Here is a 141681-nt window from a genome sequence, read left to right as displayed (position 1 = left end):
ACAGTATGAAATGATATAGTTCTCACCTCCCTATGCTCTCTGTAATCTCAGTAAAAGTATGAATGAATGACATCAGGGTAAACCGATGTCAACAGCTGTCAACATGATGGGATGTATGCACACAACACATGCCTTCATGGTAGGACAATCAAGGAAAATCATTGGTTTAGCGAAAGTAGTGAACAGGTACAAGACACCTTAAGTGCTCTCCTCTTGTTCGCTGCCTTCAGATGCTGCAGGGGTTTTATGTACTGAAGCAGATTGACAGGAAATACTGTACTGTAATGATTGTTAGATTCATCATTTGCAATGACAATAGAAGATCTATAACCAGGATGGCCGAGTGGTTAAGGCGTTGGACTTAAGATCCAATGGGCAATAGCCCTCGTGGGTTCGAACCCTACTCCTGGTATCATATTAGTGAGTACTTCGTCCTTCATTGATTAACAGAACATCAATGTTTGAGTTGAACGCCAACTAATGCGGTTCAGTTTATAATGTCATTTCAAAACCATTCTGAAATACTGCATAGATAAAACCCCAAGCTTTTACACGTGAAATGACAATATATTGTTGTCTATTTGCTTGAAGCAACCAAGTCCTTCCACAGTGCCCTGAACTCAGGCCAAGATATTAACTTTAGACACAAGATACTTCAATTTGATCTCATAATATAAAATGGGTAGACGGTTTTAATGCGATTTTGTGACTGGTAACAGTGCTGGAGCATTGGAGTGGTGTCTGTCTGAAACGTATATACAATATACCTTCATTAAGGATGGTCTGTCACTGTGTTGATTTAATACAAGGTATATATTACAGCATATAACCCTGAGTAAGGAAAACAGCTTTTTTTGCCGGGCAGAATTGCCTCTAAACAATGAGTGGTGGAGAAATGCTAAGCAGTGAAGAGAATCAGTGTCGGTCTGATTGCTGGTGGAGCCTGATCTTTAAAGAGCTAAAGGCCAAAGCTAATAAGCACTTGACTAGCAGACGTGTCCAGTGACAGGAGAATAGAAAAGAGCAGACACTCTGACCTTTCCTCATGAAGACTTGACCGGGGAAGAAGAAAAGAGATTGGAGGGAAACTCAGAGACACAGCGGAACTCCAAAGATCTGCTGTGTCCGCCCTGACAGTATAAATGAAAGTAATGTAATTGAGGTGAACTGATGGCTGACGGCCCGAACACTTTGTGTCACGGCTGTCGCTTCGAATCAAAGAGATCTCCATGGTTTCTCTGCCTCGGTGTCTGTCAAGGCACCCGGAGCCAGACCATTGAGGGAAGTGGTTTCATCCTCCTACGACATCCCCGCTCAGACGGCCAAGCAGAGGAAGAGGGAACAGCGAGGCACTCCCACAGGAAATGTGGAGTACGAATGGGTTACAGCTCCTCCGTATAACCACAAGTTAAAGTATGTCTTCAGATCGAGGTCCTTACTCTACAACAGGGTTGTCCAAACTACAGCCTGGGGTCCAAATGCGGCACGAAGGCCATTTTGAATCGGCCCTCAGCAAATTCAAAAAGTAAAATGGAATATGGCCCACACATGAAACTTGTGCTTGTCTTATGTCGTACTTCTTAAATATATAAGTACATATATGTTACAGGCACTAGCAGTGGTGGAAGAAGTATTCAACATTTTTTACAAATTCCATGATCCTTAAATACTCAGTTTCTAGTAAAAGTCCTGAAAATGAAAATGTTACTTAAGTTTTACAGTATTATATTAATTGAGATAATTGAATGATGCTGTTTTCATAACTACCAAATACATATATGTAGTTTTTAAATGTGGGGCAAATTACTAAGGATGTGTAAAATACAAGATATATTTGTAAAGGTTATACAGTAACGAGAGACATGTAAACGGACAGTGAGGCAGAAAGGTACTGATCAGCCAGACAGGAAGTGGGACAGAGAGCCACACAGCTTCCAGCGATGCACAATCAGCTGGAAAGACATGCTACAGACAGGCTGTAATAGGTGCCAGGACCAGAGTAGGCGCCGGTCATTTGCATGAGAATACAGAGAGTCAGGAGGGTAATTCCAGTGGTATGATAACTCGTCAGCCTGACACCGAGTCCAGCAGGAAGCTAATGGGCTCAATGCAGCACCAACAGAAGCAGCAGGCTGGAAAACACTGCAGGTCCACTGCAGGGGGAAGCACGAGAGATTTACTTTTTCTAAAAGCCACAACGCAGAAAGGGCAGTTTGAGAAAAATATTTTTCATGTCATTTAGCTGACGCTTTTATCCAAATCCACGTCAAGTGCCTACGGGAGCAATTCAGGGGATAAGTATCTTGCCTAACAGTCAGGCTGCAGAGGTGGAGATGGTACCTCCAACCGTCCGATAGAAAGGTTGCACTTACAGCCTGCTCTATAAAATGCGACTCTGGTGGGACTCGAACCCACAGCCTTTGAGTTACATCTCTAATTAGTGACTAGAAGTCCAACGCGCTGTCCATTGCGCTAGAGAGCCTCTCAACTTGTAGTTCTACTGAATCAATGACAGCTAATGGCATGTGAAAGCTCCTATGAGTTTATAATTCTTGATGAAAGGTAACTCTGGGAATTCTTGTGGTAAAAATGACTATTCTTTTCATAATAGTCTGTGGCACATGAGACTCCTTATCACTCAAATTGTAAACTCACCTTGTTCTCCACCACCAGCTGACCGTCCACCAGCTGTTTGGTGATGGTAACATGTAGAGACTTTATCAACGATTTTAAATGTAAACAGCTTCCCAGATTTGTTGTAAAGTCGAAGGCTGGAAAACCAAAACGAATTAAGCTGAAAGATGATAGAAAAGCTCTCAGGGATCTACGGAAACCACGGCTGTGATGCTGCCAAGAGACAAGTGTTCAGGAGTTTGGGTTTTGGGTTAGTTTGTATTTATTACAACTGTGGTTACCGTGGTCATGCTACTAGGAGGTCTATGGCTCAGTGTGTGGAGCGGCTCATTCCCAAGCTCTTCCTATGCTCATGCCGAAGTGTCCTTGTCCCACACTGCTCCACAAGGGAACAGACATCGGTGTGTGTTAGCATTAGATGAGATGATAGGCAGTTTAGCAGCTCGTACAGCAGCCCTGCAAACAAATGTGTGAGTGAATGTCCACTTACAACATTCCTAGAAGCAGTCCTTAGAGATTAAGTGTTACTGCGCTGGTGTTAGCAGAGGAACTTTCCAGAGGTCACAAAGGAAAGCTAACTACAGTTTGCTCGATACTTGATTAGCTGGTCGTTGTTACGCAGTCAGTCCTAATTTCTCACTCTTTAGGAAAGCGATGGCTGTGGCACAATTATCGCGTTCATGTCTATTTCAGCATAATTGCAGTGTCAGAGTCAGTGATAACTGTCAGCGTCGCCCAGGGAAGAAAGAAACGGTTTCAAAACGAACACTGCTATTAACTGTTGGCAGGAAGACAGAATTAGTTTGCACCGGAGAAAATGAAAATGTGACAGCAGAAGACAGACAAGAGCTGGAGAAAGAGGAAGATGAGAGAGAGAGGGTGGAAAGAATGAGAGAGAGAAGGGGAAATAGTTCATTCTTCCTCAGGTTCCTGATAAAAGGCCATTCACCTCCAATCAATAGACTATCAGGGCTTTTTATCCACTCATAGTGTCAGACCCAGAGCTATCAGGCCTCCTCTGAGATCAGACACATCAGGTCAGAGTCTCAAGCACGACGGCCTCCGGTCTCACTGCAGAGAGAAACTGCTGCTGCGTTATTTAAAGTGTGTGAGGGAGAAAGGTTACATGAGGTTGTTGTCTCCCTTTGGCAAAAAAAAAAAGTGTTATCGTCTTTAAAAAAATGTAATAATCCTTCTTAACACTTTGATCCCGATTGCAATATCTCAACAACAATTGGATGGTGGCCCGAAAAACTTTTGTAGAAACATTCATTTTACCCTTAGGATGAATTTTAATAGCTTTGGTGATCCTCTGACTTTTCATCAAACTGTAAAATCAGGTCAAAATGTCTCAAATTCTTTGGTTTTATAAAATAAAATACGTGCAAAGTACAATAAATAATGACATGCACATCAAATCAGTAGCATTAGCATTGTCGTTTTGAGTTAGCATTTAGCTCAAGGCGATGTGTACTAAAGTAAGTGGCTGCAGACTCTTGTTTAAATACTTTACCATAGAATAAGACATTCACACACATCCGTTATAGTGCTCATGTCTTGTTAGGAAGCAGATTCCTATATATATATTTACTTAATATTCCTTGTTTTGTAGCATGAAATGTGGAGCTATGATCTATTGTTACATCTGTGAAAACAACATGTAACGTAACCATTACCTGGATGATTCTGAATGTGTGCAATGTTCTGGATTCCAGCTGACAGCCTGATTAAATCCTTGGTAAAGATGCTGTGTAAGTGGTATTTCAAAACTGATATACCCTGCTCACTTAGAGGCTAAATGAATAGCTGCTCCTCAGAGAGCGGCTGGAGGAGGCAGAGGGTTAGCGGTGGCGGCGGGAGATGGAAAAGAGATGGAGATGTTTCATTTATTCATTGATTTCCTCAACGCTCTCCGGGATCCTGCACCATGAATGTTGCAGAGGAGGAAATATGGCACACACACAAACACACACACACACACACACACACACACACACACACACACAGCTTTCCTTATCTTACCACTACATGCTAGGTTTTAGATTAGGGTAATGCATGAAAGCTACCACTGTCGGGAGGTTGTTTGTTAAGCCGTGTTTATTTGCCGTCGAAGCAAAAGTCGCATCTCCTTGCTCCAGTCACACTTTAAATTACCAGCTGTTGTCTATTACGTTCTGAGAGTTCTTCTACTGCTTCTCCCACAAGCTGAGTTTTTCATTTATACTTGAGGCTTCAACATCTCTACAACACTCAGAGGAGCACTAGTCGTTTTTACTCCAAACACACCTAGAGGTTTTAACTGCAGGTGTTCACATATCTTTTTTTATGAATTAATATCTGACATATTTGGCTCTCCTGTCTCTTGTAGGAGTTAATGAGAGACCAGGAAATGTCAGCAGCATTACAGAAGACTGGCTTTAGTGTCAGCAAAAGGGCAACGATGAAAATTAGATTCTACATGAAGCCTTCACTACATGACATAAAATTTGACCTTTACTGCTTCATACTTATAGAAGTCTTGGGAGTGATTTAGACTCTTCAGCTGCTCTTAAAAAGTCAAATCTTATCTTTAAATTCATTAAATGTTCTGGAAACTGTGGCAGGGGAAGGAAGATCCATGCTAGCAGCACAGCAGAGAGCCGAGGCTGGATCATCAAACAAGCTGATGACAGAGCAGGAATCGGCGGGCTCTCTTGCTTTCTGTCGATCCCCAGGGTGGTGGAAATCATTCAGATCCAGATTAAACTCATCCCAGAGTCCCAGCTGATTCTGGGCTTTGATGTCGGGATGAAGCAGCGAAGCCCGCAGAAATCCACCACAACAAACCGTGATCGTCATTTTGTCAAAGCCTCACATCAATACCCAGCACAGGACTCCTGGCTGGGGCTTTATGTTAGGCGAACACACATTCACATTCATCTTCGTGGCAAAAACCTTCACAACAAACAGAGAATAAAGGCGGGACATGCAGGTATTGCTTGTTCATCTGTCAGTCTGTAGGATTTGATCCTTCTCGGGAAAAAATGTTTCTTTATTTGTTATGTTTTTTGTGTCCTGAGCTCAACTAAAGTCTCTTGAAGTGAGAAAAACCACCTCTTCATCTCCATTAGACTTTTCACTGGATTATGAAAAGATAACTATTAGGAAGGAAATTCAGGTTAAAGCAGCAACAGGACTCCGATCGAAACACAGGTAAGAGTTCACACAAGGATAAAAAGAAGGACACATAAAGATTGTCAGGAACAGAACCTCACAGGTATTACCTCAATCCCTATTTCTCTGAAACAAAACCAAAAATAATGCTAGCAGTGTGAATTCATCCACACTGTATGTACATCTTACCGTCTCTCCTGTTGAGTTTGGCGAAGCCCGGCGCGTGGCTGCTGGACAGCTGAGAGGAGCTTCTGAAGGACGATGGAGGCAGACTGGACACCAGAGCGCTATCACACACTTCTGTCGACCAATCACAGAACAGAAAAAACACACATTTTAATTGCAAAATAATTCCACAAGTTTAAACAGTTTGAAGATGATATCTGGAAGAAGTGAGGCGTTTTCTGTCATGCACATTTTAAGGCTCAGTTTTATGACTCGGTTAGCATCGCAAGGATTCATTGGATGTAGAAATAAGATCTGTGGCAAACACAAGTCTAGGATAATCACACGCTTTCTTCAGCAGGATAATCTCCACATGATTATTGAAACATAAATGCAATCACCAGAAATAAAAAGCTAACGTCAGGCTATAAAGGAACTACATCAGGCTGTGCATCATCGTTGCTAAGCTAATGGTGGCTAATGTTCAGCATGATGTCTCATTGAAGACGTTAGAAACTAACTAACTATTAGACTAGACCCTATTTCAGGCTTCTAATCAAAACACCTGCAACCTGCAACAAGTACTGGTGATTTGCCTTATAAAAAGCCACCTTTAACTACAATATATCTAGCAGCATCCAGTCCTCTTCCAGAAAAAAAACAACTTGATGTTAAGTAAGAAGAAGTAAGGTCCTATCCAATGTTAGCCATAAATGTTTTGTTGTCATTCTGATATTCCTGTTTTATTTTGTTTCTCACATCTCTGTGTCATCACGTCCCACCTTTAATTGAACCCCACCTGCGTAACCATGCCTAATTGGTCTCCCCTGTGCCCCATTATCATCCTGTGCTCACATCCCCCTCAGTGCCAGTTCCTCTTTGTACTTTCAAGCGTTCCAGCTGTTTTTTCCCCTAAGTATTTACCTTTGACGTGTTCCTGACCCAGCTTCATTTCCTGACCCGGTTCCTCGTCTGTTTTGGTTGACCTCCCGTGTACCGAACCTTTGCTAGTAAAGACTTTCTTTGAAACTAAAACCTCTGTCCCTGAGTCGTGCTATTGTGTCTTCTACCTGTGTTCACTTAACAACACTTATTCTTGAGTGGTTCCGCATATAGAGGTTAAAACAGGGAAAAAATGGGGCAGGATCAGTAGATTTCTGTTAGCTTTAAGAGCTTAGAAGTGGAGTTTTATCATTGATCTGCAGGTTAAATGTCAACTAAGTGAAAAAGCCCTTTGATATAACACTCCCTTCTGTCAGTACAGCAGGTTAACACAGGACCGCCTCCTCTCTCAGCAGGAGTATAAACATTTCATGGGTCAAAATCACAAAACAAGATGCGTCCGAAGTGTTCTCCAGAGGGGAAATCACAGCTCGGAGATCGACAGTTAAGACCACGCTGAGGGCATCACAATATCAGACGCAGCTGGAGATGGGTAATAATTCTCCATCTGTTTGTCTGGGAGAAAAAGTGCTGAGTTGTTAAAAACAGAAGGATGTGAGCTCACTGATTCTGAGAGGGGAAAATAATCAGCAATAAAGAAATGAATTGTGTCGTTAAATAACAAAATCAAATCCAACGTTTGTCACAGCTTCATCTCTGTCGAGTCTGTGGATGTTGGCACACGAGACGCTCTAATCATAGAGAGGCCGGTCTTATGTTCCCCAGGTGGAAACAGGTCCTTCAGCTGTAATGGCGCCACGGTAGATGAATGAACAGTGTGATAATGTGGATGAATGAATGCTGTAATCATGCCGCGTTGTTAAGATGAATGGCGTCCAGACCGGCTCATTACAGGCTGATCCTGATGGAGACGAATCAGTGTTGTCAGAAGGAACCTCCCTGATGCTTTATGGACGGCAATCAACACGTCATGTATTATACCGTAATGCAATAATTAGTGTCAATTGTTTTAATAGACTTGCATAAACTCCTTCTGGATGTTTTTTTTTTTATACAACTGAAAGCTCTGGGGACGTGTGTCTCCAGCTTTTTCCTTCAATTGATTTGAGAAACCGGAAAGTGTAAAGATTGTCTCCACGCCACAAATCATATTGTTTTTGTTCAAAAGAGCAAATTATGTAAAGGAATTGTAGGTGAATCTAATTTTATTATTTTGTATTTGCAATCGTTGTTTTATTAACAATTTTCCCTACCTTGTGCCATAGTAGACCTCAGAGTAAAAGGCCCTCTACACATAAGTGTTAGCTTTAGGAGCAACACACACATCTCAATGATCATTCACAGCTTTCCCCTCTGTCAGCCAATCTAACGCTGCCTCCATGTAAAGCCTCTCTGTTAATGGATGTTGTTCTCCAGCGCTGAGATAAGAGCCAATTACTCTGATTCACGCTGCGGTCCGATCCTCTGACAACACCGCTTCAGCTTCCATTACTCCGTCAACATTAGTGTACTTCATCTCAACGGCGCAAGGTCTTCATCTGCCTCTCAGTATCCACCAAGGCCTGATGATCTCACTGTTTCAAGAGGAATAACGCTCCATTCATTCCAACATGACCGATTTCACAACGGCATTAAAACATGTTCTAGCTGAACTGTGACCCTATGCAACATCCCGTCATGTCGTTAAGTTAGAGTTTCAAGTTCACGTTTAGTTCATAGTCGAGGTTAGATTTATGTTTAGTCTCTTTGTTCACCTGTCATTGCACTTCCTGTTTTATTTTGTACTTACCTTTCCCTCTCGTTTCAGAGCCTTCCTGCTTGTGATTGTCCACCCCCTCCCTTGATTGTTGCCACCTGTGTCCCATTACCTCTTGTACATATAGTCCTCGTCTCCCTTTGTCCTGTGCCAGTTCGTCTTGTGTCTTTAGTCGTCAAGAGAGCCAGCATTTCATGGCAAGAAACCTTAGTAGATAGTTTTCAAAGTCAAGTTTATTTGTCTCAAGTAAAGACTTTTTGAACTTTGAAACATTCTTTTGAGTCGTGCATTTGAGTCTAAGTGTCGGTGTCACATTCCTAACACACTTTACCTGCAACATTTGGTGGCCTGACAGTCTTTAATTTAGTTTGAGATATTGAAGAGAGACAGTAAAGTTACTTCAAACTTGACATGGTCATAGTCAAGGCCATTCTGAAGCGTCCCCTTGAAAATGTCAGCAACTCCACGACGGATTTGCCAAATGTTGGGAAATTATAAAAGTTAGAATACAGTAAAATAACTTATCCACACTCAAGTTTGGAAATGAGACGATGTGTTGAATTACATTAAGGTGGGTTTCCCTTATGGCCGTAGTGAGGGACACACACGCAGAAATCCATTGCAATTGTTAGCACACCTAATGTTGAGATCATTTTGATTACGGCACGCATTCGCTGTGGCATCGTTTCCACGAGCTTCTGCAACGTCACAACATTTATTTCTGTCCTGCATTCATTTTTTCGCCAAGATCTTGTATCGATGACGGGAGATTCAGACCACTGCGCAAAGTCTTCTCCAGCACATCCCAAAGATCCTCAATCGGGTTCAGGTCTGGACTCTGTGGGGGCCAATCCATGTGTGAGAATGAGGTCTCATGCTCCCTGAACCACTCTTTCACAGTCTGAGCCCGATGGATCCTGGCATTGACCTCTTGGAACATGCCCGTGCCATCAGGGGAGAAGAAACCCATGGATGGAATAACCTGGTCCTTCAGGATATTCAGGAGTCAGCTGACCTCATTCTTTGGGCACATTACTGAACCTAGACCAGACCAACTGCAGCAACCCCAGATCATAGCACTGCCCCCCACAGGCTTGTGACCTTTTTTTTTTGCTGTTGTATCTAATGTAAACTACGGCTGTCATTCCCTGGCTTTTTCACACCTTTAATACAAAAGACTGGCAATCTTCTGTTCCCTCGACAGACGGCAAGGGGCCACTGGACAATGTCTTGTGTCCCTTGTTTCCTGCTTCTCTGTATAAATGACTTTTGAACTCTGAGAGACGGGGTCAAATGCATCTGCCCTTCCAACTTGAAATAAGATTAAATGCTTTAAAGTCTTTATTAAATAACACAACTTTGGTGAAGCTTGTAGATTTATTCATTTCTAACCAGAAGGTGGTTAAGTGTGGAATTCCCACCACAGTAAACTTACCACACCGGTCACCGGGCTCACTTTGCACGGGTGCTGGAAGAGCTGATAGCCACTTGTAAAGCTCAACTGTTAGGTGCATTATTGAGCATGTGGTACAGCTGATGGGTCAAATATATTTCCTAGTATTTGGTTATTGGAGTTGAGACCAAAAACAGAGCAAAAAGAAGCAACTATGTCAGAAGTTCAACAACTTTGTAAAGACATACTCATTCCTGTTCCTAAAACAGATGCAGGCTCAAGAATGATATCATCAACAGTTTTATTGATGAAAAGTTTTACTTGAGAAACTTCAGCCCGCCTCCAGCCTGGCCTCAGAAGCTCTGAGCAGTTTCTCTCTGATGGTGAAATTATCTGGTACTAACTGAGTCTGGAGACAATTTAGGACACTCTCTTATGGCAGCCATCATTAAGAATCCTGATGTAGAGTGACATTACTCAGACTGAGCGTCACAGTGGCTCTTTAGTTGGTATTTTATATTTCCTTCATTAGTAATAGAGTAGTTTTGAGTCTCATACATATTCAATGTGACTCTTTTAAATGTGCTGTAGCTGCTCCACATCATCAGAGGGCCTGCAGCTCTGTGTTCCCCTGGAGCTGCTCCTGATAGTCTTTATCCCTGCAGGCGTTGACCTGACAGACACTTGTTACTGTGGGTGGTGGGTGGGGGTGGCCTCAGCGGGAAAAGCAGGGGAATTACAGTAGTCTGAAGAGGTGAAATGAGAGGGACGGCTCTCCAAGGCCGAGTGCTGTAATCCCTGAGGAGATAATGTGTGGTGAGGGAACACTCACCAGAGAGAGGGAGCGGAGCGGTTTGAAAACATCGGGCAGGTTTTTGCCGTTTAAGAGCTGATGTCCCTGACATTGTGGCCAGTGGAGCAAACACACAGAGCGCTCAGAGGGAAGTGGAGCTAAATGCTGAATACCTGCTGGACTCTGCAGCCACTGAACCTCGACACTGACCCCGGCTGTGTAAGACAGAGATCCTTCCTGAATATTAAACTGCTCCTTCATCCTTTACACAAAAACAAACGCTCCTCCTTTCTATTTCTGTCAGATTTGACCTCCAATCCAGGGCAAACGGTTTCCTCTGACATTTTAAAGAAACACAACACCTCATAAACAACTGAAAATACAAGACAATCCAAGACAAGAGCTCTTCCACGCATGACGAGCAGCGACAGAACAAATATATGTTTCTGGTACGAGTTCATTTAGAAATAGGCTGTTTTATCTCTACTGAATTTTCAGAATAACCACATTAACATTCCCGAAAAAGAGAATTTCCGCCTCCGGTGAAACAACAAAAGAAGGAAAGTCGGACAAAATCCGAGCACAGAGGAAGCCATTGCTTTGACATGTGAGTGATGGGAAATATCTCTTCATTTCGATCAGATATCCTCCTGGACGCCCATCACTCACCCTCCAGCCGATCCAAGTCTATCATTTTGCGGAAATCCCAAATGGAGAGTTTGACGGCAGTGAAAAAAAAACCTCAAAGGATTTTTTTCTTGAATCTATTTGAAGCCTTCAGTCATACCTGCCAGAGAGTGAGGACATGGCTCATTCCCCTGCATTGTCAACTTCTTTACTGTCTTACTGAAAGTGTCCACAGAGTCCGTGACCGAGCTGCACACCCTGAATGCCGATGAGCTCCATCCATCACCTCGGCAAACAGCAGTGAACAGAAGGTCCTGCACTTCAGAGCTCTGTAAAGCCCCACAAACCCAGAGTGCAGTGCTGCTCAGTGTGAGCCCAGCCCACTTCTTTATCCATTCAGAGCATGCAGCAGTAAGCAGGATAATGATGCACCGGCCATGGTTGTCTTTTGCTCCCCAGCACTAACAATCATCCTCCAGCAGAGAAACGTCAATGTTGATTTCACTAATCCACACCTGCAGTTTGACCTGAAGGGGGTCGAGCCTGCTGGATATATGCAAAGGACTAAAGCAGTGAAAACAGAACAGCGGAGATACTTTGCATTCTTGTTTTCTTCAACTTGATTGTACAGATTTTCAAGCGTTCTTCAAGAGTTACAATCACCCAAAAGGACCAAAGACTCATTCCTTATCAGAAATCACATGCTTCTGCCTCATCTCTGTAGTGTTTGATGTTAAAAATAAAGCACTTTAATACCATTTTATCCACTACAGAGAGACAACGTAAGACGGTTCCAATAAGAAAGCTGCCCAACAAAGATGGGAACAAACAGTCAATCTTTTTCCTCAAAACAACAACAAACGATTTGAAAATACTTCAGAGAGCAGATTGATTTCACCTTTGTGTCGCTTGTCAAGTGAATAACAAAGTCCCAAACCGGACTCTTTCCAGATATATCTCATGGTCATGTTATTATCAGTGTTACATGCGGATAAGTACATTGATTGTTATAGTGGGATTCATGTTTTTTGAAACCACCGACTCACCTACTGAAGTATTATTTCAAGCAGTCAAATCTTTATTATTAGCTTCATCATTGACATAATGAGATATTAGCAGCTGCAGTTCAATAAAAAGCATGGCTTCAAATACGCCTAGGATAAAAGAAGTACAAAAGGTTTTACGGAATAGTTTTTGGGAAGCACAAACAATATTATTTGAGACTTAATGTTTACCTGAGAAGCCAAGCTTTCTTTAACCAAGTAGCTTTGGTTGCATACATGATCATGTATGCAGCAAACATGCAGTGTCTGCAGAACATTAGTGATGATTGATTTTGATTATCAAAGCCATGGAAAGTATTTTAGAAAACACAAAAATCTGTCGTTTATGCCATTAGGGGGAAGTTGGATGAGTTTGAATTGCTATATTAGATGCTTCTCCACAATTACTCTACATTTACATTGCCTATTAGAACAGATCACAAAAAGTGTCAGGAGATATCCGGTAGAAATATACGCATTTATTATCTTGCGTTTTCTATTTTCTATTTTAATTCATTCCAACATCCCTTAACGCTCGGACAGTAACTCATCTGCTCTTTTCTCTCAACAGGATTTGTCTTGAATCCAGCCTCGCAGCTTTTAAAGTGAGCAGCTCAGCACTTCTCACTGCTTTTAACAACTACAGAAATATTTTGTTTCCCAATTCGTCACCCCAGCTGTCAAACACACTCCTGCATAATGTTAATTCCTCGTGGCCTTCAGCCGCTACCCAGCTGGAAAATAAGCTCATTATGTAGAGCACAATCCGCAGGAACACAGCCCACACACACAGATCCGTGAAAACAGCTCCCCGATGCACCCGGCACTCTGCACCACCGTGCCTCTGAAAGGATCACACACACTCCTCTCTGTGGGAGGCTGCGTGGGAAACACACATCAACCAAATCAAGTGATCAAAAACACCGACAGCAGCATTTAAAATCTCCTCATCTCTAAACTGCCATGTTTAACGCACACAAGCGCAGATAAGAAGGCAGAAATAACAAACTTGCACCGGGGTTCAGCAAACACTGATGAATAGTGTAGTTGCAGCTCATAGAGTCCTACTGGGAACCCGGAGGAGTCGAGTACCCCAAAGTTGTATGATATAAATGTACAGAACTGGTCCCCAGCACATAGAAACTGCCAGATGGTAACTTTCATATGTTGGGCAATTTGCACAATTAGCACAAGTTGCTTGAATTATCATTATAGCCGATGAGGACTATAGCAATATTGGAGTTGTTTGGGGGTTTATTTGGGATGCTGAGTCCATTTCTAACAAAAAATGGCAGCTTTAAACAGAAAATGGCAATATTTGTACTCTCACTGGGCTGATTTTGATTAACTTTGGGTGGATTTTGAAGATTTATGGGACTCTGGATCATTTGGATTGGACATATTTCCTATTTATTTAAAATCATCCAGAGTAGAGGTGAATATTGATCTGTGCTTTCTAGATCCAATGGTTTTAACATGGTATTCAAAATCAGTACAAAGATGGCGTCTTTCTGGTTAAAACTGTGATTTTTGATCCTGAAAATGTCAGAAATGATTCAGCATCCTCAATAACCCCCAGAACCACTCCAAAAGTTCTACCCATAGGTTATAATTCATGCTAATTAACGCAATTTATCTAATTGTGCAAATTGCCAAAACATGTGCAAGTTAGCACCCGACAGTTTACCCGTACTATAGATCCCAATCATAGAACTTTGGGGTACTGTGCTGGAAACCAGAGTTACAATGATGCAGATTTAGAGGGAAGGCTGCAGGCTAATGGCTTGAGGAGGAGAAATATATCATAAAATATCTAGCAATCCACCCGATGCACCAAGTAAATAATATGAATATATAAATGTCTCTTAATGGAGAGCAGCACAGCAACAAGTCTCCACGGGGGGGAAAAACAGTTTGGCACAAAATGCAATCTTCCTCTGTCACTCTTATAAAACACACAGCACGGGGATATCATTCAAGCAGCTCTGCAAATCTAATTTACTTCCAGGATAAAACACTGGATTGGACACCGGGGATTCATGAGATTGGAAGCGTTGCACCGGCAGAGAGGAGCTTATACTGCAAACGGTTTTAATGCAAATGAGTGTCGGAGCGGCACGCTGCGCCTTTTGTCTTTTTAATTGGAGCGAGCCAAACGTCAACATGCAGTGTTTCACTCATATTGTGGTCTGAGACTGGATATAGTATTGTCTGACATTTGGGTAATCATATCACAACAGTGTGCCCTTTCCCTGGAGGGTTTGTTGAAACTAAACAATACATCTCTTAGATCATAAATTAGACTTCCTTTGAAAACAACCTGTCCAATTGTTTAGCATTCACAAATACGCTTGAGTTTGTTCAGGCAGGTTTGAAAGTAAACTTTGAAGCCACTAACTGTTAATCTTCCTATGTAAGTTTATGGTTTTTCCTCGCTTGCTTTATCTAATCTTTATATCTGCAGTGTACCTTTGCTTCTGTAGCGCCGTCACTGTCCCCGCTGCGGGACGGATTACGGATTTCTGATTCTGATTTCTGGTGAGGATTGTTAGTGTTGTGAAGCATTGCAGAACTAAGCAAAGTGTTTGGTATGAGGATTACCATTTATGTGCTAAACTACCCAGGTGATTGTGGGTTAGCAATATATTTAATATGGCAACATAAACACACACTGCAGCACACACTGAAGAGTTCATGTTGAAACAAAGGTGTGTTGTGCTTTGGAGTGACCTAAACTACAACAGGGACTTTAAATGCTGTATTATATTGAAGAAATCCACTTAATTAACTGCAGCTCAATGAAACAAACACCTCTGCTTCACAAACACACATTATCTACATTAAAGGTCTCCTGTTATGCTATATTTCAACAATATATTGTAGGGCAATATCTATACAAAACATGTCTGTGAAGTGTGTTGTTGAAAATACCAAACAGATCACCCATTGTAGCCATGCGTCATCCCCCTCTATTTCAGCCCTGCTCCTGAAGTGCTGATTCTGTGACTGTTGCTTTAAATCTGAGCTGAAGCTGGCCACGCCCCTTTGGAGCGTCATGATCTCTCTCTCTGAAGAGAGAAGTTTCTAACAGAGAGACTCAGCTAAACGCTGCCGTGATCAAACCCCATATTATGTTCCAAACCACATCATTATTTCTGAAACACTTCTCAGTGTTTACCTCTAGAACAGAGACATTTAGGTCTTATATAAACAACAACTAGTCCCTCCTGCAGACATCCTGCACAGAGACCCAGAGGTGCTGCGGAGGGGATTCAGCTCGCGACTGTACAGTATATGGGGGACGATAGGTTGAGACGTTGCCAGTTCAATGTAAATCATCCCACATTTCTGATATGACATCATACCAAAAGCAAATCTGGATCAGCTCGTTTGTACTCCGCGTTTAGAGATGTGGGTAAGGAGGAAAAGAGAAAGGGTTGTATTTTCTGACACACCGGGGACACACATTGATGTATAAAGACAGCAAAAAGTGCATTTTGCATAATAGTGGACCTTTAAAGCCACAAATATACACAGCAATGCAGTTCCCCATAACTTCTCCTCTTGGGTACATAAAGATGAATGTGCTTACAGCAGCATGACATACATTTTGCGACATATTTTACAAAGACCTTTGCAACAACAACAATCTGATGCCTGATATAAACATGAAAAAAATCCTCCTATAGGGGCTTCAAATGGTGTTTGACCACATTATGGATATTAATCATACAAAAAAATGATGCAATATTATATCTTGTAAGGTTTGACCAGCGCTGGAACATCAACCATGTAAGAAGTTCACTGAAAGTAGCAGAGAAAATGCTCTGATTGGTTTTCTTCTTGGGTGGAACGGGGTCTAGTAAGTCGTGATTTATCAATAAACGATACAACCTGCCAAAGGTTGGCTGAGCAGTCCCATAGAAGCTCCTGATAGATGATGTTTCCACCTCTTATTGGCTCTGCAGAGGCTGACGGGCAGAGTCATTGTCTCACTCTGACCTAATGTACCTTTACGATGCCTTTAAATCTCACACTCAGCCAATAAAAAGAGCAGATTCTGGGCAGCATGACCCGACTGTACAGTTCATCTACAGTGTTTCTGCTGAGGCTTTAATGCCACATTCATCAAGGCAAGGCTGAGCTTCCTCACCCTGTTTGTTTAAAGGCCGTGCAGATAATCTATACCGTCGTGAGGTGAGGGGAAACGTGTTTCAAGTAACCTGAAGCAAGTACAACATCCAAGCTATGAACAGCAGAGAAAAGCAAACTCTTCACAGCCTCACTAGAAAACAGCTGGTCTGCAGGGACCTCACTGCAATAACACACACGTTATATCAGCTGCAGAGGCGAGAGGCTGGCTGTTGTTACCAAAGGCATTTGTGGTGTGTGTGTGTGTGTGTGTGTGTGTGTGTGTGTGTGTGTGTATTTTTGTGTGTGTGTGTGTGTGTATTTGTGTGTGTGTGTGTGTGTGTGTTTGTGTGAAATACAGCCTCTTAACACCCTCACTTAACCACCAACTAAAAGCCACCACTTTTCAGAGGCCAAGTACACTTATATATATATATGTGTGTCTGTGTGTGTGTGTGTGTGTGTGTGTGTGTGTGTGTGTGTGTGTGTGTGTGCTCCTCACTCTCAAGGTGAGATGATGCTGTGGCTGACATTTGATCGTTCAGCTTTGGGTTTTCGGTCGTAAAATATAACTCAGTGTCAGTAGGTATGATGTGCTTTTGTCGGAGAAGATTTCGGAAAGTAAGAGGACATAAGTAAAGGAGGTTTTTTCTGCATTCCCCGAGTTTGTTTCTGTTAACCACAACTCCCCAGTTACAGGAGTAAACAAAGGAGTCCAATGGAGGCTTTTTCACCCAGAGGGGAGGAGAGTGTTGGAGAGAAACTCCCCCTGGAGGAAACACAGGGACTTTGCTTTGTACTTGGTAAAAACTGTGTTGGTTTGCTTGTGTTAAAGGAGCTGTATTCCACCTTCTTCTTGACAATTTAGCAGATATGTTTGCAGTCGGGTCTGTCAGCAGTGTTTATCCCAATATATAAAAAGCACTGACATTGCTCCTTCTCCGCCTACCCACTTACGTCATGTCGAAGTGGTACAAAGTGTGGTTATATCCAAGCAGTGTTATGATTACAGTGACACGTATACGAGCACAATGTTAGCACCAGCATTAATGTACGTCTATAACACTTTACAGCCGCCCTCCCTCAGGACACATCAGAGGATAAGTGCCTCTGCAGATGATTTGATATCCTCCTCTCTTCTCAGATTCCCTTGAGGCTGGAAACACAAAGGCTACTGACACTCCTTCAAATAACTAAGGGAAACGTTTCTGTCCTGGTGGAGACGAGCATCGATGCAGCACTTTCACTCTGAGCTACTGGACCTTCGTAGGGAAGTGTAATTGGGGGAAAGCCGGGGTAAAACTCAAGACGTACCCCAATTAGGGAAGGGGTCAGACATGTAGGATATGGTGGTGGATATCCTGTCATAGCTTATTGGTCACAGACAAATCTGATAGGATGAAAACTTTTTGTGTGGTTGCATGGGTAGTAAAACTTTCCTGGAACTTTGCACTTGATAACATATAAGACTGATAAACCACTTGACTCCGAGGACTTGCAGGTGGCACAGGTCCAGAACAGTATTACACACATCTGTCCTCCGCCTGTCTTAAATTTAATCTTTTCCCTGAAGCTTGAAGAATTTTTATCTTTGATAATTCACTTCACAGAAATGTGATTTCTATACGGTCCGTTTCTCCGGGTTAGAATTTATCAAGCTGTTATGAAGTGACCGGTCACGACCTGCAAAGCTCCTGCAGCTACTTTCTGCTCCCTGAGGAGGATCGCTTACAATCCAGCGTCAAAATATATGTACACAATCACATATTTACTAATCTCTACATTAAAGACACTTAATGCTTTCCTCTAAGGTGAGCAGAACATTGATACTGTGGGCAATGTCCAACTCAATCTCAAATCGGGACAGTTGACAAAAGTTTTAAGTTGGTCTTTTAATATTTGCTTTAATTTATAGGGTTAGATATCTTTGCATTGATTCCCTTAGTCATGTGTCTTATTTTTCTGACAGGAATCTTTCCTGTTGTTTTATTCTGTTGCTATGCTGCTCATCTGAAAATGTCTCAACGTCTGATCTGATTGTTTATTTTGAACTTAAAGTGCAGATTTCCCCCGTAAAATGTTAAAGTGATGCCAGAAAAGAACATTTCTGTTCACACACACACACACACTTTAAAGGCAGCAGGGGGGAAATTATAGAGGCAGTCGAGACTCTGCAGGGAAACAGACAGGGGAAACTATTAGATACTATTTATCCTTCCTCCCCTCACACATATCCTCCTCCTCCTTTCTTTCCACTCTATCTTCCCCCATCTTTAAAGTTCCTCCTCCTCTTTTGCTCATTTCTCACTTCCTGTCTACGATTCATACCTGTTGTCCTCCCTGTCATCCTTCCCTACACCTCTTCTGCCTACGTCTTCTTTTTGTGAAGTCAAACAGTCCCTAAGATGTAAGGCTGTGCATGCAGAAGGCAGATGGTGGCACACAAACACACACTGCAAAGCCACTGAGGGATAAAATGGGAAAGGCGGTAGAAAATGTCAGTGCAGTTGTGAGGAGCACAGAGGGAATACTAGGAGTAGACAGCCTGCAGACTCATACCCCTACACGTTGTCCTCTCGTACTTTATATTCCTCTTCGCTCTCACACTGTCCACCCACCTGGTTCTCACCTTAGTGCTTAGCTCAGGTTAAACTCTGTCTTCTTGAGTTGAAATTCAGCCATACACTCTTTTCTTTAATGGCCACTGACTCAGCTCTCTCCTCCTCTGTAATGCAAACTGACCGGCTCTGCTTCTTCTCATCAGCAGTCTGCAGAGATGTGGTCACTGGGTTCATAAAAATACACAACAGAGGGGACATTAGGGTGTGATCAGCATCTATCTCTGTGTGTAAATAGGACAGCTGAGAGCCTGAACTGTGTCGCACAAAGTGATGTAGGGACACCGAACTGCTCTCTGGAGGTCTCGCATTGTGATGAGCAGAACAATGAAGCAGCCCTGCAGTCCCAAAGTGTCAGGATGCAAAATGTGAGGCTCAAAAGCTGTCAAAGGAGTGGTGCAGGAATGAGTCGTCAATGACCATTTTAGCACTTCCTGTTCCGTTGTCTCCAAGTCAATGGTTTTTGAATGAGTTTTGGGCCAGGTTCCTGAAATAAGGACTGTTTTACGACATACACACATCAGTAAACACCACACTGGTGAATGTCCGAAGCTTTTACGTGTCATAACAACGGTGGTTACTAACAAGCGACTAAATGAGACGACAAAGCATCATCACGCTTAACCGTAGCCGCCTTTAGCTTATCAGGGGTGATGCTAAGTCACGCTGCCATAATGTAGTTCCCTCATATGCTAACGTTAGCAATTTACTTTGCCTCAACTGTTACAAAAGTAGTGTTGATGTAGAGATTATCTTGCTTAAAAGAGTATCATAAATGTGTGTTTACTGCAGAGGTTTCTTTCTGTAAAATTGTTTTAAAAAATCAATGGAAAAATCACACATCTCTTTTGTACAAGGAGCCCTTGAGATGCTCACTTCTGGGTCGGCCTACACAAATACGTAATTACTACACCACTCTACTGCAGGGCTCACAGTGACGTCCAATGAAGGCGGCATAAGGTGGACAAATGGTGGTGAGAAAACCGAGTTTATCAGTCAGACTGACACAGGCAACATTGGTGATCAAATACCTGGGTATGAGGGACGGTTTTAGAGTCCCTTTTAGCCTCAGGTTTCACAGCAAGAGTGTGAAGCCCTGGACACGTCTTACTCTCACTCCTGATGGGTCTGAGATGAGAATTTCCTTTTACACTCTTAAAGGGGGCGAAGATTGCCTTCTGGAGCAATCGGATATTCACACTCACAGGGATTTGTGTGTGTGTGTGTGGGGAGGGGGGGGAGAGAGGAGCCAGGGTTTACATTTCTCTTAACAATCCCTGTTCTAGATATAACTTTTTAATTGTACAACACTTTGAATATCATCCGGGAGAGAAAATATGCGCTGTTAAACTCTGGGGGTTTTTTCTAGAAAAATAGAGTATGAGGGGCTAACGTCATTTCCGGTCAAAATTAAGCCCCGCCCACTTTCCGGTGAAAATCCTGCATTAGAGCGAAGCGGAAAATAATAGTTCCTTTGTATCTTAAAGCTGCTGAGTCATATATTGCACCTCATACAACTCCAAATGACTCCAGAGCTCCGATTTCTTTACTTCCTCTCCAGAATAAAGGAGAGTAAAAGAAAGGATCAGAAATCTCAGTTTCAGTGTCAGCCTGCTGCCTGCCCCTCGTCCCCTGGCAGACCCACCGGACACCCATCCCATATTTATTCTCCATAAAGCTGTCTCTGCCGTCTGACCAGACATCTGACCCCATCTTCATATTTCTGGACTCATTAGACCCTTTCTGACCAACCGAGAGATTGTTTTCTGGCAGCACTTAAACATTTCACAGGGGAAATCTGCATTTTGGTTTGAGGGAGCATGCTGGCAGTAAACTGGCGCCCCTGTTACCCAGTTTAGACTAAACCCTGAAAGTCAGATGCAAACAGCACAGTGTCTTCCCCTGCCAGCCACTTAAAGGGACACTTGATTCCTTTAAAGATATGGGTGACATCTTTAGTATCCGTTAGCTAGCCTTCGTTCTTCTTTTATCTCACTGCTAAACTTTGTTTGTAGATAGTGATTATTTTATCAGTTGACTAATTATGGTCACACACATTACATTTAATGAGTTATTATGTTCAGCTTTTTACGCCAAATATAGAAATCTATGGTCATAGGTTCATTAAATCTTCTATCCCACAAGGAAAAACTGTTGTCGATAATATTCACAATGGCAGAGGCTTTCTCCAACGCCATCCTAGCACCGCATTGATCATTCTGATGAATAATCTGCAGTACTAACGTTCCTTCATATGGACAATCTGTCGAATCCCTGCCGTAATAGAGACTGGAAGAGCACTGTGACCTTGATAACTAATGCAGACAGTTGGGGAGTTTAATGTCTCCAGTAAAATATCCAATTACGGCAGTCATAACTAACGTACCCGCCGGAGCAGATGGAGATGTACATATAGAATCATTTGTTGTTTGAGTCTCGAGGTGATGGAGCATCATGACCTTAGCAGATGAGCGCTGATATTTGGGGCGACAGCGAGTCATCTTCCATAACGCCAGCTCCATTTGATGAATGGCTTCATTTTTTTGAGCAGCCAGACTTCTTCTGGGGAAGGCCTTGAACAAATAAAGCAGTCCAGCAGGTCCCGATATCAAACGGATGGACTGCTCCTCACTTAACTACCTGTTTGTGGGTTAATGCTGCAAATATAGACTGCTGGCTCTGTATCCTTGACTTCCTCCGCTCCCGCCACTTTGCCTGCACACATTTCCATAAATGACACTAAAGGAGAAATATGAAGACTTTCCTTTCTCCTCATCCTTGTTCTGGCTGACGCTGCCCTCTCATGAATCACATCAGGACCGGAAACCCCGATGGCTTTGTTCTTCTCAGAGCAAACAAGAAGTTCACCGGAAAGCAATAAATTCACACGAGAGAAAGCCATACCTGGAAAAAGCTCTGGTTCCCACTCTCCGGATTACTCCTGGGAAAGATGAGGGATACTTTATGAGCTCAGATATTTAATCAAGCGACCCTAATATTTCCCCCGGAGCCTGCAGAGTTTAAATAACAAACTCTTTCTTAGGGCAACGAAATAGCCTTCAATGGGTGAGTAATAACACTCAGCCTCCAGCATCTCAATAATTTACTGTAACTCATATTAAATCCCTGCACAGCCTGCAGCAGCTGAATAATCAAAGCCTTCCTTCAACACCGGGACATGTAAATAACCAAAGCATGCAGATATCGCAGTGTAATGAGCTGAGACACTGGTCACCGAGTTCAAGGAAAAGAAAATCTGATTACCTGTCCATCATGCCACCCCTCATGAAGTTTAATCACAGGACAACGGGGCAGAAGCCGTCTGAATATTAATACGTTTGACTCTGACTCACTAACCGCTGTACGTGACTTTCAGGCAAGTGTCAGAAAGTAAACTGACAACAAAGTTTACATTTCATGAGTTTAAAAAAGTGGTGATTCATCACTTAAAACGCCCAGAGGCGAGGGCGGGAAAATGCAAATCAGCACTTTCAGATGCACAGCGGGGGTGCAGTGGTATTATCTGTCATTAGGCTAGGATTAAAAGTCATTTAGTGTTCTTCAGATTATCTGTCATTAGGCTATGATTATAGCACACTCCAGTGGCTCGAAACCAGCTCAGAGGAGAGATAAACACCTCATGAAATACTGATGAGAGAAAGAGAGAGAAAGGGAACAGAACTCCAAAATGATACCCTCAAACCAAGATGCAGTAAAATGTTAAAGTGATGCCAGAAAACAATCTCTCTGTTGGTCAGAAAGGGTTTAATGAGTCCAGAAATATGGAGATGGGGTCAGATGTCTGGTCAGACGGCAGAGACAGCTTACTGAGAATAAATAGGGGATGGATGTCCGGTGGGTCTGCTGGGGGACGAGTGGCAGGCAGCAGGCTGACACTGAAACTGAGATTTCTGATCCTTTCTTTTACTCTCCTTTTTTCTGGAGAGGAAGTCAAGAAACCGGAGCTCTTGATTTATTTGTTGTTTGAGGTGCAATATATGACTCAGCAGCTTTAACACGTGTAGACACTATTATTTTCAGCTTTGCTCTGATGCAGGATTTTCACTGGAAAGTGGGCGGGGCTTACTTTTGTCCGGAAGTGACGTCAGCTCCTCATCCGATATTTTTCAAATCCCTGTTCTAGCAAATGTAACTGCAGCCTGCACATGAGGTAATACACGATTGAAACAAATACCTTAAATTTGGACTACACAACAAATGTTCCTCAACAATATTTTTTCCCACGACAGACGAAAGACAGTAGCAGAGAGGTCGTCGAATACACACTGTGACGATATCGACCTTGCATATCATTGATGAAAACAAACTGGACCAACATGTAGTTTAAAAAATACAAAATAAACAAAAACACTCAATTTATTTTTGACACTTCCCACGTTATCCTTCCCCTTCTCTCTCAATTTAATTAAACTCAAAGAAGCTTTATTGGCACGACCATATCAAAACACAGTACTGCCAAAGCACACTGTAAAATAGTGTAGTGTGCAGAAAAGTATGTGTATGCATGTCCACATTTTCCACTCACACACACATACAATTATTCTGTCTAAGTCCATTCCTATCTCACTCCTAACTCCTAATAATTGCGCTAAATATGCAATTATATAAACATGTTGACAAATCAAGTACTGTGTGTGTTTTCTTCTGACATGATTTACCTCTAACTCAACTTGTCGTAGGCGGTGAAGTGAGGTTTACTGGGTTTTTAGCACCAGCAATAAACCGCTCCTTCTTCTGTAGATGCTAACGAGAACCATTCAAATGATCGACCAAATATATCAACGAGAAATCAACAGTTTCTCTTACCTAACGGCGGCCAGCAGGCTGCATTTGTATTGTTAAATCTCTGCCGTTTAAGAGCTCGTATTTCACTCTTTACCTTTGATTTGTTACCCGGCATTACAGCAAATAAAGTGGATGTATACAGTCCTTTGTCTCTTTTAAATAGGGATGGAAAGCAGCTCCATTTAAATAAGTGATTTAGCCGTTCTGCTTAGAGGCTGAATGATTGTGAGCGGAGAAACACAAATATCAAAGCTCTCAGGATGTATTTCAGCTTGAATTCCCTCGGATAAATAGCTTCAGCCAGACCTTGCCCCTGGCGCTGGAAACAAATGAAATGTGGAGAGAAGAGTCGGCGATTATTAAGTGACTGATGTACTTTAGGTGGGCTCTTTGGGGAACAAATGGCTGAAGGACAACCTTTTGGTTTCAGGAAACTGAGGTTTGTTTTTTGGGTTATGGCTTTTAAATAGCATTTTCTCCTCTGGGTACAAAAGCGTTTCTTCGAGGGGATGAGGTTTTAATTTGGCTCTCTGCAGCTTCTGATGACAATAGGTTAGGGTTATTTTGTATGCCCTCTCGATGCAAACCCTCCATGTGCTTTCCTGTAATGCCTATTTATCTGCACATCCTTCACCTTTAAAGAGGTCAATGTTTCCCTTTCATCTAATCAAGCAAATCAGGCCAAAAACACATTCTCAACCCACAATCCGTTCCTTATTTGACAATAAATAACGAGTTGGACACCGATTATGCCTTCAGCGGGATATATTTGCAGGATTTGTAACCTTTACATCGATTTTGTGTGTTTAGCTTTTCTTTTCCCCGCTTCATTGACTTATCTTTTCAATCGCTTTCCTTCACACACTAGTCCTCTCCTTATTGATGCAGCCTGAATCCCCCTTTGTCAATCATGACCTTAGTATCTGTGTGAATCTGTTTAGTGATAAAAACCCTCTAAGGTACTAACAAACCTTACATGGGAAATGGTATCCTCATTGTTTAATTCTAATTAGAATCTGATGGCATGATAACGGCAGGGGCGTGGTATGGCTGTGGAGATCGATGCACTGAATTCATTACATCCATATACTGTTTGGTGTGCAGCATGCAGGACTGGACTACAGAAAGGAACAGGGCTTAGAGCTGCAACAATACTTATTTTATGTTACCAAATTGTTATATATAGAGTCAGAAAGTAGGTGCTCGTACAGCTGAGCCACGATCATCAGCGTTTTAGCCTCTTTTATCCTTGATTTTGGTTTTCCTGACCAATCGGCTTACTATAATCTGAGGTTAGACAATATTAGCAACTAGCTTGGGGAGTATTTAGCAGCTGAAGACCAAAATATGTCCCTGAGGAGTAGGTGGAGAGACCAAAAGCGGAGCTAAAAGAGAGTAAATATCGGATATAGTTTCATGAGACACAACTCTAGATACCATTTAAAGCAACAAGTAGTTTTGTGTAACACCTCTATGCAACTGGGTAAGACCAACGGTTCAATTCCTACAAGTACTACCTGAGATTATATCAACACAGCGCTAAAACATCACCAGATTTAAAGACAGGAAATGGTGGATTGTGTTTGGGATTTGACACATGAACAATTGTAGTTAATTGGCTTCACAGAATCAAACAGCAAGAGCTTCTTTCAAGACCACCTGGCAATGTTCAGCAATCCCACACAGATTCACCAGCACAGACGTGGGAGAGCGGCCTTTCGCCCACAGGAGCCTCTTCACAAGCCCTATCATAATGTGACCGGACACACACACACACACACCGACACACCCACCGACACACACACCAGAGGAGTGCTGAGAGATCTTGAGAGGCATTCTTAGAAATTAAGTGTACAGTCGGTGACTTTTTTCTCTTACGCAGGAACATCTAGCAGTTGTATTTGTGCAAAAAGTGCAAGACTAATGAACTGTGATGTTTTCCAGCTGAAAGATAATCGTACTTCAATCTTTAGGAGGATCAAGTTGAGTGAGGGCATTTAAAAATAAATTCAGCTCTTTGGTTTTTCCCACACCCTTAGGAGTCAAAGGCATATTGCACCAGTATCACATTGTCAGACATCGGGTAAAAATCTATTCCTATTCGATGCATTTCTTCTCCTTATCAAAACCAGTCCAGCAGTGGCTCAGTAAGTAGGGGCTTGGACTGGGAATCGTAGGGTCGCCGAACAGACTTGAAAAATATGGAAAGTGGACTGCTACTTGGAGAGGTCCCAGTTCACCTCCTAGGCCCTGCTGTGGTGCCCTTGAGCAAGGCACCGGACACCTCCAATCCCCCCTCCCCATTGCTCCCCGGGCGCTGCACGATAGCTGCCCACTGCTCCTAGCTACTAGGATGGGTTAAATGCAGAGGACCAATTTCACTGTGTGTGCTCTGCTGTGTGCATGTATGTGACTAATAAAGAGGGTTTCATCCTCCGACTCTATCTATCTATCTACCTAGAGCTCACATTAACCACAATGCAACCAGGGGCTGTCAGGTGCGTATGCAAATGTAGGCTTGAGCTGCTACCTTTTGCAAATACACAGAAGCAATCTTCTAAAAACGACTAAACATCGATGCATCGAGAGTCATTTAGGTTCATTTTACATGCATTCTTTTGCCTATTTTAACTTCTTGCAAAGTCTCGTGTGTGTATCATGTATCGCTGCGTGTGTGCTAACACGTTTTATGTTCTGAGTTGAACTCAATGTCTTATTTTTGTTATGCTCCTTATTAGTTTTCCCTTTTTGATTTCTGTCACGTTGAGATATATCTTTGTTGTCCTGTTTTATTTTGTGATCACTGGTTTGTTCTAGTTTTGTTTGTTACGTTTCCTTTTGTTCTTCCTCGCCTGCTCCTTCTTTAATAAAGTTTGCTTTTTGTTACACTCCCATACCCGCCGGCCCGTTTGTACTGGGTTAGGGTTCACAGGTGACAGTTGACAGTGTTTGATTTATGTTGTGCAGCTGCATCCTGTGCTTTAGTATCTTTATTAAAGGATGCATTATGTCAGCGAGGGTATTGTGTTTGGTTCTGGTTCAGTTTATATCCCTTTCAACATAAAAAGTAAAAGAACATTAAAAGTAAAAGTATTTTGCAGCTTACAACCAAAGACACTACTCCAAAAGCAATGCATAAAATGCCCAAAAATTGAATGTGCATTTCTATAAGTCAACTAAACAACAATGCTTGCATCACAACGAGGCTTGAGGAACATCCAAGTTGAGAAGCAGTTGAAATCCAAAGCAGTGAGAGCAAAGTAATCCAAGAATCAGGAGGATTTCTGAAGGCATCTGAGGAAACCCACCAGCGAACAGCAAAGCTAATTAAATCCGGTAATTAAAACAGACAGAAATTCTGAATACTGCAGTGCTCAGAGGAACCGTGAAATAAATCAGAAGAAAACAAGTTATAAAGACAGCAAAACTTTCTGAGGGCACAATTAGAGACGCAGCAGAGAAGCAATAAACAGAAAAGGCGAGAAGAAAGGCGTCTCTAATGAAAGAAACCTCTAATGCTGTAATTACTGTTGTTCGGGGAAGCTCTGTTAAACACTTCGGCTCATTTTCAGACTCAATTTGATTGAATTCCACAACTTCTATTATATAATTCCAAATATTTGACTGCCGGCATTTCCATTGAAGCAATTTATATTCACACTAGGAGTCGAAAGGCGTTGGGAGATGTTCAAATAAACATCTATATTGTTCACAGTGGTGGAAAGCCTTTGCATGACCTCACCTACATATGATCATAGTCCACACATCTATACATTAGAGCCTTTAAAACTCCTGTACAGAATGGAATTGTTCATTCTGTTCACACTATTTTGTCACCTGTATGATTTCATTGCATTTATATCTACCTGTTTATGTCTTAAGTATACAGATTGGAACATTATTAGAGGAGCTTTGGACTTGAGGCTTTTCCTTTGGCGTGGCTCAGACCATAAAGCCTTAGAACATTGAATCTTGAAGTTGCACTATGACTAATGGCCAATCAAAATCACCTGGCTGTAGCTCCCCGGCGTTTATTTTAAGCCACTTACCAAACACTAACTACACAAATAACGAAACACACCTTAACAACAAACACAAGGCTTATTTGCTAAAAGCTTTTTCAAACCTCTAAGAAAACATGTTGTGTATGAACATCTAAATAAGCAATATGAGTCAAAGAAACAAAGGTCTGCTTCTGGCGGGTCAAAAGCCAGAGCAAGATGAACTGGCAAAGAGAAAGTCAAGAGGAAACATAAAAGTTAAGCATTAAGGTATAAAGTAAATATATTGGTCTCATATGTGTATTGTGACATGTCTCCATGTTTTAATGTTCAAAAAGCTCTTTATTTTTCTCATACTGCCTGCCTTTTCACCCTCTGTCTGAAACCAGAGCCCAGTCTGCTCTGATTGGTTAGCTGGCCAGCTCTGTTGTGATTGGTCAACCGCTAAGAGATGTCCCGCCTCTTGTACAATGTGTTGGAGCGCTAGCCAATAGTGTTACCGAGTGATTTAACTATTCAGGGACTAAACAAAGGAGTCCAACGGAGGCATTCAAAGGCATAAAAGGGTTAGACACAGATTAGACACTCAGTCAAATTGCCATAATTAGAATATGGGTTTTGGAGTTATTGCCAAAATATGGGTTTGTGAGGTCAGTATGCTCAGGAGAGAGAATTGAAGTAAGGTCGAACAAACAGTTTGTGCCAGTTTCCTTCATTAGATAAAGCATTCATTATAATGGGACGGATAAACAGCACAGATACTTTTTATTTACATACCCTTCAATAAGATATCAAATACAAATAAAGTAGTGAAACTGAATTTGCTTACAGGCAATGGTTTTCTTTGATATAAAAATATTTCATATGTTAAATACGGGCAGCTAGGAGCAGTATCACAACATTGTTTTGCTGAAACCAAACGTAAACACCTTCAGAAGACACAGCGAGGAAAGGGAGCAGCGGGAGGGAGCGTACATGCAGAGAGAGGAAGATTAAGGCATGTGGACATGAAACAGGGAGGAAAAGGAGTAGGTTTAGAGACCGGAAGGAAAAAGAGGCAGCATTGGAAAGAAAGAGCGATAGAGCAGCATGAGGGCAGAGATCAAGGTAAGAGAACGATAGTGGGAATGAAAGTGTGTGTTGGGAGGATAAAGGAGGAGGAAATAAGCTGACAACTGGAAGAGAAGGAAGAGACAGAAAGAAGAGGACTGAGAGAAACAGCAGGAGGGGGGTAGAGCGAATCAGATGTGTGTTGAGGGTAGCTGTGGATGTTTCTGTCATGGAGGAAGAACATATGACTGATTTAATATAATGTCTTAATACCCTCTCCTATTTCCTAACTTCTCCCCTCTATCCTTCTTTTCCCTGTCTGACTGTAGAGGCACAATCTCTCTCTCACAGCCGGCTGATGTAGCAGGAAGCTCAAAGTCAGCATTCATTTTGGGAGGTCCTCTTTAATGAATGAAAAGAAATGTGAGTTATTGGCAAAGAAATGTAGTTCCTGATGGGTTTTAAGAGGTAAAAGACCATACAGGTGGGTGTGAGGGAAGACAAGAAAAGACAGAGGTAAGAGGCAGAAGAAAAAGGGAAGTCAGGAAGAGAGAAGCGAGTGAGGTTTGGGAAGAAGGGGGAAATCGAAATAGTGTTCTGCACACATTGACATCTTTTACAGCCAAAACAGGCAAAAATATGTTGAAAAAATGAGCATAAGAAACAGCATGAAGAGAGACTGTTGAGTCATGAAAGAGGAGAGTAAAACAGTGAAGGTATGAAAGACTTTCCCGCCGTCTGATAGAATAACATAAATATTATACATCACTGCCTTCTCTCTCCTGTCCTGTTTCTCTGTTAGATTTCCCTCCTTTTCTCTCCTCCTCTCTCAGGAATGAAGCAAAAACAGCAACGCCCCAGCTCACACACTGACACAGAGCTGCAAACTGACAGATGTTGATGTCAAATATTCATTCAAAAAGGCACTTATGGGAAGGAAAACTCATAATGCAAAGAATCAAAACAGCAGCCTCTCGGTCTCAAAAGCCAGCCCTCCAACCTGCATATCACCTTTCCCTCTCTCAGCCTTCACTCTCTGGGGTGTGTGAGCAACGAAACGTGGCTCAGTCCCAAGTTTCCCATCATGCTGCACTGAGCACCAAATTAAGCAGAAAGACAACAGATAACCTTGTTTTGTGCACACAGTGGATAAAACAAGAACTGGCTTCCAATTGTGCTTATTTCAGCCCGGCAGAGAGGATAAAAAACACACAGCTGAGACCTTTTAAATGCCAATGTGAATCACCAGCCTTCTGTGTCCTAAAATGCAAAGCTCCCCAGCAGGAATTAGGTGTTTAAAATAGTGACATTGGACAATGGATAAAAGTAAATGAAATATTCAACATTTCTGCAAGAATAACTATCTACTGTTCGTCATTTTAAAAAAAAGATCCAGTTCTCACAAATGCAATTAAATCGTTATTCACACCAAACCCTATTTCTCCTCAACAACTCACGCGCAGTACCCCCCCTTGAAAAACAGAAAGCTCTGCACTTTTCCCCAGACTGACAGACCGGGTAAATGAGACTTACTGCTAAAATAGAACCATTACATTTCCTCAAGGCGGTATGACAAAGACATAAAGCCCCAGTTTAGAGCCTCTCCCTCCGGGTCCGCACTGCCCGGACTCGCTCCCTCTCCTCCGGGGAAAGTAGAAAGCGCACAGCCTGCTCACCTGCTCCGGTTGTCCCGGACGAGCTGCAAAGAAGCAGGGCGACCTGAGCGATAATCCCAGCGACACTTTTAGTCCCAAGATCCATGATGAAGCGGCGGGAAACTGCTGGAGGAGAGAGACTGCCAACCTCTCCTCTCCAGCTCCAAGAGAGATCTCCCCAAACCCGACTGAAGGAAGAGGGAGAGGAGGGGGGAGAGCGAGAGAGGGAGGGAGGTGGTTTTACTATGTGTTCACAGCTCTAACTTCACTGCACCTCCTCCTCCCGTTGTTGAATAAAAGCAGTTTCCAAAAAACCCTCTGCAATGCCAATTCTCCAGTTCTCCATCTTCTGGTGCGTGTGCTGCTGACAAATAAGGAGCTATTGGTCACCATTTAACCAGACTGGAGGGCGATAAATCCCGCCAGACAGGCTGCTGGCACCGACACAATTAAGTTAGCTAGCACATTGTTTTCAACCGTTTTGAGCAGAGGTATACTTTCTACATTAAAATAAATCCCGAGGCGCACCAACAACCCAAAAAGTTACTTAATGACACAGTTTAGCCTAATACACTATATATATATATATATATATATATATATATATATATATATATATCAATTAATTATATGTCTCTCAATTCGGCTGTGGGTTGAGCTCCTTTGAGAGCTCTCTTCTTGTGGTTTTTCTTAAATCCCGATGCTCAGTTTGTTTACACAGGCACACAAAAAGGTCCCTGTTATTGTAGCAGGACTTTATAAATTACGTTTGCAAATGTAAGGATAATCAATATATTGAAACGGAACTTTAAAGGACTTAATTCACTGTTTCCAGACGGACCGGACCTTGCACTTCCAAGAAGCTTCTCTGGAAAGTATAACAATATTAAATAACGTAACGGCACCGTAAGTCTACAAAGGAAACACAGCTGGTCCTCTCCAACTGATCCACAGTCCACGCTGAAGCAGTTAGCTGTCTCTCGGCAGCGCGGAGGAAAAGGCCGTCTGTTCACATCGCGCATTTCTACTCTCCGCTCCTTCCGGTCCGCTCTCTCATTGGTTGGCGGGAGGGGGCCGGATCCCGTTGGCAGCACGTGCCGCAAGATGCATTACAGAGATTGTGTTGAACACGCATTCAAAATAGCATTGTGATTGTTTTACTGGATGGAAACTGAAAGCACGGGACCACTCATTTGTTTAGTTTATTCATTTGATTAAATATGAGGGTAGCTTTCATTTCATTTTAGTTTGTTTCTTTCTCCCCATAGCATTGTGAACATCTGTCTATACCTCCTCATATAGTGTAAAGTATTTCAATGACTACAGTATATTTAAATGATCTCAATTCATTCTACATGTGTATATATTTTACATCTTTATTGTTGATATTGCACCTTCTGTTATTGCACTAGCTGTTTGCACTAGTTTATTCTTGTCTAATTTTTTGCACTATTTTATTGATCTTATTCGCTTATGTATGTTGAGTTGTTGGAGGAGCCTGGGATATAACATTTTCATTGCCAACATATACGCTGTATCTGCTGTGCATATGACCAATAAAACATTGGAAGCACCTTGTTATTAAAGCGTGCTTTACAAATACAATATATTATTATTACTACCATTAATAAACTACGTAATAGCAAGTATGAAAAACACCTGTGATCAAAAAGATACACTAAGATCAAAGTAAAATAAAGAATGGCATAGACTGAGTCTTGAACCCCATACCTCCTCTCTCTTTGCAGAGACTTCCACCGATACACCAAAGCAGCACACATTTGAGACACCTTATTAATAAATATTGATTCATCTCAAGGTACTTTTCATCCATGCGTTACTTTGGTCTGCCTTTACTCTTCTCTGATTGGTTGCACACACTTTGAAGTTACTGGCTATGCAAAACAGAAGGTGAGGCTCATGATCATATTAAAAAACCGGCGTTAAGACAAAGAACGTGTTCCACACTTTCCAGAGAGCAGGCCCCTCCCAACACGTTGGTCACTGAGGCTGAGTTCCATTCAAAATAAGAGACACGTCAAATAAAGAAACGGACATCTTCAAATCTTCACTCAGTTATACTTTCTTTAGACAGATTGAGAAATGATGGCAAACTGGGATAAGTTACATTTGTGCCAAAGACTGGAAAATATATATATAGTCTGAGTATTAGAGTATAAACAAATAATGACAGAAATATGAAGTATAAAAACACTTTTACTATAAATATGCAAAAATAGATATAAATAAATACACACTACAATAAAAACAACAAATTAAATTAAGTATGTCAAATATAAACAATACATGTGAAACAAAATAACATTAAAATAAATAGCAGAAATGTAAAAATAAAAACAGGTTATAAATAAATGACAAATCAAAACAACTCTTAACTATATACATTGAACCCCAGCTGTGATTTTACACTTTTAACTTTTGTTATATTAAATTGAGAAGTTCCTCAATCTGTTAGATATGGTCAATTTAAAAAAAGCTACCTTTTAATATTGCTGACTCATGTTTAAACCTCATGTACCTTAGAGACAGGACCAGAGCCAGAACCAAAAGGCATCAGCACTAACCCTGCAGAACCAATCTGAATCTGATCTATTCTCTGCACAGCCTCCAATAAAGAGTCCTGTTGAGGCTGGAAACCAGCAGCAGCTGACCCTCTGCTTCCTGTCGCTGTATCTGCCTTAGTTTACTTGTTTGTTCCTCTAAATTACTCTCAAGTCTCATGTGTTTATTAACCAGCAGGGCTTTCATAGAGGGAGCACTGTTTCTACTTCTATGAGTGGAGACTAAGAAGAGAACATGTTGGGATGATGAGCAAACTTAGAAACGCTTCTCCATTTAAGAAATAAATAAACAGACTCAGACATGGAGACTCGGTCATGGACCCAGAGATGGACTCGGACACAGAGACTCGTTCAGATACTCGGACATGGAGACAAAGTCACTGAGACACGGACACGGAGACTTGGACTGCGAGTCAGACACGGAGACACAAAACAGAGACCCGGACACACACTCGACCATGAGACGGACACAGAAACCCTGAAACCAAGAACCAGAGAGAACGGAGACCCGGACAAGGCAACAATACAATGACATGGACTCGTGCACAGAGACATGGACTCGGACTCTGACATGGAGACTTGGACATGGAGACACAGACAGGAACACTCAGACTCGGACCAGGTTCCAATCCGCGTCCGAGTCCATGTCCAAGTATCCATGTCTGAGTCTGTTAACTTATTTTATTTGATTTATCTTAGAGTTTGTTTTAAAGCTAAAGAACGTACTTAAAGTTCTGTAAACTCTTTAAAGTTTGCCCTAGATCTACACTGGGTTCAGGAATTGGCAAGGATGTTTTCTGGAGTTGGAAAAATGGATTCAGAAAAGGGTTCTGGAGACAAAGACGCTTCCAGATTTCCCTCCATACCCGGCGTGTTCTTCTTGCTGCTGCTCGCCTGATGTTTGTCGTTCATCGCCCCCGTTGGATCATAAAGAACCGTCTCATCAGAACTTTCAGACCTCCGCCATGAGACCCCCAACCCTGCTGGAGAAAGCAAAACCAAATCACAACAAGCTGAAACACAAGCACGAGAGAAAGCCGCCATCCAATGTGAATAAAGTCTGATTGAACAGGTTATGGGTAAAGTCGGGGGGCTGCATGTCAATGGTCTGCAAAGGAGAAAATCCCTGTGTTCCCTCTCCCACATCCCACCTTACCTGCCTGCAACGCCTCAATTGGACTCCTCGTGCTTCTATTGGCTAGCGCTCCAACACAGTATACGTGATAGGCTAAGGGGCGGGACATCTCCAAGCGGTAGACCACTCACAACAGGGCCGGGCAGCTAACCAATCAGAGTACACATGGCTCTGGTTTCAGTGTGTTGCAGTGTGTTGCAGTTCTATAGAGAAGCGAAGGACTGTTGGCTCTTTGAGTTTTACTTCTGCGTTCCTCGGACCTCCTTGGCTGTTTTCTACGGACTGATGACCTGCGAGATGGTGTCTTTAGCTCTGTCCAATCAAGAGCAATCAATTTGGTTATCAGGAAGCGACTTTACCATCGCCCACACACATTACAGTTTAAGAGGCAAAAGAAACATGGTTGTTCAACCAGGATCGTGGAATCCAGGTCACTTCACTGGGCCATAAAATAGCTAAGCCCACATAAAAGTAAAAAAAGCTAAGAGGCTAATGGCAGTAGCTTCTTAGTCAGTTTTTTATTTTCTTTTATGTCAAACTATACCATGAGAAGACTGCAGACTCCATTCCGATGCACCTTGTTGTTGGACATTAAACCCTTTCCATGTTCTAGAACTCCTGATGATGCTGTCCACTTTGAATTCAAACAAAAAGGATGCACTCAAAGAGAAACATGGCTGCTAGCAGGTATTTCCCCTCAATTCACGACATGAGAGCAGACAACAAAAGCATCTGGACTCATTTGGACCTGAGACCAGAACAGCTGAACCTTCTGACCATCAGCTTCACTGAAGCATTTTTGAATAAGGGTTGCAAAGTTGGCGCTAGTAAAAAAACCTCAACAACTCTGCAGGATGAAGCTAATGCAGCCTCCATGAAATGCAGCTCTTTGGCGGTGTCTGATTACCAACCTCTGGACTTCTTCAGCTCGACAGCAGTGGAGCATGGTTCAACCACATGGAGCGAGGAAGATGAGATGTGTGAGATCAACATCAGGCTGAAAGAAATCGAGCTAGGCAACATGATGGGGGAACCTGGCGTCCTGGAGAGTAAGTAGACAATGAGGATAATTATCTGTGTTGCAATTAAGACAGAATTCGAAGCCCTAGGGCCAGGGGAATCATAAAGCTAACAGTTTCTTACGTGGATCATCATCAGTATAACTATAATACAGTCTTTCAATGGAATTAGAAAGCTTTACAATCGTTTTGGCTAATTAAAGAATTAATTAACATGCATTCAAGACAACAGATTTAAGAATAAGTACTGCTGTTGCTCAATACAGTATCTCTGACCAATGCACACGCATCATTTCTTCCTTATGTTGCATTAAGGGACTCCAAAGGCATTCAATTGTGCATCTTGTGGTTTAATGACAGTATTAACCTCTTTTCTCTCAAACAGCCACAGGTCAGAGGATCCTTGGTCACAGAAGTAAAAAGCCTGTGGGAAATACAAGAAGACATTTTTAGTACGTTGTGTTCACTTCTCGTTTAAATCTTAATGAATAAATACTTGAAAACGAGCTTGTATTCATCATTGAAATGTGAAAATAGTGACACATAAATGCTTAGGCTTTTGTGCTCTGGTGCTTTGTAAAGACCTGGAAGTGAACACACAGTTTACATGTCATTTTTAGATTTTCAGTGACCATGAATAATGACATTTTTTGAACTAAGAAAAGAACCAGGCATATTTTCTCATATTTTATCTCTTGGAGAAAGTCAAGGCTTCTGCAGTACTCATCTGGCATCCAGAATAAAATCAGATAATTATAATTCTGCTTAAAAATAATAATAAGGCACATAGCAATTACTGCTATCAGAAGAAAATAGCTTTTTTTAAATTGTTAAAGCAGTTATTTTTCAAAATACTTCTGGGAATTTATTAATTATGTAAATGATGTATTAATAATGAAATAGAATTGCACTGTGTCTAATTTATTCACCGCTCTGGGCGAATTATTCTCGTCTCGTTCAGTGTGTGCAGCGGAGGATGAAGTATTCTGCTTTTTCTTTCATTTAGAGAGAATGACAGGACCCCTCAGTCCAATACTTTCTAAAACTGAAAGAAAGATGTGTCATTTTCATTTGAGCAGAATACAAAGAGAGGAAACAGTGGACCTTTGTTAAAAAAAAGTCAGAGATACTTCAGGAAAAGTTGTGATGTTTGACTTGGGAAAGAAATAGAATCTCTAGACTTGATTGTGATTTCTCCAGCCAATAGATTAAACATGAGATTATAAAACTGTAACTTTCCTCATATCATACATCAAACTAAGTTCTCTGATATGTGATGTGGTTAGCTACTGTAGAAATGTGTCCACCAGTAAAGCTTTGGTAACATTTCCCGACTATAGTCGATTTGTGAAATGGAGAAATGTGAAAATCTTGAAGTAAAAAACCTTTCATTTCTATGAACTCTAAAACAGGGTCTTACCTTAAAACCTGCAACACTTCAAATGATTGATCTCAAAGACATTTAAGCTTCTATTTAGAAAGTAATCTAGTTTTGCTGTTCTGAGTATTTTCATTTTAATTCAAATGTGGTCTCATGTGAGGCAGCGTGACGGAGTACGGTACTGTTACTTTAAGCCATTTCCAAGTTCAGTTTTCAGAACAGTTTATGTAGGGGCATTTTCACACCCCTGCATAAATGGTTCATTTGCTATCAGATTTTCCTCTTGCTACCCCCTTTTCTTCCACAGCAGTTTAATTGAACCAGCTTTCTTATTTTCTTCTGGAAATTCAGCGCGTTTGAATGCAAACATGGCCTTTGGTTTATCACAAGTCGAGAGTGAACGTGATTATGAATACAACAGGTGGGCGAAAGCAACAAAGAATCAATAGAAAGCAGGAGTCTCGGACCAATTTGTGTAACACAGACCCGCTTGGGGACAGAGTCACGGCATCATGTTCGACAGATCAAATGAAGCGGCGAATATTAACTGAGTCCTATGTATGAGAAACGCTTTTTGTTGTATTCATTGGATGGCTAAGAAGAAAGTCCTGAAAACAGAGAGGAGAGGGGGAGAGAGACTCAGCAGGGGGATCTGATAATGAAAATCCACCAGAGTATAGACAGCACGGGAATCCGGGGATAAAGAAACCTGTTGAGAGCAAACACAGCGGGGGAATCAGATAACACTGAAGCCAGAGTCAGCGAGAAACACGGGATCACACCGCACACTAACACACGCTAACACACACACACTCGTCATGAGCGTCACACTCATCGGTGGCCTGCAGACACACCACACACTGAGAAACCAGCTGGCTGTTTGAGGTTCAAATCAGACGGGGGAGAGATTTTAAAAACAGTGCAAACATGAGATAAGGAAGAACAAACCGAGAGTAACGGCCAAGCAGACGCTGAAAGGACGACAGTATGAGAATGAGCTTGGAGGAGAGAAAGACAGGTTTGAGTTGAAAACAAACTTGAATCAAATGTAATATTATAAGAGATTGATGTGGATTATTTCTAATCGTGATTTCATGCTGGTTGCAGTTTTTATGGCATTTAAAATGAGTTTAATGAGTATTTTAGATAAACATTCAGGATTCAGTCGGTAATTATGTGTGATTCTCCGGATAAATATTGACAACAAACAAGAAGCTTTCCCTTTCAGTGAATGTGGAGCCTGATCCTGTTGTCAATAATCTCATCCATGTTTGTTTGAGAAAGATAAGACTTTTCTCCAACATATTAACAGGAAACTGTAGTGTTTTCACTGTGCTAACATTTCACAGCTAATTATTCTTTACACAGTCCCCTCGCTGATAATTGGGACAGAAGATTAAAGGTCAGGTCACTCTAGCATTTAAAAACGGTGAAATTGTGTGGCGTAATCAATTCATCAGTCACCAGACTCAGTTTGATCTATGAGTCTGAGCTCTTGTCCAAACGGGGAAGCGATCTTGACAATGTTGACCTTTGAGGAAAGGGCGAGCAGAAGAGTTCAAACTGGAGAAAGCTATTACATTAATGCTAATTAGCCTCGCTGCAGCGTCCACTTTTAATCCAGCGTTCCTACCTGTGAAGTAAAAACTCCTGGTGAGAGAGGGACGGTTTGCAGATGAGCTAGGAGTATTGGAAATATATTTTTTGGAAAGAAAGGGCTTTGTTTCCTTTCTGTTAGAAAAAAGGATTTATTTAATTTCTTAGATTTTTGTTTGTTTGCTGAATTTGGTTTTGGAGAAGGAGGTTTATTATTGTTATGATTTTTGTATAAGAGAAAACTAAATGTCCATAAAATAAATGACTGAATACAGATACACTGCCCGGTCAAAAAAAAGGTCACACTCTCTAATATTCGTTGGACCGCCTTTAGCTTTGATCACGGCACGCATTCGCTGTGGCCTCGTTTCCACGAGCTTCTGCAACGTCACAACATTTATTTCTGTCTTGCATTCATTTTTCACCAAGATCTTGTATCGATGACGGGAGATTCAGACCACTGCGCAAAGTCTTCTCCAGCACATCCCAAAGATCCTCAATCGGGTTCAGGTCTGGACTCTGTGGGGGCCAATCCATGTGTGAGAATGATGTCTCATGCTCCCTGAACCACTCTTTCACAGTCTGAGCCCGAAGGATCTTGGCATTGTCCTCTTGGAACATGCCCGTGCCATCAGGGGAGAAGAAACCCACTGATGGAATAACCTGGTCCTTCAGGGAGTCAGCTGACCTCATTCTTTGGGCACGATGCTGAACCTAGACCAGACCAACTGCAGCAACCCCAGATCATAGCACTGCCCCCCCACAGGCTGGGGACCTTTTTTTTGGACAGGCAGTGTATGTATATTATGTTTCATTATGTTAAAATGTTAATAAAATGTAAATTGACTATTTGTTATTTTAAAAAAAAAAGCAACTGAGATAAAACACGTCCTGACCGATAGTTAGCATGTTGTATGACCTGTTGAATGAAACAACTCATTTAATCAAATGTGTTATATTTATACATATTTAGGTCTAGATAAGGTTATTTTAAAACCATTTCAAGTGTTTTTTACTTGTTAATATATCTGATTATTTATTACCCTTTATATACAAAAGCAACTCCTTGTAATAGTTAGCCTTACTTCTCCTTCACAATGTATCACCTGGGCTGTCAGCGGAGCAGTTATTAATATATTTAGGAGTAAAGTGAAGCATTAAGAGGCTCAAAGTGACTCTCACGGGATGCCAGTTGTTTCCTGAGCTGCTGCCTCCTTTTGTCCACGCTTGTATGTGGAGTACCAGATGGAGCAGGGTGGTGAGGGATGCACTCTGACTCTGTTTTGTATTCACAGTAGCAGCTGCGGGCTGGTGGAGGCCTGCTGCCCCTCCGTCCGGCCAGTTGGCTGAAACAGAAAAGACACTCAGAGTTTCTTTGAGAGCAGAGCAGAGATCAAGCTGCTGTCAGCCAGAAAAGAGGCCGAGACATCAATGAGTTTCAGACCCCAGTCAACACCCCTGAGTCCTGTACACTGATGCATTGCACTGTGGGTAAACAGGCTGGGAACGAGAGGGCAGCCCTTCTGTTTGCTGGTAATTAAATACTCATTTAGTCCCGAGTTATATAGCGCTTTAGAAAGAGCTCATAAAGCATAGCGAATATTTATCACACAAGTAAAGGGACATCTCTTTGGGTTTGGAGATGAAGGGGGATTATACAGAAATTGAACAGTTTGATCGAACATTACTTCTTTTCTTCCTGAAACTGGTTAAATGAAGAGCCATCAGGGAACTCCTAGAAAACTGTGGAGGGTATAAAGACTCTCTCAAACAAGATGCCAGGCTGGATATCGCAGTCATACCTTATAGTGGGTTGTGCAGAGGTGAAATAAGGAAGACAACTCTCTGTCAATTTTTAATATAGCATAAGAATAATGGAAAAGGAACAACAACCTTGTGTGACCACATGCATTAAAGGTCCCCTATTATGCAAAATGCACTTCTTTTGTCTCCGGTGTGTAAGGAGACTCACAATGTGTCAGAAAATACAACCCTCTCTCTTTTTCTCCTTACCCACATCTCTAAAAACGGGGGTACAAACGAGCTGATCCAGATTTGCTGCCGATATGACGTCATGTCAGTAATGAGGGCTGGCTTTACATTGGACTCCTGGCAACGTCCCGCCCTATCGTCCGCAATATACAGTCGCGAGCTGAATCCCCTCCGCAGCAGCTCTGTGTGTCTGTGCAGGATGTCTGCAGAAGGGACTTAGAGTTGTTGTTTATATAACACATATAATGTCTCTGTTCTAGAGGGAAACACTGAGAAGTGTTTCAGAAATAATGATGTGGTTTGGAACATAATATGGGGCTTAATCACGGCAGCGTTTAGCTGAGTCTCTCTGTTAGAAACTTCTCTCTTCAGACAGACAGACCATGATGCTCCAAAGGGGCGTGGCTTCAGCTCATTCACATGAAAGCGAAAGTCACAGAATCAGCACTTTCGAAAACGGGGCTGAAACAGAGGATAGCGGACATGCTAGAATGCATGACCTGTTTGGTATTTTGAGCAAAACACGTCAGAGACATGTTTTTTAAATATATTTGAGACCTATAGTATATGCCATAAAAGAGCATAACAGGAGACCTTTAAATGACCGCAGCACCGGTGTGAGGTTTTCAATTTTGCTTTTCAATGATCCAGTATTTAAACACTGCCGTAGCCCACCTCGAGTTCCCTTAGTGTTTACTCATGTCTGTCTTTGTCTATTTTTCCATATCTGTCGTCCAGCTTTATAAATCTTTTGCTTTTCCCGTTCTGTTTACTTGTTCTCTTTTTCCGTTCTCTTCTAGGGACGGTACAGTTCTTAACCGTGATTACAAAGTTCAGTGCATCCCAAATATATTAAAATGAAACATCATTTAAAACACTTACTTTTAATTGATTCCTAATCATGTTCCCCGGACTGAGATAATTGAAGGCAGTTTTGCTTCTCATTGAACATATGAAAGAGTATGATTTTGAATATATTTCCTCTTGAAGCAGCTAATTGCATTTCAGCATTTTCTCTGAGGATCTTCAGACTTTCTTCTTCCACTTTTATTTATTGATGTAACATGTTTCTGTTGGCAGAGCAGCTCACAAAGTTCCCCGCTGTGCTACAGAGAAGGTTGCCAAAACAAGTTTTAATGAAAATCCCATTTAGTGTTGTTCCTGTCTCACTTGTCTTTTAATTTAGGCTTAAATGACTGTTAATCAACTAATGGAGTCTCTTAATAGAGGAGTAGCCCGCTCCTCATCTGTTCTGAGGTTAGCAGATGAAGTTTAATAACTGTTGCTACTGTTGAAGTACAGAGCTTATAGTCGAGTTGCATTTTCATTAATGTAGGCGAAAGGAAGAGAGGTCACGTTGGAGACAACCACTTGATTTTGTATAAATTGCAAATGTGCAATGACAAATCAAAAATAAACAAGTGATTAAAATAACTTTCTATAAATAAAGTAATAAAGATAAAACTCCTGATGAGAACATAGGTTTATACATTATCATAATATTTATTAATGACCATTTTGAAGTCATAATACTTGAGGTTTATACTTTAAATGACATATGAAGGTTAAATCAGTATCTTATTCATCTGTAGTTGAAGCATCAGTTGCTGAATATAGTGATGAACAACTTTGAATTCTACACAACAATACGTTTTAGTTACTTACATCACTTTATGAAACTGCCCTTTTCACCAAATCAGTGTCAGCATGAAGGTGGTGGTAGTGACGGTGAACTGGATCTGGATACGTGTACCTTATCCAACAAATAATAATACTTCCGGCAGAGTGTTTGAATAAGGTCACAGGTGATTATTACACGCAAGAACCCATCTAGTCGAAGAAGCACTCGATTATATGTTGAAATGAAAGGAGAAGCACTCGCACTATCTTCACGCCGTTGTAGCATCAGTCCGCGGATGATTAATCCGTCTATCAGAGGAGATTAAATCTAAGAATATGTAATATTAATCAGGGATTGGAGAAAAACACCTACCAGCCATGCGCTCTAACGACTTGTATAATTACCCCTGCTGTCTGGATTTAATGAAGTTCCCTCAGAATTAATGAATGAATTAAAAAAAAGAGCAGATGAAGTACTCTGAAAACTTGGTGTGGGTTTCAATGGCGGGTTTTGTGTGAAAGGAGGAGTTAGAGAGCCTCGGGTTCGGACAGTTTGAATCCTCACCTGGCAGATGGAGGCCGATGCCTGCAGGCTGCCGGTCAGAGCAGCAGGGTTCCTCTGAGAGCCACTTCTGCTCTTACTGAGGAGAGACGTTTCTTTGTTGTTTCTCATTGTATTATTTGCTAACCCGAAAGGTTCTTGTCTCTCTGCAGCAGCATGTCTTCATCCAGCCTGCAATAAGAAATGTGTATCTTTGGAGGTCAGTTTTGCAAGGTAAGGTCTGGATCTGCAGGTTGAGACGGTCACATAATACATCTTTTAATATCTGAAACGTCTAAACACAAAGATCGGAAAAGAAGATAACAGGCCAAGGAAAGACAGAGAAGGGAGGTCTCAAACCTGTATACTTGGAGGTCAGTATAGCAAGAATAAAGGTATCTGAACCCAGAGACTTTTAACGGAGACAGGTGGCGGTGGGATTAGTAAACCAAGGCGGGCATAGAGAAAATTAACAAACAACTATGTCATGTGAGGTGATTTTCTGATTGAATTCCTTCTGATTTCACTGCAACCACTGGGACAGATGAGTTTTTGAGAAGACATGACATGTTATCAGCAAACAGCGAGTGTTATCCAACGCTTTTTAAGAGAAGCCTCATGTAGACGGGTTTTTTTTTGTTTGCATTTTGACATTTTGTGCTGACATTTGCTTCCTTAACAGGTGTTTAAAAGGTTGATGCCGCTCTTATTAGTGTGTTTGGAGAATGGAGTGTGATCCAGGAGTCAATAACCTTGGCATAAATACTGGAAGCCGCCTACCAGCACCTCTAAAGCTCATTATTAACATATTACAAGGTCTTACTTCAAAACTGTGCGAAGCGGTAGATAATAGGCGTACGGACTGTGTGGGCGCCTCCGAGCCCTCAAGAGATATGGTTTCCTTTGTTTGCAGCGAAGGAAAGGTCAACAGGGTGAAGCGAAATATAAAACACATACACTTTCATAGAATTTAATATGATAATAACAATGCACTAATATCTCAACAACTAGAAACAGCTCTATTGGTGCCTGGATATTAAAGAGGGGCAAAAAAGGCAGATGGTTTGAGTTGTTGGTCCAGTGGTTATAGAAATGTAGCCTTGTGATGTGGTGTCACCCACGCAATGCTATTTCAGTTTTAGTTTGATTATATCTCACATCATAAATGGTAGATACATATAGAAAACAACAGCAAGACAAAACTAGGGTAGTATACCTTATTTGTTCCTGTACTCCAGCCTTTGAGCAAGGCATCAACACCCTCCTCCCTTTGCTCATTTTGCTGCATGGAGGTAAACCTGGCTAGATCTGCGTTTGTGCCTGAGTAATCTTATCTGACCTCCCCTCACCTTGCAGGAACTGCTCCTGTCTGATTCCATAAATATTCATGTTTTCACACACCTGGTTCAACAAGGGCTTGAAGGTGTGATATAATCCTGGGTTTATGAAACCAGGCCAGAAGAGAAATGAGATCTGAATGGCATTAAAAGTGAGCTCAGTAACTTTCCCCGTGTGTTATCCTTGAAACATAGACAACCACAGAGAGCAGCTTCACTAATCCTAGCTGTTTGTGTTTGAGAGGAAACTCAGGCTTTTGTTGTTTTGGAACAAAGCTGATCAGAGCGGCAGCAGCCTCCTGAAGCTTCAGTCGTTGGTCGGCTCACCGCAGCTCGTCTCTGCCAGGAAGGAACAGGCTTTCACACCAGCAGACAGCGGCTTTCACATCCACACGAGTACAAACTATTCTCCACAATCTCATAAAAGGAAGATCTCACAGAGTCATCCTCACACTATCCAGAACTAGAACAAACCAAACTTTGATTATGACTTTTAACGGAGTAATTAGGGACGTTTCATCCACATTATAAAGATGATATCGCTAATCCATCTTATTCCAATACTCAGCAGAGGAAATGACTTTTCCACTGCTTCACTTTTTCTGTGATTACTCTATGAACTTCCATTTGTATTTAACACGAGCCGAATGTGTCTCATGCATCAGTGTTCGGGGTTAAGGTTGTCCAACAAAGTTTTTAGGTAAAAAGATTGATGTGTATATGTCATATTTCTAGCAGCACAATGGATTTCACACAACCTTTCTATAGCAGTTTTTTTCTAGAGAAATATAGTATGAGGGCGCTCTGTGTTGCAGGGTCACAGAAAGCCCTTACTTACTGTCACTGACGCCTTTTTGTATTGAGTTTCAGTCCCGTTTCATATAGCACTAAACAAAGACACTGCGAATTGGCCAATAAAGTCTTAAAAATAAACTATTATTGTTTCTGTTTGTAGCACTTAGTTTGGCCGATCAAAAGTAGAAGTGTGAATTTGTAAAAGAAGATGATCAGGGCCACGTGAAGAAGGAGTTAGAGTAATGAGAAAATAGAGGGACATTTTTAAAAGTCGAAATTTAGAAAAAAAAGTCAGATTTTTTTTAGGAAAAAGTGATAAATTTAGAAAAAACAATTGGATAAATATGGTAGCTTGTTTTTGTATTTCCAGGTTTTATCTTCAGTATTTATAGGATTGTGTGACCTCAGAACACCTGACTTTTCCCAGAGGGACGAATATATGATGTCCTTCTCTTTTATCCATTTACTACGGTAAGACAATATCCTCTCTTCTGATCCATCGATGCATCGATCCTCTCAGTTTACGGGAACACTTATGAATTTCACCTGGGCTGAAAATACACTGTTTACTACTTTGTATGCATTAGGCTTCAAGTAGGCGTTAATAATCTAAATATGGAAGCCAAGGAGGCATGCTACTCTGAAATGAGTGTCACATTTTAATTTTGGAAAGTGCTGAGAGGAATTTAATCAACTCTTCAATCAGGTAGGTAACCGGAGTTTAAATGGATTCCCGTTTGGAGCTTCACTATTTTGTGCATTAATGGACTCATTATTGGATTTCATTAAACCTGAAAATAGCATTTCACTTCACCTCCTTCATTAAAAATGTTTTTGGAGAGGAAATTTGTCTGAAGCTCAAATAATTAGATGAATTCGGGAAAGGAAATGAATCATGTAGTTCATGAATTAGTTACGCACAGGCGTTAAGTATGGACTTAATGTGATGGTACTGTATGTACATACATCGGTTGGCTTGTTTAAGTCACTGATGACGATGTGCAGTGTGTCCAACTATGTTATTTAGCGCATGAAGAAGAAAAATAAAATGTGTTTAAATGGCTCCTCTCTGTGCAGAAGAGAAATCAGATCGAGTCAGAAACATCAAATTATTCTTTCAGCGCCGCTTCATGTCTTTCTCAAATCGTATCAGTGGACACGGGCTATTTTATTTTACTCAAAATAGAGAGGAGGAAGAGAATGGGGAGTAATATTTGTATGAGACCAGAGGTATGACTGCAGCAGAGACAGTATGAGCAACCAGAAACACCCTTAGATATATCGCTTTGAGTAAACCTGAACAAAGTGACATCCAGGAGCTCACAGGTGAAACGTGCTGCCCTCGGGAAATGTCTTTACTGAAGACCTGGCAGGAGTTTGGTATTAATGTGACCACATACTGTATGGTCTATCCTTCTTCACTGCACCTCTATGGGTCTGCCATGGTGCAAGGAGAAAACCCCTTAGCCTGTCCCGAAAAAGAGCGTGTCACTGCATGTTGAAGAACTCAGCTCAGACCCTTACAGGAGTACATTTTCATACTACGTTCCACAAATCTCTAATAAAAACTGCTTCCCTCCCTTACATTGAACATCATTCGTGCGTCACCCTTTGAGATATAAAAGCATGAATATGGAGCTTTCATATTTGAATTTTTTTGCCAGGGCTGAAGGTAAAATGATGAAGAGGACACACATGGTCATAATGGAAATAATAGCAGCGGAAAATCTACCTTTGCAGGGGTCTTTCCACTATGCTTTGCTCTCTCTTTAATGGCTATTGCATTTATTCAAAAAAGCCTTGGACAGAAAAACGGCAGCATAGAGCGTGAAATGTGTGCACTTTTTAAAGTGAATCTGATATAACTTCCCTCAGTAATGTTCTCCCTTTCTTTTGTCGTCAAAGTTGAGCTTCAGATCTCTATTCACTTTACCCAGATGAGATTTATTCACACAATGTCAGGAAGGAGCGGAAACGTGTATATGAACATGGTGTGAATTATCTGAGCTGTGTTTGGATTATCTCCCTGACACACTTACAGCCTCAGAAGAGGAGACGTATTTAAGATAACACACATCAGAGCTCCTTAAGCCTCTCAAATATATGAAGGGTATACAACTACTGTTCTGAGGGTTAAATGTGTTGATCCTAAAGCTTATCTCCCATCATGCACATTGGTTTCTTGGTATTAAAAGACATGTGATGCTGGACAAACTGGACAGACAAACAGTCACTAACCCTCTAATTTCACTGTGAAGTTTATGATACAATCGTCCTTTATGGGAACGATCGAGTCCTTTCTAAAGATTATCTGTCTGTCGAAGTGATTGAACAACCGTTTTGTTTATTGTGACTCACTCAGAAGGAGATAAATAGAGTCTGTTGAGCAGCATTTGACTGCAGATACGTTCAACAGAGAGGAAGAGGCTGAAGCAGTGATTTCACTGAGGATGTCAGGTAACAGAAGAGCTTAACTTCTTAACGTGGTGGAGGAAGGAGAGAAATGGACTGGAACAGGGTATAAATATACTGCTGTAATATCTGTGTTCAGTGTGGTTGGTGAAGAGGTGGGGTACAATGTCCTTCAGGAAGGCATGAATAAAGATTTAACCTCGGGGTAAAACCTAGTATGTGTCCCGACTAAAATATACCCAGTGCGGTTTCTGAAGAATTTCTGTCAAAAGCTTTGGAGTAAAGTAAGTCCCTTAAGTGGGTAACAGGAACCAACTGGAGATACAGACGGACCGTTTACTCTCTAAAGCACACTCACAAACATAGTTTTCAATTTGTTAGACCAGCCCTTTCCTGAATCGTTTCAAAGATGGCAGATGTTTTTAGGACTGGAAACTCTATCCCAGATTTATATTTGTTCCCAATGCATCTCTGTACTTTCTGCTTATACTCAGGACTGTACCACGTTATCTTATCCAACTTTACAAAAGATATCCTTTAAAGATTCCATTGTTTTATGGTAATGTGTTTACTGTTGCTGTGCTCTGTTGCAAGTCAAATTTTCCTTAGGGGTACAATGGAGATGAACCAACAGCAGCTTCCATTCCGTATTAAAAGCAGATAAAAACAAACCCGCTGACAGCACCACTTGTTACCCCGTTTCAAAGTGCTCCGGTATCTCATTCACACATCATTATACATCGCATTTTATTTTGTAGCTCTCTAGATTGACCTCACAGCTTTCTCTAAATACCTGTTTGTACGACCAACTGAGCGATTGTGGAGGGTTGTACCTCTGCGGGGGGTTGTGGAGCGTGATATTAGACCCTCAGCTTCACAATGGGAGGCTTCAGGGTCCTAACAACCTCTGAGCATCTCTGGCCGTGCGCAATCAAACAGCAGATGAGCTCAGGAAATTGCCATCTGAGCTTTCTGCACATGTGCTGCTGTGAGGAATTAGAGTTGGTATATGTTTTGTTGTGAAACGAAGTACAATTTAACATTCAAACTCAGGAGTTGCCAAGCCCTGTTTATGTTACGTTATTCTGTAAATAAGAGAACTTACATTGTAAACAGTGTGAAATAAACCTTGGCCTTTACCAAAATTGTCAGAACAACAGAAATGGAAATAAAAGGAAGAGTAAAAAAAAGCCCAGAGAAAGATGCCTGAGGAAAGAAGTGATTGAACTATCACAGGGGACCAGGAAAAGCACAAACAAGCTCAAAATCAGTAATAAAACCCCAGACAAGATGTCTCATTTGGCCCCAGAACCACCCAAAAAGAGGACAAGCTTTGCCACAAAAGCACCTTTATACAAATCCTGCTCATTCATTGTCGTTGATTCTGCATTCACAGCATCCTGCAGCTGTTAATAAATAAGGCTTCTTGAATCTTGAATCTTATCTAAGCTGACCTCCTGATCCAATGATTTTCTGGGTTTGTATCTAACAGGGGATCCCTGCGGAGTGTTGTGGAGCGTGATATTAGACCCCGAGCTTCACAATGGGAGGCTTCAGAGTCCTAACAACCTCTGAGCATCTGAGCTGTGACTGACAGCTGCTGTCATCTGGAACAAAACTCTGCTAAAAAGAGAGAAATGGCGAGGAGAGGGTCAGCCGAATGAACCCGCTATTAGGTCTTCAGATTACTGAGACTGAGATGGATTTGGACAGGAACAAGAGGTGAAGCTGCTAAAGGGAAAGACAACTGACCACAGATCAGTGGACAGCATGATGACAAATACATTTCTATGTTAAGTCGGAGGATCTTGTCTAAGAGAATAAGTGAAAGGTCACAAGCATGACCCCTGTAATAAGTGTTTAAGCGTGACTTCAGCAAGACACTAAACCCTTGGAAAATTGTTGTTGTAAAGGTATTACTTGTTGTACCCAAATAACTGTATAGTAAATGGTCAAAGCAGGAGTAAAGAAGAACGAATGAAGTGTGAGGGAGGAGGGAATATGCAGGAAAAGGAAAATGAAACATTCAAAAAGGGGTGTAGAAACTTCAGCTTGGAAAAATATGAACTTACAGGAAAACGAGGTACAAATTCGGTCAATTTTTCTCCACACTGAGTCGATTTTACCTCGACAGTTGCAACTACATGTGTGTAACAGGTGTCAGTGATGCAACACTCGGCAACACAGCTACTCTGTGGAGCATTTGCTAGTCTGGATTTTATTCAAAAAGGCTGGATCCTAAACTAACATGATCATGACCAGGCGGGAAAAGATGCTGCATTTGTACCACATCTAAAACAGGCGTTCTGTAAACGCTTTAGATATAACCTCTGACTGACAAATCTCTTTAAGTCATCAGAAAACTCCTCACGGAGAGAGCTGAAAGCCGACCGCTCTGAGGGTTTTGTATCACAGTGTGGTTGGAGTCCTTTCATAAAACACTGCAGCAGTGCTGTCCTGTAAAAAGGAAATGGCCCACATATACATTTGGTCAATTATTCATTTTTAATAACCTGCTTCACGCTACTTGCTAATCGCATAATTTCCTGCTCTTCACTAACTCTTTATGCATGTAGTGCTGCCTCAGGCTACGCTCTACATTTACATTTCTCCTTCACATATGTCATTTCCTCCTCTCCTTCGTTCCCTCTCTGTGTCTATACTGTCCTCTTCCTGTCTGTCTGTCTCCCTCTGTCTGTCTCTCACTCCTCTCTGTCTTTCAGTGTCGCTCATTTTCTCTTTCCTGTCACCGCTGACTCTTGTTTCTCCTCCTCCAATCTCCTGCTGACAGCGGTGGGGCTGATCTGAGCAAACAATCCTCCACACATGTAAACATCGATTACTGACCAGCTAGAGAAAGAGAGGCAGAGAGAGAGAGGCAGAGAGAAAGAGAAAGAGAGACAGAGAGAAAGAGAAACAGAGAGAAAAAGAGACAGAAACAGAGAGGCAGAGAGAGAGAGAGGCAGAGAGAGAGAGAGGCAGAGAGAGAGAGAGGCAGAGAGAGAGAGAGAGGCAGAGAGAGAGAGAGGCAGAGAGAGAGGCAGAGAGAGAAAAAGAGACAGAAACAGAGAGACAGAGAGAAAGAGAAACAGAGAGAAAAAGAGACAGAAACAGAGAGGCAGAGAGAGACAGAGATAGAGAAAGAGAGACAGAGAGAAAGAGAGGCAGAGAGATAGAGAAAGAGAGACAGAGAGAAAGAGAGACAGAGAGACAGAGAGAAAGAGAGGCAGAGAGATAGAGAAGAGAGAGAGAGAAAGAGAGACAGAGAGAAGAGAGCAGAGAGACAGAGAGACAGAGAGAAAGACTATAGTTATCTATAGTTAGAGCTGAACAAAGAGAGAGGAGAATGTCAATTCTTAAGCCAGAAAAATATACCAGTATTCAAATGCAAGAAGCTGAAAAAATACCAGGATTTCCAACTGCATTTCACAATCACCTACGAAAAATATGGTTCACTGAGCTAGCGATGGAGCACAGCCAGACCGACGTGATGGATATATGAGCAACAGCCCCAAAGTTCAAGGCACAACACTATGAGAGAGCAGTACTGTGTGCACTCTGCAGGTCACAGGGCTTAGTTTGTAAGGGCAGCTGCAATATATACAAGTCAAGAGAAAAACAGTCTGTCTTCAAAATCAGAGTCTGCTCCTTTCTATCAAATAACCGCTACTTTTTCTTATTTATTTAATGTTTAATGTGCTTTATAAAGCATACCTTCCCCCCTAATAAATTGGACACTCACTAAATGTGAAATCCCTTGTTTCAAAATCCTCATATTGGACTAGAGACCTGCATGACCTTTAATATGAAACGTGGATGTGGTACTCTAAATGCTAAACAAAACTCATCACCGCCATGAACACAAGTGAGAGAATGGGAGGTTATGGTACACCTTTTGTGTCGTTATATAAAAAGGAGGTAATTTAATGAAACGCTGAGCAGCAATCTCTTGGTGCTCTTTAAACATCAACACCTCCTAAATTCCAGCTGAGCCTCGACTCGATCCACACCAACACTAATGCTCAGTTCGACACAGAGTAGGTTAAGCACCTCATTTCCCATCAGCACTTTGCTACGAAAGGTCAAGCAATCACACGACAATTTGGCATTTCTATCTGTGAGCTGAAACATTTCTCAGGGCTCAGGTCCGTCTCTGCGCTCGCCATCAAAATGTCACCAATCGTCTGTTGGTCCAGGCCCCTCACGTCTGACTCTCTCTGTGAGCTGAGCGTTAGGAGGAAGTGACTCGCTCCGCTGTAACGAGCTGCTTCTCAGTAATTGAAGACATGCACAGGCTGTTTGAGTTGTGGCCTGCAGGAGGGGAACTGCTGAGTGTGGAGAATTAATGGAGAGGCTAATGACGCTCCTGAATCAGAGTGGAGCTGCGCTTCATTGGCTGCAGGTTCAGAGGTTAATGGACTATTACTGTTTCAGGGCAAAAAGGCAAATACTGATATGGTAACCTGAGGAGAGGCGAGGTTTAAGGAGCTGTTGAACCTTCTCTTATATCCTTCCTTCACGTTATCTTTCTTTGTCTCTAAAGGTGCCAAACACCTTTCAAATGTTCCTCAATGGTGTTGAATAACAGCTGTGATTCTGCAGGGCATTTATTCATAGTTACACTCGTTTATTTTCTGCCAACACTAATTACATTCTTAATATTCAAAATTAATTAAATCCCTGACCCGACAAAGAGAAGAAAATAAATCTGACGCTCCATCCTGAGTCTCTCTATGTCATGAATAAATACTGAGATGAAAGCTGACACTGTTCTGTTGCAGGAGTTCATCTTAATCGTGATTAAATAAAAGTTGTTTAACTAATTGGTGTTCTTTGAATGAACTACGGCCTCTTGGAAAAAAGCATTGAGTTCTGGCACATTTTAAGAGAGTGCAACCTGGTTCACATTCAAATTTGAACAGTTATTATTTCTGCCAGTAGAAGACGTTAGCAGGCTTTTATCCTTTTACCATCTTTTCTGAATATGTCCAAAGCAACTTAATTTAACTTCAACAACGCTTTCAATCTTGTTAACAAAAGCTACTCATAAAACAAGACTAAGTAAGGCTAGTGGCAAAACCCCTTGACTGTCAGTAATGGTGTGTTTTATTGCTTATTATTAGAAGTTTAATGTGTAAGAGGAAGACTGTGATCTGTCTTACATTAGCCTGTATAAATGCAGTTAAGAGCATAGTTTCAGGACCGGACGTTTTAACCCCTCAAATAATGACGCCAGCTAATGACCTGGTATCCTTTGGCTTAGCTCGGCATGCTAACGTTAGCAGCATAGCATCACATTGAGAGCAGACTAACACACCAATCCACTCTATAAACGTTTTCACTTTTTTCCATTGGCTTGTTGAGGTGGCTGCCGTGCCTAGTTACGGTTGCTAAGTTGTGATTGGTTGATGACTGTTCAGGTAGAGGGGCTCTGCAATTCATCTTCCTCAACTCAAAATAACAAGTGATTCCCACATCATAGCTCACAGCTTCATATGAAACAGAACAGAGGATTGTGGGCCGCTGGTGTCCAACCATTCCTCCCCTCAGCAGAGCTGGAGTGGGCCCAGTCACATCACACTGGTTGGGGAAGTGAGACTCTCAGCTGTGTAATTATCACCCATCGACACAGTTTGAGCGTCTCGTCTGGAATATGAATGAGGAAGATAAAAATACTGAGATCACAGCGAGCCGAAGCCTCGTACCTGAGAGAATTATCAACGCCTCGACTCCCACCGACGTCCTCTCGGAGCCCTCGCTCACACACAACCATCATCTGGACGCTTTGCCTCCTCACTTCTTCAGGCTGATCATTTCCTCCCTTTAGAGGTGAATTCCTGCTGCCAATCCTAAATACATCAGTGTGTCGCAGGTTATCAGAGACTGTACGGCACACAGACCTGCTATTGATGTGTAGCTCTTAGCCATGCAGCTAATACGAGCTTAATGATGTGTGTGTGTGTGTGTGTGTGTGTGTGTGTGTGTGTGTGTGTGTGTGTGTGTGTGTGTGTGTGTGTGTGTGTGTGTGTGTTTATTGCATAATCTCATGGGAAACCTCTTCCCTGATGTCAGAGGTCGGGTCCAGGGGTGGTGCCATCACATCCTGTTTACTGTCGTTTGAGAAAACAAAGCAGAAATCCATCCTCTTAAATTAGCCTTGACCTTGCTAAAATATGCTAATCCAAAACACACAGAGACATCCTTGTAAACTGAATCCAATCCTTTCGTTGCGGCCCCATCCAACGACTGATACGTGACAAAAGAAACCGAATCTCCTTTGAGGTGATTGAAGGAAAGCGTGTTAATTGCTGAGGCTGTTTTGGCGCTGAAGGATGAAAGACGTGTCGATACAACCGTTCCTTACTTCCTATTTTCTGATAACTCCCCTGAACTGAACTGTAGGGAACACATAAACCTTTGTCATTCGATCAAACGCATGGAGAAAAACAACTGAAATGTGTTTCAAATTCAATGCAAAGACGTTTGAAATTATGCCAACAGAATATCCCTGAGATATTTCAGTTTAAAATGTCTTCAAATAATTATTTAAAAAGGTAAAAGCGCTCAATAGCCCTTCAGCCCTGGGGTCAATAAGTCTCAATATATTTTAGTCATTAGAAAATCTTTTTGTTGTAACGGTAAGTGGACTTAAAAGCTTTCACATGTTTCTAACGATCTTAATGTTGTCTTTAGTTTATTATTCTTATGCTGTGATGTTGCGTTGACGCGAGCAACGTTATATTTATTTTCCAAAAAAGGCAATAGCCTACATGACGCCTATAAGACACATTTACTGTCATACTTTCGTAACTTTCAGTTTCTTGCCCTACAAAATGGTTTAAATACTTTTCTGGCTTTGAAATAGTTTTGGTTTTTCAAATGTTATCATCACAGACAGAATCGATGGACAAGACTACAAAAAAATAAACCGTAGGAAACGTTTTTGCCTTGTAACCTGCATGTTGTTGCTCAGTATTGATGTCAAGGATGTAGTTTAACATCAGAGAAAATCTTTTATAAGGTCATTAATTATCTGGCTTTGTCTCCAGGTAACAAAAAGCCTCAGTATGTGTGGGGAGAATCGAAATGAAGATAGATTTGTTAGCTTATCCACACCCCTTTAGTTTACTCGAGAGACAGTTGATTGAACATAATCGGTGTGGTGCCCATTTGTAAATTCAAAGAGTGCCTGTGGAGATTTGAAATGTTACAAATAGAGACGTTTTAAAACCCATTTTTTCTACACTGCACGTCTGAATGATGGCTGCTTTTGGTACTTTAGATGTCGGGCTGCATGTCAATGTGAAACTCTTCCTACTACAGCTCTAATCATCATATAATGGACCTCAAAGGGACAACAGAGACATGCAGCACTTTCAGAACTGCTGTCAGGAGGAATGGCTTTTAACCGAGAGGAAGCTACAGAGGCAGAGACAGTCAAAGTGATCCAGGAGAGTTGGCTAGTTAAAGGAGGAGAGGGAACGAAGAAAAAGGGAGGTATTAGGATGATTCAGCCCACTTGAAAGAGAGGAGAGGAATGGAGGTTTTTTTTGTCCGACACATCAGCCTTCCAGGTGTCTGGAGGAAAGGAAAGAGCGAGCAGACGGACACCGGAGCTGTGCTCAGACGCTGAATGGAGCTCCTCCGGGGGATCACACATGTATTACCCCTTTGTGTCTCTATTGTCTTTATCAAGGTCAAATCTCAGTCATGATGAGCCCGCGGTCAAAGCATGCATTGTGTCGGAGTGAAAGGTCTGGAGATCTGATCCTGTCTGGACTCCCGGCTCTACTGTATTCAAAAATGTCTAAGAATAAAGCTCCAGTTGCACGTTTTTATTGTCTTCAACACCACAGAAGACCATCACACCACACACACATGTAATGAAATATATATATTTTGTTAGCCCAGCCACTGACACCTCTTTCTCTCTCCTGAAGAATAAACAGACCAGATGTTTCCCACCGCCCAAGGTGAAAGCTCACGCAACAGCAATGGATGGACGAACAGAATCTGACTTCCTCTATTGATTACAACCTCAAGTTAAAAAGAACTCAATCCAACTGAACTATAAAAGCTATGAACTGTCACGACAGTTTAGCACATTGAAACAACAGAATACGCTTTCATCTCTGCAGGTAAGTTTAATCAATCCGTTTTTGTCCCACGCACATTACGGGTGGCTGTCTTTTTGCCCGTTGGGAAGGGAACATCGCAGAGCAACATTAAGACTGCAGTAGATAAAGCAGGGGGTATCTTCCTGCAGATATAACACACACACACACACACACACACACACACACACACACCCTGGGGTCTTGGGGGTAGATTTGACGCTGGCTTAATTAATGTTTTCATAACCGAACAATACGAAGGGTTTTTCTGCAACACAGCGAGTTTCTATCTCTATCTCTGAATGATTTTCTTACCTCCTCTTTCCTCTCCACCTTGATCTGAGTCTGAGGTGAGCGCAGCAGGAGCTCGCTGGCAGCTCGTATTGTAAATGTGGAGGAGAGCTCTCGCCTCCGCGACTCTCTGCCGGTTTTACCCAGACAGTCGGGTTTTTTTTATTAAACGATCTGTGAGCCGAACTTCAAAGTTAAAGTAACCTTGTAATTTGAGTGGAACAGATCCAGTTTAAAGTTTGTCTCAGTTCAAACTTTAGTCAGAGAGTCGTGTCCGGGGGCTCTTTAGGTTTACGGAGTGGAGAAGTAGTGCTGGGTCATTTGGAAAAAAATATATATAGCTGATTTTGCATTAGGAATATGATTCACGATATTAAAAGTAATCATTTAAATCATTTCTTTAAAATGTATTAAAAATAAGGGTTAGGGTTAGGATATTTAATATGAATTTATACATTTAATTTATACATATTTTACCTTAAATATTGCACCTACTGTCATTTGGATATTGCATTGCTCTATGTTGCAATTTTAATAACATTTGAATACATCTGTGCAGCTCTATAGTGTAAAGTAAGTTTAAGTGGTTATATATGGATATAAATGCAGCATCTCATATGAGTTTTTATCCATTTCTCAGTTTGCATGGAGGTTGCATAGTGTCCCATACTTCCACTATGAATATTTTTAGTTTGAAGTCATGAATAAAGCAGTTGTTTTGTCAGTGAGGATTTTCTCTGCTGTCATTAAGACCCGGCTACAGCTCTGCTCTGCTCTCTAAGCTGCGGGCAAAGTCAGCTGCTAAAGAAACAGGACAGTTACAGACATAATGAACACTGCAGAGGAGAGATTAAAACTCAAACTGAGCCAGGTGGGCTGCGGAAGGAGAGAGAGAGAGGCAAACTCGCCACCAGGTTTATGAAATTAAGACAAAGAGAGAAGAGGAAAAGGGGGAACTGAATAAATAATCAAACTGAAGTGAGCTGAGAATCAGAGAGACTCATTAACACTTCATATCTGTTATTACTGTCCATGTAGAGAGCTGCTTTCTCATCAAACATTTGGTCAGTTTTGCAGCTTTGGGTTTTTAAGCGTCACTTCATGTCTAAAAGACTGTTAGTAAAAGCTGTTATTCAAACTGCACGATTTAGAAGAAGGAAATAACTGACTAATAATAGGAGTCATGGTATTGGAGGGATTAATCATTTCTATCATAAATAACAAACGACATTTTGGAAATGATGAATTTTTAGGAGGATCTGTAACAAGTAATTGTATGAAGTCCGTAGAATGTGATTGGTAGGCTGTGTCTTCTGTGCAACACCACAATACTTATCCCAGAATAACATTTAGACATATTTTGCAGTATATTCCTGTAGCTTGCATATTGCACCATCCCATATTGCCATTCAATCTGGATGAATTGTGCAGTTCTATTAAAGAGTGTTAAGCTGTGTTGGCTGCAGTGAGAGAGTCGCTTCTCTGATGACCTTATTTTCTCTAAACTAGAATTCAGAGGTCTTGAGTTAAGTAGCCTTTTGATTTGAATGATGTTAATAATCAGGCGCCAGAGGAGGGGGAACACTAATGACCTTTATAATGAGAGGGCTGCAGTCAACATGCCTCTTCACCTCCTGCAGAGCGCTCGGCCCCTTCAGCGTCTGCTGCTCTCATTTCCTTCATTTTCCCATTCTCTCCTCTCTCTCCTCTCACTTTCCTTGTGATATGCTTTAATTATTTTTTCGTGTTTTAAATCTCCTTAGGGGGTAGATTGAGAACAAAAATAGGGACAAAGAAGGGAGAAAGAAAAGCTTCTTTTTGATTTTTAAGGCAACACAGTTCAGCGGATGCCTTTATCAGAAGTTTCTAGTTCATACTGGGAGCGTATTAGATTTGTCAAACATGGATTCCCAGCAGGAAACAAACCTCAAAGCCAGATGCCTCCGCTGTGACGCTGTGAGGCTTTGGAGACAAACAGTCATTGATGGGAAAATATTTCTGATACTAACTGGTTCAGTCTTTTTCTTTCAAAGAACATACTCTACTGAAGGTTATTCGTTAGTCATGAGACAAAGTTTCATATATTACATTTGGTTGATTACCAAAGATATGATGATATACAGCAGGGGGTTTTCTAGAAAAATACAGTATGAGGCGCTAACTTTATTTTCCGCCAAAATTACGGCCCCGCCCACTTTCCGGTGAAAATCCTGCATCAGAGCGAAGCGGAAAATAATAGTGTCTTTATGTCTTAAAGCTGCTGAGGCATATATTGCACCTCAAACAACAAATAAATCCAGAGCTCTGGTTTCTTTACTTCCTCTCCAGAAAAAAGGAGAGTAAAAGAAAGGATCAGAAATCTCAGTTTCAGTGTCAGCCTGCTGCCTGCCACTCGACCCCCGGCAGACCCACCGGACACCCACCCCCTGTTTATTCTCAGTAAGCTGTCTCTGCCGTCTGACCAGACATCTGACACCATCTTCATATCTCTGGACTCATTAAACCCTTTCTGACCAACGGAGAGATTGTTTTCTGGCATCACTTTAACATTTTACGGGGAAAATCTGCATTTTGGTTTGAGGGCACACGCCTACACTAAGAGGGTTTGGATAAAAACCATGAAATATTTTATATGGACACAAAGAATCTTTAATACATGGAGAGCTATATTTGGAGGATATGGCCTGATCATGATAATGCAACAACAGTGAAATCTAAAACATAAACCCACTCACAAACACATAGAAGTGGGATTAATGCAGAATGAGAATAAAGCCAATCTCTGCAGCATCATAAACCACTGAACAGCAACACAGAAACAAACAGGAACAGGTCCGGTCTCTTTTAACTGGACTATGTTCTTTATATGGTTGCAATATGGTTCTCCAGAGAAGCTATAAACAATAACGGGGAGCAAAACCACACACCTAGTTCCTTTGAGCAGGAAATAATAGAAAAGTTCAAACTGGGGCGGAATCAGAACAACAAAGCTGCTCACAGAGGGGAAACTGTGAGTCTGACCTGGTTTAAGAGAGATTCATGAGGACAGAAAGCCATTTTACTGCCAGTAAGATATCCAGGGCAGGCATAGAAACACCAGATATGAACACTGCCAAAGGTGGACCACAAACAGCAAGCAGGCCAGTGTTGAGCTGCTCTTCAAACGGGACAGCTGAGGGATGTTCTTAAAGAATAGGATAGCCCAAACACAACAAGCACCTTTAGCTGTAGCACAAGATGTCTTCTTCTTCTGTTTCTGTCTATGTTATTAACGTGCAGCTGCAAACTGAAATTAATGGTTCCTTGTAACAAAGGGGCTTGAAGAGGCTCTTTGGCTCACATATTCACACACCAAGCAAACAGAAGGAGGATAGAAAAACTGCCCCAGACAAAAGTCTCACTCTGCCATGAAGAAGTAAAAAGCAGATGACTCACAAAGAGTAAAAATGGTCTCAAAAGCTGCACGGACTGCCAGACTAAAGCAAGACATTTGTGCGCCTGCTATAAAGGAAAACACAACATCCCTTCAGAGCTTCTGTCTCTGATAATTGCCACTCAGAGCCCTCTGCTTCTAAAACTCAGTCAACAGCCGCTCCACACCTGCAGAAGGCTCATCGTTAAAACGCTGTGCACAGAGGTGTAAACCAGTCAGGGATTCATTCTGCATGCAGCCTCAGCACTTTCAGGTACGACTACAATGCAGGAGACACGCATTGTGAGTGTGTATGCATACTTAATCATATACTGCTTGAGTCCATTTGCACTGGATAAGCTCCAGCTGCTGCTACATCACCTTTGTCCCAGCATGCAGAGTGACCCGTGTTTTTATTTGTTATAATTGATAGAGATGGTCCACGGTTATGTTTTGCTATAAAGGAGAAATGGTTCCTCATGGTAACAAAGTGAGTGAGTTTTTATTAGCGCGACCTGACGTGTGCTAATAAAGGATTGTTCTGTTTGAACTTCATTTGTATTTTGAAGTCATTTTCATATATTAGCATGAATTGTATGCCCTGCTAAAATATTAAACATTTCGCATGTTCAGCTGACCTGCTGTGCTCTTAGATTTTCTCCGCTGCATGAGCACTTAAGTGGAATTAATTAAGAGGAAATGTACCAACTGAACACTGTGTCCACTTTCCCCTTATTAGAAGCAGCACATTATATAGTTCGTTGCAGGCATCTTCCTCCCTGGGAAGTAATTTAAAAATGATGGGACCCATTAAAATAGCGTTTGGACCTTAAGATGCACTTAGACTAAAAGACGTTATCCTGTAGAGAATTAAGAAGAAGCCACATTTCATCCTGCCTCCAGCGCTTTACAAAACTTTTACATTTCTGTTCTTTAACTTTGCCAAATATATCGAAAGAACGGAGGATTAGCAAAGAGCTGGTCAATTCCCTTCAGATTCTTCCCTCCAAAAACCCACCCAAATTTAACTGAAGTCTGCTAAGAGTTCAGATATCACATTTTCCTGCGAAGACTTGAAATCAGACATGCAAGAATTTAAGGGGCATTAAACACTTCATGTATTATTAAATTGCATAGGTCGGCATACAGTATTACACTCCTAATGTGGAGATAAAGTTCAGATGCTGCCCTGTGGTAAACAGCAACACGCCTCTGGCTTCCTGCAGGCAGACAGCAGGTCTGGGATCTGTTACCCTCCTCCTTCTGTTCCCCAGAGCTAAGAACTTGTTCCATTTTGTTCTTTATAAATGATTCACAGCTTCGGATACGATTAAAGTTCCCTGAAATGGTATTTTTAGGAGCCATGAATCTCAAGTGGTGAATTTTGTTTTGTTAACGTGGGTTGAGTTGGGTCACGGATATGGGCGGGAAATAAAGTCAATGTAATCAGTTTAAGAGATGGAAGGTTGCTGTATCCATTTTTTTGGGGTAACTTTTGATAGCAGGATTATTCAGATAATAATGTCTATGCATGATTTAATACTTTTTCAATAACCTAAGATTACTTAAGGATATTTTGGATCCCAGCCAGTTTTCGATGTGGGACTAAAGCAACCAGCTACCTGCAGTTTGTTTCCTGAAGTCACCTGAGTATTGAATATCAAAGTGATCTTTTGTTTTGTCTCGCTCACTTTCAAAGCTCTGTGAACGTGAAGACTTTAAATTGAGAAAAAGCTCCTCAGTTCTCGCTGCACATCTCAACCTGGATCATAGCCAAGGACGTCCGTCTACAGCAACACGCTGCAGTCACGCTAAAATCCCCCCGGACAGAAACACTTCCTGTTGTTGTTGCCGTGGTGAAATGACCTTGGACTTGTTGTGTTTGGGAACATTTGAAACAAAGCCACCTGACGCTTGAGAGTTTTTGTTTTCCATCAGCATTCAGCGGCAGCAGATAAAGAGTCCACTGAGAGGCAGACAGCCCCCGCCACGACACACTTGTAAGGAGCTTTTCCCTTCATGTGTAAAATATGCAGTTTATTGTTTAATAGTTTAGCGGGCAGATGTCTCATTAGTTTGCCGGGATTTTCCCTAATGACAGTTATCAGGTTAATCAGAGGCAGGTGTGTCTGCAGCAGCTGTGAGGGAGAAAGCGTCTTGTTGTTCGTCCCCTCACCTCGTTAACGTCACGGTGGAGGAAACATGTGGAGCAGCTTCAGCTTTAAGCTTGTGGGACACTCCACAGACCATTTATAATGTTGACTAAATAGCATATAGGACATCAGATATTCAGGTCTTTTACTCAAGTTATAGTACTGATGCAACAGTTTTAAAAACAGTAAGCTACAAATGGAAAGTCTTGCATTTAACGTGTTCATTCAATGATGTAATTATATCAGGAAAATGTATTAGGCATTCAAAGTGAATGTACTAAATGCTTTTTTAAAGAAAAATGACTGAAATGTACTTTTTTAATCCATGCCTGCAGGCCGATATCTGAAGCATTAGTTACTTTATACCAAACCATCAAATTGTAATCAGGCTTCATGGGTTTTGTGCGCTATAATCGTACTAAGTAACTAAAGCCATCAGATTAATACTGTATGTTTGAGTAAAATGAAATAGATTTGACAAAGAAAGAGGACTGAAGAGAAAAGGCTCAGACAGCACTGGTTTGTTACAAGTGTTATTGACGGCCATCAGGTCTGCTCTTCATCACCACAAAAAAGGAATGCCTTTGATATTACAGCAAAGTCTGAATGTGTCCATGTACATATACGCCTGCTTCTCTGAGAGACTTCTCTCTAGTCCTGAGGAGTTATTCTAATCTACACACAGAGCGACTTTAAGTCATCAAACAGTCCGTCCTCCGCACTACGCCTGAGCAAACAGAAAGGAAACCATTTAGTGAGCAGGATTTACTTTGAAAACTAAAGCACACTGGATTAGAAGTGTCTGAATGTATGAAGAGATTAAGAGGAAGCTGATTAGGTTTTGTCTTATTGCTCTGTTGTTGCACTGATTGAGCCACAGGTGAGCTAACATACTTCACTTGGACTCACAGGTCTTACCTTTGTTCCTGCAGACACATTTAAGGTACTAGTTCTTAGGATATTTCCATTCAATTGAACTTATACTGTATTGTTTATATCCCACTATAGGTATCAGTGAACTTTCTATGTGCTATTTTTTTGTGAACTACCCAACAGTTTACAAAAGGATTTCAACTTCTGAGTGAAACATACGCAGTAAAATGCAACTTACACATTAATGCAGCAGTGGAATGAATCAAATCATTCCTATATAGCAGTAACAGCAAACATGTTACTGTACTGTGAGTTATTTACTGATAATACTTACATACTGTTACCTCTTTGGGATTTCTTAAGCAGGAATTTTCGTTCGTCAGACCGAGGAATATGAATTTGCCAGTAGAGGCGAGCAAGTAAAAACCCCTTCTATGATTTTAATCCTTTTAAAGATTATGTTTTCACTTCATGTATTATCAGTCCTACATAACACCAGCACTGCCTCATCAGCTCACTCTGGTTTGTGTAAACAGAGTCTGAGGTTTGATTTGTCCATCAGCTCGGTGCAGACTGTGCAGATGTAAGCACAGTTTATTTAAAGCCTCAGTAAAAGATTGATTACATCATGGATTTCTCCTGTGGTGTTCTGCCTCTTTCAATACACTTTGAATCAGGAGGGGGCTCCTTGTAGACTTTGGCTTTTGCTCACCAGCTACTTCATCTTCTGGTTGGGTTAGTGAGACTGGTCATAAAGTAAAAGGATCCAAACTGATTACAACAGAAAGATTATGGCAAATTAAATAAAACGCCATCGCCATGAAGATCATATCCGGTGCTGCCTCCATCAAACCCCTCAGTGTTGCAGCTTCCAGTGATTGGAGAGCAAACTGTCAGGAGGGTCTTTGATGCAGAGACAGAAGTTCACTCAGCGAGTCGAGCTCCTCCACAGTCATTGGTTTTATTTCCACTGGGAGCGTCTAAACTCAGTCTGTGCTCCCTCACTGTGAGCGGCTGCAGATAAGAGCGTCCGGCCGGCTTTGTTTCCATATGATGACAGGTGTTGATATCTGGCTCTGTCTGCTGCTTCTGTTTTCAGACATCTTGTTGGTGCAGAGACACAAAGAGGAGGAACTGCTGCTACGGGAAAACCCTCCTGGCTTCCTGTTAGAGCCAAGGCTTTCTGTCTGACGGCCTCCTGATAGAATCCAGTGGAGACCGGACTCTTCCAGAGGTTTATCAGCAGCATGCAGCAGCACAATTACACCACAATCTACAATGGAAATTATGACTGGAACCAGCTTCTGGAGATTTGCATAACTCATAATGACGGCCTGTCTCTCTCAGCGTCTCCGCTTCATGTTTCCCTCTTCCTGCAGCCTTACTCTCAGCTCCACAGTTAAACCTGTTAGCTGGTATTACACCGAGCAGGAGTCCCCACTGTCATTCACACTGATGTGATTTCCAGGACTGATGGCGGATTGAAGTTAAACAGATTAGTGATGGAAACATTGCGTTTCCTTCCAAAGCAGCTCGACAAACACAAACATCTCCACTGCCTGCCAACACGCCTCCATGTTCATAGTAAACAGACAAACACCTTTCTTTATCTCCTCTCTTTCCTGCAAAACAAGTCCATGCTTTCTAGATATCAATGGGGGAATTAAAAGCTGCACTGCACCATTATGTGGGCAGAGAATCTGATCCTGGATGGAAGATAAAGAGAAAGAGTATATTTTCCTCAAGAGGCTCACAGTGCCAGAGAGGGCAGCTATCATGCAAATTACTTCAGACATCAAAGCGTGTGATGTTTTTTTCCACTGGTGCATGTTGACAGCAGATGAGTGGAGAAGTGGAACTTGTTGGGAGTAATCAGGCAGGACGGCGTCGCTCCAAGCCGACACGGTGGTCAACTTAACGGAGCGTGTGGGAAGACAACGTGCCGCTCCTCCTGCTTTTGTTCCGCGGTCTCCCCGCGGAGCAGCGAGCTCGCTGATCTAACCAAGCATGCCGTGTGAGCAGATGCTGCCACGATCAGCAGGACTCATTTAATGATTTCAGATGGAGCTTTAGCTGCTCAAAGCCTCCTCAAAAACAGACGACAAACTAAAGGAAAGGAAAACAACCATTCAGCCGTGACGCCCCAAGTTTAGGAGGAGGTGTCTCTCATCCTTTATACATTTACTGGAGACAGTGCAGCAGAAGAGTGGTGACACATCTCTGACCTGTCCCTCGCTAATCTGCTCTTTTCTTTGCTTACATTTAGCCTTGACAGCTCCAGCAAACTGGAAACACTTTTTGGATTAATGGTTGTCACACCCACCATTGTTTCCATCAGCTGGGGTTTATCAAGCCTTACATAAACTGTTATGGGCCAGACAGGCCTCTATGTATTCTGTTTATTTCTATCTGAATCTACGTGCCATCTTCAGGTCATGCTTTAGTTGAGAGACTTCCTATCAATGGTTTTCAAGCTCAAGAATACATCAATTATTTTTGACTGGACTCTCTCCCATTTGTACGGGATCCAAACCAACTTTTTTTGGTGATGGAAACACTGGCACACGCACTGCCCACGTACATCTGACTCTGAATTTCACCCCTCATTACAGTCACCACTAAAGCCAGCAGATGTTCATGATCATGCAAACACCAATTTAAAATGCAATGTGTATAACATGTTTGTGTAGCCAGTAATTCACATCCCCCATGTTCACAACGCAGCTTCTAAAAACAGTGGTTCGAGTTGAGCTACTGATAAATGCGCTGAGGCTCCTATATGCTCACAAACTGGTTCATATGCTAAATAAATGTCCTTATTTATACGCATGGTTTAAGTTAGGAGATTATTTAATTCCACTTTCATCAAACCCGTTTTTAGATGTGTAATATTTAGTTTCCAAGGTTTTTGAAAAGCTCATTTGAGTTTCTGACCGGCATATTTAAACCTTTCTGAAGGCATATCTTTAAAACCACTTTCCTCTTCTAATGTAATGAAGAAGCATTTATTATTGGATCATCTGTACTTTAGAAACGTGCATATGATCTTATGAAACGCTGCCTGCACTCATTCCCTGCCAGATGTTTCCCTGAACGGCCTCTCTAGCGTTGTGCCAGCACATTTTGACTATTTTGCCAGCATTTGTTTTGCCTGTTTGCCAGTTTGCCTGCTCTTGCCTGACACTAGTGTTGTTTCTCTCCCAGGAGGAATCCAAGGCCTGCCACACTCCCAAGACCAGCCAGACCTTTCCCCCCCCCCCCCCCGGAACAGCTGCTTCCCACAGCCACTATCAAACAACCTCCCCTCCCAGCTCCCTTTTTCAAACAGACCAATGTTTCACTCACCAGCTGATCCTGAGTCTGATTCTGGGTCCCCTCCAGTGCCTGTGGCACCAGGTTATGTTTTGTTTCAGTCGGGAATTTCAGTCAAAGTCAATCCTTTGTGTTTCTGCTTTAATGTTGAGCCTGTGGCCACCTTTCGATCAGTCCGCAGAGAGAGTTGCTGTGGATCAGCCGATCGGTCTTTCTGGGTAAATCTCATTAACTTGTTCACATTGCCATTTTTCTGTCTGTAATCACACACAGCTTGAAGAGAAACCTGACATTAAGAGGTGAGCTGTCACTTTACCCTAGAGGGTGGGTCTCTCATTTCGGAGTTAGTTAGTTCCAAACGAGTCGGGCCATCTGCTCTGTGAGGCTCAGCTTCAAATACATTACAGAAGGACTGATGACCGAGCAGAGTCCAAATCCACAGAGGGTTTACTTTGCTGTTTTAGAAAAAGGTTTAACTACTCTTATTTTCTACTTTATCCTACGACGGTTATTGTTGTCGTTTTGCAACAGTGTTCTTAACCATCACTTGCACTTTCCGACATTTCCAACTGACAGATAACTCTCTGCTCGATCGCTTCACTTTGATCACTGGACTGAAACCATACTGTACATTCTATATCTATTCTATTTCATATTCCTCTCCTTTCACACTTATTGTATATATTATATCCTGCTTTATATTTTGTTTTCGTCTATATTTTCAGTACCCGTTTGTCCAAATTGTATATTTGTATAGTGTGTTGTATATTTTATTTTATTGTATTTACATTGCCTTGTTTTTATGCTGCTGCAACGAAAAAAAATCCCAAATTGGGATGAATAAAGTAATTCTATCCATCTGTATTCTATCCGTCTATCATGGAAAATAAACCACATGATTCTATTTGAAAGTAGCAATAGATATCACCTTAGACCACACAGCTCACACATCAACACTTTGGGTCTTTGTGCAAGAAGAGGAGAGCAGCAAAGGGAGGAAATCTGGGGGTGTGAAATACGAAATATGACAGGATGAGTTTTAGTTCTTCCTGACAGATAAGGAGCGGATCTACAGTCCTGCATGTGGTTTTTTAAACAGTAGATATTCGCAGCCTCGTTCTGAGAGAATGAGCAGCTCCCGGCAGATGTTATCCTGCTGGTTACCTGCTGACTGCTTACACTGCCGACCACAGAGAGATTTACTTTAGCCACCTGGAGCTCTAGTCACTCGGGTCAATCTTAATGGAGATCTGTCTCTCTCAGCAGCGGTGACCAAGGAAGATAAAAAGCCATGTGGAGACAAAGGCAGCCGAGAGCTGTAAAACCAAACACAGCTGCAGAAGGTCACTGAGTAAACACGTCCTCGTACTTTAATGGCAAAATGGCTTGCTTTCCAAAACAACAAACTTGACTGTTACGAAATCTATAAATATATCCGATCTGCCGAATATAAAGCTAGAGGTTTGGATATGCATGTGTGATGTCAATACCACATTCTGTATCCACTATTACCTTAACATGGCAAAGAAGGTGTATAATGAAGTTAAAAGGTGCAACAAAGAGTTGAAAGCATTGTATAGGTTTGGTTGAGAGGGCAAATACACCTGTAAAAGTTTACCTGCATGGTTTTACTTTTCCCTTGAGGAAGGAATATACTAGAATAACTCAGAAAATGCTTTTGATCGTTTCTCCAGGCATGAAATCACGGAATAAACTTCAGAAACACAAGACAAATATATGTTTTTAAATAGAAAACAGTTGACAAATGATGGCCCAAGAACACACAGGATAGCTTTAAGGTGATAGTATTTATATTTACTGAATTATAACGCAAAACTACGACATATACCATTCTCTTGCTGAGTTAAACCATTTCCCCCTATAAAGCTTTACCCCTCAAACTGCAGGGACAGTAATTAGTAATTAATTATCAAATTCACACCCAAACATCTGATATTGTGACTGGAAAAAAGATATCTGTTCATCAAACTACTGTTTATTTTGCACCATTTTCAGCCACAATCCGTCTTAGCTCTCCCTTTGTCCGCCTGTTTTTCTTCTCGGCCAATTTGTTTAGAGTATTTGTATCCATGAGTGTCTATTCACAGAGCGTTTTGGATGGTAGCTTAGTGACTGAACTAAAAACCGCTCTTCAAGTAAGGCTGAATAAAGCAAAGCTCCGCGGTGTGAAGTGGTTGTTCTGCATGTAAAGTGAAGAGCAAGTCAACACACTCAGCCCACCTGTGTGTGTGTGAGAGCGCCGAGTCGGGGGTCAAGAGCGGAGAGGTGTTGGCAACAGAAATGACGGTGGGGAGCGCAATCATCATGCAGAGCTGCAAGCAGGAGGCAGAGAGGAACCCTGTCGGCCTCCTAAGTGAGTGTGTGTTCGAGTGTGTGTGTGTGTGTGTTTAAGTAACAGGGGAGAATGTAATTGCCATGCAGAGTCAGTACCGAGAGACACAGAGGAGGTTTTGTCTGGATTTACATGTTGCAGATGGGAAGGTGGTGAAAAAACATTCCATGAAGAATTAAAACACTGTGTGTGTGTGTGTGTGTGTGTGTGTGTGTGTGTGTGTGTGTGTGTGTGTGTGTGTGTGTGTGTGTGTGTGTGTGTGTGTGTGTGTGTGTGTGTGTGTGTGTGTGTGTGTGTGTGTGTGTGTGTGTGTGTGCTGACCTGTCATCGTCCTCCATTGTAGATGCTCCTCGTGTGTCTCCATCCGTTTTCTGCCGGTCACGTCTCCTCGTCCTCTGAGGCCCGATGTCACTCGGGTGTTTGATGAATCCTAAATGAATGCAGAGATCTTGTTTTAATTCATTTATTCTGACATCTTATTGAGAAAACACAGAGCTATTGGAGGTTTGGAGACCATGAATCCAAACATTGGTTTTGACCCTCTTGGCGAAGTCTGAAGCATTTGTGCAAGAAGCAACCCCTCGCACTAGCTTTAATATCAGAGTGAATAAGATCTGTTTTCTGCTGTGCAAGAACTTTAAAATCTCATCACCAAACACATCATTTGTTGCCTTCAATGTCTTATAGAGTCTCTATCATTTATTTAAGGGATGAAACGATAGGTCATTTCAACGGTTCTTTGATCAAAATAAAACAAATCGAATCTGTTTTGAAGAACATGCTAGTCGTTTTTGGAGCTTAAAAATGATACAGTTGCTTCTTGGAAATTCTTAAACCGTGCTTGGAGGTTGCTTGTTTTGTCACAAATGTAAGCCCAAAAAGGGCAGCAGTGGCTCAGTCTGCAGGGGCGTCGGTTTTGAACCGAAGGGTTGCCGGTTCACGTCCCGAGCGGAACAAAAACACATGGAGTGTGGACTGGTACTGGAGAGGTGTGAGTTCACCTCCTGGGCCCTGCAGAGGTGCCCTTGACCCCCCAACTTCTCCATGGCGCCTGCGAGACTGGCAACCTTCGCTCTGGCACCTCTCCAGATGCATGTGCATGTGTGCAACCTACAAAAAAACAACAACCGTTTACTGTGTATAAATTGTGTGTGTACTAAAAATGCATGTGCATGTTTGCACCACCTGTGGTTAATGTATGTATGTAAAACAGAGCAAAAACTGAATTAAAGGTTCATCTTCTTCTTCAAAATTGTGAATATTTGGCCTTTGGCTTTTTGGAAATGGTTAATCTTATCGAATGAATCATTAATAAATTAAAAAACTAAATAATCAATGATAAAGATTATTTGGAACTCAATGTTTATTCCATTTTAGTTCGGTTTAGTGGATTTACGGATTGACTGCCTGTGTGAAGTCATCTACCTGGACCATGCTGATTATACTCACTTGTCAGCCTCACTAACTGGTGCAAACACATGGGTACATTTCAACTTTAAGCATTGTTCATTGCAGTCTCACATAAAGTCAGGTAAAGAAGAATTCAGTAATGATTTTTTAGGTTGTGTTGCAGATTACATCAAATTACATTTTTGGACCCAGGTCCCTTTCTCCTGATGGTGTGTGTGACAGCAGCTCAGAGTGTGTATCGTTTCCCATGCAGCCACAGCAGATATCAGCTCGGCCTTATCAGCAGGAGCCACAAAGAGCGAAGGGTGAAGTGGAGCGGATGCTGAGGGGGGAACGGTTCCTCGGGGAGGCAGCTAATGATTGTCCCCGCTGACGGAGTGTGACTCTGGGCCGGGGGCGGCGCCACGACAGCCTCTCTGCAGAGGACCAGCAGCAGCAACAGCCACCGTGAAATTTTCATTTAGGAGAGAAATCTCCTCGTTCTCTACGGCCCGAGTTCACAGAATATTGATATTAACTTTTACATACAGAATTCAGAGCGGGGACTGCAAGGTCAATGTTGTGAGAAAAAGTTTCCTCATAGGTTCCTGAAGTCTGGACCCTCAACTTGATAAAATTAGGAATTTATTCAAATGAATTGCACTGATGCAAAACTGTTTTAATGGCTCTTTGAGTTTCATATTGTGGTTGGTTAATTAAAATAAATTAATCAAGGAGAATGATATTACGTTGAAGCCCTTATAACATTAGAAAATGCATTGTGATTGGCTAATGTCTTTTCCGTCAGTGCCTACCAGAGGAACAGAGTTTGTCCTGACCTCATCTACCAGGTGGAACTGGAGCAATTTAAAGTAGGGCAGTCCTAAAACGGAGCAAGTACACTCAGCAAACCTTTTCCTGGTCAAATACTGTGAGACTATGCAGGCCCGTTAAATAACAGCAGGTCTGTCTTAACACGTACACTTGTTTGTGACAGTTACCTCTGAAAAAGTTGTGAATGATTTGGCACTTTTGACAAGTAGAATCTCCTGTAATGATATGTGTGTTGTGTCCTATATGCTACATATTTTGAGATGTAATACAGGCTATAAAGTCATTTAAATTACCAATAGCTACTGTGTGCATAATAAGACACAATGCTGACGTGAAAAGGAACAGCTGAAATCTTCTTTGAGGCATATTTTACCTTCATACAACATGATAAAGGTCAGAGGCACCAAATCAGCACCTTGGACAGCGACACAACAGATCCACTAAAACAGGAAGGGCCACAGACAGCAGGACTATTTATAACTCCTCAACCTTATCCCAGCTCTGAACTAAACGAAATTGAACTTCTCCACAGTCTTTGTTTAATATAACATGTATTCTATATAATCCCCAGATAGCAATAAGCACCAAACAAATCCTATGAATACCTGTCAATATTTGTGTATTCAAATTACACCAAAACAAAGAGTGAATGGCTTTATTCCACAAGAGGAAAGTAAGCCAATATGATTTTTATGACTTCACACAAACAATTTGGATACAACTGAACATAATAATTTACCGCTGTGATAATTTGGTCATTTTCCGTCAGAAATACCAATTATAGCTGTCCCTTTCTTCTGCTTGCTTTCATTTTTAGCCAGTTTTTAATAAGTATTTTGTACACACGAGTATCAATTAGTAGACCTATTTCAGTGGAACCAGGCCTGGTGAGTGTGTTTGAGCCCCAATTTTAAACACTAACAAGCAATTGATCAACAGTCTCTTTGGTTGTTTTTTTCCCACAGACTTCAGTGAACAGACAACATCCAAATCTGTAACTGAGAACAGATAAAATCCATCCCAGCTTATTTTTGCTCCAATTTTTTTCTGAAGTGGATAGCATGCTGAGAAACTGTGCAAAGCCTCCTTTGATGATCAGTCCTGCTGCCTATAAAGTTGCATCTAACAAGAAAAATATCTTAGGTCTGTGTTTCTGAGGAAGACATCTTATCAAATGTTGATCTGTGGATTGAAGCAAGGTTTTCTGACATGAAAAAGCTTGTGGGGGTTTTGAAAAAGACATAGAAGCTTCCACATCATATCAGTGACATCAGAGCATCTGAGCCTCATGGATCTGTCTGATTTCAACATGTTATTATTTCACACACGTGTGCTTCCTCGAATGCTGTGATAGCGGTCTGTACAGTCGAACCAGAAAGCAGCATTGAAATTTAGCAGATAACTTTGCATCAAGACTAATTTGGATTAAAGGTTTGAAATGATGAAACTAATCAGCTTGGGAATCCTTAGGCCTGTTGGAAATCAAATGCCTAGATAGCTGATAGATCTGCATTTAATATTCATTTGTCTGTGGATGCAATGCATAGGAATAATATAATGCTACATTAAAAGCCAGAAAAAGCAGGCAGAAAAGCAAAAACATTTAAACATTTCTCCAAAATAGAAGATATTGTCACTGCGCATTAAAGAACACCTTTGCCCCCTGCAAATTGATTTTCATTCTCCTCATATCACCAGGAAATCTGTTTTTAAAAAATCTATTATCAAGGTTTAAACCAAACCACACATCCAGATCTCATCTGAGTCAAAGCGCCCCAATACCGCTGCCTCTTTCAGCACCTGCATTGCAAAAGTTGATGCCTTTAATGGGATTTTTTATTGGAATCGAACCGTGAAAATTGATCTGTAATTTAACTTTGAAGTTCAAGAGTTTTGATATATTTATGTTATTGCCATCTAGGTTGAGACTGTCACAGAAAACAAAGTAAAGCAGAAGTAAATGTACACCACTGACAACAATGCATATTTACTGTTAAGAGAATGGGTTTCCACAAGTATACATTTTGTAATATAGTTTAAATATAATATAATACTCACTTTCTTCAGAAAGCTGGTTCTGTAAGGATTGCAACGTAGTTTCATAGAGGAAGCAGTTGTAGTTGGGTAACGGTTAGCAGCCGTTAGCTACCAACGGTTAGCAGCCGTTAGCTAGAATGCTAATCCAACAGTTATCGATTGAGGTGAACAAAATCAATACAAAATGTAAAATAACCCACGTAGGTGTGGTCCAACCATAAACTTGTTATATTACAAATAGCACTTCATATTTTGGCAAACTTAAAAAATAGTTTGTCTTTCAAACTGGCTAACGAAGTAACCCAGTTAGCTTAACACTGGCAAATAAACTGCTTAAGCTAACCCTGGTAGCAACACTTTAACACTAGACATATCCGACACACCCACTGCTATTCAACAAACCATTAAAATTGTCAAAGACAAACGTTCCTAAGATCTCTTTTCTGTGGCTCAGAGGGAGAGAAACACCCCTCAAAAAGTGTATCATTAGCAGGAAGAGCATAGGTGTATGTGTTACCTTTATTTAGGCTGTAAGCACCTGTTTCAGGACCTTATTGTGCCCCAAGGCTATCTCAGACCTGTCTTTATGTCAAGTAACACATAATGTCATGTCATAAAAAGTGTGTTGTCAGCACCAAAAGCCCGCAGAAATATTAATGACCAAAATATAGACACGAGGGGACGTTTCTTACAGTTGAAGAAAATTGAGAAAAAATGTCATAAATAAATCTATTACATTGCATAATAAATCAGATATGTACGGAAGAGGATTAGGGACACATTTGTTCTGTCAATCATGTCCCTATGCTGACCTATTGACACATTTGTAATCTTGTATGTCCGTTATAAAATCCTAAAGCAAATCTATAAAATGTTTACTTTCTAAATCAATAGACAGTAGAGTTTGCACAAGTTTGACTTGTATGGTATGTTGTGACTTGTCCCTTATGGTTTATTTCAGGAGTCACCTCCTCGATCCTCACATTGAAATACATAGAGCTTCTGTAACGCAAATCTAAATGTTTGCATCAGTAAAAAAAAGAAACAGCAAATATGTCCTTTGGAAATATCTCTTATCAGAGGTCTTTATTCCAGTTTGGTAAAGCCAACAGTTACCCTCCAGAGTTACATTCAAACAATCTTTCATTTACCTGAACCACAGGTAAACCTCCACATCCCAGTTCATAACTTTATTCCTCTGGTCACAAAACAATCACAAAAATAGTGATTTCTCCCTCTTATAATATTCTTTAACATTCCAGGCATACATATTTATTTTCACTATTTGTACAATATATTGTCATTGCGTCCATTCATCCATCCACCCCACACCTTGATCCACATGCACACACATAAACACTGTACAGATTTATCAATGGAATCATGTTTCAAAGACTGTTTGCCTTAACATTTAATATCCATGAGTCAAGGAAAGACACAGCTGAGTACCATTTCTTTGTTTTTCAAGTTGTGGCTGCTGCAACATGATTTGTTCATAAAGCCAAATGGAGAAGGTGGCGTGCAGATATTACAGAGTGAAAACCTCTCATGTGTTCAGAGGACCCAGGTCCAGTATTACAGGAAGAGAAAAAAGGCAGAAGGGGAACGGAATATTTAAAGGAATGACCATTTTCCCACAAGAAAAAAAAGACAATTATTCACACCATGATATCTTGAATTCTTCGTCATAAGCTTACTATTTAAAACACTTCCACATAACCAGTCTCACGGATGGACAATGTAATGCTCAAAAGTGAAACTTTGATGTGTTTTATATTGTACGTTTTATTAAAAATGCATGCAATTTGGACAGGATAATTGAGCTTTACTGCACAAAATGTGTGAGGGTTTGTAAATAAAGGGTTTAAAATACATCTCAGTTTACTTCAATTCATCAAACGTTTTAAGAATTCTTCTTTCTAAAGAGCGATGAAAAAAAAAGCTAATTTTCTTAAAGAAATCAAGAAAACATGTGGAGAGTAATTTGATGGTCATTTTGACGGTGAAGCATTAAAATAAAAGGAAAGACACAGGGAGAACTGTATGGAAATGGCAGTAAATGTTCATATAATTCCTAAATAAAAGCGTTCCATATCATCCCTTTTTCTCCACGTTTCTTCTCTTAGTGTCTAAACGTCTAAAGCCAAGCACAGCAGTTTGGTTTCTTCTCTTTTTTCCCCCAATGTGGTTCTTAAAGGAGTGATGACAAGTTACACAATACAGTACAGTCTTCAACCTCCAATACTGACGCCTCCTAACTTCGAACCAACTTATTCTTTGCTTTGGTCTCTGTGCAGTAGAAGAGGCGTTTTTTGGCCCTGTATTAGGAATCCAGTGTCGGGACATTTGGACGTCATCTATTGCAGTAAAGTGGCACAAACGCAGCTGCAGGAGAAAATGAGATACTGAAAAGACTATACCTTTTTTTTGGTCGCTAGTTAGATACATCTATATTTAGGTTTATGACACATTTGCATGGCTTTGGTCCGGAGGTTGTACAAGAGGAGAAAGCCAGTGATGACAATTTGAGATGAAGAGAAGCTGCTTGAGCCCGGACCGAACCGATCCAAGCTAGGCTGTGTTTGGCAGGGCCACGCTGGGTTAGGAAGAGCTCTGCTGATGGGAGAATAAGAGAGGAAAACAAGAGGCTCATCCTCCAGCGTCTCTCTCTACCTGCCGAAAATGTTCTCGTACTCCAGCAGTATGAGCTCCACTATCTGGTTCTGGTACACCATGTGGACCGCGATGTTCCACGTCTCCTTTTCCGGGCGCAGCAGCGTGGGGCCGAACACGATGGCGACGCTCTGAGTGGTCATCCGGTTCTCCTCACCGTGGTCGATCACCCTGGAGAGGAGACACAGTGTCATATATAAATTGTATCGTGTATTTTTTAGAATCAGATATGTATGATGGTTCATTCGGACCGTTGTAGGTGAAATATACTGTATGCTTCAACCAAATTCGTTATGACAGACAGCTCAAAAGTATCTCAGGCAGCAGATGTCACCCGAAAGAGGCATCAACATGTGATTTGATAAGTAGGAATTATACACAGCCAGTGAAAGAACAGGAAACATAAATCATATAGTAGTAAGAGAGTGCTTCTCACTTCCTGAGGTGTTTGAAGAGAGTCTGCATGGTGTCGTGGTTGCAGACGGGCAGCTGTCTGACCAGATCTTTGATGGACTGAACTCGCTGCTTGTAGTCTGGAGACTCTGCACAACAGAAAACACAACATGTATCAAAGCGTTTCATCTGGGTTCATCAAAGAGTTTCATGCCTTCTTCTGACTACTTCTACACACACAACATAAGCAGATTGTTTTAGTTATTCCCAATAAAAGATGAACTATTTTAAAAGAATATTTCTAAAATAATCCTGTTGACATGCAGCCTTGGCATTGATCCTCTGTTGCCCTTTCTTGTCCAAAGAAAGCTGTTAAAATCTGAACAACATCAGCGTATCTGAAATAAATATTGAATCTTGATATGCTCAGTCGTGATACAGACAGTAGACTGACTTCGGAGTGCGAGTTAATGCATGACTGATTACAGATAGCGTTGGTACAGCTGTTTTTTCCACGTACTGATTGCGCTGACGAAGTCGTGGAAGAAAGCGTAGGTGAAGAGAGGCTCCGGCAGCTCTCTGAAGTACATCTTTAAAGCTCCAGTGATCACATGGAAGTCCTCCCACTTGCTGTCTGACAGGTTCACCTTCTCATCTGCAAACACAAATCCTTCACTGAGAGTGCCGTACACACAGACGTGGGTAAAGTCTTATGTAAGGAAAAGAAACAAGACATTTAAATAGGGATAAAGTGGAGGACGTATTTTGTAGGCCCCGGGAGTCAGCATTGGGTTTTAGCAGAAAATAAGCTCTGTGTCTAACACACCGTCATGATACTTACACGTGTTGTTCATCAGCGTCATGTCCACATATTAAAACCCCTTTCATAATTTCAGCAGAGGTAAAAAGTTAACGCTAGGCAATAAACTAATTCTATTTCCCACAGATTTTTTACTCCCTTCAATAACCCTAAATATAGTATTTAAAACTACAACAACTTGCACACACTATAATATCCTATGTTTATAGTTCATTTAGTAGGTTAGTTTATTATGTTGTTTTCTAAATTATTCAGTTTGTTTTTCTTTATTTTTGTTTCTTAATGATGTGCAATGTCTTTTTACATGCTGCTGTAACAACACTTTTTTCCCAAAAGCATACTTAATATAATCTGCACGGTGGTTGCATAAGTTCACGTCACCACCGCTAAGCTCAAACAGCTAATGTGGGTAAAGGAACAGGAAATGCTAAAATGCTAACACATTTCCGGGTTTCAGGTCTTGTTTTTTTATGTATAAGCAATTATTACGTGTGTTATTCTCATTCCTAACTTTGTCACCTTGTGTTTTCTTGTATATAACAAAGACAAACTTACCATGATTGATTGCAAAGCGTAGTTTCTGTATGATAGCCAGGTTCCCACTGACTCTATACAACCCGTCTACACACAGACCTGCAAAGGATCATGGGAGTAAAGCATTAATCAGTTCAGTAATCTAGATTATGTATATGGTTTGCTTTAATTAGCTTTAAGAGAATAGTGACTGTATGCCACTCTGAATGCGACTCTCCCCGTGTTATCATGAAGTAGTGTACCCCACCCTTCTTTATGACAGAAACTAAAGTAACTGAGGTCAAAGGTCAAGGTAAATGAGTGAAACCCACCATTGTTCTCCACGTGGTCGATGCACATCTTGACAAAGATTGGCACAGTGGCGTTCTCTCTCTGACACAGACTGGACAGAGTGCAGCCGAACACCTGATCTGAAGACAGGGAAAGACAACCAGCGTCATCACAACAGTCCAGAGTCCGCGCTTAGTGTTCGCTTAATCAGATCGAGGAGCCTCTGGTGCAGATAGAGGAAAGTCACATAGTGTGAGTTCTGTCAGCCTAAGACTTCACGCAACAAATATAAGAATGGAATAGAATATTATGACTCTAAACATTGACTTTTCCCGATTCAAGTAGACCTACTGGCTCAATGGAGGACACATTCAATAAAAGTATACAGGATTGGTATGTGTAGTACTGAAAAAGGTCTTAGTAAAACATCTGGTGATCCAATTTGTAAATCTGTTAACTGTTAATACCTGAAAAGGTTATTATTATTTATTTACAGTCAGGTCTTTCTAATAAATTTCCCCTGCACAAAATGTTTTTCTCCCCAACTGTCTTTTTCACAGATGAAACAAAAGTTGGCTAAATTCTTCTCTGCATAAACAGAGGAAAGAAAACCATTTACTTCAAAGTTGGATTAACAAAAAAACAATACTCCATTGCCCCTCAGGGCTTCCGTAGTTGAGTGTATAACAGAGGTCAAGAAACCATTGATATAGACATGAAAACAGCAGCAGAAAAGGAAATGTGAAGGAGAAATAAGTTTCTTCTGCAGTTTAGTTTTACGTTAGGTAATTATACTTGCTGCAACTCTCCCTTCTTTTAAATCAGGACTAAAGACTTCTTTTTTTTTGTCGCTGCTTTCTAATAAATCAAATAACTCTTCATATCTTACACTGTAACTTTTATAATTGTAGCTCATTTTTACATTTCTTATCTTACTCTATTTTAGCTTGTTTTAATGTGTTGTCTCCTGCCTTTTTAATTAGTCTTGTACTTTAATGTTCTTTTATAATCTGTCTCTGTTGCTCTATATCTTAGTGCTTTGATGTTTTATGTTCAGCAAAAGTAAAAGCTTTGGATCGCCTAACGTTTCAAATGCGCTACAGAAATACACTTGCCTTGTTTTTTAGTTTAGCTTTTCTAAAAACCAGGCAGCATCAGAATACTTCCTAAATATTGCACGAACACGTATTCATTTCTCCAACGAATTAGTCCATAATATCTCAGGAATCCAAAGATTGAACCCTGTTTTTTACAATGTGCAAATAAATACGACACAGATAAAACTCCTGGCTCTCCGGTACCTTCTATGTATCCCTTGTCTCTGACGGCCTGCAGAGTGGGCCGGCGGGTCAGGAACTTCTTCAGCTTGTGTCTCGTCTTCTTGTTGTCCGAGGCGTCCAAGCTGGGGGACGTCTTCATGGCTGCAGAGGACAGATGGGTGAGGACGGCGTTATCCACCACGCGTCTCAATACACTGATCGGCATGACGGGCAGAGGAGGTTTGGAGGAAATAAAACTGATATGCACTCGTTTTATAAGGGCAACTAATCACGTGATGGATGACTCTCTGAGGTTTCATTTTCTGTGTTGCATAATGTGTGTACCAAGTCCTGCTGTCATATTCAACTCCATTTGTTTGGTTTTATTGACACACGTATACTTTGTGATGTATTTTTCATTTTGGAATACAGCAAACATGTGTTTGTACATGTGTTTGAAACATTAGACAGACCTCTGCCTTTCTTTGAGTCTCTCTGTTCTCTGTCCTTGTCGTGTTTCTCCGCACCAGGCGACTCGGGCATGTCTTCTTCAATGGCCTCATCAGACTCCCAAGCCTGAAACACACACACATATGACCCACACACACACAGAATAAGATACAGGTTGTAAAAACTTCTACCTAGTGCACCTTTGGACTCTCAAGGCAGCAAACAGATCAACAAACCTGATCTGTTGATTAAAAGGGAAATGAACTAGTCTATTGTTTCTGCTGTTTCTTTAATGTTATTTCTATTTAAATTCAGTTTAAAATTATGATAATTAGTTAAGTTGCTTTCCCTAGCTTAGCTTGAGTGTTTAAGAAGGTTGTTTGAAAAAAACTAAATGAATAAATACCCAAACATAACCATTGATTCATTACCCTGCAATAATATTCACTTGAATCAGAGCCCAGTGTTCCCAGAGTAGGCAAAATCGTGGTGCTTTTTATTACTTAAATAGTAGTGGAGAAAATAGTTTTGGGTGGCTTGTGATAATTCTGGCTACTCTATGTAACATTAAGGAGGTCATTTAAGCCATATTTATTAAATGCACCCTCCTGTCATCCCAGTCATTTCACTGACACGCATTGACCGGTGATGGTCGTCCAAATTAATTCCATTTCAGTTATTAACAACTAAATTGAAACAACATGTTACATTTATGATTGTTTTGTATTGTTTTATGATAGATAATGTGAGTATATGACGCGTTTTGGAACCGTTTGGAGGTGATGGGGCTCACATGGGTGCTGATGGTGTCCTGCAGCGCTTGGTACCATTCGTTGACGAGCCCGTCGTTATCTGACTGGATCAGAAGCTCGGTGCCCTGCCGAGTCTTCACCTGCAGCACGGAGAGACGCAGAGTCAGAAGTAAAACATTATTAACTAGGTTCGTTTGCATTTATTCAAACAGTCTTCATGGTTTTCTCATGTTCTCTGTAAATCTGTTAAATGAATTCCACTTAAAGGGATGTCACAGTTGTACCATGCTGTTTCATCTACTACACCTTACGGTTTCTATTTTCAGATCAATTCATTAATCAATTAACTAATTAGATTAGCATTTAATGGGAACTTTTCTTTGGCACTTGCGTATAAGACAACTCGCAATATTCACAAGAATACATGATAGTTAAGAATCTTAAAGTCTTAAAGTTATAAGGAGATGAATTTGTTTATTCAACTGTCATTTAAGTCCATCGACACATCACAGCAATGCATGAAGCCAAGATGTAATTAACAATAAATAAAGGAATGAATATTAGACGGCAAAATGTCTTTGTGCTTGGGAAGAGGCCAAGGGGAAACACATTTTCTGAGACCTTTCAGTGCTTTTTTAATGATACATAATATCAAAAACAACCGAGTGAAATTCCCCCACCTCCATAACGTGCTTCTTGCTGGATTTGTCCTTAGAGGCCCACTCCACCGAGCCGCCCCTTAGGTCCACAGTGAACTCTGGCTTAGACTGACCGCCTCCGAACTGAACAGAGAGGAAACAAATAAAGAGAGAGAGTTCATATGAACAACTTCAGACTTCAGCTCGCTGTATAGACGAGGAACAATACTCCGTGTTGATCGTGAATAACATACAAAGAATTAGATTTAAGGTTTGCTACTGTGATGTAAGAGACACTTCAGACTTATAACGACTTGTTATCGTATCGTAAGTACAGTCTCCCCTCATTAGCCCTCTGAGTTTCCTGTGACTATTACTCTAGAAAACATTGTGGCTGTGTTGTAGATGTAAGAGCTTGCTGTCACTGACCCAGCTGGTCCCGCCTGCTTGGTTTTTGGTGAACAGCAGCGAGGATCCTTGCAGCACCGTCCAAGAGGAGGTCCAGTTCTTCCTGCAACACAGAGTTCAGAAAATACAAAGACCTTCTCACTATATACACTTACAAATACTCCATAGGGCTTGTGTAGCTAAATATCTTCACAGATGTCCTTTTAAAACTCTACATTAACACAGCAAAATGTCCAAATTGGTGTGGTTTCAGTCTGGGATACTCACCGTACTTTCTTGCCGTGCTCGGTGATCTTTGTCACATTCAGAAGGCCGCACTTTTCAGAGGGCTGGAGAGAAGGAAAAACATGAAGACACACACACACACATCAATCCCTGTTGTATAGGATGACAGGAGAGAAAGATGGGAAACAATAAGAGGGTCACTCCATTGTAAGACACCATCAGCAGCACACAGAGAACCCACCACCGGAACAATCCCAGCTTTCAGCCTGAAGGAAAAACATTATTCCACCTCCAAAAAGACGCGTGATTCAACACTGAAGAGTGAAATCAGATTAAAGGATTATTTACTAAACAGCATGAACCGGCCATATTTAGTTCCAGATGTTACCACACAGGGCGATTATTGGGGAAACACAACGGATCACACAACCAGAAACCAACCCAACAACGTATCAAACCAAGCAACTCCTCCTTGGTGATGATTTTCCTGCTGATTGACTGATCAATTAATCTTCTAAGGATGGCAGCTTTCTTGCTTATTAACAGGGAATCTACACAGGATCAAATTCAAATTGACTTGCTTCGTGTCCTTTTGCTGTACATCGTCACTGCAACACATATCAGAATGCATGTATTGTTTACTGGGACACAATCCTTTCTTTATTTAATTCCAGGTTTGCTATACCTGTGCAGAAACCCTGCAATAAGCTGCAACGTGTGATACCACCAGGGTTAAGTGAACCCCCTGCAGGGCGGGTGAGGAGGTGAGGTGAGGGGTGAGTACTAACAGAGGCAGGGGGCTTGGGAGACGAAGGGCAGGAGTCAGATTCGGGAGAGGAGGGCTTTGGGTTCAGAAGAGCATCCTAGTGAAGAGAAAGGGACAAAAAAAACACACACTGTCACATGGGCTAACAACAGGAGGCTAACGAGAGGTTAAGAAGACACAAACAGCTCAACGAGTGCGAGGGCAATTAGAGGGAGATTATGATTCTGCAAAGTGAGTACCTGAGAGATGTCCAGGAGGCACGGGTGGATTATTAATTAGACGTGGAGGCAGGGATTTATCACAGTGGCCATGCTGCTAGAAACTACTTCATCTTCAGCATTTTTTATTTTAGAGACAAATCATTTCTGTGCCGTTGTGGGCGATGATTGAATATTCAGTTTCTTTGTGAAATGATTCAAATCAACTCAAGTGAATCAGGCCAAAAACGATTGGACATGAAGATGGGGATAATGACTCCTGCTGTGTGATTGTTATCATGCATGCTGATCGTCTGCTTGGATTCAAGGACACTGATTGGTCGGTTGACAGGCTACTGACTTGGTGTTTGTACTGGTGTTGGCGGGCAGAGCCTGTGCGGAAACGCCGGGTTTTTATCAGCCGCTGCAAAGCAACCAGTCTACAGCTGAGACTCGGGAGTGATGTAATAATGCACCTCACCAGTGAACAAGTACACCCTTTATCAGAACAGTCCATACACAAGCATGGAATGAGTGCTGAACCTTTGCTAGAAGTGAAATTGAATATTAATCCGTTTTGGTGTCGGACCTTGTCGTTGGGGTCTTGGACGTAGGCGCTGTGTCTCCACTTGGTGAGGACGATGGGCTCAACGCTTCTCCGGTCCAGACTCCGACTCTTCGGAGCGTCTCCAGGTGGGGGAAGGGAGTGCTTGTACTGCAGGGAGGAAACAGGCCATCATACTGTGTTTATATACCGGTACTTTAACTTCTACTAAATGTATATCAGGACTCTTTAAAAGGATCTGTACCAAACAAATACATTTTGTTAAGTCTATAGAAAACGATTTGTAAGCCGGGACTAACATTTAATAATCTGAAGTGATTGTGACAGAACCTTACCTTCGGCAGCTCCCATTCTGACCTTGATCCGTCCGCGCTGTAGTAATACGGCCTGCCCTGCTCATCAACGTGTTTTAACCACTGGGGTGAACACAGACGGAGAAAACACACAACATACGTGTAAGTCCTGAAGTATTGTGCAAAAACATCTGCCCTACAGACAAACATAGACATTTTAAAGTGATTTTCATAATGCAAAAGAAAAAGTACCTATAATAAGAAGTCCATGTTTATTTATTAGTTGAATTCTTTTTTGTATTAGCTACAAATCTTAATCTGCTAAATCACAAAAGCTATCAGATAAATGTAGAGGAGTCCAAAGTACAATATTGGCTTTGAGTGAAAGTGAAAATACTCAGTACCTCCATATTGTACGTATGTGCAGAACTTGAGTAAATGTTCTTAGCTACTTTCAGCCACTGTTTGGGGAAAATTGCAGAAACAGTTTTTTATATTAACCCCTTCTCTTGTAGTTGGATTCATTCTTGTTATAATATGAGGACATTTTAGTGTAAAGAACCAGGAACCCGCCTCCACCAGCACTCCCAGAGACCACCACAGTGAAGACACCCTCATGCATACGGTACCTTCTCGTTGGTATGGTCGCTGATGTACAGCGTGTGGCCGTGCTCATCCATCTCCTCTGACCAACCACGCGGCGGTGAGCCATATTGACTGTCTGATTGGCTAGAGTAGGTACTGAAGTCTTCCGACGACAGAGGCTGCAGCCGACCGATGGAGAGCGAGAGGAAGGGAAGGAAAGATGGCGAGAGCGAGAGGGGAGTGGTCTACCATCAGTGCAGAGAGAGGAGAGAAGAGAGGAAGTCTTTCACCAGGGAGGAACAGAGGAGAGAAGACAGCCATGCACCCACATCCCATAAATCAGAAAGTCCCCAACACCACTTTATTAGAACCCAGAGAATCAGATCTAAAAGCTAAGAATCACTCTTTGACATGTGGTGCAGATCTGAGGCTGGTTTTGTGACACAGAATAATAAAGCAACAGAGGCAGCCTCCTGCCTGTAGGTGGCAGTGTGGTACAGCCATCTAATTAGCTCTAAATCAGAGTCCCAGATGTATGGGAGTTCATGAAAGGAAACTGGAAGTGTGTGTGTGTGAGAGTTCTTGTAATTCTATACTTGTGAGAACCTGTTTGAGTTCAGAGTGACATCATCTTTGGACATTTTCATTCATTTAGGGGTTGGGAAAAAAAGAATGAGTGGATTCAATCTAAAAAATGTGATTTGTTATAAACCTTCACCCAGACCAGAGCGGAGATCTTTGTCACGAAAACTAAATGAATCCCAGCTGCTTTGTGCAGGGATTCTCAAGGTGTTTAACAAATGACAAGGTTACGAGAGCTTTGCACACTCTTATCTCCACATTTCTCAGATTCCTGCATCCTCTACTGTTGGTGTTTGCACACGAGAAACGAGAGTACCTGTATGTTATCTCTAAAAACAATATTTGAAACTTTTTATCTTTATCGTTTTAATACCTGCATCATTATAAGCCCCCACTAGAGCCGGGAGATATGGAGCATCAAATCCGTATATCTGAATGAGTTTGACAATAAATCTTAATATTGATATTGTAGAGTTGATTTGTGTTGCTTCCATATTCAGCATCAAGTTTTTGATACATAATCTGTGCTTATGGACGTAATGAATAAATGGGTGAATGCAAATATTAGGGTCGCGTTCAGAAAATACAAATACTTAACTATATTGCAGCCTTTGAAATGCGGAAATGACAACTTACCTTACCTCAGATATTATGACGTGTGTGCGTGTGTGTGTGTGTGTGTGTGTGTGTGTGTGTGTGTGTGTGTGTGTGTGTGTGCGTCTAAGTGTTTCTGTACCTCAGAGCTCTCTCCGGCGCTCTGGCTCTCTCCTCTGGAGCTCCCGGTGCTCGGCTCCCTGGCCCGGGGGGGCTTCCAGGTCCTCTCCTGGGTGGAGCGGTTGTAGTAGTAGTGGCGGCCGTTCTGGTCCCTGTAGGTCTCCCAGTCGCCCAGCACGTGGAGGGGGGAGCTGGAGGGGGCGGGGGGGAGGCTGCTCTGGGTGATCTTCAGCTCCTGCAGGTTGGTGTAGATTGGAGACTCGGAGCAGCCGTGGCCTGACGAGGAAACCGTCTGATGATAGGGGGGGAGAGACAGAAAAGGAAGAGGAGCTGTGAGTGGATTTCAGTCTGTTATATAATCAGGGAAAAGCTCCTCGACTGAAAGAGAAATTCACAGCTTTCAGGGTGTGATTCAACAGCTGCTCATCAGAAAGATAAACCACAGTGGGGATGTTTAGAAAGTTTAAATTGCACAGTTTTTTTTCTGTAGCAGCCAGTAATAACTCAAGTAAATTGTGAAAAACGAAAAGTATTTGTTGCATGTTGGTAGTGTTATTGCACAACGTGCATAAACCAGGCATAAAACACTTCAATCCATCCCCTGATCTTAAGGTTTCAAGGTTTCAAGGTTTAAGGTTTCAACCTTGATCTTTGCAGTGTTTCCCGTGTTTTTAAAGCTGACACAAGCACTGTTGACCACGGATGAGCCGAGCCTTGAAGGAAGGCGATACGGACGAGGACAGGGAAGGAAGTTGTATAACAGAGTGGCACTGACCGAAGTCAGGTAGAAAACAGGAAGTGAAACTGAGTATCAAGAGGGTTTAGTAGGACTGTTTGTCCAGGCTAATCCCTGCAGCTGTGAGAAAAGCGCTGTGGAAACAGACAGGAAGTGGTCTGTTCAATACACACCACTCCTCTTTCAATGGGGCCTGGCTTTATCATATGTTCTTAATGCTGTACACAAATGATTCTTTGCAAATATGCAATTATGAACTAAAATGTGTTTACCCCGAAACAGAATTCATACATGAAGACCAAGAGTTCACGTACAACACAACAAAATAATCCCCACAGTTTTCTTGAGACCACCTTCTTTGATAAATCGCTGAATGATTTGGCAAGTAAGAAATCACAATTTTTAAAAGCCTATGCACACATCCTTAAACGTTACTGGTATAAAACAAGACAAATCTAAGTTATATTCCATTAGAGAAGCTCGTAGCATCAAATGATTTGACATTTTGATCCATTTTCACTTGAAAATGGAACAAAATGTCAAATCATTTTCAAAATTGATGCCAATGAAACAATCTTTCTGTAAATTGAGTGCCTCCATAAAATACACTAGTATCACCTTTAATGAATGGCATAACAATTTGGATAAAAGTAAATATCTTTAATATAAATTGACAGCAAACTATTTCTTATTTTTCATCATTACCTTTTAGAAAAAATGAATTATATGTCAAATTTAGAAGAAAAATCTTCCCATTGCTCTTTGAATATGCTGTCACTTTGGCAGGTGACAGGGAAAGATGATGCATGTGAGAATGAATTGCAATGCTATTGGTTTAAAAGTTCCTGTCTCCAGTGGAGCAGCAGGCGTAGTAAATCCAGCGTGCAGCCTCTAATGACGGAGCGTCCTTCTTCAGAAACCCCCGACGCGAGACGGATCCAGTCAACGGGCCGCGGCTCGTCATGATTATTTCATGCTGCCCTCACAAAGACGCTGCCTCTCTGCACAACGGCAGGGCAGAGAGCCATAAATAATGCCAGCGCCCCGAGGCTCCTAACACCGGCTCTGTGATGTTTTTATTACACGGGGATCAATAGGGATGAAATATGCAGGAGGCGAGCAAACAGCTGGAGGTGCACGGGAGAATCCTATATTCAGTCGACCCCAGGAAGACGTTTGCTGCTAAAAACAGCCTCACAACATAAAGGTGGAAAGTGAACGAGATTACATTTTATTGGTTTAGTTATTTTAAGCAGGATCTGTAACAAATAAGGATTTTCAAGAGTATAGATTACCGTTTTTGGACCTTGACTTTTCTGCAGCTCCACAACACTTTATTCAGAAAAATGTCACATATTTTGTCTTGACCAAATCACTTTCTGCCATTTGGATATTGCATGAACACATACATCACAATCATTTCTTATACTTTAAAAGATGTAAGAAGCCAGCATTTGACAGAAAGTCAGGGCCAAAACCAAGAAACTTTCTTTGCAAGTTAGACCATCGAACCATTAACCAAACTTGCAAAATAATGACTGCTTTTACCAGAAACGCTTTGCAACACTATCGTGCAAATCTGTGAAGCAAGTCGCAGCTTCAAAGTGAATCTCAATAATTGAAAAAAGTAGAGATATTACCTCTGGTGGGGAGCAACTAATAAACACATCATCTTCTTCATGAAGTGCGATTGCCCGAAAAAAGCTTCTCCTCAGTCGGATTATTGCCATCGCCCCTGCTTAATCTGTTCCTGCATGCGGTGCTCAGTGATGTCTTCCTGGATAATGCCGAGTGAACATGTGATTTAGTGCAAGGGTCTGTCAAAGGGGAAGTCCTGGTAGTCAATCAACCGTTAGAAAAGCCAGTTGGGTAGTATCGCACTTCATTGGTGACCACAAACGCACACTTTGCTCCTGCCTCTGAAATCAAACTTCACTTATGTGGTAGAAACTGCCATAAACTATTCCCTGGCAGTGTACTGTAAAGCAAACAATATTTCACCTAAATACTTTTATATTTTCTATTGTTCTTTAAGCAACTGATGGCTAGTTTAATATTCAAACTCTTAATTTGTAGAATAACTAGTTACTAACGTCGTAAAATACTGTATTTTTGTGGAGTTAAGTATAAAGCATCAGTAAAGAAATGGCTCAGGTAAAGTACGAGTACAATACTTTATATACTCAGTTACACCGCTGGGTTAGGAATGACCTGAGGTACAGACACAGCTGGATGTAAAAAGCAAAGCTGTGTTTGTGGCGATTAAATAAATGACTTTTAATTCTGTTGTTTTGTTTTGTTTTCCTTTGGTTTTGTGTAATTTAGCTGGGGAAAAATTACAAAAGATAGATCACTGCTTACATAGCCCTGATGGTCATTGTTGTTATTGTGATGGGAATATGTGACACCAAGTAAAGAATTCAAACAAATATATATAAATGACTTACATCCTCAAAGTGCAACTCGAGAGCAAATTCAAGAAGACACAGATGTTGGAAATGTTCAATATAATTTGCTAACCCTAACCCTTCTTTATAGACCACACGTTTGTATGATGAGCTTGATGCAAAGCTAAAAGTTCTTCTAATAATTGGTCTCAAATGAAAGCCCTCATTATGTAACTACAGACTGTACGGTCCAGGGAGGCTCATTAAAAATGCACCGGGTGTCTCCTGGACTCCATTATCTGCTGAGAGCGGGCTGACCACATAATCAATACACAGCTCTCAAACCTCCGGACCACGGTAAGAGGTTGACCTCTAACATCACAGGAGCGGCTATCTGTAGAAGTACAAAGCGCTTCAGTCGAGGTGTACAAGTGTTATTATGAGCTGAGAGCTGGGAAGAGTCGATTCAAGGTAACTTCAGGGTTTGTAAAATGAAGATCTTTAGCAGGTTTGTTGGCTGATAATGTTAAGTTAAATATTAAGTTAGACACCTGAAACATTCAGCAGTATAAAATAAATGTGTTGTACATCTCTGCTGTCTTAAACTAAATCTAGTTATTATTCTATATCAATCTTATTCTGATTTATTTAGTTTTTTATTTTATTTCTGATGGATTTTTATGATATTTAAAGGTAATTTAATTATATTTTCCTTTTTAATGATTTCTTTAGTACTTTAAATGACCTTATTGTTAAATTGTGCTACATCAAGTTGGTTTGCCTTGTGTTTCTTGGCTGACAAATACTGACTGAATACTGAATTAAGTGGCTACCATTTTGAAAATCAGTGATTTTTTAAATTAAATAATCAAGACAAAAATGTTAAATATTCTCAGTTTGAATATTCAGAAATAAAGAGGAATGCCTCTATCCATTAGAAATGAACACGTGTTGGGTTTTGGACTGTCATTTTAACAAATGATGTAATTTAAATATATAACTTTGGCCTCTTTCAAGCGTTATTTTGGCATCTTGTTGTAGTTCCTCCTCCAATTAAATGTATCCGACCCGTTACAGTCCCAGTAAGCCTCAATCCCAGCAGAAGCCAACTGCATCCACAACACCTGCTGTACAGTCTGCAGTCAGAAGAGTGTGAGGTGCTCTCCACTGCAGCAGATATAAGCTGCTCTGATTGCATCTCCGCTCACTCCAAATTTCCTATTCCAAGCCGGAGCAGGAGTTAATGAGCAGAGAATAAGGAGGAAGGCAGAGTGTCGCTGGCAGCTGCAGATAGGAGACCTGCAGAGTTTATCTAAGCCCCCTGCAGCTCTGCGGAGGAATAATAATCAACTGTCCACTGTTCTTCAGATAAACCACATCCAGCCACAGAGGCTGCAGGCAGTGAACGCATCACGGCTAATATTAGACGGGAATTGCTGCAGATGCTCACATAGTTTATATTTAGGCTGGTCTGGTGTGATATTCAGAACACCGTGTTCATTTCAGTATGCTAAGCTGTTGTCCTGATTCACATAAAGTTGGAGGAAAGTGCTGGGTCCCTCTGACTGTTTCATTTCAGATGTGGTTTCAGTGGAACTTGGTCTTAAGATAATAGTTTAAACACAGTATAAGACAGTGATGATTTGAGTTGGAGAAAAGCTACATATCTCTCAACTGTGTAGCTTTAGTAGTTACACTGCAAACAAATGACTTAAATGGGTCAATGGATAAACAAACTGATTGGAAAAAAGCATTAAAGTAGAAACCTGACATAACTGGTATACATTTTTTTGACTAACGGCCCGTCCACACGGTTCCGTTGTGTTGACGCTTGACGCACCTTCCCACCCACTTTGAATGGGTTGACGTCAAGCTTTGTCGAACTGCATTGTGGTCCCGTTGCTTCGCTTTGGCTACGTTGCTCGCGGTGAAAGTCGAGAAAAGTTCAATTTTCAAGCCCAAGCCAATCAAATTTGAACTTGAGGTCTTTCACCAGGGGCGATGTGATAGCATAAATCATGAGAGGTCTATCTTCTTCATAAGCCTCGCCTTCTGCCACGCCGCTTCATCCACCTTTGTTTTTCTTGTAGTCTGTCTGTAGAAATGTTCTGCTTTACTATTGAATTAGTTGAATAGAAGAAGAAAGAAAGCGCTTCACTGGAAAGGGTAGTGAATAGATCATGCACATCATGTTTACCGTAGACTTTCTTACAATCAAAACAAACTGCCTTTATTTCAGAAGCATGCAACCTGTCGTCTTCAGCCAAAACCAAACCAGTACAACTATTTCAAAACCAAACCAGTACAACTATTTCAACACCAAACCAGTACAACTATTTCAAAACCAAACCAGTACAACTATTTCAACACCAAACCAGTACAACTATTTCAACACCAAAAACAGTGTTAGATTAAGAACAAGGTTTTTGTTCTCTAGACATTATAACTCAGAGGTCAGAGTGTAACCAGAAGAGCAGGCAACATCACCCTTTAGGTGGCAGACTGACAAAGTTTCTCATTTCCCTAGTAGAGGAGGAGGAGGAGGAGGAGGAGGAAGAGGAGGAGGAAGAGCTGCTCCACATTTTCACCTCCTCTCTCCCCTCCCCTCTCTGTGTGACACAGTCGAACCTGCTCTGCTGCATACCTGCAGTGCAGTGCAAACACACACACACACACACACACACACACACACACACACACACACACACACACACACACACACACACACACACACACACACACACACACACACACACACACACACACACACACACACACACACACACACACACACACACACACACACACACACACACACACACACACACACACACACACACACACTCTCATGAAACACACAACAACTGTTCTACTTCCTCTTCCACTCAGGCTGTAGTTTGGGGCAGAGTGCCGCTGCAGCGCTGCACGTGTTACTGAGAGGCTAGGAAAGGACGAGTATTGCTCAACACAAGTAGGAAATGTTTCTTAATATCGCCCTCTTTGGCAACGCCACCGATATAGTTTACTTTCTCCTTCACATGCACGACATACAGTGTGTTTCATAGTATTGTCACGTTTTGATTTAATAAGGACCGAGATAACTCTCCCAATCGCCATTTTTAGCAAGTCAGTCAACAATAAGCATCAATAAAAGAAAGCCAAATAGCCCAATTAATTAATCCAACCTTAAGGACTCTACTATAATACACCTGCATTCAAAGTCATTTTGATTCAATTTCACTTAAGTTCCTTCTACCTGAGCTGAAGAAGATTCAGAGTAAATGCCAATCTGTGTAGATGTTTTCCTTAAATGATTAAAAATGTCACTCCCAGATCAGATATTGTTTGGGAGGGAAGTAGTAACAGGTAAAACAGGTGCATTTATTGCTGGAAGAGGGACAAATGACAAGTGAAACTAGCCTGACCGAAACAGGAAGAGGGGAGGTTGTAATAAAGAGGAGTTGTGCACGTGGAAAAATGCCAGGCTGTTTTACAAAAGAAGATGAGATCATAGATAACAAAATATCAGACGTATTATTGCTATGTCAGTATTCTAAAGTAAGGTATAGAGGTCTTCTACATACTACATTCTATGTCTTAAGGGTCATTGAGTACAGAAAAGTCAAGCTGCAGAGGAAAAGAAATGACCAGGAGCAAAACACTTATGAACCTAAACATGATTGAAAGCCCAAAAAGATATGCATTCTCAAAAGACGCTCGTTATGAAGCCTAATCTTCAAAAATACATGTGTCTCTTTCCAGTGTGGTCTGAGGTAATATCATGAAATCTGACAGAAATAAATAATGAAGGATGAAAAAGCAAAACCACGGACAGGCACACTGCAAGTCCACACATAAAAGGCCTGAACACAGACACCACCCAGGGCAGTTACGCAACTCCAGAGCAATTACAGTCACCAGGAGAGAAAAGAGAAACAGCAATGCAAGGCAGGAAAAACACAGGGAACCACCCGAGGTGAGATTGAGCCCTCAGTGACCTCGTGAAGTCAGGACGCGGCGACGAGAGGACACACACACTTTTCACTTCCATGTGTGTGTGAGGACAACCCGTTCCTTCACTTGAAAAAGAGAGGCTGCTTTGCAAGAAAGGAGTAAAACGTCAGAAAAAAATAATAAAATAAGGTTTGAATTCAGCTTTGACTCACTGTGCATCAAGATAATGGCGTTTTAGATCAGGATATGAAACTAAATGAACACTTTATACGTTTTTATATCTGTGAATTCTAAATTAACTATCCATAAGTGTCGGATACAACTGATTCTTGAAACAAATAGGGCTGAATGGGCAGACACTGACCCCTATATTCAATACAATTTTGATTATCAAAGGACTTTCGCGCAGAAGACAGGACTGTGTGTCCTGTTTGAAACCTGAACTTGAGTTATTATTGTTTTGCTTTTTAGGTATAATACATCGCCATGTCATGCAATCTTTTCCCAAACAAGTAGTTCTTTTTCACAAGGTTAAAATGAACCGTCATATATTTGGGATTCTCTTGCAATCCAGCGGTTTGCTCGTTTATGTACGAGAAGGTGTTGAAATCTTCGGGCGTTGGCAGTGTGGCAAGAATTACATCAAGCTCATATGTTTTGCCCGGGCCTTCTGTAACACAAACTGAGGCGGCTGTGTTTGTTCATGCAGGGGTGAGATTTCCCCTTAATCATGGAGCAAAAAGCAGAAACAAGAGTCCCTTATCCAACCTCCATGACTTCAAAGCTATCACATCTTCCACAGGGTCGTATTCTCTGCAGGGATTGTGCAGTTATGACTAAATGTACAAAACTTCATGAGCCAGAGTGACACATACAGTGGGAAGTGATCCGGGTTGGCACTGCCCAAACGTAGGAGGGAGGAATGCACTTTTCCAGATGTGAGCATGTGTTTTTCTTTTGTAAAGTGTATGACCACATACCGCAGCATGTGTGTCTGGAAAAGCAGCTGTCCAAATGCTCTGCCGTCTGAAACACTGTCTAAGACTCGATGTCACTCAAACACTCCAAGAACATAATTATAAAACGTACACAGACTTCTTATACGACGCCTATTGTGGTACCCATTCCCTTCAAAATGCCATGTTGTATTTATTTAGTAGTTCTCTCATATTCCTTCCCAATCTTTTTCCCATTTTCAGTAGCTTTGAGTGTTAAAATGTCTGCCTCTACTTTACATTTACCTCCAAAGTTTCACTATTGTGTTCACCAACACTTCTGCTGACATTTTCTGTTACCAGGGACTCAAACCAGTAAGCATGAGTGTTGCTCTGACCATTTTCCCACATTTTATAGAATAAAAATGTCAGTATAACATTCCAGAGGTGACTGACTCAGCCTTCGATATATGATCGGTGCTGCGGGGTCATTTTTCCAGGAAGAATGAGCCTGAGGGAGCAGCAGGTCGGCCACGACGGAATGATTAATCCTCTAATACCGTCTACCTGACTGCTAACAGCTAATGACGCTAATTCTCCTGCGCCGTGGTTGGCTGCAGTCTGTAGGGGTCCACTGAGGACAGATGGCATGTGTTTATAAATGTGTGTGTGTGTGTGCGTGTGCGTGTGCGTGTGTGTGTGTGGAGGTGATTATGTAAGAGTGTAGCAGGGGGACAGGTGCGTTCACTGTTCAGGACACATGATGCAATGGGATGTGACTCAGAAAGATGCTGCTCCAAATTTGGGCTCTGTTCAGGATTTATTGCTATTATCTGATGCGGAAACATTGAGCTCTGTCGCTAGGTAGATTATGCATCTGTAAATGTGCCTTTTTTCAGAAACGTTTTTGAATTGAGGAATGAAATGCTTCAGTGCAAACAACACAATCATACAAATAAGAAAGATAACGGTTTTCTATTTTCACAACAGAAAAGCTGCAGACTTAGCAGAGATGAGCCTTTATTTGTATCTTTTGTTTATCCTTCTTCACAATGAATCTAAATGTTATCAAAATCCAAATCTCTGAACACTACGATCTGAATCTGTCCAGCCTTTGCAACAAAATTCATACGTTAATTAATGTTCTTTAAATCCTGAGCAGAAACACCCCATTAAATGCGTAATTATATCAATTGTCTGCTTATTTTTGGGCTGGTTCTTTTTCAGCAGCACTCAAGTTTTACATTCGTAACGTTGCACACTCTCAGGAGAGATCGTTTTCTGCAGCTGGAGATTCAAGAGGGAGCCGTTTTCATCTACCCAGCTCTTCTGGGTGATTTCAACCAGAGACTTTCTGGTCACAAGCCCCACTAACATACAGCTGCTGTCCTGTGAATCTGAGCTGGCAAGTTGACCTAGAAAAACCACAAGAGCAGTGAACATTTATCTGCTGTGCTCACAAATGAATGGTTGATAGGAAGAATCTTAAGGCTGATTTGACCCCAAAAGAGTCATAAATAAATCTGAGGGGTTGCGAGACCCTTAAGAAGTTAGGAAAGAAGGACAAAAATAAATATGCAGAACACATCTATATGTATTTCTTGTGTATTAGTGATGTAAAGAGACTGTGTGGTGTATGTATTTCACTAGTGACGTGCCACTCCTCTGCAATTATTGGACTATTTTTATACATTTCATTTAACTGATGCTTTCATCCAAAGAGACTTACCATAACAAATATATATATATATATATATATATATATATATATATATATATATGTGTGTAAAACAGCAATAATCTTGCAAGTACGTGAGCTTTCAATTAACCAAACCATTGTAAGAGCTAATGTATTGGCTTCAAATAAGACAATACATTTGAAAAACTACAAACAGAAATGACCTCTTTTATAGCTGGAGAGCTGGAGTCGGAACAGGTGGGTTTTCATTTCTTTTTAAAGGTGCATTTTTCTTTTAAATATCTAAATGTATTTCTGCCACGATGTGTGTTCATGGGCAAAGTGAAAAAGGGAAATGTCACAGACAAAGAGAGAGTTTTCACAGACAACATCTACTACTCATTGTTTAGCAGCAGGGAATGTTAACAGGTTAGCAACCATTTCCCACTGAAGGGAAAAGGGGGAGATGTGGTTCAGAGAGCAGAGGAAAGAGAGAAAAAGAGCACCTGCAGCCTGCCTTTTATTCTTCTCACCTCCCGAGCTGAGAGATCATTCCAGCCCGACCTCATGAGAACATCTAGAGGAGACAGCAGGCTTCTGGAGGCAGAGTCCTTTCACTCAGACATCGTTTAACCTTTGTGAGCCTAATTTGATAACCCAGACCTCTGATGTGATTTGAAAGTGTGTAGGCAGATGGCTCCATATGTGTGTGAGCGTGTGTGTGTGAGCGTGTTGTAATCCCTCTGTGGCAGACAGGGCACATGCAGTTCATTCCCCATCCAGCAGCACATTAGAGAACACAGGAACACACAGCCTGCAGATTACCTTGTAAAACAAGGACCACACCGTTTATGTCAACAGAAAAACTGCAGGCAGATAATGTTCAGCTGCAGCCAGGGAGATTTTCATTATTGGGATGTGTTTTGAAAACATATTTGTATTTATTTGAATGGTATAAGTCTGTTTGAGGTTGCTTTCAGCCCATTCAACTCCAACTGGAAACACAACTAAATGTATTTTGCATGGTTTGAAGGCAATACACTGGATAATAAGCACAAATGTTTTTCCTGATGCTCCAAATTCTAATATTTGTGGAACAGCAGTGGATAAAAAATGCATATCCAATTGCATTTTCATCGGCAGATTTTCTGGCAATTTGGTTTAGATTGGCACTAAAGTTTGAATAGGAATGTATTGAGTGTCCCTGGGGTGTGATACTACAACTGAGAATCATCTATTCACTCGTTTTCCAGTTCCAAAGTGAATGGCATCCAAGATAACGAGTGAATTTAGTAACAAACGTTTCTTCAGCTTGCACATTTACCCTAAAAAGTGTGATTCAAGCAGCTGATTAATCAGATTAATAACCTTAACACAATGAATCTTCTTCACAGAGTCTCTCTTTTTAACACATCTTGACTGGCAACTGAAACAAAGAGAAAAACATATACACAGTACTGGGTCTCATCCGGTGAGATCACATTATAGCAGACACAGCTTCACTGTGGAGCAGCTGGGGAACACTGCATGGGTTAAGACTGATCCCAGTGTGCAGGAACAGAACGGAGTATTATTCCTCCACACACAGACACAGTTCCTTTAAGGCCAGCCATTCACGTGCACTAAATGTCTTTTCATGACCGTGAATGAGGCTGTATGTCCATTACCCCCGCTGACAGGGATGCAGCGACAAAGATAAAAGACAGAAATGAACTAAGCAGAGTTTATTCATTCAAAGTTACACACACACACACACACACACACACGCACACACACAAAGTCAGACAGTGTTGTCGTACGTGAGTGGGCACCGGAAGAGAGTGAGTCACGCCTGAGACATAACACAAGTGGGCTTTTACTGACGGCAGCAACCAGAAGTTAAAGTGATTACTGTACGATAGTTGAATGTTAAGAAAGCACATTGAGTAACAATAGCACTAACACTGTGGCATTCTGGGTAAAATGTGTATTCCTTCTTTTCACAATCTTATGTCACATTAAAATCAGTTTGCATTTAACAAATTCCCATTGAAACTACTTCTGTGTCAATATGTACATTAATCATAATGGGTTGTATTTCAAGGGGCCCTATTATGCTTTTCTGCAGTGTGTTACGTTTGTGTGCATGTAAATGGTCTGCTAATGCTAAAATCCCAAAGTTCCCTCCTTTGTTTACTTCCGAAACATAAAGACATCACATTACGTAACAATCGGGCTTCTATTGGCTAGCACTCCAACACATTGTATGTGATCAGTATAGGGGTGGGACATCTTTCATCGGCTGACCAATCAGAACAGAGCCAGCCAGCTAACCAATCAGAGCAGACTGGGCTCTGGTTTCAGACAGAGGGTGGAAAAAGGTGCAGTATGAGAAACATAAAGAGCTTTTTGAACATTAAAACATGGAGACATGTCCCAGGAGAGACACAAAATATAAATATGAACCTGAAATTGAGCAGAATAGGGCCCCCCACCACAGGAGTCGTGTTGTTACCGTTGGACCTTTTACATTCAAAATAATCTGGATGATATTTAACAGATATGAAAACACCAGGAGAACACTACATGCCTTCAGGTCCAGAACGCCATTCAAAACAAACTCTCATACAGCAAGTGAAGACGCCGATAATTGCAAAGCAGGAAAGCTGAGCGGCGACAAAATGACACAGCAATTAGAAAAAGCTCAGAGTGTAATTAAGCTTGACAATGTGCCCGAATATTCCCACTATAGTCTTTTCACAAGGTCAACGACAGTGCACGGTTATCGTCGTGAGTAATGAGGAAATGATGTACAACTGGAGTCAACCGGTGAAACAACTATGTAAGTGTTCAGAGGACGACTCTACGTAATGAAAACTGTATTTCATTGAGAGTGGAGTAAATCTGCATCTCCAGGTTAGCCTGCTGTGTTTCCTCCCAGAGCCTCATTCATCATCCTGCATCCCAGTGAAACCACGCCACACTGCAGAGAGCTGATTCTAGAAGAACTGGTCATTTTACAACACTATGTTCCTGAATATCTGCACACCATATCTATCGTTGGTGGCAGAACCCTAATAGTCTCTTCTGAAATGTTTCCATCTCGTTATCGGTCTTTCTTCTTTGTTGGGCATCTTTTTTCAAATTTTGCATAGCTGACTTCAAACTCTTTCTGTTGGCCGGGGAAGCGTGCCCTGACTTGTCTCTGCACACCTTAAAGAATGTGGTGAAGAGGGGAGGTAGAAAAGAGAGAGGGAGAAATTACTCAAATACATTTCACCTCCTCCAGCTACAGAGAAGAGGCAACGTGTCCCAGTTTCCACACAGCCGCATGCCTCTACAGCACACCTCTTTATATGGGAGGAGGAGGGGGAGGGGAGTAGAGGCCAGGTATGAGGAAGAGAGGCAGGAAGAGACATCCCCCCCCACCCCCCCGGCTAAGAATGATGCTTCATTCAGCCTGCAGCATGCCACGACTTTTACAACGACTTTATGGGCTCGAGTTAGGAGAGTAAAACCCCGGCTAAGAAGCACAGCACTTCTGTAGCGTTCAGTTTAATTCCATTCTTAAATGCAGGATTAGTAATGAGAGGCTATTTGACTTTAGAGTCAGAGTTTGACATTATGTTTATCTATTTCCACCTTGATATTGAAACCAATTCTGTGACCACAATAAGGTAAAGTACTGTAGTAGCAGAGACACTAATCATTCACTAAATGAACATAGGATGCATTGATATGAACTGATATGGTATAGAGACACATTTACAGTATGGCGTGTAAAATGATAAAGTTCTGCCAATGGTTTCACACCATTTCACTGATCTACAGGGCGCTGTAATGAGCCAGGAGAAGCGCTCCTAGTTGAAAACATGGATTTACGAAATGCCACATTAAATAAAAAGCTGCTTTTCAAAAGAGTTATAAATAAGAAAATGCATTCAACACATTTTTTTGACCGAACGGATAATCACAAAGGGTTTCGGTAACACTCGATGATATAACACCGTGATGGTTTATAAAAGTGCTCTTAAGGGTTCCTTAAAGAAGTGAAATCATTAAGAAGTATGCAAAATGATGCAGCGTGGTTATCTCAATCTCTTTAAACGGTAAATATTTGGTGAGAGAATCTATGAGTTATATTTGATTAGGTATCACTACAAACACAGACACATGGATATACTGTAAGCATAAATAACAGAGGAGTAAAGTGACAACAGACAGGAGTTTAGGAAAGCTCTCGTCTGTCTATTGCAATAAAAACTCTGTCTGAAGACTTTTTTCAATAACTATAGCTAATATTGTGAGACTAGAGATGGGAGCTTTTGAAGTTAAGATCATTTGTGGGATAGAACTAAGTGGGCAACTGGATAAAGAGTCCTTGAGAAAAGAACCTCATATCAGGAAGGGATTAAAACAAAGGGATTGTACTGAGAAGTTTTTCATGCTAAAAAGTCTGAATCAAGAAAGAAGAAAATGTGGTAGCACAAGGAGAGTGTTGCGAAATGAAAAAAGAAGGTGGAAATTGCATTGCACAGGCGTTTTCAGCTGGTATGACTCGTCTGGCAGTTTTCCATCAATGACTTTTACTCCGTGGATGAAGCAACGCGGAGATTGGAGCCCGAGATAAAAACTGCTGGCTCTGATGCCTTCAATGACCATGCAAATCCTGCAAGGTCATTGGGAAAGGCAGGCAGGGGAGGCAGAGAGGCAGCAGGCAAAGAAAAGTGATGCAGAGGTGACAACAATTCATCAGGGAGCTCTGAGGAAACACTGCACCAACACAGCCATTTTCCCCAAGAACATGTTCCAACCTGAACGGGAAAGTGAGAATTTGACCCTGAAGCACTCAGGAGTGTTCAGGTAGAGTGGTTTCTGAGTTTGAGTTAAATGGTGTAGTGAAAAAAACGACATTAGGAACGGAAACTCAAACCGCCACGAATGCATCCATGAATGCTACGGATCCAGCAGCGGTTAATGCGTCTCTATGGCAGAAACCCAATGTCTAAGTATTCGGTTAAAAGTATCGTTTGAATTGAATTTATACGGCACAATTTATAGACGCGTGTTTTCTAGAAGGCTGAGATTACGTATTCTCTACAACAAAGGGGCAGCGAGGCAAATGAAAATGTAATGAATGAATGTTTTGTCTTTATGAAATATATAAGGCTGAATGACCATGTGACATCAAACAGCACAACTACGGCTTTCTGTTCACCTGGTGATGTTTTATTTTGGCTATCTAAGCAGCCACAGTCACAAATAATCATTATTTGGAGGTCTAACTGAAGTCTAAGAACCTAGCAAGGTGGTAAATTGACTAAATTCCCAGGTTTGTTTTTCATTAAGGCTGGGCAGTTTGTCGCTACTTGGTTTTTATTTTTTCCTCTTTTCTAAGAATATTTATTTCGTGGTACCCAAAAAATGAGGTACTAAACTCTGGAACTTTGCAACGTTGATACAACAAAGACTAGTTATCTTTGAACTCAATAATACGCTGTTGGTTTTTTTAACAAGTCTTTACTAGTTTGGGGGAAAACTGAATGCTGCCAAGCTCTGAGTCAGGAGGAAAAATGGAGCTGCCCTTCTCTGCCTGAACGAATTATTTCTCCACAAAAGCTGATGAAACCCAAAGTCAGAGCTGCAGAATTTCAGTAAGGTTCAGTGGTTCAGCCATCCCCTCATTCATTTACTGTATTGTGACAACAGGCGTTATGTGATTTGACTTGGTTTTCAAATCACACTGTCCTTGGGAAGAAAAAAAACTGCTTGCTATTCTCTATTTAGAATACCAGCCTTTCATTCGGGCCTGAGCCGGAATTTCCGGTCTTAAAATGAACAAAAAGTGTGCATCATGTGTCTGGCTTCAAAGACCTGAATAAAGTACAAAAACCTGCTCAAGACAAACCAGTTCAACGAGACAAAGGAGGCTCACTGGGTGATTCTCTGCTGGATTTCAGAGCATTTTTCGGAAAACTACAATGAGATAATGCCGAGTGATCTACTACATTAGCTACTGTACATTATCAGAGGGTGTGACTAAGAGGAAAATAAACACACATTCAAGACTTCTAGAGTAATCTACTAATCTAATCTGAAAGGGAGTTATCCCAGGGGCACAATCCAAACAGGAAGAGCTTTAATCCTGCAGGAGAGGAGCCGGCGTTAAACCAAATCGAGCTGGCAGGGTGCAGCTCATTCAGCAGCATGACTCTGCAGGTCCTTCTACTCGTCTTAGTTCTTTCTTTCATCAGAGCAAATCCATCACGGTCTTCCAGACTGTGTATTTAGGAAGCTGGTTTCCTCACTGAGTATCACAGAGAGATATTTCTGGCTGCACAGCTGTTTAATGACAGTTTGACAAACACACACAAAAGCTGTAGAGCTGGAAATCAACTCGGAACAATGCAGTTCACCCTGCAAGTCTTGCGACACACTGGAAATCGGCCCACCGTGCTGAGGAGTTTCATTTCAGCTTCTAATACTCGCCTAAACACGTCCTAGCTAACTTATGATTCGACTCAAAACAAGGCAGCCTTTAGCTCTAGAGAGACAGAGAGAAGGCTCAGACATTCAGTTTGTCCAATTCGCTGAAGTGATCTAGATGCACTTTGTGAGCTTTTGGAAGGTGGCAATAAAACGGTGACGAAGGAGATGAACATCTTTCTTTTCAAACTTAATTTTAGCGAATCGTTTTAATACTAGACGTATTATTTAAGGTAACTGACTCCTTACAGACATCTCATAAGAGATGTATGAACCATTTTTGAAGTTATGTACAATTAGATTCAAGGATATCAGGCAACAAATTGTACGGCAGTCTTAGTTATTTTAAACCTAAATAAAATGTCCTTTTTATGTGAAATCACACCGCGTTGAACCCATGACTTCACATCCACTAAATGTCTGAAAAGGAGTTATTGACATGTTTTTTTTATGCATTCATAGTTCATTTGTAAAAGGAAGTTTTCCATCAACTTGTAAACATGCTGTGTCCGTCCTCTCTCAAAGAAACCTAATGTTGATATTGCTCTTAGCTATATTTTGTTACTAAACGTGTGTATCAAGTATAATAAACTCTGGTCAATATCTCAAATGACTAAACCTCGATACTAGATGTCTTGCTCAACCCAGTGAACAGGATTGTGTTCATAGGATCTGGTGTCATGATTTCTATAAACTCTTATCACGTTTTTTATGTTACTAGAATAACAACAAAGATAAACCTTTACGAGCTTTCAAAGTATGCCGGCAGAACAAAGCTTAAGCCGGGATCATCCTGTCATTGATCCCAAACCAGTTCACAGTTGTACCATTCCCACACTGCTTTCTTTATCCTGTAACCTCCGCCCTTCGTGGTAACATCACCCGAGCCCGGGACGATTATAAAAAAAGATACTGCTTTGCTTAGGATGCAGTGACCTACTGACCTGAAACCTTCAACTTGTGACGCCTAGAAGAAAAACAGTGTAAGCTCTGTGGAGAAAATGAGTCTTATAAATCAAGGTTAAACCAGCCTGCATATTTACAATAACTGATGAAGTTCAGTCAGTTTAATCAAAACCATTTCTGAATTATTGTGCCGCGTTATACTCATTACCTGTGTGTGCCTCACCTTCGGAATTACGACATAAATAAAGGTCATTCATCAAATAAATGACTAATAGTTAAACTGCAGTATTAGGTGAACAGTGTTTGGGCGGCAGCTAATGATAATATTCCTTTGTTGGTTAAGCTATCAGTCACTATGTCATCAATTGATGATAATAAGTGTATAAAATGAGAAAACAAATTCACATCACAATGGTTTATTTTGTCTAAAAAACAAACCAGAAATATAACAAATATAGTATATAGTCTGTAGCATCAAGCAAGCACATTTTCTGTAGTTCATTATATTTTTTAGAAAAGAAATCACTTTTAGAAGAGTACATGTGAATACTGTTTGAAAATATAAAAGCATGATCTAAAAAGTTCAAGTTGAGACTCTTCTCTTCTCTCCAAGTGTTCTGTGATGCATTTTACTCACGTTGAAAAACGTCTTAAAAGGGTCAAGTTAATAATCTCTGACTCCAAACTGCACCGGGGTTAAAGTGCACACAGGCGGCCAGTGGAAAGTGAGAAAAGATATTGCACGCATGAGTACACATGGGCAGGGCCCCGAACAAACCCTTACTTATATTGGACCAGGAGATTACACAGTGCAAACGGCTCTCTGTCATTTAGAGGCTGCTCAGAAACACACTGAGGTTTGGAGGGGATTGATCTCATCACAGAGAAAGAGTCAGAGTTTAACACAAACTTCATCTACATTTTTAAAAAGGAGCTTTTGGTTATGTTAGAGATGAGTTGTGATTACAGTAAAATCTCATGGTTGATTTAGTTAGAGGCTAAAGGTATGTATTTTGTTTCTAAAAGATGCTTCAAAATGTGTACTATGGGTTTTAGATTCCTATAACAAAAGCTAAAATAAGGAAATACGAACATGGGTTGCTTGAACTGTCAATTTAAAACGATGTGATTCATGATCACAAACAAATCCACAACAAAACATGTTTTAAAAAGCACCTTTACCTTTAAATGGAGCAGTTTAAGGCTTCACGCAGCCAGTAAAAGTGATATTTTAGTCTCTCAAATCTTACCACCATCAACGCTCACACTAAGTTTCTACAGATTTTCAGACATAACCCGCTGTTCCTTTAAATATATCCTGCTCAGTGCACCCAATATGTAAAATATCAGTCATTCTAATAGCAATAAATAAACGTTAAATTGTGTATAAAAACAGAAACTGAATATGACAGTATATGTTGTCCTGGCTGCCACCCTGCATCATCACCGCTGTCCCGAGCTCGTCTCAGCAGCCAGCTGTCCAAACAAATGTTATGCAGCCAGAGCTTATGTAATGAAGCATGGCAAGTGCTTAGCGCATCCTCTGAGCTCCTGTTGCATGTCATCAAACATCTCTAAGAGTACAAACTGAACCCTCTCATCAGTACCTTCTGGCTATAAAGTAGCTAAGGGATCCAATAACCGATATTATGGATCCCTGTGAGCACTCACACTGAACGAATGGGTAATAAACACAAGTCCTGCCCTAAGGTTCGAACAAAAGCTGCAAGATCAGCTGCTGTGTGAGTGAGAGACAGAAATACAAGGCTGAGATGAATAGCTGTATAATCTGGGGTAAATATATATAACTTCAGGGATCAACACTCTGCGTGCATGCCATGACGGGGATCAGTGCAATACTAATGAAATACAAAACCCACGTTGTTTCAAGGTAATTCTCTTAGAGTGCATCCAACACAGTCAATCAGGAAATAAAAATGCCAGCCTACCACCTCGAAAGCTTTGTTCTGAGCGGAGCATTACTTTAAAACAGCAGCAGTGTGTGGAGGGATGTGCTGACTTGGCAAAAACATGTGTACGACGCTGCATTGAAATCGTAGGTTTTTTGAAGTTTCTGTATCCCTGCTATCAATACACACGCTCAGATTAAGAAGCAGCCTTACCGTCTCATTCTCATCTGGGTACATGCTGTCCTGTAGCCACGTCCCGCTGCAGAGGGGGGGTGATGTAGCCGGCGGTGCAGACGGGGACACTGACGACGCAGAGGAACACAGCAGCAGCAGCCTCTGCCTATTCACAAACTCTCTCTCTGACTGACATGTCACTGTGGCTAACCAGATAATGAAACACCACACACTCACACACACACACACAGACCGTTATACACTCACACGTTCTCTTACATAAACAGAGAGGGAGAGAGAGAGAGAGTTCAGTGATGCTCGCTCTCCCTGAGCACTACACTGCATGACCTGCCTCACCATAATGCCCCAACGCAGGACGCCCCAGCTGAAACAACACACACACAAACACACACACACACACAGATATCCAATTGAAGCTCCCAGAGGGATTAGGAAAAGCTCCATAAAGTGAGGGACATTTTGCCCGTTCCCCCCACCCACACACAAACATCTTCTTTGTCTCTAATCAAAGATACAGAGCAGAGTTTACTCAGGATGATCCCCTATAATCACCGTCCAGGATATTTATTATACTGCTGACAGTCTAACCCCTCCTGCTCATCAAGAGTGCATCAGCTGAACCTTTGGAACGGATTCATCTACCTTATGGCAAACACAAGTACATTATTTATGACCCTTGTGTTTTAAAAAATGAGTTTGAGAGATGTAACTCTTTGCATCTTGGTTGCACTTTTTTGTTATTACAATTCCCGCAATCTTGTTCATATGTAAATGCATTGAGATGCATTTCTGCATCCTTAATGTATTACTCAGCTATTAATCAGCGACAATCTCAAACACTGGATCAATTCATCATGTCAGCATTTCATTTTTTATTAGTTTAATTGACGTATCTATTTCATGTTTGTATTTTTGATTTGATTTAATAATTGCTTTCTAAGACTTCTCTATTGGTTGCCATTCACTCAGCGAATGAGGAAGGTGCAAGGGTGTATGAAGGGTGGGTGGGGGTCAAAGTGAGAGAGTGGGAAAAGAAAGGGGATGAGAAAAGATGGAGGTGTTAATAGGAGAAGTATGAGGGAGTAGCACAAGTGTTAACACAACCAAAACTTATTTGGCTTATTGAGCTTTACGGATTTCAGATTTTGAAAAAGAGAGCGCTAATATTGGATAGTCCGTGCGAACAACAACATGTGTATGCTCCAATACACGATATAAAAGAGCTTGTATGGAAGCAAATATAATAAGCTGTCTGTTTAATTTAGTGTTTAATCCATACGCAGATGAAGGACGCCGATCCTCCCGGGAATCAATGGTTGTTTTAGCGTTGCGGGCACTCCTGTCAATCAATGAGCAGGACTGCTTTATGGCAATTTTGGATTTACAGCTTTATTTTTGTTAATTTGATGAAACAAGCACTGCAGATATACAGGTATTTCATTTAGCTGGATTAGCCAACTCATTTCAACTCTTTTATTTTATGAATAAAAGCTTTCTCTACATTCCAGGATATATCAATAACTTATATTATAGCCATAGCTCAAAATATGTATTTTTTCTGTAATGGAGCAACTGTTTATACACCTTACTCTAGTGTAGGAAAGGTGAGCCAAGGCTGGAGGAGAAGCAGGTGCATTTTAAATGAACACAGGACAGGAGTGAGGGAGAAAGAAAGAGATGCAAAGTGAGGTTGTCAAACCTGGCCTTACCCCTGCTCTGTTACACAAGAGCCAAACACTGCAGACAGAGGATCAGCTGCCAGTCCGCCTGAAGTGTGTGTCAGTGTGTGTGATGTTGAGAACAGTACTGTAAACCCCTCTGGGCTGCTTCCTAACATTTGCAGTGAGTACACAAAGCTGACAGTACCACAGTCTGCTCTACAGAGACTCCACATCGTATTCCCAAATGAAAGGCTGTTTGATGGGGGATTTGGTGAAAAGGTAAAGTCATTAATAGGCTCAGAAAAAACAACACAATCCACAAAACCAAAGCGCAAAAACTGCAGCATAGACGTTGTATTCAATAATCAACAGAGTGGTTCAGTGATGACATTAGGGCTGCACAATTAATCGAATTTTAATCACGATCACGATTTTGGCTTCCCACGATCGTAATCGCGTGATCGAGCGATATTTATGTGTCCTTCGGTTCATAGAACGCTCAGTATCAACGCTTTTGTTCCAAAGCCAATCTAGCGCTTCTAGCGAGTGATGGAGAAAACAAGCCTCGTATACAATACAACACACAATACTGGGTTTTCGTTTTAAAACGGAGGCTTTTGGAAACGCTGCTGGCCCCGGGGCTGCTGATTAGTGTGGACAGGCAGAAACGCAGACTTTTGGAAACGCTAACGTAGGCACCCATGAGCGCTTTCTGATTGGGTCTTATCGATCACGAGTATCCTTCTCTGATTCGTCATGTGACCCTTCCTTACCCGGAAAAATTCAAATCAGCTGGCTATCGGGTCAGATCAGCCTTGACTACCAGTGGTAAACATGGACAACGAAGTAAAAGCGCTGTTGACCTTGTTGGCTGTGGTAGCAGTTGTTGTGCAGGTAAATTCTGCATTTTATAATGCTGCAACTGCAACCGGCACGCGCATGCCCAGTATGCGTGAATGGTCACGTTTTCGTTTTAAAACTCCGGATTAAAACGAAAACGCAGTAGTGTGGACGAGATATAGACCTATTTCATTTTGATGCACACATGTGTACATTAGCAGGAATGTAGCACCTGGATGTGAAAGCAGTAATAATGAGCCTATGTGTCAATAAAAAAAATGTTGGTTAAAATTTAACAAATAATCGTGATAATTAATCGTGATCTCAACATTGATTAAAATAATCGTGATTATCATTTTGGCCATAATCGTGCAGCCCTAGATGACATATTCTATAAGGTTAGTCAATAAACAAACAACATGACGGTCGCATCACTTTATGTCACCATTGCTAAGCTAAAGGCGGCTAATGTTCGGTGTGATGACGTCCAGAAGTTTCATTTAGTCACTTTCTTTTTTAACTGCTGTTTTTATGACACAGAAGCTTCAAACATTCACCTGTGGGTGTTTACTGACGCATTTACTTCGCACAGATCCTAACTTAGGCAACCAACCACAACTATTACCTTTAAAATCCACTGACTTTTATCAAAGGCCTGATATTTAGAGGCTCCAGCTTCGGATTCTCTTTGACCCACGGGAGCGTATACTATACCCAAATAGCAGGTCGTATTCAGAGTTATAACTTCTCAGCAGTTTGAGTTAGAGACATGCCGGGTTTTCCTCTTAAACTAAAGAAACAGCGCTAAACAACGATATCACCATTGTCATTGTGAGACGTTTACTTGCGTTGGTAAAAGGGATGCGTAAAGTTCGAAAAGAAGGGGATAGGTTCACCTTTTTCCTGGCACATTGCTTATCGTTTGTTTTATCGCTGTATTCTCATCCACCATCTTTGGTGGTGACGTGTAGAGTGTAGGAGTCATGTTTCTGAACCGGAGTGTCTGATTCAGAGGGTTGGATGTAAACCACTACCAACAGCTACATTCTCCACTCCCCAAGACTGCCATGAATACACCATTCTGGTTCAAAGCAGGCCAGGTGCCCCTGTGTGTGAACTGCCATGATATGCATCATGTTTAGACATAACAAAAAAAAACGCTGCACAAAAGAATGGGCCTAACTCATGCACAGAAGAAGTTAGAAGCTTCTAATCACTTCTGGCACAATCCCAACAAATGTGTGCGACCGTCTGTGTTGAATGTTTTATACAATATAATGGTTAGCGGGTCTGTTTTTTTTTGTTTTATGGCCAAATATCCCCTATAATAGTGTATAGAAGTCTTTAATAAGTGACATATAACATTACCTGAGGTTCTTCTGATTTCTGGGATGTGTAAATCTTGATTGTAATGCAGAAAATGATCATTTACAAGGCAAAAATGGAAAGGTCCTAATGTGTGTCTCAGTTTTAAAGGATAGTGAAATAGCTTTTTTGATTGTTTGCATCCAACTTAGGATGCTTACAGAACTCATTTTGCGCTCTGGGAAATGTTTCCCTATATTCTGACATTTCATAGACAGAATACATGTAAAACATTAATAAGGAGAATGACCATGAGCTGCAGCCGTGATGAACAGCATGTTATTGTTCTGGCTGTCAGTCATCGGGTCGGCTCAACTGTGAGAAAAGTGGCTTTGTGACGGAAGGTCAATGGTTGTAATCCACAAACAATCTGTCAGGAAACATGGCAGAGTAAGATAAGAGGGAAAAGAAGGAACATAAACATACTTCTGAGGGTTTATAAAACACCATGCAACATAAAATAATGGCATAACAGAACGAGCAGTGAAGTCTGGGAAAAAGTGAGGACTGCCTTTTTAATTTCCAATGTTACTCCCCTTCTGTAAACAGTTCTCATAATGCCCTAAAGCCAGGAAATCAATAGTAAAGCTGCTCCGGAAAAGAAGAGCGATGGCTACTGTATTTATCAGGGTTGATACAACTTTTAAAAGTAACATTCAAGATCTTTTAAAGGTACTAAGTTAAGCCCTTCTTCCTCTTCCTCTTTAAGGTGATGTTTACGCTGTCTGCTGAGACACTAGAATATATAAATAATATGAGTAGAGCGTTGATTTGCATAAGTGAGTAGGCTTCATTTACAAAGATAACTACATTTTCCCAAGCTTTAAGAGACCTCGCAGGAACCAGGATGGATGGAAGACGGCGGCTTAACTTTTTAAAAATGCAATGAATGATTGCTTTGTTTAAATTCTTAATAAATTGGAGCCAATTGTTTATTGTGCTTCCATCTGGATGTCCTCAGCATGAAAACATTAGGGACTCTCTGAAAGAGACGATGATTTAGCATCTAAATGACCCTGCAGAGCATTCTGCCAACATTTGATATAATAAGCCTTTTTTAATATGGCAGAGAAGCAGAATTAACAGTCGGGCAGATGGTCTGGCTCCCATTAACAGATCCCTCAGTCTGTGTATAAAAGCTAGTGTGTGTGTGTGTGTGTGTGTGTGTGTGTGTGTGTGTGTGTGTGTGTGTGTGTGTGTGTGTGTGTGTGTGTGTGTGTGTGTGTGTGCGTGTGTCTTTGCAAACCCGACAGAAATGAGTGTGCATGAATGTGTGTGAGGAGGATTAATGAATGACTGGGTTAATGAATTACTCATTGTGTGTGCAGCGGACGTCCATGTATGTGCATGGAAGGGTGTGTTCTGCCACTCCATGTTTAAAGAAGGTGCGACAGTGTGAAGACATCCACATGCCAACTCTGCTTTCCTGCCTCACACTAAGTAATCAAAGAAATTAGGAAGCGCTTCCTCCCATCAATCATCCTGCTGAGAGTCATTACAGGTTTTTAGTTGATTACAGCTGTCATCAGAAGCCGTGGGAGTCTGCGGGGTCGAGTGGGAGTTATTGACGGGTTCAATCAGGGGTGGGGGTGTAAAGATAACTCTTAAGTGGCTGGTACTTCTAAAAGTGAGACTCTAAGCAACGACAAAAAGACAGTGCGCCACACTGATTTATGGACTTCTTTGAGATGATACTCATTTTTGATTACAGACTTTTGAGTCCTTTGATACGAGTTTCTAAATTAAAGACTGTCTCAAGACTCGCAGACACACTGGAAACATTCAGAGACAGACGGAAGTTAACTTGCGCCGTTTGTCAGGCTGATAACTATAATAATGAAGGGAGTTATGGGTAAACTAGGCTAATCTTTATAACATGGTAGGGACTGTCAAGGTAGAAAAACATCATCAATTTTAAGCTTAACTTGAAGCGAAAGTATTTTCTAAGTTTTCTTTATCACTTTTTGGTAAATATGTACATTCACATTTCATTTCATGCCTTGTCATTGCTGCTACTTCTGCTTTTATCACTTGTTTTTATTTATTTGTGCAGTGAGAGAAGCCTACCAGATTTGTTATAGCTAAGTATGATGACAATATAAGTATTCTGATTATGATTTATCACATTCCTGTTGATTCATAACGGCAAAGTGGAATTTATTTGGGATGATCACCGGAATCAAGCTCATTTTTTTCCCTTTAATCTTATAAACAAACTGTTATTGTAAGTATTATAGATCTTGTTCATTCATAAGCAATACATGACTTACTGACGGCTGTTGAAGTCAGTTAAATGGGTATTTATCACAAATAAGAGGCTATTATAACAGGCTTTCCATAACTTTATCCAAATCTAAATCCAATATCAGCTGCCTTTCTTAAACATTATATTTGCAAAGCTATAGACTTCTTTATACCTCTATTAAATGTCTCTTTATCAACTACAACGGCTACAACACTGAGATATCTGATAAAAAACCCTGAGTGATGTTTTCCCATGTGACGTTCTGATAAACGGAGCACTCAGTATATTCAGCATTCTCAGTTTTTCTGTGCAGTCGGACTGTTATGATCCTGGAGGAAGAGAAAAGCAGAATGGATGGGGCGGTGCAGTGGAGCAGCAAATTAAAACACACTGAGACCTTGACAGCCTTTATATTTACTGGCTGTAGGGAAACATCTGCTTCAGTGAATATTCTGTCCAATCCACCGTGGCCCGGGGCTTTCAGACGCACCGCATGCATGAACGTATCGATAGATATCTCTGCTTAACTTTCTCAAAATAAGAACCTATGGCTGCTGGGCTCAAGAAAATAAATGCTAATGTTGTGACAGGTCTGCAGTGTTTCCAATCATGCCTTCACCATTACTCAGTTTACAGATGCACTGCAGCACATCTCTAAACTATGCTCTGCTTTGGATGCACAGAGCATTACAAATTAGAGTAGGTGTCGGGGATAATAATAAAGGAATTGTTTGTTTGTGAAAAAAGCTTTTTAAAACTTGCATTCTGATCTGCCAGAAAAAGCCCAAATGCAACTAAACCAATTTCTAGCTTCTGTTTAAACCTGAACTGATCTAAGCTAAGCAACCAGCAAATACTACACTTCCTGTAACTTCTTCACAACAAAGGCCATTAGAAGTCCTGCACACGGTACTGTGCTGTACTGCCCCTGACATTTTGTCTAAGGAGTTGAGCATCATTTAATAAAATGAGTTCTCAAAAGGGGTCTGAAGCTTGTAAAGTGACTTTAAAAGTTGTTGTTTTCTAAAAAAGGTGCTGCTTGCTAATTGTCAACACTGCAAATTTCTCAAACAGTTGAACACAACACAAAAGAGTCTGAGTTATCCAGGAAACCCACAGCTGACTGGAACTACATATAAAATAACAGATTTTGTCCTACATTTTCACTGTTTTAAATTGTAAAACAACACAAAAGTCTATGCTTTCTTAAATGAGTCCCTAAGATACAACCAAAATTAAGTAAGCAGTGTTTGAGCTATTGGAGGATTACCCAATATGAAACATTGGTCAACAAAAAGGACATGTGTCAATCCCAAACTTCATTAAAAAGCAACTCAGCGGTCTAAAGTGCTAACACACAAGCCTGGAGGAGGACAGAGCAGCGGCTATTGGAGAATGACTCCTCACAAAAGTAGTGACAAAGTGGCCCCAAGTGTCAGGGCCAGGCAGTGTGGCAGATAAGAGCCTGGCAACGAACTGTGCGGGACACACTCAGCACTGCCTAACAGCAAGAGCTTATCAGAAGGAGCTGGAAATAAGAAACAAGAATTGGCAGATGGAAACCTGGCAGCTTTCTACTTTGTGCTGCTTTATATCCAGTCATTGCTGCCATCTAGTCAGAGGTACAGGGCTCTTTGTGAACCAGTCAATCCTAATATTAAATGCGGGGTCAATCCCAAGTCAGATATACATTTAAGAGTCTTACACATATTGTCCTTAGTGATTTTAAGGATATAGTAAAAGTCTATTTCGTGTTTCTTGTCTTAAACATTTCTCCTTATTGACGTTCTAAATGGAGCGGCTGTTATGCAAGAAAAACCTCTTCTGACAAAGTATTATCGTATCATCTTTTAAAAGTAATTTTTTCATCACCTTTTAATTATTACACTGCAGGAAAGGAAAGTCCTGAGAGGAGAGAATATGAGAGTAGAGGAGGGATGGGGTTAGCAGATTTTAGGAAGACCTGACTCACATCTGAGCTGTTGTCACCAGCAGCATGCCATCAGGACAGGGGAAAAACAAACAAGCCACCCACTGAAACTGGTTTCACATCATCACCGTCGGCTCTCATGAGCATTGTGGGTATTTCTGTGTCCACCTGATCAAACAACATCGATCACTTTAAGAATAGCATGGTGCTAACAACACATAAATACATTTTCAAGTACTGTTAAAGAATGGACGACAGGGGGGTGAGGGATAACACATGACATCATTTGTTTCCCATAAACACCTCAGACTGTATCATAATCGTTACACCACCGGTACTAAAGACATTAACAACCATACAGAAAACCTGTGTGTGGACAGAACTGAACGTAGGACCTTCATCACCATCAGCAGCCAAACAAATGTGCTGTAATGTTTGCAGATCAAGTGACTCACAGCATGAAAGAAAATCACAGTTTACTTTCAGACTAAGCTAGACTGATTGTCTTGAGTACCAAAACATGCTCGACTACTCTGACCTTTCCCCCTGCCATTTAAATGGCACACGGAGGGCCGAGGGAGGAAGGAACTGCATTGTGGACCGAGCTGCTTTTAGAAAATCTACGCACTTTGAAATTGAATACACTCACTTTTAGATAACCTTTAACAACATACTGAGTCAGCGGTCACGTCATTGTGTTATGCATCGCTTCAAAATCAGCACTTCCAAAAGTAAAGTAGTAAGAGTCTCGGTGTGTACAAAACTTAATGAATTCACTTCCAGGCAACTTTTGAGAGTCATTTATTATTACGTGTGAAACCAAAACATTATGTCAAAGAGATGCAAACCTACATTTTCACTTTGATAGTGCTGTGAGTGACTGAATGCATGTTTCACATTCCTTAATACTTTGACCAAAAGTCCATTTTAGAGGTCATGCAAGAATATGCAAGTTCTTTAAAACATGTTTCATCTTGTGTAATCTGCTCCACTGTATGCTAAAGCTTTACAAAAATATGCCTCTGGCCCTGATTTTCAATTGAACACTGGAGCTGCAAAAAAAGGTTTAAGGGAAGCTTCTGCATTTAAATGTATTCTCTCATATTATGGCTATATTGTAGTTATAGCAATAGGAAAATGATCAAGGAAATGAATGTTAAAAATGCACACTGCCTCTTTAGAGTGGACTACAGCAGGCAGAGTTCACCAAATCTGTTGTAAAATGGACTCACAGACAAACTACAGACAAAACTACTGACATATTATTGTGCAAAAGTTACTATGAACTTACATTTATGTATCCAGTAATACAAATCATTTCACAAAGCACTGGTAGCATAGCAAAGACTGATGGTTTTTGCTACAGTATGGCACTGAAGCAAGAATAAAATGTATACAATATTCTAGTAGGAGTTCCACAAACTGGCAAAGCCCTATACACGTGTGACTTGATGGTAACTAATCCCACAATCCCCCTTCTTTCCGCACAAACAGGTCTACAGCCGGAGGCAGCCCCACACAGACCTGCTTTCTATTTTCTCTCCGGCTTTCGTTCAGCAGCAGACCGAACTAATGATTTCAGGAACAGACTGACCCCCACTGACCAGGCTCACATTAATCAGCTGCCTCCTCTCGCTGAGGCTTTCTGACTGAATGAGCTGCCCCTGTCTGCACCTCACACAGCTGTAGGCCAGCAGTGACAGATCAACATTAAACTGTTCCCCAAAACATTATGATCTAGGTCAGAGGTCATCACCTTAACATGAGAGAAATAAGTCAAACCCACACCCCTGCCATATTCAAATGTACGGATAAATAAAAGACGTCCTGTGGCTGCTCAACCTTAGCTTGCACAGATATGGATTGGTCCCCAGATTTTGAACTGGGTCCTGGAGCCAAAATGAGTGTCACCAACAGCACAAACCATTGCTTTACATTGGACCGTACCTGGAGGTGTTCAGTGGAGCTGCTGCTGAGGTCGTCTCCTGACTCCGAGTCGTTGGTGCGTCTCTCCTCCCCGGCAGAGTCAGTCCTGCTGTCCACGTCCAGCGGGGCTCGCTCCATGTCCGGGGATCGAGCTCGGGTCCGGGGCAGAGTGCTGGACTTTTCTCTTTGAACGGGGAGGTGGGCTCCACCGTGGTGAAGGACGTCTGCCAGAGCTCGGTCGTGGTCGGTTAGAGTGGTGGGGGGGCCGTGATGGTGGTTACTGTTCCTGCGCTGGGTGGGTGGGCTGAAGTTCCCAGAAGAGGCGGTATGTGCGGAGGGGGAGCGCCGGTAGTTGGACTCGTGTCTGTTGAGGCTGTCCGCGGGCCGGTCGTGGAGTCCCAGCTCCAGACTGGTCGGCTTCACCCACAGCACACCCCCACTTTGTGGAGTTGGATTGCCGGAGGCAGCAACAGGTTGTAGATGGGTTTTCGGAGGCGGCATGAGAGCTTTACGCACCTCGCGGACATACTGAGCAGGCACGTAGAAAGGTTTAGACCCTTCCTCCTTCACCTGCCACCAGTCCTCGTTGGTTTTCTTAACCAGCATGTAGCATTCCCCCTGCTGGATGGTGATGAGGCGGTCCTTGGACTTGTATTCATAGTCGTACTCCACCTCGATGTAGACCTCGCCCGGGGCAATAGGTAGCTCTGCCATGACGCCGCCGACTGTCCACCAGGCAGCTCACCGCGAGAGGGAGACTTTTATTAGCATGGCTTCCTGAGCAGAGCTGGAGGGGGAACAAGGACTAAGGTAAGTATCCGACACATATATCACATGAATCAATTTCCATTTGCCATTTTATGTTCCACAATCATGATTAAATCAATAGTGGAAATATGCTTCTTGGGTGTAACAGAGGTGTTAAAGCCCTTCACTTGTATTCCCCATCATTTGCTAAAACTTATGCTGAAACATATTTGGTACTACAGTATGTCCACATTTGTTTTTCTATAAGTGCATTTCCACTGTTAGTGTCTGCTTCAATATCACGCTGAGAAAGGTTAAAGTATCAATTCAAGGGAAACATTGATTAACCCACAGAAAAAGGGGTTAAAAATAATACCTGCAGCCCTTTTCTGTATATTGTCCCCTCTCTCTCTCCCCCTTTTCAGTCTATTTTCAGTTCAACTCCATAATATTAACCAAAATCTTTACAAAATACTGAACAATCTTAGAGTTAATCTCCATAAGTCTTTGAAATATATTAATAAAACCAGAAAATGTGTTTTTGAAAGCCTTCTTCCACCTAATATGAACAAATGAATCAAACTAAAAGTGATTAGTCTGTGTATGTATATCTGTCCTTTACTTTTCTTGACAACCGTTCATCCGATTGACTTCACAGTTGGCTGACATCACAGAGAAGGGCAGTGACGAGTGTGAAAATATTTGGATGAGGGTTGATGACAGGATCACATACTGTTAGACACAAAGCAAGGACAAAGGAAGTCCACTCACATGGTCTTCTTCTACCACTCTAACTCTATTTTCTCTCTGTTCCTCTGTCTGATAACAACAGCCAGTAAAGCATAAACTGAGGCATGTTGCAGCCGAGTCACACAAATAGTTTTCTGCTGAAGTCACACTCTGTCCATTACAACACGAGGCGAGGCTCCAGCACACCTTGGGCAAACTGAGCTCTAAAGTGTATTTTTCTAAAGTTAAGTAATGCTAGTAACTCACCTGGCGGTGGCAACAAGAAGAAGGTAAAGGAGCCTTAGTTTAAAATGCACATCTTATCCGTAGTGGACGGGAAATAATAACTAAAACAGAAGCCAACACGAAAACAGTTACACTAGACAACTTTCACAGACATCAGATTGCTCACAACGTGAATCTTGAAGTTGTTTGTGGTTGAGAGTAGTAGTAGTGAGTATGTCCGGCCTCCAAACTGCATTTTGTCACGATATGAAACGGACAAAGTGACACAGGTGTTTCCGCACATGCACCTTTACTCCCCAGAGTAGATTAATCACTGCGTTTGTTTATTCATGCAAACAACCAACACTCTAGGAACAACTTCAGTTCCTGTTGAAAACGCAGCTAAAAGCAGACACAATCAGAGCCAACCCTCATGAGGATTCCACTCACCACAATTGTCGGATCAACGATTGCAAATGTCTAACTTTTATATTTGCCTATTGCGTCCACATGCTATCCTCCTAACTTCAGTATCATTCAACAGCCTGGAGTAAAAGATGCGGTACTGGGAACTCTTTGGTCTTGTAAAAGTTGGTTGTATGACCCTAAACTGTGGAATTGACTGCCTCTGGATATTAGCATAGCAAGCTCTCGCTGTATTTTTTAAGGAAATTAAAAGATCTCTGTTTTAATTTGGATAAATGGTAAAGCCTTAGTCCTATCAATGGTTTTCAATTCTTAGTCTAAGAAAACAACATTGATTTGTTGTCGTTGTTTTCTTAATGAAGCACTTTGGGCTCCATGTTTGTATAAAGAGTTTCTATTAAAGGAAATAAAGTTGCGTTTTTAAAAACAAGATGAAATTCGTAAGACTTCTGCCCCCAGCTGAGCTCCAACCCAGACAGCGGTGGAGGATGCATTATGTGGCAGGATATTACTATAGCTTATTACAGCTTCAGGAGTTAATGCAGGATATTACAAGGACATTCATAGTTGCAATCAGTCACCAGGAACTCACATCCAGGAAATACTTTGCCTTAAACACAAAAAATAGGATTTTAACGGACAATTGAGGCAAGAAATCTCTTTAGGCTTTTATATTTATGACGCACACACAGAAACAGAGCTAGCATCCCAACCACACGATAACAACAGACTTTCATTGCCAATCCTGATGGAAATTATTGATAGAAAATGAAGATACCATTCTATTTTTATCCAGTGCTTACGCTACGTAGCGCCTCTCTTTACCAGTTGTGCGATAGTTTATTTAAAGGTATGTGATCAGGTGTGATTAAGCCAACAGCGCCTGGATTACTGCGATACATTGACCGCGGGGATAATATCATCTGGGATTACCTCGCTGGCTTACACACACACCAATCCATTGGCTAAACAGAGTATCTATTAGCCAAATGAAACAAAACACAGCCTCTGATGCCACGTCACAGGTCGCAGTCACAACACACAACGGGCTACTGAAGTATTACACTCGTTGATACGTGAATGTGCAACATTGGGAAGTCAACATTGGGAAATGTGCTTTGTAATTAATCATTCTTTTTACTAAACATTTTGCAAACAATATGGAAAAATGTATCAATTAAAAAGGATTAGTATTTTGGTTTATCCATAAATGAGCAGCCAAACAACAGGGTTTTCACTGAACCCTACCTCGCAGTAGATAAAGTGCATGTGAGATCGTATCTGTGCACATTCCTGCACTTAATGCTCGGTTTCACAATGTGTCACAGTGTTGCATTTCATATAAAAACTCTGTGGTTTGTCCAGAGTCCGTTTGTTCAATTCTTCACAGCAAATATGACCTTCTTTAGCGAGAAATTCAGGAGATATTGCTTCTCTCTTAATTGTCTGGGACTCAAATCACTGCGGCAGATAGACAAAACTTAATTTCCTGCCGTCCTTAGCGACATTCCCCTGGTTGTTTTCTTTTCACTACATCACTCCTCGTCAATATCCTGCCAGAGTTCTTATGTTAATCACAAACCCGTCTGACAGCTGTTGATTCAAATAGTGACGGAGACTGAAAAACCAAACATCATCTCCCATAATGTCGCTCATCTAAAACAGGTTTTATTGCTGCTGTGTTAGCACATCTTTCCCTCGTAACAGCTCACATTCTACATTTCCGTTCCTTATGGTATCATGATTTATACTGTATACTTCACATCAAAATTAAATAATGCATATTTCAGTGAAAACACACTTTTTTTTACAGCTGAAATAAACATTTGATTTAAGTTTGTGTCAATTGACAGAGAAGTAGGGCAACTATTTTGCTAACATGTTCATTGTTGAGTAAGTATTCGTGTATGGATTTTTAGGTACAGTTTGTTGTGGTTGAATGCAAATATAGGCTAACCTGTTTTTCTAGCTTTTGCTAGTCATCCAACCATTTGAAGATGGAAGGTTGGGGAGGCAAGACCACAACCAACATATTGGTTAGGCCTTTCGGTTATTCTAGAGGGTTAGGTGCCTGAAGGCTGTTGTCTCTTTCACTCCTCCCTGTCCAGACTAAGCTCCAGCATCAGTGGACAAATCTTCTTAGAGTCCAATCAGCAAGATCAGAGGAAGCACTTTAATTTCATGTGATGGTAATAAGATTAACAGTGAGTGCACCGTGGAGTGGAACCCAGGAAATAAAACCATGCAGAGCTACAGGACACGATGGCAAGGCCTCAGCTGAAGAGATGGGAAGGTAGATGAATGCATGTGGGTCCATTTGAAGTGTTATGTGGTGAAAAAATGTGCCGTTGTCAGCACATGTAGGAAACACACCCTCCAATTTTCTCCCGCCCTCAGCAACAACAAAAAAAGGCAGCACCTTGGAAAGACTTTTTCAACACTAAATTCCTGAAATCTTTCCAGAAAACCCCGGAGAAGTGAGTCTTTCTTCATGGGTTCTCACATGACACATGTTAGCCGGGTCCAGCGCCCGGCTGCCAGTGATTACTCTGAGTGAGTCATTTTCATCAGAGAGCACATTTCTCTCCCGTTATAGAGTTATTTAAAGAGAAGCGAAATTAGGTTATCAGGCTCACTAAGCTCAATTTGAACGCTCATGAGTTGTCTCTACAGAACAGCTAATCAATGTCGATGTTTTACAGTGAAAGATAGGATTACATAAGTTTATTGATACATACAGTGTTTTCATCTAAACTCATTTCTACTAAATAAATAATCCCTCTAAGACTTTTATAAATGAGATTTGTGTAAACCTGACATGTTACTGATGGATGTGCTGCATTTAAGTCTTGCATCTTGGCCCACTTTTCAATGCTTTGAGCAAAAGTCCCAATCTATGCACACAATTTAAAATGAACAAATGAACAACATAAGAATGGCTCATAAGAGGGAGAATCTGCCTTTTTTGATAGTATGGGTGGTCTTAATCTTCAAAAATGGGAATCTGAAGTCACAATTGCTTACATCAGAAACTAGCAGAGCCTGTTAGGACAGCACTGTGAGCTTCGCACGTAATCACACCAAATATAGGTCCATGTTCCCCTAAACAGCCTAGATTCAGCACAGGCTGTCCCAGTTAGGCACCTCTCACCACAACTCTCCTCAAAACTCAACTCCCCCGGGTCTCTTGCAACTGTCAGTGACCACAATCTGTCATACTCTACCACCCACAGCCTGCTGCGGCCAACCTCAACTGGGAGAGAGGAGAGAAATGGGAACATAAATAAAACACAAAAGGTGTGTTTAGAGCCAACTAGATTTCCCAATGAAGGAATTAGAGCTGGCAGTGGGAATCAACACTTGACACAAATCCAATTTAACATGGCATTACATTCCTTCGATACAGTACACCCTGCTACTCACACTTCCTGGGAAATAAATCAAAAGGTTGCATTTGATTTATGGTGTTCGTACTATTTGAGATTAAAAGTTGCAATAAAAACTTGATTTAGCTTTGGATGACCCTACTTCTAGTCTTTCACAAAAGAGGCATTAATGCCTATGAAAAGCATATGAGAAAATCACGAAATGCTTTAATAGATCAACTAAAAGTCCAAAAGCAAGAGTCTCAATTCAATTCAATGTATAGGATTAGGATTAGGGGTTAGACTAACCCAACAACAAAGCAGTCCATCATTACAAAGGTACACTGTTATCCTGAAGAACATTGATGTGCCAGAGTTACTAAAGAGACAATAATAATTATAGTAAGAACAATAACATCGGGAGGATTGTTACCAAATTACTTAAATGATCATATTCCTAACTGACTAGCAATGTTAGGAATAGGGCAAGTAAGGATTCACTATTGCAAAGAAATGCATGCGGAACACATCAGTGCACATATCAATCACTATAGCAACAAGAGCAAGTACTTAAGTAAGTACACAACTGTGGTACTTTAAGTACAATTAGTTGCCAATACTTTTTTAATTGTACTTGAGTAACCTTTTGAATGCTGGACTTTTACTATTCCTACACTCTGGTACTTCCAAATGTACAAGACCTGAGTACGTACTCCACCTCTGCAGCTAAACATCCAATTCAGTAGAAGAATTATCCCCCGGAGGAAAAAAGCACACTGGTATTTGTACTTTTACTCAGGTACAAGATATAAGTACCTGTCCCACCTCTGTTAGTAAACGTTACAGTTCCTGGTTATGGGAATACGTAACACAAATGTTAAAGTCTCACCTTTCACTAATACTCACGTTTTGTAAGATGAACACAGAGTTGCAGCTCCTGTCTGTAATGATTTACAAAAGCTAATCTGTGGCTAACATTAGCTAGCTAATTAGCCTTCCTGCTAAACACTCCCAAACATTCGCACCTTAACGTACCTTCTCTACTGGGGCGGGACACTCCGTGGCGGAAAAAGAAACTCAGTCCAAGGCTCCAGAGTGAGGTTAAAATCCGGTAAAGTTTCCTGGGGAAGTACCGACGGAGCACCGTGTGAACCTGGCTCTTCACTTGTCAGTTTGTCAGTTTGTCTCCTGCTCTTCCCTGGCCGGTGTAATCCACAGCAAGCGCGCCCCCGTCTCTCCTGCTCTTCCCTGGCCGGTGTAATCGACAGCAGGCGCGCTCCCGTAGACTCAGCCTGTCTGCAACAACTTTGGCAACTACCTTTAGGCAAAGATCGTCTCCGTGAAGATGTATCACTTCTCTTCTGTGGTTTCAGAATAAATATGACTATTTGCACCAAGGTGATGAAAAAATAATAATGAGAAACGTTAACGAAATAATCACCATAATTATCAAGTGTCTCGAAATTGTGACTCAGAATCAGAATTGGTTTTATTACCAAGTAGGTTTACACATACGAGGCATTGGCTTTGGTATGTGGTGCATACAGAGACACAGAAAGAAGAATACTTAGCAAAATAAAAAAATAGTACAATTAAAAAAGCTATTTTAGTAATTGACCTATGAAAAATAAATATATAATATAATATCATTATAAGGGAAAGTGAGTTCAAGGAAATATAATACAATATGACAATACTATAAGATCGTCTATTGAAGGATGTATCACTCTACAATACTTTCATGATAAAAACAAATCGCCTCCTACTTTTATTTGAGTTAGCTGTAATTTGGCCATTCAACAGTGTTTCATTTGCCAGACAGTTTACTGATTTTTTATCTTCACAGTCAACTATATATATATTTTTAAGTTGTTTTATTTTCCATTGTGTGATGTTTATATATTTTATAATTGTTTATGTTCTACTCTAATACACATACCTACAGTATAAGCAGTATTAGATAAAAGTCCAAGTGTATATATTTTAGAATAGGTGCAATTTAACATAACCCAGTTTCAATGAAATATTTAAGACGTTAGATATTTCTATAATATTAAAGCATTTTTCCTTACGGCTTTCGAGACAAATCAGGAAGTGCTTGATCCAAAACTGTTAGTTTCAAGAACAGTGTCCTCTAAAAACACCAGTACGTTGAAGAAATAGAATTTAATGAAATAAGAACTAGAGGGTCTAAACCATAAATAATGCACTGAAATATTAGCACATTTGTCCTGGATGAACAGAACTCATTTTTAGGAAAGTGTGATGCCACACAGTGACTGTCCGCTAAATAATGAGGAAGACTTCAAGTGAACACAAGACAACAGAAAGAGAGAAGCACTCGTTTTCTCATAATTATTTAATCACACATACATTTACATCATGCAATCAATCCAAAACTGTGATCTCATGAACTTCCCATCTCCGTCCTCATCAGAGCCGTGCTATTTGTGCCCCAGTTCTCCAGGAATGATCCAGTACCTTGTCCACTGATAGATCCTCAAAACTGTCCTTTTAAAAATTGACCAACTATTACACAGTAATAAAAAAAGTGGCTACACTTTTGTTTTTATTTAGAATTAATGCAAAATCAAATTTAGGTAAACACCTCAAATATTCTTTGCTGTATTTCATTTACTATTTCCCTCTACCCCCCTCCCCATTTCATATCCAGTTTTGGTGGTAGGTCAAAGGATAAACATTTTGAGGTCCATGCTGCAAAGTCACAACTAATCTAGAAGATTACACTGATGGAGTAAACCATCTCGATAGACACCAAACACGGTCCTGTCATAGATACGATGGAGCTGCTCCGCCCTGCAGCTTGTAGAAAATAATTATTCCTCTTTAAATTATTTGCCTTCAACAAACAGTTCCATTTTACAGGGCGTTGGAAATGACTCATTCCTCCAGTCAAGAACAGCCACACGGAGTGTTTGCAGGTATTGTGAGGAGGTGCTATTAAACTACACTTTCCTGTTACAAGGTTAAGTATGACATCTTTTAGAAAGCCGCAATCCTAGCTGGATCTGTTCCAGGAGCCACATTTCTTTTTGCAGAAGCAGATATATTTACGGTGTATTTGTAAAAGCTTCCGTTAATATTGTCATTGAATATCTACTACGGCACACTAAACATCAGTTTACTGTAAAGCAGTACACATCCTTTTATCTTAGAATAGGTCCTAAAAAAAACTCCTGTATCATGTTTCACGATTTTGAGAAATGGCAATGAGAGAAGCCCTCGATGAGAAAACACATTGAGAGCTAAAAGTTAGCGGAACAGAAGCCAACAAGGAAAAGGGCAGTACTTTTTTTTTTGACTCCATACGGCAGGATTACCACTGCAAGCGAGCACACCCAAATGATATACAGTGTATTTTACAGTATATTGCACAAGATGTTAGTGTTCTCACGCTGGGGTTACAATCACAACAAGCTCTTAGCCGATGCAGTGGGGCTTCACGGGGTTAAAAAAAGACAGAAAAAAGCTGTGGTGGGAATTAAAAACACAACAAAAAGACAATAAAACATGAATAAGTCCTACACCCCTGACTAGATTTAGTTAAATACACCCCTCCTACAGGTGATGACAGAAGATTGTTGTGCAATTTTTGACCCTGCTCTCCTGACTGGCTGATCAGCGGCAAGGGTCCGACCCATCGACTGACACCCCTGCCCGCCTCACCGTTTCAAATATGAATCTACACGACGTCTATGGAACAATGAAAGAGGTACAGTACATTAAACCCAGCAAAAACACAATGCTTTTCTGCAAATTTACAAACCAAAAAAAGGGGAAGTTACAGGGTCTAAATCTATAAGAAACAACAAAAAAAAGAGTGTGGAGGGAGGACAAAAAAAAGCAATCAACAGAGGCGAGGCACCCTTGAAAAGAAATCATGATACAGGTACAACTAAAAACACAAAAAGTCCTGGAGATGAGTGTGTGTGAGTGTGTGTGGTGTGTGTGTGCGTGGGCGTGTGTGTGCATGCTAGGACAGGACCAGCGTTGTGTGTGCTATCTCAGTCTATTCGCTGCAGCCTATGTGCAGAGAGATATAAATAGCGGCCAGCATTATTAACCACTGATAGAAGTAAAAACAGTACATTTAGCTACTTAGCATAAGCTACGCTAAACAAAAGGTGGAAGTTTTGTTGTGTTAACCGGATCATTCCCTTCCTTCTCACATTCTTTACATCCTTCTCATGAAGTCACCAATAACGAGTATAGGTTTCATTTTAACTTAATGATAAAAACAATTGGCCTCCACAGGTATTTAGTTAAATACATCTACAGTACACTGTTGCACGTCGTGGCTTTTTTAGTTTTTTTAAATCCTTCTGTTTAGCCGTTCCCCTTGCTGTTTCCATACAGGGAAGCGTGTGCAGTAGTGCCAATTTTACATCTGTACAAGACCGGACAGAACAGTAGTGCTCGACGCCATCTAGTCGATTCAAAACCTTACAGTTTGTTTTTTTTAGTTTGTTTTTTCCTTAAAGTAGCATGTAAAATCTATTGAGAGAAAAGTGTGGTTAACAACCGATAACAGTGATGATCAAACGTAGAGGTTAGCCTATGGGGTCAAACTATTTCTCCTGTTGGGGTTTCCTTTTGTCTTTTTTGGGGTATTTTGTATCTGTTTTAGGTTGTGTTTTTCTTTTCAGATCTTGCTACCCTTACATTCAGCATGGCACAGTGCAGAACTACTCGCATGACCGATGACGACAGACTGTGCAAAGGAAAAAGGAAACCGAAGCTACACACGGTGAGGTGTTCGCTGGGTTCCCCCGCCGAGAAACGCCCATACAACTGCTTTTGGTTCTGTGGATAACAATATTATTTCTCTTTGTGTAAATTAAATTTGTTGTCTTTTCCTTTTTTTTATTATTACATCCAGTACAGGAAAAAGAGTTAAGTCATGAGGAGATTGGGGGGGTGGAGGAGTGGGTAGAGGTGTGGGGGATGGAGCTGTACAGGCCAGGAATATTTATATATATATATTTATAATTCAGAAACTCCTTCGTGGCTCCAAAGCAGCGACGTGGAGCCTGTTCGCTGTAATGGAATGACGGGTTGTGGGGGGCGGCCGGGGGTGGGGTGATATTGGCTTCTTCTTCAGTGGTGTCCTCCTACTGTCCCGCTGCTCCTCAGCTGCACAGAAACACAAAGAGAATACACCGTTAATGACATTCAGACTTTCTGCAAATACAGCTGCAACTATCCATGGTTTGATTCCAAACTGAAAAAAGGAAAGGGCTGCTTTCTTGTAATAACACCAAAAAAAACCTGGATTACAAAATACATACTTTTACTTCTAATCCGTCTTAAACATTCACGTGATAAGTGAGTTAAGGTTAAAATGAGTAGAATTAGTTTATTATCTTCTTATCTGTACTTCAAATAAGTTGTGTTGTTATATGTATTTTATATTTGATTAGTTCTTTATCTCTGCAGCCATCCGATGGCTTAAAACTACTAATATTTGATAAACACATTTATGGGTAAAATACCTAAAAGTTTGTAATTGTATTTCTAAATAAATGTCAGTATTGATTGTTTTCATCATTGCAGTGTAACTTTTAAATTATTATTCTTTTAGGGCGGAGGTGGCAAATTCCATAGGGACTTGGCCTGGGAACTGGAAGGTCACCAGTTCAAGTCCTGGGAGAGACTAGGATGGGTCAAATGCAGAATGTAAGGTTCCCCTCGGTGGGACGATTAAGGGTTCCTTCTTCTTTTTAATCTTATCTCTTGTTATGCAAAGACGTTTGTTAAGGGTTGTAGGACTTAAAGGACTAGGACTAAAGAACGCTTTATGCCGTAATTAGATTTACAGCGTAGATGCAGACATAACAAATACACTGCCCGGCCAAAAAAAAGGTCACAAGCCTGTGGGGGGGCAGCGCTATGATCTGGGGTTGCTGCAGTTGGTCTGGTCTAGGTTCAGCAACGTTATGTGCCCAAAGAATGAGGTCAATGCCAGGATCCATCGGGCTCAGACTGTGAAAGAGTGGTTCAGGGAACATGAGACCTCATTCTCACACATGGATTGGCCCCCACAGAGTCCAGACCTGAACCGATTGAGGATCTTTGGGATGTGCTGGAGAAGACTTTGCGCAGTGGTCTGAATCTCCCGTCATCAATACAAGATCTTGGCGAAAAATGAATGCAGGACAGAAATAAATGTTGTGACGTTGCAGAAGCTCGTGGAAACGATGCCACAGCGAATGCGTGCCGTAATCAAAGCTAAAGGCGGTCCAACGAATATTAGAGTGTGACCTTTTTTTTTTTAGATAAGGTATCTCGGAAAAGACCTCCATCAAAAATCTAATTTTTAATTAAGATCAATACATCATACAGAAAGTTAGAATATTTCATTTGGTATCTAACTGTTTTGCCGCCAGCAGAACGGTCATTTTGATGTGTGCTGCTTTAGCTCCTGCATCGTGGAGCTTTCTGAAAACAAAGAGTGTGTTATTCTCACTTCTTCTCTGGTTTGGTGACGCTGCTGCTGCTGCTGCCGCCCCGGATGGACACGGTCTGGCTGTTCTGGTAGAAGCCCCCCCCGCTGCGGTTGATGTTGGGATGGGTGGGAGACGCCACCGGCTGCTGCCCGGGCCGGATGGGCTTGGCTGGGGAGCAGAGACAGAGGAGATTGAGCATCTTGCATCTTTGCGTTTCATTTGAAAACAAACTGTTAAGAGAGCCGTTCAATCTAATGAAAGAAGCACTTCAAATCTAAAAAAAAAATCTGTAAAGAGGCTGATAAAGTATTCTGTGGAGAATTTTAAGAAAATGAACATAAAACTATTATCAGGATGAAAGAATGTTTGGTTCGGTTTCTCAGATATATTAAAAGCTAGTCTTCCAAGTTTCCATTTTACTGAAATGTATACTTCAGAGGGCTTCTTAAAAACGACTCAATTCAAATATATAAAGGCAAATACAACAGTTCAGAAATACTACAATATTTAGCAATAAATATGTATACTAGAATAAGTAAAGTAGTAAAAAAACTGCTCAGTGTTTCCCTAATAAAAAATCCTTTAGGGACATTAAGACATGCGCAGTATTGGCTAAAAATTATACATAGAAATAATATTTATATTAAACATTGCAATGTCTTAGTCCATTTTGGCTGTGTTTTTCAAAGTGTTATAACAGAAAATGTTCCAGTCACTGAGATATTTCAAAGATCCTGTGTTTTCTGCCCTAATTAAAACAAGGTGTAGCTGTGTTTCTCCTCCACCCCCACTCACCGATCTGGGCCGAGTGTCCCCTCCTGGCCATGTTCTTGGCCCTGACGGCCTCCTTGATGCGGTCAACCTCCTGCTGGTAGCGCTTGCGGTCACGGGCGGCGTTCTCCTTGGCCTCCTTCAGAGCAGACTCAAGGGCCTTGACCCGCTCAGCTGTAGCACGAAGACGTTTTTCCAGTTTTGGAAGCTCACAGCGAAGGTCTGCATTGTCACGAACCAGCTGCGGGACAATTTGCGTCGTGTTGAATCATCAACATTTAGGGAAAGATTGAGCAACGAAAACAATAGCAGGAGAAGATTGAAGAAAGATATTTCCTCTAGTTGCTAGTTCTGTTTATTAAAAATCGTACCTGTTTGTGAACTTTGGTGAGCTGCTCAAGATTGTTCTCAAGAAAGGAGATTTTCTGTTTCTGTGCTGCACTCCCACCTGTGTCGTCCGAGTCCATCTCAGCGCTCTGCACGACACATAAAACACAAGCATTAAAACTTGAGTAACAGGCATTAAATAAGGAGGATTACGACCGTAGCATCAGTAATCCAAACATGACAGATCGTTAAGCTATTATAAAAGATAAGCACAACAATTACAGCAGAAAAAAAGATAGAATCAGCTTTACAAACACAGACTCAAATGTTGCTGAATGGGTCAAAACTAGTTATTTTGTAAACATTTGTGCACTTATTTTTTGAGCCAAGCAAGACACCCAAGAAATACATATATAGTCACACCTTTTTCACTCTGGTAGCCAGGTCCTGGACAAAGAGCTTCCTCAAATTGTGCAGAGTCTGCAGCTCCTTGGCCTGAAAAGTAAAAAAGATGAGCAATTAAAATCGAAATGTGCATAAATGCATTTAGACGATTACAACCGACTGAACCAATCTCGCTCACCACTGTCTCTTCCAGACCCTTCAGGTCCTGCCTGGCCTGCTCCCTTCTGTCCTGCATCACCCTGAACAACAAAAAATACAACGTTTATCAACCAAACAAACACATATGCCACAATGCTGGTGAGAAATGTCTGCACCATTATTGTATCAGGTCAGAAAATGTGCGCGAGACGTACGTGAGCTCATGCAGCTTGCGGCTCTTCTCCTGATCGGTGGATTTGAGTTTCTCGTGGTCCACTCTGAGCCTCTCCTGCTCCAGCATGATCTTCTGGTTCTGACTAAGAACCAAACATGTTTAAGTTAGCATACTTACTTACGTCTTTAATGGGGGTAAATGGTAATATTTCAATAACTGCTACACTTTCAACAAGAGGAAAAGTTATTTTACTAATACTGTTTGCTTCCTCAAAATACCAAGACTAAAACCTTGATTTCCTTCAGATTTTTAAAGTTATATTGTCTGTTTATTTTAACATTTATCCCCGGGAATGTTAGTCTTACTCCTTCAGCTCTGTGATGAGTTTCTCCTTCTTGTCCAGCTCGTCTCTCAGGCTGCTGATCTGCTTCTGATGAGCTTCACGGTGGGAGTGGATCTGCTTATCCACCGCTTCCTGAACACACGCAAAAACACAACATTTGCATTAATGACAGAACAGCTTGCAGAAAACGCCATAAAAACACAGCAATATCATTTTAAATAGATTAAAGCATTCATTTAGCATGTTGGGATTCTTCAAGCAATGTCTTCGGTGCTGGATTTCAGTTTAAATCTTCTATTTTCTGTTTGTTTAATCTTCAAAACTGTGGTGTCCACTGTTTAACATGGCTGAGGAACATACCTTGACTTCGTTGGCACTCTGGATCTCATTCTCTTTCTCCATAGCGTGGACTTTCTCTGTAAAACAAACAGGATCATTATCATTAAATTAGCAAACCGTTTTAGCATTAACTGAACCTCCTTCAATAGAAGTTTTTTGGAGTGCTGGTGCTTTATCTCTTGCCATGTCCTTACCCTGAGCGCTGATCTTGACAAGTTCCTCGTTGAGAGAGTCCACGTTCTCTTCTAGCTGCCTCTTCTTCTGCTCCACGTTCTGTAGGTACTCAGTCAGGGACTTGATCTTAGCCTCATGCTGGAGACAGAGAAACAACACAGAGGTTTAGACCTACAATATTTATTACGAGGATTCTAATATGAAATGTTCCTTTGCTAAAGAGAGAGATCCAGGGATGACATGCTTTTGCAGGCCAACTTTGTAACCCACATGCAACATCACGTCACCACCGCTAAGCTAAAGGCCGCTAATGTTCGGTGTAATGATGCTATGTAGTCTCATTTAGTCATTTGTGTGCAATATATTACACAGCAGCGTTAAGGCATGAAGAAACTATTGTTTTCCACTTTGTGTTGACGTTTTGTTTTCCCCCAGGAGTGACGTTGGAGTTGCTCTCATCTATGCTTTCAGTTCACGACAGTAGTTGGGTTTTTTTCTACATACCTGGGAGATGCGCAGCTGGCAGGCAGCGAGCTCCTTCTCGTTCTCGTCCATCTTCTTGTTGCTCTCCGACTGGGTTCCCTCCAGCTGCTTGCAGCGCTTCACCATGGTCTTCACCTCCGACTTCATCTTGCTGATGTAGAGACGGGCCACAGTGAACTCCTCATCTATCAGGCCGCTGCCCTCATGTTGCTGGAGGAGCAGAGGAGGAGGGTTAAAGAACTGGTGATCATGCATGGAATATTTGATTGATATGGAACTAAATATGCATCATGGTTAGCAGAGGTGGAATGTGCATTTACTCTAGTAAAGAACAAGAACCTCAACCTTTTAACTTGAGTAGTTCTTCTTCACGCTTTACTTCACTATATTGTTGAAGCCATTATTGTACTTTTTATCCACTAAAGTTATCTGAAAGCTTTAGTTACACATTTACTATTATAAATGAAGGCACCAGTCAGTAACACAAGCCATTAACGCTAGAAATACTGCACACATCAATGAATCATTCATCACAATCCAGTGACATATATATATTATTCCAACAAAGGTCATTCTGCAGGAGTACTTTCATTTTGGCACTTAAAGTGTGTTTTAGTGCTTATACTTCTGAACTTTAACTTCAGTAACATTTTGAATTCAGGACTTTAACGGAGTATTTCTACACTGTGGCATTACTACAATTAAAGGTACTCCTCCAACACTGATGGTTAGTAACTTAAAATATATTTCAGTCACTGCATCAACCTGTGAAATAACTTCTTCATCACAACATCCATTTAAACATTCCATTTTTCTTATGTTTTCTAGAGGCTGGTTTTTCTACTGGAGCTGTTGTTAGTAAGCGGGCACAAGGCTTCTCAGTACCTTGATGTCATTGCTGCCGACGGCGATGCCAATCTCAGCGAGGTCTTTGAGCAGGGAAGACATCATCTCAGTCACCCTCTTCTTCTGGTGGTTCGACATCTCTTGAGCTTCTGCAGCTCAGAGTCCAGAGACGACAGGATGGACTGTGGGGAGAGATGTTCAGATGTTTCAATGGAGAAGCAAAGAGCAATACAATGTCAATTGTTTTTACACACACACTCAAAATGTTCTTCAAGTTCAATTTCTCCTCTTTCTTGTGACATCCTTTGATTAGGGAAAAAAAAGCAATGCGCTCAAAGCAACTGATTTAGACTTGAATCAATTCTCCTAGCTAAATCTTTCCTTCAGAAAATCAACAAAAGGAAGAAAAAGCATGTTTTTAAATCAAAAACAGTTTGTTAAGGTTGAAGAGATCCTGAGAAGACTTCACTTTTAATGCAAAGTGATATGCATTCAATAGAAGTATTAAAGGAGACATTTCTTCTTCTTGAAACTGTCAGGGTTTAGGTTTATCTGATTGGTTAAGAGCTGCAATGATATTGTAGCCACCGAAAGCACGAGTTGTTCTTAAGAAAGGTTTTTCATTCAAATAATCGTTGAGTAATGTTCAAACTTAGGTCTCAGGTATATCATATTAAACTGAATGACTCTGGAAAAACAAGATATCTAATCTGACTTTGAGAAGAAGGGAAGGTACTGTTTCAATATTCACTCACGATTTTACAGACTAAACGATAAATCTGGAGAATAGCCGGCAGATCAGAAAAATAATCCTAACTTGCAGCCCTATTAGTAGTAAATGCATTTCCCTCCTAAATAAACATACCATAATGAACCTTAGGCTCATGATGATACCGAGTCAAACACCAAGTCTTTGTGAAGGAAAGGGGCTGTAGCAGCAGCAAATGTGTGTATGCAAACCCATGTGTGTGTGTGTGTAGGCCTTTAATTATAGTGTGTTGAATATTAACAGAGCAAATAAGAAAGGCAAATAGCTCAAATTAAAAGGAGTCACATTGACTTCAGGCATGGTGATATCTAGGGATGCACCGATTGCAAAAATGTCGGCCGATACCGATGTTAAGAATACAATTTTTGCCGATACCGATGGCCGAGGTTTTACTATGTAACCTGTAATGGTAGCACAACGCAGACTAAGGCAGCCTATCCCTTTAAGAGAGAGAGTGGGGGATACGTGTGTGCATGTGTAAGCGCGAGAGAGAGGTTGAGCGAGCCATAGTACTAGTTTCTGGAAGTTAACGGGAGTAGCAGCAAGTATAACAAAGTCACAGATCTAAACGACGGCCTCCCAAGAACACTGAAGGATGGATTTAATTTACCGATCCTCCAGACACCCGGTACACGGGGCAGAAGTCCTGCAGCATGCAGCAGCAGCTCCTCACAGAGGAGAGGAGAGTAGAGGAGACGCCCCCCCGCCCCCCTCCGAATGACTTTAAAGTTACGGCAGACCTACTGTCACCGTTCTAATCCTTTAAAATGATGCCCTGACTTCAGATTTGGTCCGTCAGATTTAAAAACAACGACACTAATGCGACTTCTCCCGGTCACGTAGCAAAACATAAACATCGGCGACTGCCATCGGTGACGTCACCTTATTTTACCAATGTGCCGATGGTGGTAAATAGGACTAACATCGGCCGATACCGATGTCTCACCGATGTATCGGTGCATCCCTAGTGATATCTGTCCCCGGCTCACCGATTTCTGGCTGAGCTCCTCGCTGATGGCCTCAAACTCCTTGGTCTTGTCCTCCACCTCCTGACTCTTCTGGTCGTAGTTGACGGCCAGCTCCTCCAGCGCCTGCAGCACCTCCTTCACCTCGTCCTTCGACGCCTCGTTCTCCGCCTGCAGACGGTTCAGCTCCGCCTGGAGGTTCTCGTGATCGCGGCGGGAGGAGGCCAGAAGCTGCAAAAGGGAGAGAAGTGGAATCTTGTTACTGGTTTTCAAATTGAAAATCTGCTGGAATTATTCTGTGTTTCTTACATTATTTATGAGTTATATAATCCTCCAGATTTAGTCTTTGCTGGGTTTCATTTGCATTTTTATTTAGATTACTCAGATGTTTCTTTTAAAATGACCTTTTTAAACATCCTTGAAACAAGGATTTTGTTACAGTTTTGTTTTGTAGCAGTGAAATTATGATGTAAGGCAACACATAACAGTCTTTTCTATGGCGAACGCAGGTTTAAATCCAGTCTGCTGTTCCTTTACGGTCAGCCCTCTATAATAAAGACTAAACTGGCCCAAAATATATTTTTAAAAGGTTGCTACTAAAACAGAGTGAGTAAAAATGTAACTATTTGATCAAATGTAAGAAAATCCTATTGCTTTTGAAGAAAAAGTCCTACTTGAGACAACAGGACAGGAGAGAAACAAAGACAACTCTACAGCTGTGATAGCTCCTCGTGTTACCTCACTCTGAAACTCTACAGATCAACAGCTCACTCTGCACCTGCTGAGCTCCAGTACTCACCTCATCCTGGTCCAGCATCTGCTGCTTCAACTTCTCAGCCAGCTGGCTCTGCTGGTTGATTTCCTCGTCCTGTAGAGAACAGAGAGACAAATACATTAGCATATTGTACGTAAACATTATGTTCTACGTCTACAAACACACATCCATTCAGCTCCGATAACATCATCCTGTCCTCTCACCTTATCGTCCAGCTGTTTGTAGAGCTTGGCCAGCTCAGCCTCACACTTGTCCTTCTCCACGTCGGTGAGGCGGACACCGGGCACGTTGGGCGTGGACACCTCCTTCTCATTTATTATGTTGTCCAGAGCCTTCACCTCGGCGTTGGCCTTTTCTTTGTCAAACTGCTCCTCCACTGGCACACTTTCACCTGAAGGAGGAGAATGGGTATGGAAAATATGGTTACATCAAAAGCTTTATTCTGTACTATCAAATCGGCATATAGTGCAAGTTGTCCTTTATTCCATGAAGAACAAACGCAGACAAAAATAGCTAAATGTTCTTGGTGAAACGTGACAAGTTGCACAGCATTGTTTCTGAGGAATCTGTGGAGAGGCGTGGATGAAACGATGGCAAAACCCAGAGTGAACTTCCTCACCATTCCTCCAGCGGTTGAGCTCGTTCTCCAGCCAGGTGACGGTGTTCCTCAGGGTCTTGTTCTTCTCCTTCTCCCTCTCATACTTCTGCTTCCACTGCTCTGCTGTCAGCTCCACGTTCACAGTGACAGTGTTCTTGATGGTCTTTGCTCTGGATGTAGAAAAAGAAAGGGGTTTCATTTCACTAAAGACACTCTAAACATTTAATGCATTATTCCTTCAAAGTGAGGTATGGAAATGCAATATCACTGGACCCATTGTGAAAGTGATTTCTCAATTTGAATGTATTTATGTTCCACACGGTGGAAATGACAGAGCACTGTGTTTTTTTTTTGTTCGACAGGCCTACCAACCTTTGTCCGAACATGAGGGTGGATTTGGTTTCGCTCTCGTTATAGGAGGAAGGCGAGCAGCAGATGACGATGGTGGTTCGACAGTTACCTCCCAGCGAGTCCTGCAGGATACGGGTCATCTTACTGTCTCGGTAGGGGATGTAGGCCTGGTATACATAAAAAATACATACACATAATGAGCAGAGCAAATATTAACGGACTGTAATGAAACATAGAAAATTACATCAAATCTGTTTCGTTGTTTCGAAGATATTGGATCATCTAGGTGACTTTAGGATGCCTCTTCTCACCGGCAGACATCTTTGAATGTGGATGTTTGACAATGAGACCCATCACGACAAACCCCGGAGTGACAGAGGAATAAAACACGACATAAGTATGGTATTCTCCTTGTTAGGATAAAATACTAAAATGAATACTATTGCAGTTCTAAAAGTGAATGGGAGGCCCGAGCATTGAGCAAACTGGATGTGATAGCTTCAGGAGCACTTCTCATGAGTTTGGTAGAATGATATTGCAGTTGGACGTAGACATGCACAAATCGACCGGATACCGGAAAAAGGCTACGGGTTGATTAGCCTTATTTTTCCAATTATTGTTTTATTTTTTAGCATACGTGTGCACATGAATTTTGTAAAAGATTTTCAGCAAAGGGGTAACAAATACGTTTGTTAAAACTGCAATTCAAAAATTAACCGCAGAGGAAAACCTTTCCATCAAGAAGGTCCTGCAGCTTGGTTCAATTCGAGAGAAAATGTAAGTTATATAAAAGTCAATGTTTTATCATCTACATATATTTGGATTCTTTGGATCTTTATGCTGTTGTCAGATAAATCAAACCATGATGCAATCTGTAATGTGTAGTTAAACGCTAACTTGATTTATTATATTTACAGCTAGCTGCAGCTGTAATGCTATAAACCCCAGGATGTTCAGTCAGGAGTGAGACATCTCTGCACAATAGCTCATTTGTTTCACATCATCATAAATATATCTGAGGCTGCTGCCCTCAGGTTGTTGACAGAGAGGGGGGGGGCCCCGAGAACAAACACATTGTTGATTAAAGTGAAGAGCGTGAAATCACTATGAAGCCTCAAAGCAAAACATTGCTCCAAGGAAAGCCTCTATCTGCTAAAGTTATTTCTGAGACACAAAGGACATGTAGAAGGTAGAAAAATGCTGCTAAGTGAGAATGAGAGGAAGAACACCAATCTCTGGGCTGTGCAGCCGGTAGAAAGCAGACTTCCCTACTGTATGCCACATTAACAGTAAAGTCTGTCATTCAAAGCGCTGCAAACAACATTTGGGTGAAAATAAATCACCTGAGGCTATAACAGATCTGTGTTTTGCTTCTGAATAAGTTACAGGACAGAAACAAAATGATGCTTGAGAAGTACGGGATAAAGCCTAAATACTATTAGTAATTAGATTCTGATCATTCAGATTTGCTCACAGTGCAAATTAAAAAGCTCTAAACCCACAGAACACGCCTGTATGTTCAACAAACGGATCAACGTAATGTACAAACAGATTTAAGAAAGTAAGTATGAACAGAGTTGAAGCACTGACCGTTCCTTCAGCGAGAGCAGAGATGACGTTTCCCAGAGACGACAGAGACTTGTTGATGTTCTTAGCCTCATCCAGCACAGCGCCCTCTGCTCCTGTTTTACTGACCTGAAAATCACATAAACAATAACGTCAACAAGGTCCCATGCTGCTCTTTGTTCACACAATACAGGGAAAATGTACCAGAGTAATCCTAAAATCATGAATGAATCTTCTATCAATATGTACGACTGACATTACCTTTTCACTGCCAGCCAGATCCACCAGGTAGAGTTTGCCGCTGAGCTTGTGCTCCGTCTGAGTGTTTTCCTGTTTGACGTTTATCAGGAAGATGCTGTGACTCCTGGAGCTGTGCTCGTTCATGTCTACGGGACAAATGGTTACCATGCATCAGCGCCATGAGGCAAAAACCTGCAGACTCTTCAGAGTATAGGAAGGTGTCTTACTTGTGACTGCTACATGTCTGTTCGATTTGCCTTCATCAATTGTGTCCATGACCTCCTCTGGGCTGCAGACAAATCTCTCAGTGCAGCCCTTTAAAGGACAGCAGAATATGGGGTGAGATTGACAGCCTTCACAAACAAGTTTTTCCAGATATTTGATACGAGTTAGTTCTCACCTTGACATACGGTACTCTGTTTTTGTCTTCATGCACGGACAAATTGGTCTTTGAAACTGCGGATGAGAGGAGACATTTGGTATATTGACTCAGCAAAACATTTCATACTGAGGGTGTACCACTGCCCTACACATTTACATACTGTACATATGTTGGTGAATTATGTGTATGCTGAAAATGTGCAGCTAGGAGAGATGAAGGGGTTTCAATCACTTACCGTCCAACAGGTCCCGGATCTTGTCTAAGTAAATTTCAAAATATGAAACCTGTTAACAAAGGAAGAGCCTCATTATTTGGTGATCCAGCTGAGAAATCACTAAAAAAAACAAATACAAACAAGGGGGCTGTGATGTACAACAGCAGCACAACAAAAACAGCATGGAAAAGAAACTGGTTTTGTTTAGACAAAGACGGCATCAATTCTTAATTCAAAAGAATGACGGAAAGAAAGAAATGTGTCCAGGTCTTTTGATAATAGTTACACATGTTTGAGGGAGTTTAAAATATGATGCAGCAAAACCTCACTTATATCGTCTACAGAAAAATGCTTCGTAATAGCAAACTGAAAAACAGGAAGCATGTAGCCTGTTGCTAGCACACACAGTCTACGACCATATTAGTCCGAAATAAATGGGTCAAAAAATCACTTTTAATCTCTCACTACTTACTTTGATATGAAATTCCAAGTTTTCATCCATGGAATAGATGTAGTTGAAGATGTCTTGAACTATCCTGGGGATGATGCCCATTCCATCTGTGTCATGGAGGTTCCCCTGCAAACAGAGAGCATTTAATGCAAGGATGTGGAGTGAAGATGCTTTCAAACATAAAAAGGTTATCAGAAGTCCTCGTTACCTCCATGGTGTGTGTTTTTCCAGATGATGTCTGCCCGTATGCAAAAATCGTTCCATTGTATCCCTCCAAAACATCTACAAGACACCAAACAGATTTGTGGTCATGTCAGACTATTAGTTATGGTCATGCCTCTGAATAATAAGTCTGGTGTGTAAATGTACTGATAAAAGCAAAAGAGAGAGCTCACCTTTTACAATCTTCTGGGCGCAGGCGTTGTACACTTGCTCCTGTGTCGTATTCGACTGAAACACTCTGTCGAACATGTACGGTTTGCTCTGGAATGAGGAGAAGAAGAGTGAGTACCAAAACAACACTTCAGTTTGTGAAGCCTCACTAGACTTTAAACCTGGTGACAGGTTTTCTACTTCCTTTAACCAACTGGCAACACAACAGCGATTCATTAGTTTGACACCAAGCGTCCAATCCAGCAAAAAATCTTTTGGAAAACATGCAGCCCCTCACATGTAACCCCCCTAATTTAAGTGTACTTTTGAAACATGTGACCTTGCCATGAGGCTAGGCAATATGGCAAAACCCTTATATCACAATACTGGTCATTTAACATGAGAATAATATCAAAGCATAGCATGTTTTCCCCTAATTCAATTAATAAATAGTCTACACAACCATATTGCTCAACATTTTTGTGCCTTTGGGAATGAATTACTTGACAAATTCAAAGCATGGATCATTTACTCATTTTAAGAACTGAAAAACATCCGTTTATAAAAATAGGCTTATAATAGATCCAATAGAAACAATAGAGAAAAATATATGCAATTGTTTTTTCATTCTACTGTTGTTTTGACAGTATATGGTTATATTGCCCAGCCATAGTGTTTCCCTGATTCTGATGTTTATCTAATAGAGACAAAAGTAAGGCGAATAAGGGTAAATAGGAGAGATGACATGAAGCAAAGCTCTCCTGCCAGATTCAAACCGAGAGTGCTGCATTAGATGGACACTCTTGCCACGAGGTCGCTCCCAAACTGTCACAATCTGATGAACTCAACCTAATTTTTGCTCTGCCGGCTGCATGCTGGTTGAGCTTTGCGAAGTTATCTGTCCCCACACAACTTCTTCTGTCCCATTTGAACTCCTCTCCAAACTCGCCACAGCATTTTGAATGAAAAAAACTCTTGAGCTTGAAAGCCAGCCTACTTCAAACAACCACACATGTAGCAGGTTGTGATATCCTGTGGGCTAGTCAACAGTTCAAAGCGCAACTCCAGGGAGATGGCAATCGATAGCTGGATTCAAGAAGGCAACCGCAGGGTAATAAAACTGATGCTACAAGCAGATCTGAGGTTCAACTGAGATGGCACGCTGTCTTTAGAGGTTTGAAGTCCCGGTTGACTCATCTAGTCTGCAGCATGGTGGGTGGGGTTCTAGCTGCGGGTATATTAAGAGTTATATTACGAAACAGCCCCATTTACATTTGATACCCTAGGTTCCAAAAATGACATGACTTAGTGGCAGTAGACTAGTTATTACTTCAATTGAAAACAGTCAATTGGGTTCTTTTTAGCCTGGACACTATTTTCTCTTTTTTTTGCATCTTGACTGAATAATGGAGGCAACAATTTCCAAAAAAACAGTCCAGTCTTGAGCAGCTTCAATGTAATTATATCAGGATATTCCACACCGACAATGTATGTTTACTTAAACGGCTTGCTTTTGCCGCTGAAATGTTAAGATTCTCTTACCAAGTCACAGTTGAGTCTCACTCTAAAGTCTTGGACAATGATGGACATATGAGCAAGAGATTTAGAGAGGAGTGCTGGAAAAAGTTTGATGAGTTGGAGGGGAGAGAGCGTAGGTAAGAATGACATCGCTGAATATTTAGCTTCGCTTCTTTTCTAAAATGTTCTAAGACACTTTCCTAACAATCTGAGCCTTTCAGTAACAAAAACATGCAACTTAAGTAGACATCCATGATTGGCGGTGCAGAATTGCCGGACAGGATTACATTGCAGCCAGTGAGCGGCTGTAGCACACTCCTTCATAAATGGACACATTTTTTAAATAGTTTCCCCCATAAATTACTTAAACCTTAACACAAGGGTAAACAGGTCGAGGTTAAAAAATACCTGCAGTAACCATTTAAAACCTATAACAGCAGGAGTAGGTTGAGAATGTCGACAAACACCTGGTGTCATCTCGGAGACGCCGCTGTTTAGGACAACACATTCATAACTCAAGGTTAAACCCCAAGCACGTCACTGTCTGGCACACAATCCATCGTCACCTTTACCACTTCTAGAATTTTTAGGACTGCCACAGCCGAGATGTCCTTAATTTGAACTCCGGTTTATAATCCCTCCTGACAGACGGTCACATCTAAAGCACAGCTCGGTGCAACACAGAGCAGCAGCATCTTAAGATGATGATAATTCAGTCCAGCTAGCCATATCGTGGCAATTAACCCGCCCCGAACAAGAGCAGGAAGCCACTATCGGGCCTGCCAGACGCTGTCAGCAAACAATAACGCTGCCCGAGTTGAGAGTGCTCAATGTAACTGCTGCTACTGACCTAGTTACCTACACCTCTGTCTAATGGGATTACCTGCTCAAAATGTAATTACAGTGAAAAGCATTGTTGAAACATTAATACACATTCCTGTTTCTGGATGGCTTTGTTATGATACTTGCCCAAGCTCAGACACTCAGGAGACGGAGTGTTTTAACACGGAGTAAAAAGTTCTTCTTCTGCAGCAGCCGCATGACTCTTATTGTATGGTGCATGAAATATATTAGGGTTTGTGCTAGGCTATCAAATGGGGTTTGTTGGGAGCCATATTTCCTGGTAAAGAGTCTGCAAGAAGCGAAACAGGTGCCAGTTGCTTCTGTTATTTACCGTAAAAAAATGTTCAGAGCACTTTTCCTTTTATCTCTAATCCTTTTTATCACTCACACAACTTCACCTTTGCACTAAAAAGTTTCCGATCTGTGTTTTTAGGCAACAGGCTTCTGTATACAAATAACGTGACAGCACATCATGAGGGAATAAACGGATCTTGTATGTGCAAAACTGAGACAGAAGTTATGTGCACACTACACTGGCAAACCGAGCCACCCTTACCACCTCATCTGGAAACTTCTTCTGCCTCCCTTGCCGGCAAAAGGCTGGCAGGACTTTTAAGTGAGCCACAGCTGAGTGAGAGCATACTGCAATAATTTCCTCTTGGACAACAAAATCTCTGCTCTAGGGAATACCTTTATCAATATCTTTGAACACCAAAGCAGCATCACCAAGGCCTGCAATGGTGAAAGTGCTTGTTAGACGTCTTAACAACGGGCTGTGTGGTCAGCTTCACCTCTGGCTGAGCTCCAACACAGGGTCCACGCCCTAAATGGTTTCCAAACGGATACAACTATGAGCTAAGTGTCAGTCATCCTGGATAAGAGCTTCATCATAATAATTACCCTCCCCACACAGAGAGATCGCCAGTGCCCGGCCAACTGCCTTCTCTGATTGGTCGAACAGCTGGTTACCAGGAGCGAAAACACAAGGGGGATTACCCAGGAGGCCTGTGCTGCTGCTTATGGGCACTGTAAGTGTTGTAGTTCTCAAAGCAGATGCTCTAGCAGAGGATACAAGGCCCTGCAACACTTGCCTCCTTCACAATGTGCACTGGTATTTGCCACTATGGCTGGCACTCTGAAATGGGCTGGGCCACATCACGCGTGAGGGGCACCGACAGTACACATGCTTTTAGTTAAACGCCTTAAGTCAGTGTCAGTACAACTATTCAAGAAGTCACTACATCTTCCACAGTCCTTTCTTTTGGCACGACACAAAATGAATAGTACAGTTGTATTTTAACGGTTCCAGTTTAAACTCCAAAGGGCTCAGCTGAAAGTTGAAACTTTATGAATGCAATACAAGATCAGTTTCTATTGCCTTGTAAAAGTAGTTTCAAGCACAGGTAAGAAAAGACACAAAGTCCAAAAAACAACGATAATATGTCGCTAAGGATACATAATGTTTAACCAAGATTGTTTTCAAATGATACACTGTAGGCTTTTTACATGTATAGCATGTTCAAACTTGAGATATCAGCCAGGCTTTTATGCTTCTTAATTACTCCAGTCATAAAACATGTTGAAAGACCCACCTTTTTCCTTTTGAGCTTTTTTTTTTGGTGCCATACAATAGACTACATGCCGCAATGGCATGAACACAGGTTGTGCAAATATTGCCTTTTTAAGACATACTGTATAGGCTAATGATGACAAAGCTTCAAGTGCACATCGTTTGCAAACTGACCTCAGGCCAATTTCCTGGTTGATTCAATAAAGTGGGGGTAACATGGCACTGAATCATTCAGGGCATTTCCGTCTGTTGATGGGAGATTGTGCCCATGTCAATATCCTTATCAAGTGCTGGTTCTGTATGACTAGAAGGCTAATTAAACCAATGAAACAAACTTGTGTTTGAAGTATTTCCTCAAAAGCTTGAATCTGTAACTGGTTGGGTTATTAACTATAACGTGTTTAGTCACTGGAGGCCAACAAAACACCAAAAGCCTGCATTTCAATTGTCTTTTTCACTGCCAATGACAATATTTAGACGCACCATTTTGATCATCGTTAGAAACAATAACAGAATATTTTAAGCTGTTCTACATAAAAGGGTTGTTTATGTAGCCAGCTGGTCAGCTAGCGAATGTTAGCAATAATTAAGCAGCAGTATTAAAACTAGCCAGCTAGCCAAGGCCGGCTAATCTGTCAACTACCAGCTGGCCTAGCCTGTTAGCGAACAGGCTGTTAGCCCAATACCAAATCAAAGCTGGCTTACGCTTTATGCTGACGCAAACCGTTCATAATTAATAGATGCATGGTCACATATGAAAGGCTACTTATCAATTCATGGCGCGGTAATAGTGCAGTGAGTATAGCGTGAAGGGTTTGTTGGCTGGGCGACATTACACCCTGTGCGAGTGGCTTTGTTGAATGACAACTCACTAGCAGTGACAGGGCAACTGAATAAAGTGACATTTAAACACAATCAGCAACTTGACTTTGCTCATTGAAATGTTACATCGAGTGCTGCTGCCGACTATCCAGGAGCTGGAGACTCGCATTATCAATGAGTTTAGGAGGGACTGACTTGTTGGCCTCAGCTGAGGGCCAGCGGCGAACAACGGTGAACAGGTCAGCTAACGTTAGCTAACAAGCTAAGGTGCTAACTGCCGTAGCTACAAGACAATCAAACATGGCGTTATTACCGCTGACTGTGTCAGAGGGCTGTCAGTCAAACTGCTCAAATCTATCAATTACACAACTCACCGAGATGATTACGTTTTCTTCCCCTTGAAACTTGGGAATGTACTTGTCTCCTCTGGTCACCTCGGAGCCGTTCAGGGGCCTAAAGCGGCACATCACTTTGATGGTGCACTCCGCCGGGTCGGCCATCTTCCACGGTTTACCGAGTGGAAATTCACCGATACAATTAAAGAGGGTCCTGGATCCCAGGGGCGGCCGTTGGGGGAGGGGGGGTCAAAAAAAGGGGAGGCCGAACCCCTCTGTCCCAATATTAGGTTCTGAAAGAGGCGATAAAGTGCTCCGGTGTTGAACAAAAATCCTTGTTTTCCTCTGAATCGCTTCCCCCTCCTGTTAGGAAGCCATGACACCGGTGGATCAGCCGCCTCGCCCCTCCTGCTGCCGCCCTGTGGATGTGGATCACAATGACGTCACCCCGCTCCCCTCCCCACCGCGATTCTGTTGTTGTTAGATTATTGGGAAATTATTTATGAAAATGAACAATTAAAATGATGAAGGCACTAGCAACTCACAAGGTAGAATGAAATGAACGGCGTATTAAGGTGTGTCATTTTGACCTCTTTTCTTAACATGTCTTTAAATATCAGTGGTGGAAGAAGTACTCAGATCTTTTACTTAAGTACAAGTAGAAATACCCAATTGTAAAAATACTCTGTTGCAAGTCAAATGAAGTCTTTACAAAATCTTACTAGAGTAAAAGTACAAAAGTATTGGCCTCAAAATATACTTAACGTACGAAAAGTAAAAGTACTTG

The 141681-nt window shown here is 41.3% G+C and overlaps 3 protein-coding genes and 1 non-coding gene across 7 annotated transcripts in view; 1 reads left to right on the top strand and 3 right to left on the bottom strand.

Annotated features, from left to right (window-relative positions):
• LOC134866390 (contactin-associated protein-like 4) overlaps positions 1 to 31705 on the bottom strand; it is a 100627-nt gene extending 68922 nt beyond the window's left edge. Inside the window, exons 1-3 of the mRNA XM_063886530.1 lie at positions 31634 to 31705; positions 30750 to 30916; positions 5977 to 6087 (exon numbers count right to left, since the gene is read on the bottom strand). Of these exons, the coding sequence (XP_063742600.1) occupies positions 5977 to 6087; positions 30750 to 30834 (196 nt within the window). The 5' untranslated portion in view covers positions 30835 to 30916; positions 31634 to 31705. The remainder of the gene's footprint in view (positions 1 to 5976; positions 6088 to 30749; positions 30917 to 31633) is intronic.
• trnal-uaa (transfer RNA leucine (anticodon UAA)) lies at positions 330 to 412 on the top strand. Its single transcript has one exon. It is a non-coding gene; the product is annotated as a tRNA-Leu (tRNA).
• Positions 31706 to 72962: 41257 nt separating the features above from the next.
• Positions 72963 to 119922, bottom strand: LOC134865780 (rho GTPase-activating protein 12-like). Of its 4 annotated transcripts, none has more exons than XM_063885489.1 (18): positions 119691 to 119922; positions 113185 to 113950; positions 84053 to 84322; positions 82779 to 82979; positions 82192 to 82272; positions 81881 to 82006; positions 81117 to 81191; positions 80371 to 80432; positions 80125 to 80206; positions 79738 to 79839; positions 79099 to 79197; positions 78329 to 78431; positions 77898 to 78017; positions 76638 to 76736; positions 76348 to 76425; positions 75493 to 75627; positions 75016 to 75121; positions 72963 to 74750 (listed from the first exon to the last, which is right to left on the bottom strand). In XM_063885489.1, exons 2-18 carry the CDS (start codon positions 113875 to 113877, stop codon positions 74576 to 74578), a joined length of 2607 nt encoding a protein of 868 aa, XP_063741559.1. In that variant the 5' UTR covers positions 113878 to 113950; positions 119691 to 119922; the 3' UTR covers positions 72963 to 74575. The 4 variants fall into 4 exon arrangements, with proteins under 4 accessions (XP_063741559.1, XP_063741560.1, XP_063741561.1 ...); XM_063885490.1 differs by lacking the exon at positions 119691 to 119922 and adding an exon at positions 119562 to 119667; XM_063885491.1 differs by lacking the exon at positions 81117 to 81191.
• A 1074-nt stretch (positions 119923 to 120996) lies between these two features.
• Positions 120997 to 141304, bottom strand: LOC134865818 (kinesin-1 heavy chain-like). The gene is given in 27 exon segments (XM_063885553.1): positions 120997 to 123809; positions 125143 to 125290; positions 125918 to 126134; positions 126265 to 126369; positions 126644 to 126715; positions 126804 to 126864; positions 126979 to 127080; positions 127304 to 127413; positions 127642 to 127697; positions 127815 to 127932; positions 128299 to 128487; positions 129163 to 129266; positions 129269 to 129305; positions 130882 to 131088; positions 131657 to 131725; positions 131836 to 132023; positions 132252 to 132400; positions 132603 to 132748; positions 134172 to 134276; positions 134409 to 134533; positions 134615 to 134702; positions 134788 to 134843; positions 135005 to 135053; positions 135456 to 135560; positions 135643 to 135716; positions 135830 to 135917; positions 140934 to 141304. Coding segments are annotated over 27 exon segments (2898 nt in total). The 5' UTR covers positions 141060 to 141304; the 3' UTR covers positions 120997 to 123805.
• Between the last annotated feature and the right edge of the window lie 377 nt (positions 141305 to 141681).

This window comes from Eleginops maclovinus, chromosome 6 (genome assembly GCF_036324505.1).
Source record: "Eleginops maclovinus isolate JMC-PN-2008 ecotype Puerto Natales chromosome 6, JC_Emac_rtc_rv5, whole genome shotgun sequence".
Classification (NCBI taxonomy): domain Eukaryota; kingdom Metazoa; phylum Chordata; class Actinopteri; order Perciformes; family Eleginopidae; genus Eleginops; species Eleginops maclovinus.
The sequence above is the reverse complement of the archived record's forward strand: the minus strand, read 5'-3'. Positions and strand labels throughout refer to the sequence as shown.

Bases quoted from the DNA above. Each gene is read 5' to 3' on its own strand.
- LOC134865780 (XM_063885489.1), bottom strand. From the start codon at position 113,877: ATGGCAGAGCTACCTATTGCCCCGGGCGAGGTCTACATCGAGGTGGAG. The intron at 84,323-113,184 runs GTACGGTCCAAT...CCCTATCATCAG, and splicing joins GCTCCACTGAACACCTCCAG to ACGGTTTCCTCGTCAGGCCA. The intron at 76,426-76,637 runs GTGGGTTTCACT...GATCCTTTGCAG, and splicing joins CGACCACGTGGAGAACAATG to GTCTGTGTGTAGACGGGTTG.